Below are 144,179 nucleotides of genomic sequence, written 5' to 3'. Positions count from 1 at the left end.
AGAGGCACAGGAGGGTGAGAGGATTCACCAGAGACAGAGTGGGGAGCAGAACAGGCAAACTGACAAAATACACTGCTGAGGGGAGCAGTGGGTGAGACAGGGGAGGTCTGCTCACCATGTGGGACCCTTGCTGGCCGGCAGGGAATCGAACCAGCACTATAGAGGCTGCAGAGAGCTTCACAGTGCTGCTCTCAATCCGCTGCACCACCAGGGAGGCTCACCAGGAAATGAACTTAAATAAGTAATGATTTTAAATTTTTTTCACTGTGAAACACATTAATTATATCTGGAACTTTTGACACAATACCTTTTGGAGATATTTTAAGTCCCCTAGGTTTGTATTTTGGGATTGAAAAATCAGAAACATTATATTCTATAGATTTAAATTCTTGATAGTACTGATGTAATTATAACTTTCTTACGATCCAATTATGCTAATAAACTCTAAAAACAGAACTTTACATATGTGAAACATTGCCTTAATTAAAAAAAAAGTCAGTAAAAATGCATATGGACAATAATGATTTCACTCCTTTAATGCCTTAAGTTGACTGACAATTCAAATGGTTTACTTGTGATTATGCAACATGACCTTAACGAGCCATGTGAAATCTCTAGGTCTCAATTTCCTTATCTCTAAAGAAAAAGCCATAGTCCAGATGTCAGACAGAGGTTACAAGCACTAAGTGAAATAATATGTGAAAGGGCTTAGCAAAATGTCATACATAAATCCAAAACCGCTAAATGACAGGTGCTTTCATTCCACTACTGTTTTTATCACCACTCCATAAATTCTGAGTATCGCCTTTTGAGTTCCTTTCATTGTTTTCATAGGCAAACTCACCCTAGTCAGACTTTGTCCCAAACACTGTTGATGTTGTTTATGGCAAAATCAGCGCTGACTTCCATTAAACCAAGTCTCACATGTATCTTTCTAATTTTGTCCCACCCAGACTTCTGCCATTTTATTACATTTTCTTTACTCTCCATCCTCTCACCACTTACCTTATTTTCTGCTCTTTCCTCCCACCACACTTTGACTGCTTTATGGTCCCCACTCCTCTATTGAAGCTTTAAGTGTTGCAGTTTTTCAAGGGTCCTTTTAAAGGCACCTTGTGAATACACATACCTCCCCATTTCAAATGTTTACATGACGCCACTTCATTTTTGTGAAAGACAAAAGACACACCATACACAAAAATAATTCAATAGGGAGTAAAGACTTGTTTGTAGACCTGAAACCCTAACTGACATGGAAATTTGACTTATGGGAGTGATCACGATATAATACATACAACTGTCAAACTCTAAAGCTATACGCCTGAATTTTTTTTTTTAAGTATCAAAACAAAACAAAAACTCTTAGATTTTTGAGGACAGAATGGTGATCACCAGAGAGGATGGAGGTAGGCCAATTAGGTAAAAGTTTCAGTTATATTGTGGAAGATGGAAACTAGATTTTTGATGGGATCATAATGTGGTATGTATATAGTTCAATTATATATAGTGTGCATATAGTTCAGTGCCTCTGGAATTAATGTAATGTGTTAAAGTATTACTTCAATAGAAATGTTTTTAAAAATATAAATGATGGGGCCTACCTGGTGGCACAAGGGTTAAGATGCAACCTATGAAGATATCCACAGCCACTGCAGCACAAGTTCAATCCCCGGCCAGGGAGCAACTCACATGGCACAGCAGACCTCTCCTGCCTCACCCGCTGCTCCCCTCAGCAGTGTATTTCAGAAGATCTGCCTGTTCTGTTCCCCACTCTCTCTCTGGTGAATTCTCTCACCCCCCCCACACACCTCTGCCCTGTACCCCAGGTCTTATATGCATAAATAAATAAATCTTTAAAAAATATATATATATATATGATGCTCACTAAGAAAAATAGGTAAGTTGAAGTTATTTTTAGGAGGACTAAGTTTTGGACCAGACAAAATACTGCTTTTTGAGATAAAAATTAATGCATTTGATTGTTCTGCCTAGTAAACATATTTGGAGGTTGAATTGTTGAAAGCTAGTTAAATATTTCATAGTTGTAAATTTAAAACAAAGGCCCCATTGCATATTTCTAACTACAGAGATTGCTACTACATGTGAGCTTCAAAATATTTTTTTTTCATGAGTTGCTCTCTAGGTAGTCATGATTTTTTGAAATTACTCCAAATAGAGGGAGATGATTTTTTTGATCATAGTATGGATAAGAATGCCAGATTAGTTTACTGTTAGGAAGGTCTGAGGTAGTATAAGGTTATCAGATGCCTAGAGAAAAAGAAGGATGTAGTTACTGAGGGAAAAGGTCACAGAAAAGGAAAATATAAAGATAAACGTTAGTTACTTTATGCTTTTGAAAACAGCCAGTCTGGACATGCACCACCAGCAAAGTTCTTTAATTATTCTCGGAAGAAATGGCAGAGAGGGTCAAGTTTAAGTGGAGTCTATCAGCAAAAGATACAGTGCTCAATTCTCTCTGAAAACAAATCAGCAAGATATAGTCTTGAAGTCATCCAGTATGGTCATATCACCATGGTAACCTCCTGCTCAGGCTAGACGATGTCTGCAGAGCAGAAGAACATTCCTTTATAGACAGAAGAATGCATGCAGGTCACACACATACACACACACGCGCGCACACACACACAATATGATGCAAGGAATTAAGATTCATTTATGCAGATGTACAAATTGCATGTTGTGGGCATGCAACATTTGGAAAATAAAAGCTTTTTGTGTATTTATAATAAAAAATATGCAAAAATTTAACCCAAGCTACTGAAACTGGGAGCATCTCCAATATAGCAAGAAGGAAATAATCATAAAATAAAATTGGTGTGATAGGGGGGTACTTTTCCTGGCGACATAATTCAGGAAATTATTCTCCCTACCTAAAACTGAGGTGAAAGATATCTCATTACTCCTCCTCTGGAGGTACAAAATGTTTATTTTTTTCCACAGATGTCATGCACAACCATTCCCGGGTAATATTACATAAGGCATTAATGAAAAAGATTTGCAGATTAGGAAAACTGTCCTCACCCTTTGTTCACAATAACACATCTATCTATGTGAGAATTAAGCAGACAAAAATAGATATATAATTTTTAATGCTTATTCCTTGATACACTTTACATATATTCAATTTCTTAATTCTTCCATCAACAATTCTTTCTATCGATGAAAAACAGTTTCATGAATGAAATTCTTTCATCAATGCCTAGATGAAGAACTAAAACATAAAAATATAAATTTTTCCAAGGACACACAGGTAATAAATAACTGATCCAGAATTTAAACTAAGCTAATTTGGCTCCCAAGTCCATGTACTAATGACTATATGACTACATTACCAGCACCAAATTCTTTTTACTTTGGGTACTAATGATAAAATGCCCCATCTGCTCTTGTGTTACTTATGTATTGCTACATAACATGACTTAAAAGAATAAACATTTATTATCTCAAATGAGTCAGTAATTCAGCAGTAGCTGAGCTGAATGATTCTGGCTCGAGACTTCTTATTAGGTTGCAATTAAAATGCTGGTTGTACTATTTATAATAGTCAAACTATGGAAACAACCTAAATGCCCAAATACAGATGAGCAGATCAGAAAGATGTGGCACATATACACAATGGGATAGTACTCCACTGACAAAAAATATTAACTCTTGTCATTTGCAGAAACATGAATGGAGCTGGAGAGGATGGTGCTAAGCGAAAAAAGTCAGAAGGAGGGAAGAGAAAGACAAATACTGCCTGGTGTCACTTGTATGAGGAATGCAGAGAAACTGAATAAAAAGTCAGATAAAGCCAGACTAAGAACTAACTCTAGAAACCTGGAACCGTGGCTACCAGAGCGGGAAGGGGCAAGATCAAAGTAATGAGGGAGCACAGTGGATTATGGTGGAGTACTGGTGTTTTGGTGGTGGGTGCTGTGTGGTAACAACACCTGAAGGGGGAGCTGAATGTACAACTTTACAAAAAAGAAAAAGATAAAACATGTGTTGAGATAGGAAGACAAGAAACTCACTTTATAGCTGAGGAAACAGAAGCCCAAAAAGGGCCAGTGACCTCTCCAAAATCACTCACTTAATGGGAGAGGGAAAATTAAAATCTAAATCTTGGGTTCCAGATTCAGTGCACCTTCTATAATGGAATATATTTTGTTACAAACTGAAAGAGTTCTGTACCCTTCTTAAAGGACTGAAGTGGAAACACTTCTTTAAAAATGATCTTAATCTGGGATTTATGATCATGCTCATGAGTAACTTACATTTTAATTGGATCCAAGAGCATAAAAAAGATCGACTATCATTCTAATTGGTTTTAAAATAGCAAATTCTCAAGATAAATCAATTAATGGTAACTTGTTTATCATTTTCAATTGCTTCAATCACTGTAAATTGGAAAAGTAACTTTTAAAGAAAAAGCTACAGGTTTGAAAAATAACGGGAGAAAAAAATGTATTTTCCCATCTGAGACTTGGAGAGAGGCGCTACTGACTGCTGAGTTCAATTAAGTTTCAGAGAAGAAAGTCAGAATTAGCAAATTCCTAACAAGCTACTCTGGCAGGAAGTTAATTTTTGATTAAATAACATGATTATAGAGTGAGAGAGTTTAATTCATAGGGAGCTACTGGATAGTATCCAAATATACTACTTATTTTTAAGGATTAAAGAACAACTTAAAATAGCACAAAATGATATTTTAAATACTATAAAAATAGCAACTTAAAAACTGGTAGAAACTAGTGATCTCTGGTTAATTCTTAAATATAAAGATTAGATTAGATTGGCAATGAAATTCAAGCTGATGTATGTTTTTGGAACTTTTGTTTCAATTATGGCAAAAATTTCCATTGCTGATTTTAACAGGAACATACAAAGAATAAGTAATGATGACACTCAAACTCCAGAGAGAGTTGTAAAGAAAAGAACATTGGACAATTTATTATAAGATTTAGACACTAGCTTTATCTTCTTACGTGCTTATATATTTAGGCTTCAAAAATCTTTCATGTTAAAATGTGATGGTTTTATTTTACATCATATTTACAATGAAAAATATTTACAATAAAAAATTTTTCTAACATATCCAGTATGAAAACATGATTATGTTTTCTGTTGATTATGTTTGTTTTATTTTTTATTTAAGTAACATTGTATTATAACATATATAATTGTATTATTAATTGTACAATGTTCATCCTTGAGCATTTACATGTGTATATACTGCTAAGAATACAAATCTATCCTTTATAAATTTATCCATTGTCCCCTTTTTCCTGATTTATCCATCCTCCTTCCCCTTTGCTTCTGATAACCACTAACTAGTCTTAGAATCCAAAATTTTATTTTTGTTTTACTTAGTTAATGTTTATTTGCTTTTTCTGTATACCACTTAGGCATGAAATCATATGGTGTTTGTCTGTTTGGCTCATTCAACTATGCATAATTCTTCCTAGGTCTAGCTATCTCATACCTGTGAGGATGATTATTATCCAAAAGACATGCAAGAAAGGTTGAAGAGGATATGCAGAGAAAAGAAACTTTATGTTGGTGGGAATATTATGGAACGCATTATGGAAAGCAATAAGGTGATTCCTCAAAAAATTAAAAGTAGAAATTCCATATCATCCATTTATCCCATTTCTGTGTATTTACCAAAAAAATAAAAAAATAAAAATAAAACCCGATTCGAAGAGACGTAGGCACTCTCAAGTTTATCGCAGCACTACTTATAATAACCAAGAGCAGAAAACAACCTAAGTGCCCATGAATGGGTGAATGTATAAAGAAGATGTGGTATATATTATACACAATGGAATCCACCTGCAAAAAATAAAAAAAAAAGATGAAATCCTGCCATTTGTAACAAGTTTCTGTTTTCAAAACAGAATTTATAGAAGCCTCATAGCGAAAAAATAAAACCTATCTGTGGTGTAATGATATTTGAGGATGGAGGGGAAACATATGAAATCACTCGAACAGACTTTATTCCAAAATAAATAAAAATAAATTATATACTCAGCACAACATAAGCCATTCTAGCATATTTACTAATTATTAAATTTGTTTTAACACATCTTAATGTAGTTTGTTTTAAGTCTAATTAACAGTCTCAATTTGGAATGCAACACATAATGAGTCAAATTATTTAATTTTAGAGAAACAATTGTTACTGACTTGGATTATTTGAAATATTTGGTAACAAATTCTATTTCTTCATGGATTCTGACTATAAAACAAAGAACACCCTAGCTTGATGGTTCTCAAAGTATGGTCTCTGGTTCATCAATCTAAGAACTTATATATATAAATATTCTTTTTTTTTTAGATTTATTTTTTATTTATACAATAGCTGGGGTACAGGCCAGAGGCACGCCAGGGTGAGAGGATCCACCAGAGACAGAATGGGGAGCAGAACAGGCAGACAGACCTAAAGCACTGCTGAGGGGAGCAGCGGGCGTGACAGGAGAGGTCTGCCACACCATGTGGGAATCTCCTTGGCTGGCCGGGAATTGAACCCGCCTGCAGCGGCTACGGACAGCTTCATAGCTCTGTGCTCAACCTGCTGCGCCCTATATCAATATTCTTAATGTAGTGATTGTATGGGGAGGCCCTATATCAATATTCTTACATGCTATCCCCATACCTAATAAGTAAGAAATTCTGGAAGTGAAAATCTGTGTTTAAACAAATACACCAGGTCATTATGAGGTACACTAAAATTTGAGAACTACAGCTCTGGATATTTTATTTAAGAATAAATTTAGGGCGTCCCCTGGTGGAGCAGCGGTTGAGCGCTGGGCTGCAAGGCTGACCTCACCCTCTGCAGCGCTGGTTTGATCGCTGGCTGCTGGCGAGGATCCCACACGGCTAGCAGACCTCTCCTGCTGTGCCCGCTGCTCCCCTCAGCAGTGTGTTTCGTCGGTCTGCCTGTTCTGTTCCCCGCTCTGGCTCTGGTGAATTCTCTCACCCTCCCATCTTCTGACTGTGCCCAGTGCTTGTATAAATAAATAAATAAATCTTTAAAAAAAAAAGAATAAATTTAATACTGGTTAGGTGCTTACAAAATAATTAAGAAAGCTATAAAAGCAAGCTCTAAACTCAGTCCCCAGAAAAAAAGAGAACAAGAACAAGATAGAACTTATTTATTAGACAGTTAACCACTTCTACTACAGTCTACTACTGAAACAAGTAATTTATTTTAAGAACATATTTCCCTAATTACCATGGGCATCAGGACTCTGAAATTAAAACATAACCTCTACTGCCTCCACATACATGCTTCTCAACACCAGAAGCTGGAGAATGGAGCCTTGAGGTGGAGAATGAAAAAGCAGGGGCAGAAAACCTCAAATATCCATGACTTTGTTTCTTGCAGACTAACAGTCAAAGGGGACAAGAATATTGTATCTACCTCCCAAGTCCCATACCAACACATATGACTGGCAGATCCTACCACACAATCATAAGCATAGCTACATGACAGTTAAATCACTCCCTGGATATGATCCATACTATTTTGTAGTATATAACTATAAGTTATCATCTTGTTTAATCACTACATTAAAGTATAATTTAATGAATATATACTACATTATTAATGAATATATACTACATTAAAGTATAATTTAATAACTACTGGGGGCTTCCCCTGTGGCACAGAGGGTTGAGCGCAGCACTGTGAGGGTATCCACAGCCTCTGCAGCACAGGTTCGATTCCCAGCCAGCCAGGGAGATACTCACATGGCATAGCAGACCTCTCCTGTCTCACCCGCTGCTCCCCTCAGCAGTGTGTTTCAGTCAGTCTGCCTATTCTGCTCCCCGATCTGTTCTTAGTGAATCCTCTCACCCTCCCACGCTCTGGCCTATATCCCAGCTCTTGTATAAATAAATAAAATTTTAAAAAAAAAGAACTATTAAGGAAACATAGGTATAGAAGCAATTAAAATATTTAAACTGAGTCACTATTAATTTGGTACATGATCATTGTTTATAAATTTATTCAACTGCATGTTAACTGATTAAATTGAGTCAGTCAAATTATGCCCATCCATACCTTGGGAAAACACACTAAAGCAATTTTTGTAAAGATAACAGAGAGTTGATTGACAGACAGATAGCAAGAACTTATACTTGCATAATATATCACTTTATACATTATAATTGAGGTAGATAAAACATAATATATTCATTTTCTTATGAACAGTCTCAAAATTATAAAAGGCCACTTGGTTATACAGCAAAACAATTAGTAAGCAAATATATCTCTTCTAACTTCTAAACCAGAGTTTATTTCAAAACATTTTAATGTCTCTGTCTATATGTCCTATGAGAATTCTTACAAAAGCAACATAGCATGACAGAAGAAAATGGGCACTGAGCCAGAACAGAAAAATGGAGTGAGCATAGGCAAACAGGAACAAAGTGGAAGCCTAGGGGAGAGTTTTAAATAACAGATCAAATCCAAATGAAAAAACAGTGAATCTAATATATATATATATATATATATATATATATATATAAGTTTTCTATAAAACTCAACATTTCAGCGAGTTAAAACAATAAATGCTCCACTGAGGGTACATGGGAAACCTAATCTGGCATAGCTTCTTTCAGGAACTATAGTTGATGAAGTAGCCATTAACTGTAACATTGTTGATGATTAAGGCAGAGGGAAAATACTGAGAGAATCTTTTGTTGGTATTTAAATGACACATGTCAGTACTGCTCACAACTCACTGATATAAGTCACATGGTCTCACCCAACTACAATGGAGCTAGGAAGTATACTTGCAGGGAGGAAACAAAGAATAAAAGTATTTGTTGATTATCACAACATCAAAGCCAAATCAAGAAAGAAAGTTTTTTTTAATCAAGAAATTGGGCCTCCCCGGTGGCGCAGCGGTTGAGCACTGGGTTGCGAAGCTGCCCTCACCCTCTGCGGTGCCAGTTTGATCCCCGGCTGCTCCCCGGCCACCAGAGGAGGGTCCTACATGGCGCTTAGACCTCTCCTGTCGCCCGCTGCTCCCCTCAGCAGTGTAGTTCGGTCCTTCTGCCTGCTCTGCTCCCCGCTCTGGCTCTGGTGAGTTCTCTCACCCTCCCGCGCTTCTGACTGTACCCAGTGCTTGTATAAATAAATAAAAATAAATCTTAAAAAAATAAAATAAAAAATAAAATAAATAATTTGGAATTGAAAATCAGAGACAGCCAATGAGGGTAGATGAAACAATGTTGATATAAACTTGGTATCTGTGAGTAACTATTTTTCCTTTAGGATCATAAAGAATAAACCAGTCTGCAAAAAAAAAAAGAAAAAGTGGAACAGATGTTCAAAGCAAAACAGAGAAAACTGACAGATTATAGCGAAGAGACCTGGTGGTTTCCTTGATTATGACTCTAGTCTTTTGAGAGCCCCAGCTGTCCTTGAGTTCACTGGATAACTCAATATCTATCATTAAATTTCCTATTTTTCCCTAAACTTATTCTAGTTGGTTTCTGTTTTTTTGTGACTAAACGAATCTTAAGGCAATAACACTAATTAATTCCTTAATATTTCCCCATCAAGTAAAATACAATGTAATGTAACAAACAAGAGAAGTTTCCTACAACACTAGTGGATTTTACTTTACTTTCCCTGAATGCAAACGTAAACATGTCAAAAAAATATTTTGAATCATTTTCATAATATTAGAGAAAACAAGATAACAATAAGAGAATTTGGATACCTTTCTCTTTAATTCAATTTAAAAAACTGAATTCCATTAATTTGAGTGGATGCCAATGAAAATAATCACTTTTTAAAAAATTTATGCAAAAACAGAAAGAAAAAAAGCTGTGTGTTTAAGAACTAAGAAAATGCTAAATTAGGCAATTCTCATTTAAATTTAAAGTATTAAAGTAAAATTCATTTCTGCCAGAGAACAAACTATTAGAATGTATAATGATATTCACACAGAGAAAAGGAAGACGGAAATCTTTAAAAAATATTCAAATCAGGAAAACAAAAATGTTCAAATTCAGAATGAAATGTAGATTATATATACCAGAGAAAGTGAAATATAAAAGAAAATGTCTCTAAAATCCTTAACAACATTCTTCCGGGAACATTTCATAAACATAAACTATACTATACAACTCTAATGTTTCCATAGATTCTCGCTATTGCAAAGCCACAATTGTGGAAGGCAACCCTTCTTTTTTTTAACTTTTTATGCAAGAAAAGCACTTGGTTCATATTGTGAAAAATTATACAATCGCAGAGAGACTGTCAGATAAGTCCAAACTGTCAGTTTAGTTTAAGCATTTCTGAAAGATGAAGTAATTTGACCAGAACAGCCAAAAATATGCCAACTACTTTACTACATGCTTGAATAAACATGAAACAATGTTTGGATATACTGATTAAAGATGAGATTTTGCTATATATTTTATAAGATATCATTCCAAAATGTTTTCCTTTAGTAGGAGAGCCAATAATACTTTTAAACATAACTAATACTGAAATTGGTTTCTTAGGAAATATAACATAATTTTCATAATATAAATAAGAGCATGATATTAATTACACAAAGTCTAACATTAATGATCTGAAGTAAAGCATATCTCCTACCATAAGATTATGATTTAATAATTATATCTTTCTGTATGTGATTTTCAGCAGCAAAATAAACTTATCCAAACATTATTTTAAAATAATTTTTCTACTTACAAATACAACAAAAGTTGTATTTTTTCTCATTATTCATACTCTCTAATCTCAAGTAGGTTCAAAAATACTGACCAACCAGTGCATTAGCAGACAAAGCCCGTGGTATGTGGCTCTCTGCAATGTGGTGGTATCGATTTATTTTTAAAATAATTGAGTGTTTAATGGGTGACAGATGGATGCAACCGGAACATGATAGGCAAGGCTTCTACTTTAAAAAATATTATTAGTTAGAAAAATATTTTAAACAAATAAATGTGTTAATATAAGTGCTATACAGAAAAATTACATCTGGTAAAATGACAAATGACAGTGATGTACTTTGTGAAGATTCAAAATAGCTATTCCAACAAACTCTCTTAACCTCCCCCCATAACCTCTGCATTATGGTACAGCAATATCCATTTCCACATAAAACTCTAGTTTAAAAATAAATTTATTAACATTAGTTTGCTTTTTATTCAAAATATAGCAGTAATATCCATTTTATAAGATGGGAAAAAAATAAGTCTCAGGACCTTAAACAGTTGACCCGCTTCTTTGAGATACTTGTGACTTAGCTAGGACTTGGACTTGGATATATTAAAGATGTCTTTATTGAAATCTTTTGATTTGTCAGACAAATGATGGATATTATGATAATGAATATGGTGTATCCCTGGCTTGACAAATGACCTGGCTTACTGACTATATGGCTTATTGTTATTAATTAATTGACAAAAAAGTAATCATTCTTTTAACCTAGAGCAGCCATTACAGAAAGCAGTGTGGAGGTTCCTCAAAAAATTAAAATAGAAATACCATACCGTCTGGTTATCCCACTTCTGGGTATTTATGCAAAAAAAAAAAAAAAAAAGACAAAAATAATTCAGAGACATATGCACTCCTGGGTTTATTGTGGAACTACTTATATTAGGCAAGAACCAGAAACAACCTAAGTACACATCAACTGATGAATAGGGAAGATGTGGTATATCTACATGTGGAATACTATTTAGCTGATGGATGGATCCAGAGGGAAATGTGCTTAGTGAAATAAACTAGACAAAGAAAACACCATCTAATTTCACTCATATGTGGTATACAGAGAAAACAAACAGATGAATGAAATGAAACAAAAATAAGCTTTTGGACTCTAAAATTGGTTAGAGGTTATCAGAAGAGATGGAGGAAGGAGACTGTAAATTGGGACAAAGGAGAGAATGGTATAGTGAAATTGAGTTTTTAGTGGTGAACTTAATGCAGTACATACATTGGTTGATTCTCAATTATGCACACCTGAATATTATACACAGTTATAAGCCAATGGTACATCAACAATTTTAAAAAAATGAGATTCCTCAACCTACTGAAGATAGAGCTTCCATATGATCCAGCAATTCCACTAGTAGGTATTTACCCAAAGGACACAGAAACATTAATTCAAAAGGGCACCTTCACCCCTGTTTATAGCAGCACTATTTACAATGGCTAAGCTTTGGAAACAACCCAAATGCCCACAAATAGATGACTGGATCAAAAAGATGTGGTATACATACACAATGGAATATTACTCAGCAATCAAAAAGATAAACTCATGCAATTTGCAGCAACATGGATGGAACTGAATGGGATCATGCTCAGCGAAATAAGCCAGAAAGAAAAAGAAAAATATCGGATGGTCTCACTCATTGCAGGAATCTAGAAAACCTAAATAAGGGACAAGGAAAAAGAACAACTATAATAAAGAAAAAATAAAAATCAACAAACAACTATAAGCTAGAGACACACTATGGGGGTGGGTGAAGGGAGGGAAGGATTGGAGTCAAAATAAGGAGGGTGCTGGGCCTCCCTGGTGGCGCAGCGGTTGAGCGCTGGCTTGCGAAGCTGCCCGCGGCCTCTGCGGCGCTGGTTCGATCCCCGGCTGCTCCCCGGCCACCAGAGGAGGGTCGCACATGGCGCGCAGACCTCTCCTGCCGCTCGCTGCTCCCCTCAGCAGTGTACTTCGGTCCTTCTGCCTGCTCTGCTCCCCGCTCTGGCTCTGGTGAATTCTCTCGCCCTCCCGCGCTTCTGACTGTATCCAGTGCGTGTATAAACAAATAAATAAATAAATAAATCTTTAAAAAAATAAATAAATAAGGAGGGTGCAATTGTATGGGGAATATAACCAAGATGGAAATGCATACATTGTGCAAAAATGAAAAATGATGTAAGAAATATATAAATAAAAAATAAAATAAATAAAACTTGGGTGTAAGATTTGAAATAATAAAATACACAGAAAAAAAGAATTAAAGTACAAAAAACAAAACACCTAAACTAGCAAAAATTCTAACTCCTTGGGAACCCATGATCCTGAAAATAAGTCTTAGTCATTCTTCCTTCTGGAGGATGACTGTCCCACCTCCAGAAAACATCAGACTTTCTATCTTAAAGTTTAGCCTCCCCTTTTAGAATTTACAGATAATATCTAAGGTGTATAGAAGCAGAGTGACAGAATATTAGCAAGACAGAATATTAGCAGAGACTTTGATTTTCCCCACACACATTCAACACACATTGGAAGATTGAGACACACGTTCGCACAGCCCCAAGGGTCATCAGTGGAGTTGTGCTCAGCTCCTATGAAGGACAGGCAAAGTGGCTCTTTTTACCAGTTTCATTGTGATCAGATACAAGTAGCTTCTTGGGATTATTGATGTGGTGCTAAATGGCTTTTGGAGAAATGGGCTTAGAGAGCTAATTGAGAGACATTCCAACAGATTTCCCTAGAGGTACACTAGATAGAGTTTCAATGTGATGAAAAGGGTTACTAAATTCCTGGAGGTATCGTCCTCTGAATGAGATTCAAAATGGAAGTGTTCAGGTCGGTGCTAAAAGGCCTAATACTGTATCATGTCCACAGCAGGACAACAGTTAGCAAATTAGGAACTGGCTTTCAATTATGCCTCAATAATATAGGTAAGGTTTGCATATCCACATTTTTCCTTGCGTCAATGAATTCATGTTTATTCAAATGGATCACTGAAAAAGTATATTTGGTATCATTATATTCTACAACACAGGGAAATCTCTCACACACATATCACTAGTTAAAACATAGTAAATTACACAAAACAGCATTTAACCATTAAAATTAAAATATTAAAAGGGGAAAGTTTACTGATTTTTCATTGTCATTGCTATTTATTCCCAGAATATAATGGATATGGCCAATTATCTTGAAGAATATGCTTGTGCATATTTTTTTTTACACATAGGCAGGTGATCACCTAAGGTACAAATAAATGAGAAGTAGACCTGCTACAGAGGAGGCATTGCTTCCTCAGACAGCCCTAATGCCAGACCCCTATGTATGGACCTACCCACAAACCCAGTCCTGAAGTGTCCCCACATTCAAGCTCCCTGGCTGCAGTGCTGGGTACATGAGGAGCTCTTGAATACATTATTCAAGGAGCACTTGAACAATGAATACTTGTTCAACTAATTAATTAATGATAAAAAAGAATGTTAAAAAGTCAGCATAAATAGTGTCAAATTTAAAAGCAGGCAAAAAAGAGTCAAGAAAAGATAATGAGTTGTTCCTATTTAATTAATGCCTTTAATAAATCATAAAATGTGCAACATGCTAAAACTGACAATATCATTACTGCAAGGAACTCTAAGACTGCATTAGCTATACCCCCTTTTCTCAGAAAGGTGAATTTCTAAATGTTCCAACAGAATGGTCCTCATATTTTCTAAAAAAATCTCTAGGGACTCCATATCCTCCTGAGCAGACTGACATAAAAATTTCATGAGGATAAACCTAACGGTGTTAGATATAGAACAGGTGATTAATCACTCTGTCATTTTGAAACTTAATTCTTCCTACTTTCATAATAAATCATTTATAAATGCTGTTCCTATTTGATTTTTATTTATTTTTCTCATAAGAGAATTATAAATATTAAAATTAAAAATCTATTTTCTTTATAGATATTTTAGAAAAATAGAAATTATGAAGAGAAAAATAAACCACCTTTGTCAATCAATCACCAGTATTTCCTCCTGGACATTTTTAATTCACAAACTAAGTAAAACTGAGATTATTTACATGTGTGATAGTCATGCACCATCCTTTCTTAATTAAACATCAGATCATGAACATTCCTCAAGATTTTAAACAGTAACAAAATTTGGATTTAATAGCATTATAACCATGTAATGTATTATAGGGGTGACCTATAATATTGAATGGTGACCCTTGCTTCAAAAATAAAAAAAATAAAAATCTGTCTTGAACCTGTGAATGTGACCTTATTTGAAAAAAGGTTCTTTGAAAATACAATAAATTGAAGATCTCAAGATGAGATCATCCTGCATTAGGGTGGGCCCTATCTCTAATGACAAGAATTCTTATGAGAAAAGGAGACAAAGATGGAAGGTGATGTCAAGACTGAGGTATAGTGATGCACCAAGGACTGTCAGAAGCCACCACAAGTAGGAAGCATGGATCAGATTGTTCCTCAGAGTTGTAGAAAGATCTAATCCTATAAAAACCTAGATTTCAAACTCCTGGTCTCCAGAGATATGTGAGAATAAATTTCTGTATTTTAACCACCCAGTTAGTTATGATTTTTTACAACCACCCCAGCAAACTAATGAGCATGTAGATATACCATTATTTTATTTAACCTTCCAGACACAAAGGAATTTTTCCCATTGCTTTTCTTTTACTATGATAAATAATGCTAGAAGGACAAGCCTTAATATTCATTAAATAAACAAGTATTTTAAAGACATATTACACTCCAGACACACATCTGATTACTGGAGAACAAAGACATCAGGTAACAATGCAAAGATTTTAGTCTGTGACTGATTTCCAATGAAGAATAAACCTGATAGCGATTAAATTATAGAGTATGCTGGAACATGGAATGTACTATGGAATTTAAACAAATAAAAAACATGGGGCTTCCTGCTGTCATAAGGGGTTAAGACGCAACCTATGAAGTGATCTGCAGCCACTGCAGCATGAGTTCGATCCCCAGCCAGGAAGCTACCCACATGGCACAGCAGACCTCTCCTGACTCACCCACTGCTCCCCTCAGCAGTGTATTTCAGTCTGCCTGTTCTGTTCCCCAGTCTGTCTCTGGTGAGTCCTCTCACCCCCTACACCTCTGGCCTGTACCCCAGCTCTTGTATGCATAAATAAATAAATCTTTAAAAATAAAAATAATAATAAAAATAAAGAGAGCAGAATAAGGGAGTTTGTGGTGTAAGGGTGAGATTTTCAATCTAAATAGGCTGATTAAGGAAGATCTGATTGAAAAGTTAATAGTCAACTGAAGTGGGATGAGAAGGCATAGCGGAGATAGACACATAGCTATTTCATAAAGAGTTTCCAGGAAAAAGGAAAAGTTTATCTAAAGGGGCAATTTCTTTTTTTTTTAATTTTATTTTAAAGATTTAAAATAAAATCTGCACTGGGTACAGTCAGAAGCACGGGAGGGTGAGAGAACTCACCAGAGCCAGAGCGGGGTGCAGAGCAGGCAGAAGGACCGAAGTACACTGCTGAGGGGAGCAGTGGGCGGCAGGAGAGGTATGCGGGCCATGTGAGACCCTCCTCCGGTGGCAGGGGAACAGCCGGGGATCGAACCAGCACTGCAGAGGCTGCGGGCAGCTTTGCAGCCCAGCGCTCAACCGCTGCGCCACTGGGGAGGCCCTAAAGGGGCAATTTCTTAACATGGCTTTGGAACATTTCCTCGAAAGACAAGTATCAAGTCAAAGTGGATGGATATTTTTAAGCTTTTTGATAAATACCATCCATCTGAAAGATTTCAAGTTAGGCACCCACTGAAAAGGCATACAACTAATGACTCCCCCAAATTTCAACACTGTATATTATTGTTTTTAATTGCCTGAATGTCAAAAACAAGCTAAAAAAAACCCTCCATTTACAAATGTGCATTTTCTAGTGAGAATGTATTATTTTGTGCATTGCTGTACAAAGGAAATGGGTACATCCCATACACCTCTGTGTTCTTCTAGGATGGCAAATCATCAAACAGCATCAGACAGATTAATAAGAGAAAAGGCCATAAAGAAGTTTAATAAGAAGCTACCTCCTGAATAGACAGGAGAGACTCAGCATGACTGAGTAACTGACCCATGTAGATTTATATGTTATTTTAAAAGCTAAGACAAGGGAGGTTGGGGGAAAAAAGGGGAAGTCAGTTAGGGCACTTATTGGGGAAAATGAAGGTACCCCTGCCTTCTCCACTGAACAGAGATAAGGGGATTTGGTCTTCCTGGAAAGACCCTTACAGTGAAGTTCAGATAAACATCAAAAGCAGCTTCTACCCAGCCTTCAAAGTCCCTCCCTGTAATCAAGCTTTTCCCAAAAAAATATTTTAGGGTGGCAGATTTTTGCTCCCCTACATATATATCTAATAATCATTTGTATTTTTCTCTTTTAAGAAATGCCTTGTCATTTGACATGTATGCTTTAAAAGAAATACTGAATTGGAACAGTTTACTTTGTGGTCTATAACCTGTAATAACTGATACAAATGTCTTGTCCCATTTGGAGCTTGTCTTTAAAGATTGATTATATTTATTTGGACATGCTGAAATACACCTTAAAGTTCATGTTGTAAAATATTTCCATCTTTTTCTTTATGATTGCCTTGACATAATGCTCAATTATTTCTTACTTCCAGGAAAAGAGGGATAATGAAATGTGTTTTTCTAGTCATTTTGCAAACCTATCTCCGATTGAATGTACTTTACCAGAACCTCTGAAATTTTTCATAAAATATGACTAAGCACTTAAAAATATTTAAATAAAATGCTTCTTTCTAAACTCAAATGTTTATAGTCGGCCCTGCACCAAGGACAATGGCACAAACCCCACCTGCACATTTATCCCAGCAGTTTAGTTTAATTCACTGTACTATCATCAGTGCCTGAGGACCACAAGGGCCATTGTAAACTGAAAACTCAGAGGAGAACAGCTATTCCGAGAAGGTCACAGAGAATCCTGTGACTAACTGCCCCCGGCCTGCAGGTACCTTCCTGAAACTAAATATGAAGACGCCTGCCCCACACATGCTGGAATTCCTTTTGTTACCAGGAAAAAAATCTTAAAAACTGACACCGGTCAGAACCATTCTCCCGGATTCTGGGTCCAACCAAGCACCGCCACAAATACAAACAAAACTATTGTTTTGGACTATTGTTGCATCAAAAGAGGGGGGAAAAAAAGTAATTCTAAACCATGGGGTACAGAGACTGAGACCGCAGAGGGTCTGCTTACCTAAAGGTGGTGTAAGTGGGGTTGCAGCTACAGGAGGCCCAGGTTGCTGCAGAGATCTGCCGTCCCCAGCTGAGGTTGAGGGCTCCCCTCACCTGGGGTGATGGGGGGTTGGCAAAGACCGAAGATTCCCAGCTGTCCTTCTGTACGGATCCGGCAAAAATAAGATGGCCCAAGCGCCTAGACACTTAGACTCCAAAAACGCCAGCCGCTCAGCTCCACCCCCTTCCCAGCTACCCCTCCTCCGGAGGTCAAGGCCTTGCACAGGCGCCAATCTGTCCAGTTTAGCAGCGGCGCCAGGAGTCGTGGGGCTGGAGTTCAGCTGCTCCTTCTGCACCAGACTACCCCACTTTCTTCCCTATATCATCGACCTTCATTCACTATTTGAAGAGGCTGTTTCTTTAAAATACTGAAATAGGGGCTCCCTGGTGACGCAAGGAGTTAAGAAGCAACCTACAAAGCTGGTCTCAATCTGTGCAGCATGAGTTCGATCCCCATCAGGGAGTTCTGCACATGGCACAACAGACCTCTCTTGCCTCGCCCGCTTTTCCCCTGAGCAGTGTATATCAGTCAATCTGCCTGTTCTGTTCCCCACTTTGTCTCTGGTGAATCCTCTCACCCCCCCCCCCCACACTCACACCTCTGGCTTGTACCTCAGTTCTTGTATGCATAAATAAATATTTTTAAAAAGAAATACTGAAATACTAACTGCTATTCTCCCATGATGACACTGTTACAGTTTTGGGGGGCCATCTGCTGTTCACGACTCAAAGCCAAAACTGGGAGACAAGAGTAGGTGGAAGGAAATCAGGATAGTCAGGTGCAGGCAAACCCCAGAACATAGCAGACTCTTGTCTCAAAGACTATCTCTCCAAATTAAGGAGAAGCAGGGCCTTATATGGAGGCATACTAAGCAAAGAGGAGAGACAAAAAGGTCTGTGTCAGCAGGATTTCAGAGAAATAGTCTGGTTTTCCTGGGAACTGCATTCATGCCACGCTTCCCTCCATTGATCTTCATCAGATATGTCATGGCACCCGTGGGCATGATTTTTACATGGGTGTGAGACTGTGGCATGACCCTTGTCTTCTACCTCCAGCTGGGTTTCAGCCAATTTTGCCAGGTTTTCTGTTTTTTTCTGCAAGAAAAGATAAACAGGAGCAGAACAAGGACAAATAGAGCAAGGAGGAGAAGCTTATGGTTACCTGGTCCCTGACAACTCCTTACTCTGTCTACTCTACCCCACATTCCTGAGTGGCAAAGGGTAGAATTCCATCTTCCAGAACTGCTTCCTGCTGAATAGCAGCGGAGGTTTGGGGACACACAGGTAGAGGCAGTCTTTCTCTAACTAACTTAAGACATAACTAGTTGTCACAGGGTTATAATCCCAATTGTTTATACACTTGAATTACAATTATTTGGAAAGTTTTACTGTCTCCAGCCTTTGGAGTCAAAGGGAACTAAATGTAGACCTGGACCAAAGATGAAAGATGTAAGCATATCATGGTAACAGTGATCTTCGGACAAAGTGAGGTCCTAGCCTGACAAACCAATTAGAAGAGACTTTTTGAGACTTTTTTTTTTTTATACAGAAGTCCAGGGTCAGGATTCAGTTTTTGCAAGGTGCCCCACCTCTGGGGAGCCCCTTCTTTCTCTGCGATTTCAGTTCCCAGCTGGCCTTTCAGTTTCCAGCTCAGCTCAAGGTTGTTGCTATTACTGACCTATAAATATAATCCTCAGAAAGTTAGGTAAGATTTTTTCTTTTTTTCTCTTTAAGGTTTGGAAGTAATTTAACCATTTAGCCTCATTCACAGTGCCTCTTGTTAATAAAGAAATTTCTTTGTGGAAACAATCTCATGGTTCTGAGTCTGGTTTTCTGAGCAGAAGCAATATGACCCAAGTAGTTCTGTAACATGGTCATCTTGGGTACAGTCTGAAAATGGTAGCATGGAAAAGTCAGCAGCGATATTACGTTAAGGATATTACTCTGGATCCTTATTTCAAAATTTAATTCTGGTTGTCCTATAAAGTACATATATTTGAGAAATTTTAGTTTTAAAATTAATTATTGAATTATTCCAAAAATCACTGTACTTTAAAATATTTAGCTTTACTTACAATTTATTCTCTTTTGGGATATATATGTAATATGTAATATATATACTGCCAACAAACAGAACAAAATATGGAACAAAAATGAAATGGATCTATCAAACGCAGAGTAATAGAGTTACTCTGATACAGCATTAAATTTAACACTAAGCTTCCTGGCTTAAAAAAAAATTTAATACCACAAAACCAGGTCTACCTCTGCAATCACATAACAAATAATCCACAGGGCTTTGTAACCTTTTCTTGATTGAATTACTGCTTCTGAGAGGTTCAGTGAAGCATTTTCTACTTCATAGCAGTCTCCATCATTCTGATATTTATAAATATCAAAGAACAGGAGAATGTAAACAAAAACATCCACTGGAACAACACAATTTTTTCAAAACTTCCAATAAAATTTAGTCCATTTTTAAGTTCCTACTAAATTTTCAACCCTAGGATTTCAGTATTTTCTAATTTCTTACACTTCTAGGCAATAAGTATTTTCAAATGGTTAGAAGTGTTATTCAAGATTTTCAGCTGTTTATATGTGCACACTAGCATTAGAAAATTATGGTCACGTGATAAAAAATAAGTGGCAAAATAATAATTACAAATATACTACAGTCATAATTTCTGAAATTTCTGAGTTTGATTTCAAAAATAAATAGAAATCAAATCTACTATAATACATAAATTACTTCAATTCTGTGTTATCCACATTGTATACATAAATTTATGCCAAAAATCATTCTTACTTGAAAAGAAATTTAGGTTCTTCTCTAAATTATGTAACTTATGGATGACTTATAAATATTTACATAAGATTTTAGTATAAACTCATCAATATTCATATTTGATTGAATAAATATTTTAAATTCTTAAATTTTTCCCATAAATCAGTAAAAGTACACATTTTTAAATGATTTTTAATTCCTCACTAGTAAAATAGTAACTCATACTCCCTCTGCTGGATTTTTAAGGGTATTTTAATTTTAAAAAGATTCATTCACATATTCGTATAATAACCTAAGATAGAAAAACAATTACAAACACTTTAATGTCACATAAATGACTTCAACTATAGTTCAGTAAAAATAAGCGTATGTATCCTCTTTCAGATTAAAAATTTTTCAGTTCAGTGCCATAAGAAGTGAACATTAAAATTATAGTAACTTAAAACCACAGAATTTAAAACACTTCAGACAGGCACAAGAAAAGACAAAGATATCTGTGTAAGGAATGCAGTAGGCCAAAAAAAGTGTATTATAAATTTAACAAGTGACAAGCATAAAAATTTAATCAAGTTTAGATTGGGGAGTTTGTTAAAAATGTATACAAGCAAAATTAGTGACATTCCCAGAAGAAAATAAAGATATAACTCTACTTTATACTCCAGTCAAAAATGAATTTCAGATAAAATTTTATAACTTTAAATATAAATTATAAATCCATATAAAAACTAAAATATTTTGGAGAATTTCATATCTTTAGGTGGAAAAGATTTTCCTCAACAAGACAAGAGATCTAGAAGTCAATGGGAAAATGTAGTCATACTTAACTACATTCTCATATAAGAAAAACAACATAAAGTCAAGGAAAATGTTTGGGAACAAAATAGGATGACAGATATAATAGAGGAAGCATAAATTTCCTAATATATAAAATTCTTTTACAAATTCATAAGAAAAAGAAAAGGAGCCTAATAGAAAAATAAGCAAGGTCCTATACTAACAAAATGCATAGTAAATAATCACATGAAAAGCAGCTCATCCTCCCTAGAGGTCAACAAAATGAAAATAAAGTTCACAATGAGGTATACAAACTAGTAGTAGGATAATTACCTTAAGCCTAGAGGTAATTGGCAAAAATTGCAATAACCCCCAGTGCAAACTGCTACAATCATTTCAAAATTATTTTGGCAATATCTATAAATCAAACATACACAAACAACTCTTTGATGGGAAGATCTATGCAATAACAATAAAAGTATCAACATTAAGGCTTAGTGACACTTCAAGTAACACTTGGAAAGGAGAAAGCCAAGGAAGCATCAATTATCAATCAAAAATAAAGTACATGGGGCCTCCCCAGTGGCAGGGGGTTGAGCACATCAATGTGAAGCTGTCCGCAGTCTCAGCAGTGCCGGTTCGATCCCCACCAGCCGGAGAGGGTCCCACATGGCACAGCAGATGTATCCTGCCTCGCCCACTGTTCCCCTCAGCAGTGCATTTCAGTCAGTCTGCCTGTTCTGTACCCCGCTCTCTCTCTGGTGAATCCTCTCACTCTCCCACACATCTGGTCTGTGCCCCGGTTCTTGTGTAAATAAAATAAAAATAAATCTTAAAAAAAATTAAAAAAATAAAGTACATGTATGGAGACTATAACCAAGATCAAAATGCATACCTTGTACAAAAATGAAAAATGATGTAAAAATATATAAAATTAAAATTAAAAATAAATAAAATAAAATAAATACAATTTTATGAAATAAAGTACATGAATAAATTATGTGCACTCATTCAATTGTATAATTATTGGTATTTAAAGGAAGGGTTTTGTTATATTTTTATATACCTATATTGATAAAAAAGATATATTTTTTTTTCTTTAACCAGATCACATATCCTTTTTGCCCAAGCAGCTTCTCAAGATGAATAACAAAGTATCAGCTAAGATTTTTAAGGCTGGATTTGGTGCCTAAAGATCTGCTTCTGTCCTATTCAATTCAATCCTGATCAACCCAATTTCACACATCACTTTAGCTGTTTTCTAATGATTAGACACTCAAAACAATTTACAGCATCTCTTCCTAGTGATCCACTGTTCTTAAAAACAACTACTTTTAGTATCACAATCCTGTCCCAACAGGTCCTCAGAGGCTATGCCCAGTACCCCACTCCCAAAATGAATTCCTGTTATTAGGTATTCAGTGGTGCTGCATGATTAGAGTTTATCAGAAAGAAGAAAACTGAAGGAAGTCAGGGGGGTTAAAGTAACTTACACAATTAAGAACTTTGGGAAAGAAGTGACTGGAACTTCAGATAAGTATGAATTAGAAGAGTGAAAACTTGAATTTTGAGAAGAGACAATAGGAAACAGTGTAAGGCAGGAGAAAAGAGGGAAATTTAGAGATGATGCTTAACATTTTTAGAAATCGACATTAAAATTCTGATGTTCTCTGAGACAAGTTAGTTACTTTACTGGTCAGGAAATATGCATTGAGGGGCCTCCCTGGAGGCGCAAGGAGTTTAGCACACTATGAAACAAGCTGAAGCCTCTGCAGCACGAGATCGATCCCCAGCCCACCAGGGAGAAACCCACATGGCGCAGCAGACCTCTCCTGTCTCACCTGCTGCTCCCCTCAGCAGTGCATTTCGGTCAGTCTGCCTGTTCTGTTCCCCACTCTGTCTCTGGTGAATCCTCTCACCCCCCCCCCCACTTCTCTGGCCTGTACCCCAACTCTTTTGTGCAACAATAAATAAATCTTTTAAAAAAAGAAATATGTATTATTCAAGGTGAATCAATGATAAAGAAAAGCAGTGACAACAATAAGCCAGTAATACATGCATGTTTGTGTGAAAGGAAAAGAAGTTACTAAGAAGTGTGGGGGCAAATTTTACTTTTTACTTATACATCTTCAAATTTTTATCAGTTAAAATTAGATGTTAGTATGATGGTAATTTGATACTTCAATAAAGAAAATGGAACTTGAAAAGAAAGAATAGAACTGTTTCAGGACATAAGATACATTCTATACATATTTAAATTTAAAGAAATTTTAATCACACAACAGTAGTGTTTCCATGAAACCTGGGAGGGGAGAAGTAAGAAATAGCAGAGGAATTTCCAATATAGAGAAGATGGTTGGTGACACCACAACACACATTGAGAAAATTCCCCAAAGGAAGGTAAAAACCACCATCCAAACCCCCAACCTGTGGCGACAACTCCAGTTTTACTGATTAGGCAGAGAAAAGCTTCTTCTCAATTGCTTTCCATGACTCAGTGGGGGCTGACTGTGATGACAGGTGCCAGCAATACTGATTCCCAAAAGAGCTTCAAAATTATTCTAGAAAAGTAGTGCAGTATTTTTATTTCTCAATCTTGGCTGCACTTTAGAATCAACTGAGGAACAAACAAAAAAGTACTGTACTCAAGCTGAGTACAATCTTGGAAACAGGGATTGCTTCTCCTGTGCTAGTAATTTTTAAAAGCTCTCCAGATGACTCTGAATCACAGTGAGAACTGAAAACCACTAATAGGGTAAGTACCTTCAGCCTGGTGCTGAGGCAGTAAATAGAGTCTGTGGCATGCCTCAGCCTGGCAGCCTGAATATGGTTAAGTTGCCAGATCGGAAAAAAATTAAAACCTGGAACTCTAGGCACACTGATGTATTGCTTTTCTTTGCCTTTAAAAAAAATAAGTCTTTTTTGAGGTGTAATTTGCAGACTTTAAAATTTACCTATTTTAAATGTAGAATCTGGTAAATTTAAAAAACATATACAGCTGTGCAATCTGCATCAAGTCAAGTTTTATATATGATAGCATATATGATTTAACCACCCCTAAAAAGTTTTCTTGTGCCCATTTCTACTCAATTCCTATCCCCAAACCCAGTCTGACACATCCACTAGTCTTCTTTCTGTTTCTATAGTTTCTACTTCCCCAGAATTCTGTATTAGAATTAGACCATCTAAATTTCTGTCTTTATATTTTATGTCTGTATATTACATATAGAAAAATATAGATATTTTCTTGGGTTATTTAAGTAGGTTCCTTGGAACAGACTTACCAAATTATAAATTAATTTAATTAGTTATAAATTAAGTGTGTTGAACTTTTTTGAACACTGCCAAATTTTTACAGACTATCTATACCAATTTACATTCTTGCCAGTAATATTTAAGGGTGCGAGTGGAAACCAATTTCAAGTCTTACATGTTTTTGCACATTTAAGGATCAGATAATTAACAACTCTTGTTTTATATGATTCTTTTTAAGAATGTTTGTATGTTCTTGAAAAAATGAAGAGTAGGGCCTCCCTGGTGACACAAGGGGTTAAGCACTGCACTATGAAGCAATCCAAAGCCTCGGCAGCACAAGTTCAATTCCCAGCCGGCCAGGGAGAAACTCATATGGCGTAGCAGACCTCTCCTGACTCACCCACGGCTCCCCTCAGCAGTGTATTTCAGTCAGTCTGCCTGTTCTGTCCCCCCCTCTGTCTCTGGCGAATCCTCTCACTCCCTACATCTCTGGCCTGTGCCCTAGCTCTTGTAAGCATAAATAAATAAATCTTTTTTTAATTTAAATATTTTATTTTGTATAATTTTTACATCCTTTTTCATCTGTGCACAATGTTTGCATTTTCATTTTGGTTATATTCCCCATACAATTGCACCCCCCCCCCTTATTTTGACTCTAGTCCTTCCTTTCCTCGCCCCTCTCCCCCCCCCCACCTCCGGTAGTGCATCTCTGGTTTATAGTTGCTTGTTGATTTTGATTTTTACTTTGCATTGATTAGTCTTTTTCCTGGTCTCTTATTTAGGTTTCCTAAATTCCTGCTATGAGTGAGACCATCCGGTATTTTTCTTTTTCTTTCTGACTTATTTCTCTGAGCATGATCCCTTCTAGCTCCATCCATGTTTCTGCAAACTGCATGTGTTTATCTTTTTTGATTGCTGAGTAATATTCCATTGAGTATATGTACCATATCTTCTTGATCCAGTCATCTATTTTTGGGCATTTGGGTTGCTTCCATAGCTTAGCTATTGTAAATAGTGCTGCTGTAAACTTAGGGGTGCAGGTGCCCTTTGGAATTACTCTTTCTGTGTCATTTGGGTAAATACCTAGGAGTGGAATTGGTGGATCATATGGAAGCTCTATGTTTAGTAGGTCGAGAAATCTCCACACAGCTCTCCATAGTGGTTGGACCAGTTTGCACTCCCACCAGCAGTGCAGGAGAGTTCCTTTTCTTCCACAACCTCGCCAACATTTGTTGTTGCTAGTTTTTTTAATAATGTGCCATTCTCACTGGTGTAAGATGGTATCTCATGGTAGTTTTGATTTGCATTTCCCTGAGTACAAGTGATGTTGAACATTTTTTCATATGCCTGGTGGCCATTTGCATTTCTTCTTCAGAGAAGTTTCTTTTTAGCTCTTCTGTCCATTTTTTGACTGGTTTATTTGCTTTGTTTTTGTTGAGTCTCGTCAGCTCTTTGTAGATTTTTGTGATCAATCCTTTATCATTACTGTTGTGTGCAAAAAATTTCTCTCAGTCAGTGGCATTTCTCTTTGTTTTGGTTATTGTCTCTTTCGCTGTGCAGAAGCTCTTTAATTTGATGTAGTCCCAGCTGTTTATCTTTGCCTTCAATATCACTGCTTTGGGTGATGTGTCTGTAAAGATGTCTTTGAGGTGCATGTCACGTAGTGTTTCGCCTATGTTTCCTTCTATGTATTTTATGGTTTCAGGTCTTATGTCTAGTTCTTTAATCCATTTTGAGTTGGTTTCTGTGCATGGTGTGAGGTAGTGGTCAAGCTTCATTCTTTTGAATGTAGCGACCCAGTTTTCCCAGCACCATTTATTGAACAAACTTTCTTTGCTCCTTTGTCAAATATTAATCTTAGAAAAAAAAGCAAAAGAAAAAATGAAGAGTACATTCATTTACTCTCTAGTATAATAAAGGGAATATCTCCCTCTGGAGTAAAGTTCAACAGGTCTGCTTAAGTCCATTATAAGAGACTGAGATTCTAGAAGCTTAGGGCACCTCAGCTCTCACAGCATCCACCTGGCATTCATTGCATAACACTGTGGGAATTAGGTAAGGAACTGGTGCAAGAAAGCAGAGTCTGGCTTCTGTTATTAGTGTAAATAATAAACTGCCTTTTGTCTCAGATCAGGAGTCCCGTGTCATGTGCCAGCGCCCACAAAATGCCGAAGGCTAGTTTGTTACTTTCCAAGTTGTTAAAAGCTCATCCCTTTTGTTACAGGACAGGGAGAGGGGCATCACAGAACCCACAAACTTGCCTGCTCTAAATAGGTTCTGGCATCCGCCCCATCAAGACAGAACATATAAGACCTTTAATGGAAATGAACTTTAATACAATTAGTGTGCAATACAAAAAAGACAAAGAATATAGTTTCCAATGGGAACCCATAGAAAAGGAAAAGAGAAAAATTAAAATCAAGATATAAGCTGCCATTGTTAACCTCCCCATGGGTCCAGTTCAGGAACAAGAAGCAAGTTCATCTTTTTCAGATGTTTCTCTGCTCCACGTACCTCTACCAGGTCTCCTCCTTGCTCTCCATCCTGCTTCTTCCTTCTCCAGGCTCCTCTCCAGCTTCTCCACTTCCCTTCTCCTTAGGTGGGGCAGGGAATCTGGGACATTCCCTTTTCCTGGAGACCACCCTGTTAAACTTCCATAGTCTGACCCATCTGAGAGTGGATTCCAGTTTCTCCACATTCTCATCAAACCTTGGTATTATCTATTTTGGATTTTATCCTTTCTATAAGTGTGATTTAATTTGAATTTTCCTAGTGACTAAATCTGGGCATTATTTTATGTGTCTATTACAATACATATAGCTTCTTAAGTGATGTATCTATTCAAGCCCTTGCCTGGTTTTTAATTGTGCTTTTTTTTTCCATTTAGTTATAAAAGTTCCTTTTTTTTTAAGATTTATTTACCCATGCACACAAGAGCTGGGGTGCAGGCCAAAGATGCGGGGGGTGAGAGGATCCACCAGAGACAGAGCGGGGAACAGAACAGGCAGACTGACTGAAATACACTGCTGAGGGGAGCAGCAGGTGAGATAGGAGAGGTCTGCCTCGCCATGTGGCTTTCTCCCTGGCCAGCTGGGGATCAAACTGGTGCTACAGAGACTGCAGACCACTTCATAGTGCTGTGCTTAACCCCTTGCACCACCAGGGAGACCCTAGTTATAAAAGTTCTTTAAATATTTGAGACACAAGTCCTTTCTCCCAATCTGTGACTCATGGTTTCCTTTTCTTAATGAGCTTCTGAAGAACAATTTTTTTTTATGAAGTCAAATTAGTAAATATTTTCTTCTATGGATCCTGCTTTTATTGTCATAATGAAACAACCATAGCCTAAATCAAAGTTACAAAGATCCTCTGTTATTTTCCCCTAGAATTTGATAATTTTAGCTTTTACATGTAAGTCTATGAGCCCTTCAAGTTTTATATTGATCAAGGTTTACTCTTTCTTTTTTTCATATGGGCATCCTATTACTACAAAAAAGGTGATTTTATACCTGTCTATTTCTGTACCCTACACTGTCCATACATCTTTATTTTTATGACAATAGTACAATGTTTCAATTATTGTAACTTTGTAGCATGTTTTGAAATCAGATGGGTAATTTCTCCACTTTTTTTTTCTTTTTCAATTTTATTTTCCAAATCAAGGCCCTTGCAGATAATTCTCTTTTAACTTAGTAGCAACAGGTAGTTTAGACTGATAGATAGGTTGAAGTTGAACTAAGAATTATTTTCAATGATATTAAATGAAATGAGAAGTTTTAGAGTATGTTGGGTGTTAAAAGTGGGAACATGTTTATATGAATCTGGTTTGCACTGGGTCAGTAAGTTATTTTTCCATTTGTGATGTTAGTCAATGGGAATCTAATATTATGGTCTGACCATTGGTGATCTATTTTCATTTTGATAGTTTTGTTTGATCTAGTGAATTGGCTACTTTCATTCAGTCTTATTATAACAATTTCTCTTTTATGTTTTCTTGAAGACTGTGCTATATATTACATGTAAAAAAATGAGCCTTTATCAACAAAACTCATTGAAAGGACTGTACCATGTAATCTTTCTAAAAATATACTCCCGGTTACAGGTTTTGGAGTTTAAGCAGAAATTTCTCAAACAACTTTCAGACTTCCCAGAAGACCATAATATAATTTCCAGAAATCACTTTATTCCAGAAGTAGTATATTTCCAGAAAAGAGACCCAGAAGAAAAAAAATTAATTAAATAGATTCAAATAACACTATTGAGGCATATTTAATTGTACTTACGTCTGTTGTTATATTGTTAGTATTATTTCCATAGACCTATTTTCTCATGGATTTATATGAGGAAGATTTTCTTTTTCTTACAACTCTAAATCTCCTTTTAGTAGACTATGCTTTTGTAAAGTGGAATGAAACATTTTAAAAATGATATCTGATTCTTATTGACCTCTCAGGATTCAGAAATTGATGCTTTTATTTAATCTTCTTGCTATTCATGGCAATGCATTGATCTCATAAGTTCAATAAGAAACCATCTTTCCTCTTACCAGGACATATTTGATAAATTGATAGTGGAACCAAGGTAATAATGGACTACTATTATACTTGATAATGAGTCTCAAGAGCTCACCATTAAAGAAAATTGTTTCATTTCACATACAAAAGGCATACCCACAACACCCTCAAGCCAAACTGAACTGGTACCTATCATGTGCATTACACGTTCCTAGTTATACAACCAATAAGAAAAGTCATTTATAAGCCAAAGATCTTAGATTATTTGGGTGAATTAACCCAAGTTTATAGGCAGTGGCAAGAAATCTTGTATAAAGAGACTCTTGTGCTTGGTTTAATTAATTCAAAATAAAACAGCAAATGAAGAGGACTTTAAAAGCTCATTCCTAAATTTCTTATGAATTTTCCAGATAAGAGTAATTTTGATGGCCTTAATTTGCTTAACTCTATATTCTATGACATTAGTGTTAACACTTCTCAGAGCACCTAGTAAGTAATCAGAGCAAAACTCAATGAGACTAGTCGTTTTTGTGATTAGGAATGATTTCAGTATCACTTAGGATCATAAAAGGAAGACTAAAAAATTATCCAAAATTTGGAAATAAGGCAAAAGGAGAGAAATATATCCTTTCTAAGTCATAATGGAATATTGTATAACAGATCAACACAAAGAATATTTGATTATATAGAGAAACCAATAAAATATTGGCTTATTTAAGTCAATATCTACAATTGATTAAAAACCTAGATGGTGTGAATTTACATGTTAATTTGTGTATTTTTTCTCTGGTATTTTCTTTTTTCTTTTTTTTTTTTTAAGTTCCTTTTGACAACAACTTTAAAAAAAAAAAAAAAAGGATTTATTTATTTATTTATACAAGCACTGGGTACAGTCAGAAGCGCGGAAGGGGGAGAGAATTCACCAGAGCCAGAGCGGGGAACAGAACAGGCAGACCGACGAAATACACTGCTGAGGGAACAGCGGGAGTGGCAGGAGGGGTCTGCGTGCCATGTGGGACCCTCGCCAGTGGTTGGAGATCCAGCTGGCTCTGCAGAGGCTGCAGGCAGCTTCGCAGCCCAGCGCTCAAACGCTGCGCAACCAGGGGAGGCCCTTCTCTGGTATTTTCTTTCATTAGAAAATATATTCCCCAGTGCTCTATAAGATATATACCAGTTTTCTATACAACCACCAAACTTTTTCAAAATTGTTTTTCCAAGGACAATGCAACTCATGTTCCTTTGAACCAACAACGCTTCTGCTAGTTAACTCATTAATGAGTTGGAGAAATTTTGACAAGTGGCCATTCAATAGTTGATGATGATTGTATTTTTAGCCTTTGGAAAAATATATTCTGACATGTCCATGGCATAAAACTATAATGAGCCTTGCTCTAGCTAATTAGGGAAGTCAAGCCTATTTGTGAAATTGATACCTAAAATTCACTCGTTCATTCATGCAACAAGTCAATAGTCAAAACATATTGTGCGAGGCTCTCTTCTAGACATAATAGACACCTTGGTAATTGCAGCAGACCATTATCTGCCCTAAGGTAATGTACATTCAGCTCAAGAGGCACAGTCAGCCAAATAAATAAGATACATGTAAGTTAACAATAAGTCTTTTTAAAATAAAGTAAAAGAGAAGGATATAGTGCATATGTAGGGAAGAAGGATTACAATTTATGATAATCATGGCAGGTGACCTTTAATAAAGCTCTAAGGAAAGTAGAGCAAGTAAACTATCTCACTATCTTATTGAAAGAATGTTTTAAAGCACTGGTTCTTATAACAAAAAAAACATGGACTGAATAAAACAAAAAAAACATTGGACTCTACATGCAATTAGTAATTACATAGTGAAGGGATAGGGGATGGGGGGGGGGTGAACCTGAAACTTGTATAATGTTATCATGCAATGTTACTTCAAAAATAAATGAATTAATGACTAAATAAAAAAACAAAATACTGGTTCTCAAACTTTTTCTACTGGTTCTCAAACTTTCTTTTCTTTTTTCTTCTTTTTTTTTGCTGCAAACTTTTTCTTTTAATCCTAAACTCCCTCCCCTTTAAAATACAGATTGGAGGGCCTCCCCGGTGGTGAAGCGGTCGAGCGCTGGGTTGCGAAGCTGCCCTCAGCCTCTGCAGCGCCGGTTCGATCCCCGGCTGCTCCCTGGCCACCAGAGGAGGGTCCCACATGGCGCGCAGACCTCTCCTGCAGCCCGCTGCTTCCCTCAGTAGTGTACTTCGGTCCTTCTGCCTGCCCTGCTCCCCGCTCTGGCTCTGGTGAATTCTCTCACCCTCCCGCGCTTCTGACTGTACCCAGTGCTTGTATAAATAAATAAATAAGTTAAAAAAAAATACAGATTGGAGAGGTCCTGAAATCCTTCAAGCATGTGAACTGTCTCCTCTTAGTGCATTCCTTATACTTATCATCCCTGCTGGGTCTGGATGCAATGATAATTTTGTGATGAGGAGAATCAGTTTGCGAACAAATACATTCACGGAATTCATTGAGAAGATTTCATACAGAAGAGGCCTATGCTTTTATTCCCTCATAGATGTTTTATATTTAAGGGAATTGGTAGTGGGAGAGAGGTTATCAGTTTTATCCATTCTGCTCAAATGTCCCTTTTTCATAGGTTAAAACACTACCCTACCCATTCCTCACCATCAGTTCCACATCAGCTTAAAAATACTACACGCGGGCCTCCCCAGTGGTGCAGCAGTTGAGCGCTGGGCTGCGAAGTTGTCTGCAGCCTCTGCAGCACTGGTTCGATCCCAGCCAGCCTGCAAGGGTTCCACATAGTGTGAGGGTTCCACATGGCACAGCAGACCTCTCCTGTCGCGACCACTGCTCCCCTCAGCAATGTATTTTGTCAGTCTGCCTGCTCTGGTCCCCGCTGTCTCTGGTGAATCCTCTCACCCTCTCACGCATCTGGCCTGTACTCCAGTTCTTGTATAAATAAATAAATAAATCTTTTAAAAAATACTACAAGGCTTGAATTTGAGTTAGAACCCTGAAACCCTCACAACTGGACCTTAAACTTGGTTCTCACTCCGATCATTCCTCAGTTCTCAGGAAATGAAGGCCTCCTTCAAGACTTTCCTTTTGAGCTTTCTGATCACTCATGCCAGATGTTTTTACTTTTCAATTGCTTGTGTTCCCCAGCTTACACTTTCTAGGGTCACCAAAGGAACCAAGTGATAGAAAAATTTTGTAATTGCTATTTTTGCCATAGCAAAATCATTTGATATCCTATTGCCATTAGCCTGCCATGCCAACATTCATCCTATGCCAGCATCAGTGATCATTCTAGTAATCATAATGTCACTGCATATCATAAATTACCCAGGTCTTGTTTCTTCCCAGAACTTCTCAAATAGTAATCTATTTCTCAAATTTGAGGTTCTACTTCTTAGGGTTACTCTGAGTATCAAAACTGTACCAGTTAACATCCTGGCGGAATACACATGTCAAAAACCATAGAATGGGTTCATAAGAAACTATTTTCCACAGGTAGAGGGAAAATGTGGGGCAATCACCAGGGGTTGCACAGAACCCTAGATATGGTAACATGTCTAGGATCTTACATCTCTCCCATCAGGACTTCATTTCAGAATGTCACACAAAACACAAATTTGGGAATCATCTCAATTATCCCTTTCCTACCACCACCCACTTTCAATTAATTCCATGTCAAGTCTTCCTAAATATTATATAAAATATATTCTTTTCTTATAACATTTCTCCCACCCAGTGTGGGTACCATGGTTCACTTCTGACTAATCATAAGAATTTCAGTATAATTTAGATGGCATCTACAAGAGCAACAGGAGTGGAAGAAGGAGAAATATTGAGAAACAAAGTGAGGGGAGGGTTTTCTGTGTCATTATAAAAAGCTCATTCTCCTTAATTTATAGCAAAATAAAAAAATTGGGATTGTTTCCTTTATATTTCCACATTACTGTGCTGTTGCAATTGAATGCTCAACTGAGAAAATGCATTAATACAACATCAGCACAAAAGATGTAAACTTTAATATAGTACATCCAATTACAGCACTACAAAGAGAATTAGGAGAAAACAGCTATAAACATCCAGCTGCAGATTTTAAGTAGTCTCACGCTGTGACTTTAGAGAATGCAAATTATATGTTCTCATCTCATCTCAGAAACCAAAATGCATTACATTAAAGGCCAATTTATATAATGATCTAGGACTTACAAACTTCAGCCAAGTCAGGAAAATACAGACTTGATTCTTTATTTTGATAATCTAGCCAACGTATATAAAGGTTTCCCAATCTCAATTATAATGCCATTTGTTAATTACAAAGTGTCAGGGTACAACATATTCAAAATTTCCCCTATGGGCCTCCCGGGTGGCACAATGGGTTAAGCTTCAGCACAATGGAGCAATCCTCAGCTACTGCAACATGAGTTCTATCCCCAGCAAGGGAGGTGACACACATGGCACAGCAGACCTCTCTTGTTTTGCCTGCTGCTCCCCTCAGCAGTGTATTTCAGTAGATCTGCCTGTTCTGCTCCCCACTCTGTCTCTGGTGAATCCCCTCATCCCCTGCACCTCTGGCCTATACCCCAGCTCTTGTATTAATAAATAAATAAATATTTATAAAAAGAAAAAAGATATTTACAAATAAATACATATAAAAAAACAAAATTTCCCTTACCTGCTCTGTATTACCAACATATTTTATGTTATTTATAATATGAAATAGATACAATATAAATATACAAATAATTTAATATAAATATAATGCTGTATAGTATAATATATGACTATATTAGCTATTAAAAGTGAAAGCAAAGCGTAACCATTGGTCTCCTCTCTGTTGTAGTTACAACTGCTAACATTAAGTGTGACTTACTGTGTTAATTGCAAATTAAATGTAAACTAAATTCAAAGATCTTAATCTTTTGTTTGTCATCTGAAGGCATATTTATGATAATTTATTTTTAGAAAGATGATAAGGAAGTAAGTTGCTATGAGACATCTATGAGAAAAACAAAGTAATACTCAAATAAAATATGCATATGATGCTGCATCCCTGAATTTATTTATCCTATTTTCCTCACCCATAGCATCTCTCTGGCTCATTTACTTAACCCCAACATGGAAGCTATGCTTTTGGAAGAAGAATCTGCATGATAGAATAAAACAGATACAACTCTTTTCATGATATTTGATACACCCTATCATGTTAAACACTCTTCAATGGTTACATTAAGACAGACCTTGGGATCTTGAGCCTTTATAGCATTATAGAGTAGAACATATGTGAAATAAGATTAGGCTGGTGAAAGACCACTTTTCCTTTCTTTTTCTAAACTTAATAAGGAATCCTCCAAACCAGACAGCCTTTAACAATGGTCTAGCTTTGATTCAAAGAGAACAGATCTGTTAGAAGGGAAGAACAAATGGTGTGTGTTCCAAGAAAAGGATTCATTAAATGTCAAGGTGAGAGCTGGACTTTTCTGTTATTCTGAAATTGATCATTGCATTGTTTATGACTCTTTATGTGCAACACAAGGAAACAATCAGATTTAAGACATGCTTTTTCCCTGAAGACAGGGAATATGATAGAGACTCCTCTGAAGAGAGAAAACAAAAGGTCGAAACTGGGTCTGAGGAAACATCTGGCTCTACCATCCTCTGAGGCTGAGTTGTGGCCCAACAGCATGTATGCTCTTTTCAGATACCTTATTTTTTTTTTTATAACAAATTTTGTCAGCAAACCAACGAAATTCATCCAAGATACATTTGGTATAAACTTTGGTGAATTGACCAATTTCATTGCCAACAAGATATGAAATGGCCATGTAACATCTCAAAGAAGATATGTGGTACACAAAATAATAATAATAGCTAAGACACAGTAAGCTAAGACTTACTATGTGATGGTAACCAACTAAGTGTTTTGCATGAAATAACTTATTTATCTATGAGATGTGTATTCTAGGTCTACCATCATTTACCTACAAGTTTGAAAGGCAAAATTCTCTGAAATTTTTGTTTTCTTTTCCACACAGGAAGAAATCTGACCTGAATTGATATGACTATTTTATATTCTTGAATTATTTCTTCATTTGAGATACTCCCTTCGATGTAGCAATTTTAATCTTTTAAGATGCCACTTGAAAAATCTGTGATTGTTATATAAACATATGGTGTCTGCCCTGGATTATCTACAATCCAAAATTTGAATTTGAAACACCCTTGGAACCAAGGATTTGGGGAAAAAAGTTATGACCCTACATTATAATACTCATTTTACAGAGAAACAGAGTTGCTAAGTACTTTTGCAAAGTCACACAGCTCATAAGTGGTAAATGGAATTGATTTTCATGTAAACAATTACCACCATATGTTTTTCCCATGCTATTTTTTTGTACTTATTCCAAAATCTCAAATATGGAATCTTATATGGACTCAAAAAAGTTTACTGCTCCCAGTGTTCCTAGTTAGAAAATCATTCTGCAATTTAGGGAGTAGATTGTGCTGGCTAACCAGATGAGTCAGTTGGGACTGGAACATTAATTTATTTGAATGTGTGTGTTTCACAGATACTCCAAAAAGATGCCAAATGCTGTGCCAGCATACACTCCCCGAAAAATGTTTCAACCCAATTGTGAATGACTATGTAATAATCCGTCTGAAATGCAGAATTACAGAGCAAGCAAAAGTTTTCAAAAAGCTTAACTACATCTGTCTTTATTGAAATTTCACAGAATGGTTTTCTGGAATCTACATATAGAAACTTGGGGTAGATGTTAGGAAATTAGTTTTCTGTTTCTAGCTCAGAAACCAAATTATTGTGTGACCTTGAATAAATAAGAAGTATTTTGCTTCATATGTTCCCATTTTTAAATGCTAGATTTTATTTAGAATTCTGTTTCCATGAATTCAAAATGAAATAAATGTACATGAGTACAGTGAGTTGAGTCATTTTTAGAAAGGCCTAAAAGTAGTAGTATTACTTTTTTCAATGTCTAATTCTGAAGCAGTTTGTCACATTTTCACAGTATCAGAAGTCAAACTCAAATTTGTCATCTGCAGTGTGCCCAAGAAAGAACATTTAAGTTGGTTTTCAAATTCTTTATAAGCTTTTGTAAAAGTGGCAAAACAATTATAATTTTGTAATCACAGCTCTAAACATAGATTCCACCCATAGTCAAACTGTAAATGTGCAAGTTAATAATTCAAGCATATTTGTCCCTATTAAATTGTACATAAATTATTAATGCTTCCCAGTTTCAGTAATTATTGGGAGAGTAGAATATTGCAACCTATTTTAATGAAGAACAAAGAGTATTTCTTTCTCTTTGCCTTAGGTTAGTGGCTTCTGATTTCTAGAATAGTACATGTTCTATTAATGCTAAGACTTGTCATCATGACTCATGCAAATGGCTCACATATTAGACCACTAATATCAAAACATTCCTATCAAATCAAAGACTGTTGATAAGCCTGTAAGGTTAATGATAGAGTCTATATCCCGTGAAGAATATATAAATGTCTGGAATTACAATTTGTGGCAATTCATATTATAGAATACATTTAAAAAAATGTATTCTATGTTTAAAGGGGCAGATATGGGTTTTTTTTAAAAAAAAGATTTATTTATTTATGCATACAAGAAATGGGGTACAGGCCAAAGGAGCGGGGGCATGAGAGGATGCACCAGAGACAGAATAGGGAACACAACAGGCAGACTGAGTGAAATATATTGTTGAGGGGAGCAGCAGATGAGTCAGGAGAGGTCTGCTGTGCCAAGTGGGTAGCTTCTTGGCTTGCAGGGATCGAACTCATGCTGCAGAGGCTGGGGATAGCTTCACAGTGCTATGCTTAACCCTTTGTGCTACCAGGAAGGCCCTATTAATTTGTTAATAAAATATACCAAAATAAATTTGTTGAGGAAGTTCAGGGGTTAAAATGAAATGGATAAATTTAGTTGTAGTGTTACAGGGCAGGGAGAGGGGCATCCTAGACGCCGCAAACCTGCCTGCTTTAAATAGGTTCTGCCATCCGCCACCTCAACACAAAACATGTGAGACTTTAATGGAAAGGAATTTTAATACAATTAGTAAGCAATACAGAAAAGACAAAGAATATAGTTTCTAAATCAAGCACCCAAAGTCACCCATCCCCTCATGGGTAAAAGTCCACCCAAGCAGGATTGGCGCAGAACAAGGCCCGAAAGTCTGCCACAAATCTAAAGCACCTTTCTGTGGGGACCCACAGAAAAGAATCAGAAACAACCAGACAAGTCTGGGAGGAAAAGAGCAAAATCAAAATCAAGACAAAAACCACCATTGTCACCTCCCCATGGGTCTCTCATCCACATCTGTGTCAACCAGTCCATGACCAAAAGGCAAGCGCAGTTTCTTCACATGTCTCTCAGCTCCATGTGTCTCCTCCAGGCCTCCTTCTGGCTCTCCATCCTGCTTCCTTCCTTCCTCTTCATGTCGTTTTATGGAGTTGTAGGGTCCTCGGGTTCACTCTGGGAAAGGTTTCACCAGAGCTCCCATTTCAGTACCATGTGGCAAGTTTCCCAGGTGAGTTTCTCCATGAGACAGAGACGTTAGTTATATTGAAAGAGCAGGTTTATTAGGGAAAGGGAACGGGACAGGTTTTGCTAAGAGAGGCCTGCATGGTCGCAGGCGGCGGTCTTGAGGAGAGCTGCCTCTGCTGAGGGTGGTCAGTGATGAGAAGTCCAGGCCTGGTACAGGTCATGGGCAGGCAGGAGGCTGCTGCCCTGCAGAGGGAGAGAGTTGGTAAAAGGAAGCACCTGAATAGTCACAGGTGGGCAGTGGGAGTGATGCCCCGAGCCTGTGCAGAGACTGCATTGATATAGTCCTGTAACAGGGTGGTCCCCAGGAAAGGGGGAGGTTCCAGGTTTCCCGCCCCAACCAAATGGAGGGTGGAGCTGAGCAGGGAGAGAAGAAGCTGCAGAGGAGACTGAGGAAGGAAGGAAGCAGGATGGAGCCAGAAGGAGACCTGGAGGAGGCGCATGGAACCTAAAGACAAGTGAAGAAACTGCGCTTGCCTTTTGGTTGGGGGACTGGGTGACACAGATGTGGGTGAGACCCGTGGGGAGGTGACAATGGCAGCTTTTATCTTGATGTTGATTTTGCTCTTTTCCTTCCGGGCTTGTCTGGTTGTTTCTGGCCCTTTTCTGTGGGTCCCCACTGGAAGATGCTTTAGACTTGTGGCAGGCTTTGGGGCCTTTCTCTGGGCCAATCCCATTTGGAGGGACTTTTACCCACGAGGGGATGGGTAACTTTGGGTGCTTGATTTAGAAACTAGATTCTTTGCCTTTCCTGTATTGTTTCCGAGTTGTTGTTTGTGTTGGTGCGGCGAATGGCAGAACCCATTTAGAATAGGCAGCTTTGCGGGGTTTGGGCTGCCCCTCTCCCTGCCCTGTAACAGTCCTTTTCTCTTTGGGTAGCAGGCAAAACTAGAAAGGGATCAGAGATTCCAAGGTGGGCCCAATCTCCATATCTTTACCCTTAGGCCTGTACTCCACTCCCTATAGCATCTGATCCTGCTTGGGTCTCCTGCCTTGTGATAAGGCAGTGGTGCCTAAGGGTCACAACCTCTACAGCTGGGTTAATGGTCATGTTATTCCCCTCGACCCCCATCTCCTTGTGTGAGTCAGGTTTTAGTCTTGTGAGGTCTCCTTTCCAGTTTTTCTATTCTTGTCCTCCATCACTCTGTCCCTTCTCCAGCCTCTTCTCCCTGCTCAGCTCCACCCTCCTTTGAGTAGGGCAGGAAACCTGGAACTTCCACCTTTCCCGGGGACCATGCTGTTACAGTAGTTTATCACGTTTTTATAAAAGGAACGTTACTGTGAATGTTGACGGTAAAGAATAATGTATTTATACTATGTCCAATTACATGAAGAATAAGAAAAGAGAAATCCAATATATAGTTCCAAATATTCTAGCAACTGCAGGGATTCTTAACGTGAAATTGAAAACCCATCCTAGTACACAGAAGGCAAGAAGAGACAGAGGAAGCAGCCAGGCCACTCCAGATGACAATCCTTTTTATATCGGGGCTGCCCTGTAAGAGTTTCAATAAGCTAGGGAGCTTAGGGTAGGAGACTTGTCTTGGGCAGCCACAAGATGAGAAGATTTATGCACCGTGGACTAGTATTTTAAGAATTTATTAAGAGGTCTTGTTGGGGTAAAGTCCAGATGGCCTCAATAGCATATTTTTCTCTTAAGTGTGCATCCTTTAACTGACTCCTAGTGATGGAGGACAAGAATAGAAAAAAAAAAAAAAAACTGAAAAGGAAGCACCACAAGATCAGAAACCAGGTTCACACAAGAAGGTGGGGGTAGAAGAGATTAGCATAGCCATTGACACAGCTAGGATACTAAGATCCTCAGGTTCAGAGGACAGTTGTGAAAACTTAAGTATCCTTAGGCAGAGACTATGATCTTTAGGAGTGGATGCCTAGATTACAAAGCATAAAATCCAAGCAGGTATCAGACTGCTGTCTAGAGCACAGGCCCAAGGGTAAAGATATGGAGATTGAGCCCATTGTGGAATCTCCAGTCCCTTTCAGATTCTGCATAGTTATGAAAAATCAGCAAACAACTGATGGCTCAAAAGGAGTGACCCCTCCCAAACAGAAGAAAACTCTATCAGTTCAGTGTTTGCACAGGCTGGGGCAGCACTCCCCACCTGTGACTCTGCATGTACCTCTTTTCACCAACTCTCTCTCTGTGGTAGTAGCCTCCTGCTTCCCTGTGACTTGTCAAGGCCGCCCGCCTGCAACCATGCAGGCCTCTTTTAGCAAACCTGTCATTTCTGGGGCAACTCTTCCTGCCTGCTTGTGTCTATGCAAGTGTCTTTCACTGTTGTATACCTTCCCTAATAAAACTGCCCTTTAAATATAACTAAAGTCTCTGTCTCATGGAGAAATTCACTGGGAAAACTCAACTGCGCGTCACTGAAACAGGAGCTCTGGGTTAAACCTTTCCAAGAGTGAACCCAAGGACCTCACTGACGCCAGAAATGAGAACAATAGTATGGAAATAGTGGGAGTGTTACAGGGCTGGGAGAATCTTCATCACCACGGAAATGGTGGCAAAAATTAAAAGGGGGGATTGTAACAGGGTGGTCCCCAGGAAAGGGTGAGGTTCCACGTTCCCTGCCCCACCCAAATGGAGAGTGGAGCTGAGCAGGGAGAGAAAAAGCTGCAGAGGAGACTGAGGAAGGAAGCAGGATGGAGCCAGAAGGAGACTTGGAGGAGGCACATGGGTCCAAGAGACATGTGAAAAAAACTGTGCTTGTCCTTTGGTCGTAGACTGGGTGACACAGATGTGGGTGAGAGACCCACGGAGAGGTGACCAAGGGGGTTTTTGTCTTGATTTTGATTTTGCTCTTTTCCTTCCGGGCTTGTCTGGTTGTTTCTGACCCTTTTCTGTGGGTCCCCGCTGGAAGATGCTTTAGACTTGTCAGGCTTTGGGGCCTTGCTTTGGGCCAATCCCATTTGGATGGACTTTTACCCAAGAGGGGATGGGTAACTTTGGGTATTTAATTTAGAAATGATATTCTTTGCCTTTCCTGTCTTGTTTCCTAATTGTATTAAAGTTCCTTCTCATTAAAGTCTCATATGTTTTGTGTTGATGTGGCGGATGGCAGAACCCTTTTAGAATAGGCAGGTTTGCAGGGTTTGGGCTGCACCTCTCCCTGCCCTGTAACAGGAGGCACATATACATCAAGGAGAGTGGAATGGGGGAGGAGTAAAGCAGTTATGATTGGATTGCAGGGAACGCTCAAAGGTCCACTACTGGTCAAGTCCTCCACACATACATATTAATATTTTTTAATTAGTTAAGATTTAATCTGAAAAGTTTGGGGCGGTAAAGAAGAGCCAGGTCAAGCATTCTCAAAGGAAGGGAAAATTTATTGCCCCCGGGTGGTGTGGGTTAGTGAAGTCAAGCATGTTGTCAGGGGGAGGCAGGCTTTTTATAGGGTTTGTATGGAGAGGTCAGATGGGAAACTGGGTTCCTATGGCGGGAAAAAGTTTGTAGGGCATGAAAAGATTTGTGGGGGGCTTGGGTGGCTCAATGTCTGAATTCTCTAGGCAGTCTTCTGCATTCCTGTCCCCAGGTGGGCTTCCTGGTGGGCTTTTGCATTCCAGTCTTCTGCATAGAGGAAAAATAACCTTCAAAACCTGTTTGCCATGGTGGTAAAGAACTCAAGTGGAATTTCCAAAGGATTTTTTCCCTAAATATACAGGAGCAAGAGGATGGTGTTTGATTTTCTCCACTGCTGTGAACATGTCACGTGAGGCCTAGTCAATGGAAAATCAACAAACTCAATGTTTCCAACCCACATCTGTTCCCTCCACTAGTTTCTCTATTTCTAATGTATTAATATTCATATATAATAAATGATATACAATTAATAAAAGACCAAATGTGGTAATCTCTCATAAAAGTTTCGGGGATGAAAAATGGAATAAGGGGAGGCCCAGGAATTTTTGCCTTGAAAAGCTCATAATACGACTTTTGAGAGGAAAGAGAAGTCATGAGAGAAAAAATTAACTTTTTAACTAGATATTTATTTTGTACAATAATGAGTCAATCCTAAAACATCTTTTCATTGTCTTTTAGTTTAAGGCCTTGGTAGTGTGGAATCATCTCTGCTCTCGTGGAGGACAGAAAATAGCCATGTGCTGGCAAAAAATTTGTTGTTTCCTAGTAGAATCATCTAACTTTTCTCTAGATGGCTTGCACCATATGACTCCATCTCTCCACCCCTATTTATTTTTTTAAGATTTATTTTTATATGCATACAAGAACTGGGGTGTAGGCCAGAGATGTGGGTGGTGAGAGGATTCACCAGAGACAGAGTGGGGAGCAGAACAGGCAGATGTACCGAAATACACTGCTGAGGGGAGCAGTGGGCAAGTCAGGCGAGGTCTGCTACCCCATCTGCAGATCAAACTTGTGCTGTAGTGGCTGGCAGTAGCTTGATAGTGCTGTCTTTAACCCTTGTGCCACAGGGAGGCCCTACCCCTAGGTATTTAGAATTGGAAACATACGCCTAAACAAAGACCTATAGACAAGTATCTGTAGTCTTTATTAACAAGAGCCCCAAATCGGAAACAACCCATGTGTCAATCAACAGGTGAATGGGAAAGAAAGTGAGGATATATTCATACAATAGAATACTCAACAATAACAAAGGACCAACCATTGACAGCTGCAACAACATGGGTGAATGTTAACATTTTCATGCTAACTGAAAGAACCAACAAAGTAAGAGTACATTGCATATTGTTCTAATTATGTTTAAATTTTGAAAATACAATCTGTAGTGACAGGAAGCTTATCAGTAGCTGCCTAGGACCCTGGGAGGACTGAATACAAAGGGTCATAGAGAAAACTTTTGAAGATGATGGTGATGGATTTGTGATTGTGATGATGACCTAATGGGTACGTTTGTGTGCCCATAAATTACACATTTAAATGTTTATACGATCTCCATAAATTATTCATTTTCAATGTTTAATCTGTTATACATCAATCATTTTGTAAAATCCAGGGTTGCTAGGCCACAAGTTGTGCCTCTCTGGTATATAAATCTCTGTGACATGAGTAATTCATCCGGTATTTCCAATGGGAATTACCTAAATATATAAAGAGAGCCCAATGTTTGAATGTCAGCAAAATGTTGATGCCCCATGTTTTAGTTTCCTATTAAATTCCCAGAGAGAGGCCTCCCTGATGGCACAAGGAGTTAAGCACAGCACTGTGAAGCTATCTGCAGCCTCTGCAGCAAGAGTTCGATCCCCAGCCAGGGAGGTGACGCACATGGCACAGCAGACCTCTCCTGACTCGCCCCCTGCTCTCCTCATGAGCATACTTCAGTGCATCTGCCTGTTCTGCTCCCCACTGTCTCTGATGGATCCTCTCACCCCCTGTACCTCTGTCCTGTACCCCAGTTCTTGCATGCATAAATAAATCAATTTTAAAAAAATAACAAATTCCTAGAGAGAAAAATAAAGCCTATATATCATTATCTTTCAAATTAATGTCTAATGGCCAAAAAAATCAAAACCCACCCAGAACTGAATTATTTTGCCCTTATGAGATAAAAAAAATAAACAATGTAATTAAAGGCCTTCCCAGTATCATACACTGTTCACTCACAATCAGAATGTTCTAATGCCCAGATGACTTCCTACAGCAGCTGCAGCCTGTGTATTTCTTGGGAATAGATGTGATGTGACTCATTCAGTTCTTCTAAAGTTAAGTTAACTCAGCATCAAGTCTATGTTTCAGCTTTTAAAAGGTCCAAATAATAGAACACCCAGGATTAGCATAGCATTTGCCTCACATCCATAAAGTTTAAAAGGCAGTTATCCTGCACAAAATTATGTTCCCAGAATCCAGTAGTTGTTAATGCCAAAGACAGTAAGTAGCAGAATCACTATAGAATAAACTCAAGGATCTGTTGAAGGCATAGCTGGGAACGGCTTCAGCCCCATCAGAATGCCAATAATTAAACTAATTGTCCTGGATATTTTAAATGGGAAGAAATTTTTCATCAAGAAGTCAAATGTGTCATCAAATATTTAGCATAACCCACTGTATCTTCTCTCTCAGATGTGACATTTGAGACTGATGCTGTCTTGCTAAGTACACATTTCACTGCTTCAGTATAGCTCACCAGGTTGAGCTTGAAGTTATCTTTCCCATCTAGATACTTATTCGCCTGCTCTTTTACATTGCATTTTAGTAAGCGTAAAGGACACTTGAATTTCTCTGGAAGTCTGTATTGCATATAAATCTTCTGCCTTGAGGGCCTCCCCTGGTGGCGCAGCGGTTGAGCGCTGGGCTGTGAAGCTGCCCACAGCCTCTGCAGCACCGGTTCGATCCCCAGCCACTGGCGAGGGTCCCACATGGCGCGACAGACTTTTCCTGCTGTGCCCGCTGCTCCCCTCAGCAGTGTATTTCGTCACTCTGCCTGTTCTGTTCCCTGTTCTGGCTCTGGTGAATTCTCTCACCCTCCCATGCTTCTGACTGTACCCAGTGCTTGTATGAATAAATAAATCTTTAAAAAAAAAAAAAGAGAGAGAATGTCAACCCTTAAAAATAAAAAAAAAAAAAATCTTCTGCCTTGAAGTTTAAAAGCAGCAACTAGTCGTTACTGTTGAGCACACCTATATTTTTTCTGTTATTAAATCCTTGCCTCAAATGAAGTTTTGCTAGGGTCTCTGCAGCCTGTGATGAAGCCCCTGATGCTCATATAGGACCCTAGGTGTAGTTCAAGGTCAAGAGGCAGCAACCTGCACCCTGAGGCTGCCTGAACATGCCACTGCCTGAATAATGCCAGCAGATTCAGACTCACTAAGCCTTTTTTTTTTTTTTTTAAAGATTTATTTCTTTTTATACAAGAATCAGAGTACAGGCTAGATGCGCGGGAGGATGAGAGAAGTCACCAGAGACAGAGCAGGGAACAAAACAGGCAGACTGACGAAATACACTGCTGAGGAGACAGCGGGAGAGATAGTAGAAGTCTGCCTCACCATGTGGGCTTCTCGCCGGCCAGCGGGGATCGAACCCACCTGCAGAGGCTGTGGACAGCTTCATAGTGCGGCGCTCAACCGCCTGCACCACCAGGGAGACCCAATAATCCTCTTGATGGCAATAGTGGAGACCATCTAGGAGGCCAGCATTTGGGTGAGTCCCACCGAAACCTATCTCTTTGCTGAAATGGATCTCCATCACTCCCACCCCTTTATCCCCACCCTGCTTCTTTGTGGAGGTGTGCACACTTGTGTTTAAGGCCTGCATCACACCCTTCCTTTAGAAATAACCACATTTCTGTGGATAAAGCTACCCTAAACTTTAGGTCAAAATCCCATGTGCCTTAAGCCTTAAAGCTTTGTCCAAAACCACAATTTAAAAGCCTATTGCACATATATAAAAATCTCATTAATGGTCCACCACATGCCTCTACAAACTGTCAAACCCAAAATTCCCTGTGTACACATTAATCTGTCTGAAACCACAATCTCTGGCCACACAAAGCTTCTCCATTTGTACCGTTCCCTACCATTTCATTTATTTCTCTACATACTAACGTATGCAGCACAAATTGGAGTTTGTTACGTTCCTGGGAACATAGGATCTCCCATATTCTGCCTCCATCACTACACCCCTCTTCCTAGTCACCAAAACTGTCCTTTTCAATTTTCAGTTAATAATAATCAAAAGCACATGCACTCCATAGGCAGGCCAGGTCCTGCTCCCCAACTTATCATTTAGATAAGTCACTATGTCCCTGAACAGAACAAAGACAGTAAAGGACCAGATTATGCTGAAAATGCAGCCTTCATGTGGAAGGAATGGAGGAGTGTTAGCTCCCATAAGTAATGTAACTATTTTTAAGACTTCTAAATATATCCCAAGCATTTGTTTCCTTTGTAATTTCCCCATGCAATCTTCACCTCTAATTCTCAACTTAGAGGCTTTTTTCACATGCCATATTATCCATGAAACGCCTTGATATCATCAACTAGATGAAATCTCTTTTTTGAAGCCCTGGCTCAGTGCTCTGCAAAGTATGATTTAAGGGCCAATAACAGCTGAATCATTGGAGGCGCTAGTTAAAATATTCACTACTGAGCCCATCAATGCTATTCAATTCTCTGGGGGTGTACATTGTAAAAAGCTGCTTGGGGGATTCTTTGGTGCACTGAAGTCTGAATATGTTTTGTACCTGACAGTGAGTGATTACTTTTCATCTTCTGATGTAACTATATGGCACTCTCAAGATCCTGTGAGGAGGGATTCTTTTTAAAAGAACTCTTTAATATGGACTTAGCAAATATAGCAGCTGCTTCATCAAAAAATTAAAATGAAGTTTTATTCATATCTGAAATGGACTAGATCTTTTCCCATGTTTTGTCCTAACCTGATGGTATCGGGAAGTAAAACACATGCACAAAATCATCATAAGAAAATTAATTGAGGACTTCCCTGGTGGCACAAAGGGTTAAGCACCGCACTATGAAGCAATCCGCAGCATCTGCAGCACAAGTTCAATCCCCGGCCGGCCAGAGAGAAACCCAGATGGTGCAGCAGACCTCTCCTACCTCGCCCTATGCTCCCTTCGGCAGTGTGTTTCAGTTGGTCTACCTGTGTTCTGTTCCCCACTGTCTCTGGTGAATCCTCTTACCCCCACATCACTGGCCTGTACCCCGGCTCTTGTATGCATAAATAAATCTTTAAAAAAAAAAAGAAAATTGAGATACTTTGCCTCACCATGTACTATCTTCACCACTGTAGTCAAATTCAGACTTCCCAATTTGTTCATTTTAAATGCAAATTTCTAATAATTTTTTTCTAGCAATAAAGAATGCTGTTCTTGTTTCCTCAGCATCTCCTAATGGATTTTTAAATACAGAGTTATCAGTAGAGGCAAGGGCTCCCTAAAACAATGTAATTGTAAGCTACATCTGCTACCATTTATAAAAATTTATTAAGCAAGTCTTACAAATATTATTTTATAGAACTTTTGTTTATAATAATGATAGGCAGGCCTTTCTCATTTTGCAGTGATTCCAAGGAGAGAGAAGCATTCCAGGACTTTCCCTTGGTCACAGGTACCAATAGATACCACCAGTTATGTCAGGTGACAATGTGCTCACACAGTAAAATTCTACAGTGTCTGAGATCTTATCCTTGCCATGCTACTCCTGGGTTTCCATCACCAATGATAAGATCTCAAACTTCTTTGATTTAAAAGGTCATATACAAGCTGTGTACTTCTACTTGAAAGTCCATCCCCATCTCCCTGAAATATCTGCTTGATTTAAAATAACTGAATAGGGCCTCCCCTGTGGCGCAGCGGTTGAGCGCTGGGTTGTGAAGCTGCCCGCAGCCTCTGCATTGACAGTTCGATCCCTGGCTGCTCCCTGGCCACTGGAGGAGGTCCCACATGGCGCGCAGACCTCTCCTGCCGCCCGCTGCTCCCCTCAGCAGTGTACTTCGGTCCTTCTGCCTGCTCTGCTCCCCGCTCTGGCTCTGGTGAATTCTCTCACCCTCTGGCGCTTCTGACTGTACCCAGTGCTTGATCAAATAAATAAATAAATAAACAAACAAACAAATAGATAACTAAATAAAAAGTCCAAGGAAGGCTTGCCTTCATGATTAAATCAAACTTAAAAACTGTGACAATACTAAAATGAAAGATATTTGAAATGTTTCATCGACAGCTCTGCTCTTTTGTTGTCAAAACATTTTATTTCATCTGAATTTCATATAATACAAAAGTAATATACTGAACCTTTGTTGTTCAAATAAAAGGTTCTTCAGTTCTTCAAGTCAAACTTCCTCTAGAAGCAAGTAAGAAACTTGGCATATAGTGTAGGGCAAATTAAGAAACTTTTCTTTTACAAGAATAAATTATTTGGCCTTTTGATATTTCAATTTAAAAACTTAGTTTATGTTAACAAATTTAGTTGTTAGAAGGTATGTCACCCATACAAAAGAATACACGACAGAAGGTATTTTAACCCATCACTAAGAAAAAAAACAACTGATTTAATTTTTTTCCTGAATTTTTTTAAGAAGATACTCCATTTGTAAATTCAAGTTTGGTTGGCCCTTCTTAGTCTTTTTGCTCAATATTTTGAACATTTCCATTTTCTTCTTTTTGTACAGCCTTTGAGCCTCTTCTCTCTCTTTTTTTCTTCTCTCAAATTCCTGAAATTATTAACATGTAATTTTCATTAGTAACAAACAATAAAGTTCAGTAATTATGTTGAGATCAATATGCAAACTTCAGCTATGAGTAATTTCATACTTTACATTATAATACACGTTATAACATACAATCTAGAAATGATTAAACAATTTTAACTACTTGTATGCAAATTAAAATTAGAGCATAGAAAAGGAAACATTTATGTTATGATTTTTAACATTTAAATTACATCCATTGAAGAGGCAGATGGGACGTTGGAGGTTATCTAGTTCATACAACACGAAAATCTTCATTTCCAGAGTATTTGGTATTAGTTTTAAATTTGCCATCTGACAGATTTAATTCAAGAAGTATTTACTGACTATATATGTGTAAAACAGTATGCTAGGCATTATAATTATGTTCATATGATTTGCTAAGATATGCAAGTTCATTTGAGTGTAAGGAAAAATTACATTCAATTCAGTATTTTCAATTTCAATTCATAGCTATATATAATCCCTAAAAGCACTACTTGAAATGCATTATATTATAACCTTACCAAATACAAATAGAAGGATGCGACAAACATTCCTAAATAATGTACAATGTGCACTATTTTTCAATTTCCACGCAACAGTATAGCTCCAAAAAAGGACAGTGTGTACGGAGTGCTGTGTACGGTGGCTTATAATTCACAAAGTGCTTTCACAAACAATATAACACATTCCATTCTTTTAAAACTTGTTATGCTAGTTATTATGTTCATCACACAGACATGGCATTGTTGCGCAATGATAACGGAAGTGACTTATCCAACAAATCAAATAACTGGTAGAGCCAAGTTTCATACCCAGATCTTGTGAATTCAAAGTCTGTGCAACTTTACATTATGCTATGTTACATATCACTTAAACTTACATAGTATAGTACTTCATTAATTGTAATGAGCACAAAAATATCTGGAACTAATTTGTGAATTTAGGTATATGAAGTCTAGTTTACCTCAATGGAGTTTCTCTGAACAAAATTTAAAAAATTTAAATAGTCTTATGAATTATGAATCCTTAATTAATGTTACTAATTTTGATTTCTCATGGGTAATGTTACTGAACTTTTTGAACATTTGAAATCTATAAGCTCTAAGAAACTGTCAGTTTTATGATGACAAAGTTCTAGCATTCTCTATAAAGGGAATTTTAGATGGTCATTAAAAGTTTTACAATGTAATGGTCCTTATTATATTTTATATGTTATTTGAGTTCCAAAAGTGGCAAATATCAAATATTTTTGGTTAGGGGAAAAAAAGCAGAATGTAACAAGCTAACAAAATAACAAGATATAGAAACAGGTTCATTATTTTCATGGAGAAATGTTTCTGTTTCATCATAATGTGCCTCCATTCTAAAAATGAAAATTTTAGATGTTGAACTCCCAGATTTTTAATTATAGAAATTCTTTAACTAAAACATAAAAGAAATTATATCAGTGCCATCTTTACAGTATTTTTGAATAACGCAATAAACTTTAAATTTAAAGTGATAGGTTAATAAAGCTGAATAATAGAGTGCTAACTTTTTGCTAAGTTAATTTAGTATGCTTTTTAATTGGAAAGAACAACTCCTTTTAGTAAAGAAATATTTTATTCTAACACATTCCCTTTTGGGTTTTACTTGCTTCAGTGCAAAATTATGAAAATAACCTATATTTTTCCTAAATCAGTGATTCTCAAGTGTTACTTTAATAAGAATCTCTAGAGGTACTGGTTAAAAGTACTGGGTCCTGGAACATAATGCCGGGAAACATTGTCCCAGATACTTGTATTATCCCAGTTAGCAATATTTTAAAATCCTATCATAGACATATTAATATTTGCCTCTCCTCAGTAACATAATCAAGGAATTTGAATATATTTAAATTTCTGCTCAGGCCATTAATTATTCAACTAATATTTACACAGGACATACCATATGCCCCACACTAAAAAGTACAGCTTATATATATATAACATATTTAAGACATAAGGAAAAAACAATTTAAATATTATAAAAATAGATCTTACTTGTTTCTTAGCAGCACGTTTAGCTTGTACCTGTTCATATTCTTCTTGTGCTTTCTGAGTTGATGTTTTCTTTTTATTTTTCTTTGGAATAGTAATGAAGCTTATAAGATAAAGGAGGACATTAAGCCATAAGAATTGGGAACAGCATAACCAAAACAAAGACACAATTTCATCAAATATAGTACTTATATAATAAAATCTCTTTAATTCAAATTAATAGAGGGACAAAGAGTTAAAATAAAAGAAACATGACATTCATGTCATTGGTAAATGCACAAACAACAAAAATATAGTCGCAGAAATGAGTAAATGAGTACAGAAAAAGTTAACTAGTTATAAGTGGCAGAAATGACTGAAAAGGCATGAAATTGAAGGATGCTGTGGAAGTTGTAAGAATACATGAACATTAATTTCATAAAGTTCTCTGACCAGCTCATTTCTGTTCCACTTTATCTATTCAGTCATACATGACACACCTTGGACCTAGTCCCCATGTCCAACCCTGAATAGATGATTTACCCACCAAAGGCCCACATTCCTTCCATTTCCTCAGGATATCCAATTGACTAATAATCTTCCTTTGCCCTATCTCTCAACTTTCCACCAACTTCGTGACTGCACTATGACACAGTTCAGTAGCTGCCTTCTCAAAGTAAACAAAAGCATAAATTACCTATCATCAGATCCTTATCCCCTTTTAACTACCAATTGCTTATTCCTATTCTTTCTTAGTCAAGTATAAGAACAGTAAAGAGACCATCGTCATTTCTCTGTTAGGTTTTAACTTCTTGCAATCTGATTTTTGCTTTTTGCGATCACTACTTTCAAACTACCCTGACCAAGACAGAAATGATGATGCAATACATTCAAGTCAAAAATGATGATCAAGTCAACAGGTACTTTTCAGTCTCATTTAGTTGATCATTAACTATTTTTGAAAATTTTATTCCCTTAGTTTTGGCGACATTCTTCTCCCCTGATCCGTTCTAGCTGCTCCTTCTCAGTCTGACATTTGAGAGCCTTTTCTTCTTTCTTACTCCACGTTTTCCCCCCAGGTCTTTCTTTCCTTAGTTGTCATACTCTTTCTGAGCAGGCAAACCCATGACCATAGCTTTGGATGACACAGGTAAGTAAAGCTGAAAATTTAATCAGGGCTATCTACTGAAAATCTCTCTCCAAAGTCACCAATAATTGCCTAGACCACAAATCCAAAGACCTGTTCTGAATCTCTTTTCCCTGTCTTTACAGTATTTGGTAGATGACCAACGCCTACTTTGCATAACCTTTCTTTGTTGATTTAGCTGTCACTGTACTCCCCTCTTTCTCCAATTACAACAGTTTAACTTCTTCAATGACAACTTTTTCTTGTTTTCCCCTCAAAGTAAGAAATCTTTAAAAGTGTGATTTCCCCCTCCTAAGAAGGTAAGAATCTTGTCTCATGATTTAACCTACCTCACTTCAATTATCACTGAGAATGTCTGCATTCCTAGTGCTTATCTTTTGCCTGAGTTTATACCTATCATTCAGTATTATGGACAAACTTATGCCTTTATCCCCAACTATACATTTTATCCTAGGGTCCTGTTTTCCATTGTTTTTAGTAAAAATAGTTCACAATTTGAAGATGGAATTTAGTTGAAGTAAAAACCTATAGTCCTATATAACAGCTGGTTTCCCTGTAAGTTTAAATTTTAGCATGTTTTCATAACTTGAGGTATGTGCAGATAGCTTTATAAACTAACTCTTACAAAACCAAACTCTCAGAAATCTATACCATTTGTTTTTTAATTGCAACTAAGCCCATGCCCTCTGGGAGAAAAATACAGATTAATAAAATTAATAGCAGGGCCTCCCCTGGTGGCGCAGGCGGTTGAATGCAGCACTGTGAAGCTGTCCGCAGCCTCCGCAGTGCGGGTTTGATCCCGGCCAGTTGGCGAGAATTCCACATGGCAAGGCAGACCGTTCCTGTCTCGCGTGCTGCTCCCCCCCCCACAGTGTATTTAGGTCAGTCGTCCCCACTCTGTCTCTGGTGAATCCTCTCACCCTCCCACACATCTGACCTTTACCCTGATTCTTGTATTCATGAATAAATAAATATTTAAAAAAAATAATAAAAGTAGCAGTAGCTAACCCTCATGTATCAATTCCTATGTACCATATACCTTTTAAATTATAATTTTTTTATAATTATGCACTTATTATCATTTGTTTTAGAGGATATTGGGCACCAGCTACAGAGTTCATTCTACTAATCATTACACTAGTACTGAACCAAAATTAGTTTGATAATTATTAATAGCAGATGTTAAACTGTTTGTCTTATCGGGTTAAAAACACAGTCCTAGGCCTCCCCAGCGATGCAGCAGGTTAAGCTCAGCGCTGTGAGGCTGTCCACAGCTCCTGCAGTGCAAGTTCGATTGCTGGCAGGCCAGGGAGATACCCACAAGGCACAGCAGACCTCTCCTGTCTCGCCCGCTGCTCCCCTCAGCAGTGCTTTTGGTCCATCTGCCTGTTCTGCTCCCCACTCTGTCTCTGGTGAATCCTCTCACCCTCCCGCACCTCTGGCCTGTACCCCAGCTCTTGTATACATAAATAATAATAATAAAAAAATCTTCAAAAAAAACAACAACAACAATACAGTCTCTTCCTTGCCTAGCACACAAGGATGGGACGTTTTAAACAGGCTGAGGTAGCAGAAGAGTTACCACAAAAACCAGACTCTGAGATCTTGGGTAGATAAAGGAAGCAATGATTATTATTGAAACAGGGGTATAGGGCCCACCCGTAGCCATTAAAGACTGATGTAAATTTTAAAGGCATACAGAGACTAATTAAGGCCTGACACTTGAGTACACAGCAGCTAGCACAGACCTGCATGTTAAATCTTAGAGATAGCCTACAAACTCAGAGTATGGGAAAGAACTAAATTTTTCTTTCAGTGGTCAGACAAGCACTTTCTTGTCTTGCCCCCATCTCTCCACAGGAATTCAATAAATCCACCTTTTATACTTTCCATATTGTCTCTGGTGAATTCTTATACCTCTATGACCCTGGTGTCCTTTCACAGCCTTTGATCCCCTTTACATGGCATTAACCAGGTCCAAGTTAAGTTAAATATATTTAAGAGACTGAAATTCAAACCCAGATCTTTTAATTCCCATTATATTACTTCTTCAGTTGCACTAAACTAGCCCAATTCAGTCATTTAAGACAAAAAGAAAACCTCCATGAACAGTTTCACCTAGTTACACTGTAACTTCTATAGTGCCTTAAATAAGAAAAATTCCAATTTTGACATGAACTCTCTTATAATCTTTCATAAGATATTACTTTGATTTAAAACAAAGGATTTCAAAAGAAAATAATACTTACTTTACTTTTTCGTTAAGCTCTTCTTCAGGCTGAGATTGGTCAGTGCTACAGTGCTCCTCAGACAAAGTCTGATCAAAGCTACACTGTTCTTCTGGCAGTGTTTGATTAATTTGTTCTGACCTAGACTGGTCAACTTTTCTTACTTGCTTCCTCAGTCTTTTTTCTTCTGCTAAATAGAGATGCTTCAAATGATCAGGGTATCGGTCTGTGAACTGGGATTCCTGTGCAGTTTGAGCTTTCTTTTCCCTCCATAGTAATTTCTTATAATTTTGCTGAATCTTCAATTTTCTTCGAAATGCAAAGCCTTGCCCTACAAGGAAGAATAGCAATCATAAATTATTTTCTCAAAAAATAAGCTGGATGAAAAATGCAGCTGTTAATTTACAATGAAAAATCACAAGGGCGTTTCCAAAGACTATTTCAAGAAAACAAGCTTAAGCAAATGGAATAACTAATTCTTTTGGTTCCCTGCAAAAAAGATCAGGCAAAAAAGATCTGGTTGTACAGATACTCAGTAAGACCCCTCTCCCGCCACCCCCACCCCAAACCGACGAAGATGTTGCACTGGTTTATAGCATTCCCCAATAAAACGAATACCTTAATTCATCTATTCTTTTACTTAGAGGCTCTCACTACTCTACAATCATTTTTGAAAAATAATTCAACACAAAAGACAGAAAAATAGTGTATACCTTTCTTAAAACGATTTTTACATTCCTAATGGGGTTTGAAAGTGCTTACAGACAGCAAAAAAAAAAATGACAAACACAAAGCTAAGAAAATGACGTTCAGTTAGAGAAGACTGGAATGCTCTGGAGTATTTGTAATCAGCAAAGGTTTGGCACTTTTCAGTCTTTTAAGTAATACACCCACAAATTCAAATACATAAACAGATGGACCCGTAGATGTTCTCAGCTACGTTTCAAGTAAGAATAATGTAGAGAAAAATGATTCTGATTAAGAATGCGGTGAAGTCAGGGTAGACGGTCAAAGATTAAAAGTCAGAAACACTGCTTCGCCTTCCCATCTAGAATTCTAAGAAACCCAGAGTTTGTAGGAATGCCTTCCTCCGCTCTAAAAAGGGGCGAATCTCATTCATAAAGCATTTTTCTGTATTTCAGTGGATCACGTATCTTACGACTTAGCAGGCCTGAGAACTCGTAAAAGCCTCCCTTCCCACATACCCTCACGAATGCTCCCCACGAAAGCCTGCGCATGGTTAGGTCGCCACGTCCTCTGTTTTACTTTCTTATTCCTGGACCCGATCGGAGAAACTTCTTCGCCATGCGTCCCAAAAGTCCCCGTCCTCCTCCACCATGCGGCCTGCTTCACAGGCGCCATGACATACCTTCCGCGTCGCGAGAAAACTACAACGGACGCCGTCAAAATACGTCATCAAGCCCAAGCAATCACTCACCCATCTACAGTGCCGCTCTGAGCGCTACTAACCCGGGCTGGGCTACAGATCTGGGCTCTACTTATCCGGCCTGTGCTACTTTCCGCCCGGTCTTCTTGGGGCCACATTTGCGCCACCTACAGCCCTGGAGGGTGAGCGTCATGGCGGCCTCTTCCCCGCTCCCAGTGACCCAGGACCTATCCGCGCTGTATGCCAAGTTGCAGGAGCTGGTGCGGTTCCTGAGAGAGGCCCTGACCATTTCCAATGCACATACGGTAGACTTCTACACCGAGTCCGTGTGGGAGCAAAGGGTCAACTTGCCCCCGGACCTCGTACTCGCCGTGCTGAGGAAATCAGCGGCAGAGGAAGCCCGGCCAGCAGCGGCGCGCCCCCTGGTGGAAGGCGAGGAGGGACCAGGTGAGTGGCTGGTGGGCGGGGCGGGCAGGGAGGCGGAGCGAAGGTCCCTCGGCGAAGCGCGCCCTCTTGAGGAACTGAGAGGAACTGAGAGGACCCAGGTAAGCGTGCGCTGGGGCCAGAGGTGGGGCTGGCGGATTTGTCCTTGGGCTGGCCCGGGGAGCCTTCCATAGTTGGTCTCTGGGTGCTTGTGTACTTCTGTTAGGAGGAAAGGATGTCCTGAATGAAATCCATACAGGCTTTGTGGATGCCACTCCCACTCCATCAAGACACTGGGAACTACAAATCCCATGATCCCCAAAGGGAAGTTGCAAAGACTTAAGGGCAGAGTTATGCAGCCATTTTCTCAGTTTTTAAATAAAACCAGCCATATTAGTGGGGCCTCGGGCACTTGGCTCATGATCTTAGCCAGGCAGGTTTGGTTTGGGGGTAGAGGGTCATTTGGGATTCCAGCTTGGCAGAATGGGTAGGACTTATTTAAGAATTTATCTCCCTCTTTTCTCCCTGAATTGTACATTTTCTCATTCCCCTTTCCTTGTAAATAACTTTTGTTAACTTTTTGTGTGTACCTGCAGTGTAAGTCCCTTTTAAGCATGCAGGTTAGGCCCCACCGTCAGGCAACCTGTTTTATATTGGGGTTTCTCTGTAGCATTTCCACATTTTAGAAAAGTATAAGAAACAAGGCTGGGGAATTCATTCACTTAGTAATTTGATTTTTTTTTTTTTTTTTTGCTCGGGAGGAAACAAGGGGACCGTGCTTTCACAGTTCTAGTAACTTCCATATGAAACATGCAGAAGCTAAATCAACACTTAACGAAATACATAAGGGTAATTTCAAAGTATGAAAGAAAACAAAAGAAGAAAACAAAAAATGCATGTGATGCATGTTGTGTGAGGCGCTGCTTTAACTTAGCAGGAGCCTGAGAAGCTGCCAGCTGGCCTGGATTTTGGGCCTGGGAACCTCAGAGACCCTCAGGCTTGAAGAGAGGGCAGATTGGGGTTCAGGACGAAAGCCTGAGTGAGCTGGCAGTCAGGGGATAGGCTGGGATGGGGCCTAGCGTCCTGCGCCCAGCTCCCCGGCCATGGAGGGATTCTCAGCCCTTGGAGCCATTTTGTGGAGTGACCTACAAACTAAAAAATTTTTCATTTGAAAGATGACCCTACAAATTACTTGACTATAGATTAGAGAGGCGAGAGCTAATTGGGTAGTTAGAAGTTTCTGTAGTACAGGAAAGAAATGACTATGTTGTGGACTAGGGTGTTAGTAGTAGTGAAGAGCTGGGATGTATATTAGCTCATGTGTTCTTTAAGTTTTTTTTTGCCCTGAAAAACGTAGATTCTACTAAAGTGATTATATTTTGGATGTAGGGTGATAAGGGACTCCAGTGAGCTTCTGGGCCTTCTGCTTTGCTTTCATGCTTTTCCAGCCTTGCCCTTGCTAATGAGGTTTATTCATTGAGTATTTTCTGAATGCAAAACACCACAGAGGGGCCACCTATAAAAGGACCTAGTAAATATCGTTTTCTTTAAAGTCACAATTGTTGAAAAGTGAGGCAGCTCTACATTCGCTGTCCTTATATCTAGTACTTATGATAATGTAGCATTCTTTTTTTTTTTTTTTTAAGATTTATTTATTTATTTATACAAGCCTGGGCACAGTCAGAAGCGCGGGAGGGTAAGAGAATTCACCAGAGCCAGAGCAGGGAACAGAACAGGCGGAAGGACCCAAGCACACTGCTGAGGGGAGCAGCGGGCGGCAGGAGAGGTCTGTGCACTATGTGGGACCCTCGCCCAGTGGCCGGGGATCGAACCCGCCCTGCAGGGGCTGCGGGCAGCTTCGCAGCCCAGTGCTCAACCACTGCGCCACCAGGGGAGGCCCGATAATGTAACATTCTTAAGGAAAGAGCAGAGACCATATCTGTCCAGGAAACTGATGTATTCTCCAGCCCCTACCTGTTATACATTGAATGCAGTGAAGATTCATTGAATGAATGAATGAATGAACAAGTGATTACTCATGATAATTTCCAAAAAGAAGAAACCAAACTACCTTGATGTAGGAAGCTCAAGACTTTCACATGGGTCTAGGATGGACTTCATACAATGTAAGAATTAGATTTTCTCACATGTCCTAATAATAATAGGATTATATGGTATTATTTAATCTGTAGTGTACTATTTTCTTGCATATTTTCTCCTTTAATTTTTATATCATCTTTGCGAGCTGGGTTCTATTTTCCCTTAGTTGTGAAATTGCATCATTAGGGCTTCATTTGCCAGAATAGTCTTTGGTGGAGAGTCAAACATAGGTCATTTGATTCTATAGTCTCAGGTCTTCATCACCATAATGAAAGCCTATCTGAATTATTTAGTAATTAGTTACAAAAGCCATTTATTGGGCCTCCGCGGTGGCGCAAAGTTTGAGCGCTGGGCTGCGAAGCTGCCTCTGCAGCACTGGTTCGATCCCCGGCTGCCAGCAAGGGTCCCACATGGTGTGCAGACCTCTCCTGCCGCGCCCACTGCTCCCCTTAGCAGTGTACTTTGTCAGTCTGCCTGTTCTGCTCCCTGCTCTGGTTCTGGTGAATTCTCTCACCCTCCCACGCTTCGACTGTACCCAGTGCTTGTGTAAATAAATAAATAAATCTTAAAAAAAATTAAAAAAAAACATTTATTAACCAAATGTTTTTATAACATTGTTATTTGTTTTTGTTTGTTTTTATTGTTTCCCCTTTAAAAATGAAAGAATTGTCTTGTTCACTGCTATATTTTTTTTTTAAAAAAAGATTTATTTATTTATGCATGTAAGAACTGGGCTACAGGCCAGAGGCACAGGGAGGCGGGGATTGAGAGGATTTGCCAGAGGCAGCGTGGGGAGCAGAACAGGGAGACTGACTGAAATACACTGCTGAGGGGAGCAGCAGGCAAGACAGGAGAGGTCTGCTGCGCCATGTTGGTAACTCCCTGGCCGGCAGCCAGGGAGTGCTGCAGAGCACTCGTGCTGCAGAGGCCGTGGATAGCTTCACAGTGCTGTGCTAAACTCCTTGTGCCACCAGGGAGGCCCTTCACTGCTATATCTTTAATATCTAGAACAAAGCATGTTCAGAGTAGGTTCCTAAGAAATGTTTGGCGAATGAATGAATGACAACTTATTTGTTCTCTTAGGATAGGAATAAAATGCTAATATCTTTTGAGAGAAACTTACAACCAATTTTGCATTTATCTAGGCTGGTTTTTCCATCTCTGAAATACTTTTGACCCTTCAAGCTTCTTTATATAAAATATTCAGTTGTAAAAATGGTATTTTGTGAATTTTTATAATTTATGCTTCTAAGGAATAGTAATTTTCATTTATAAAAAGTTATGTAATGATGGGCATTCTTTCCATTAAGACCTGAGATCTGAAGAGCATTAGAATCCTTCGACCAGACTTGTGTGGTATAAAGAATTGTTAGTTATTATTTACAGTATAGTTTAGCATTAAATTTTTAGACTGTTGAGTCAGCAAGGGATCATATTTCAGTTCTACCACTTACTAACCATGCCTGTGACCTTGTGGAAGTTCATTCATTCAGCAGACACTTAGTGAAGGTCTTCTGTGGGCTAGCACTTTTCAAGACTTAGGTAAGTAGCAGTGAATAAAACAAAATTCTCTCCCTTCATCTTGCTTTCATTCTGATGCCAGTGTGCTCTGTTAGCCTTTGAACAACCCCAGGTTCTTGTCCCATGAAGCCATAAAAAGGAATTGCAGACATTTTAGATAAGTAAGCAGAGAGAAACAAACTTTAAGAAAGAAAGAATTTAGAGGAAAAAAGCAAAGACACCCAGGTATGCTGTACTTGGGAGGGGCAAGAAAGCCTTTGTGGGCCTGTGTCTAGGGGTATTTAAACCTTTTTTTCCTCTATTCTAAAATCTCAACCTACTTTGTGATTGGCTCTTTCTCCTAGTGGCTATACTTCTCCAGGCAATGTGCCCATTTTCCGAGCTCTTAGAGTTTCTCTTTTTACCTCTCTGTCCAAGGTATCCTAAAATTTATGCTTATTGCCCTTATTAGCCCTCCTGATTTTCTCCACCCTTAACTCTGAGGCCTCCCTTGACTCTCCCAAAGTCTCTGCCTACACTGTCCCTGAAGCTGCCTATTTAACCCTAACTTGCCCAGTTCTAGAGGAAAGAGGTAGACAATTAAATAGCAAAGTGCTTGTAAGGGCCGGACTGGGCACAGTGCAGGTTTTTCTGATCCCATGCAGATCGGGTAAAGGAGGAGCCAGAGTCCTCAATAGTTTTGCAGGTTTTTTATTTGGGGTTCACCAGGCATATGGCAGGCAGGGGTGCTGGCTGGGGGGGCTGGGAGGCTGGCAGGCCTCCCAGCCCCCCCAGCAAGTCTTCACTCTATCTGGGCTCTCTAGCATTCGTTCTGCTGCTTCTCGGCTTCTCTTTCGGCTTCGGCTGCTGCTGCTGCTGCTGCTGCTGCTGCTGCTGCTGCTGCTGGCGTCCCCGTGATGCCGCCCTTAAAAAGCACAGTCTTAACTCAACTGAATCCCATCTACCTATGCCCACACCCTATTCCAGGTGCCCGCCATCAGGCATGCATTCAGGACAAGGATCCATCATCTATCCTGATGGCGGAAGGGCAGAAAAGCCTGATATTTTCTTTACCCTACAGTGCTGTAGAGGAAAATCAAATAGAAAAGGAAAACAGGAGAAAATCATGTTTGCAGTTTTGAATAGGTTGTTCCAGCAAAACCTCATGGAGAAGACTCTGGGAAGAAAAATCTAAATAGGGAGAAAAATGAATCATGAAGCTGTCTGGAGCAGGAGGCTTCCAGATAGTGAGAACAGGGAGTCCCAATGCCCTGAGGTGGAAGCGTGCATGATGTAATTAAAAAGCAGGAGAGGAGAACAGATTTCCCATCAGGGACTCACAAGAAGTGTGCTTTTCTGTAGGTTCTGTTTGAATAGTTACAAATAAACACAATTCCCAGTGCTGCACCAAATTATTGCTCAGTGTGTGAAGTACACTCACAGATGTTTGGCACAATCATTTGGTGTTTATGAGACCAAATTGCTTCTGAAAAACCCTCAATGTAGCCATTTGAGTAGATTTCTTCTGCCAGCTGGCCTTTGGGCCTGGTCAGAATCCTGCAAGTTTCTTCACTGTTCATCCCAAAAGAAATTTTAAAGAAATCTTAATCCCCCAAAATAAGAGGAAAAACATTGAAAATAAATGTACTTAAAAGTATAACATGGACCGAACAGAGTGAGGTCCTAAGGGTTTATCCCTAACTCAGTACCAGAGGAGGAGATACCCTGTCAAAGGGCAGCATTGAGGATGAGCAAAACATTTGGAAATTTAGACGGGAGAACCTTGGAAACAAGAGTGACCATGGACATGATGAGTCCCCCAATCTTACCAGTAGGTCTACTGAAATCTGTGACCGCTAAGCTCAGGGGACAGGCTGAGCAGACATCAGCTGCTGCACACTAAGGGGAGGTGACACAGCTTGACTCCATGCAAATTAACTTACTAGAACAATGACAACAGAATCCTTTGAAAAACAAAATAGGTTCAATACAACGAATTATGCACAATTTTGCTGTTAGCCAAAATCTTCTAGATGTGCAAAGAAACAGTAAGGTGTTATTTGTATTCAAGAAACTAAGTGAACCCTGGTGTTAGATTTAAGTATCTGTTTTCAGTGAATTAAAGGAAAGTGTGACCCAGGGGGAAGAGTGAGTTAATGAAAGTCTGTTCTGATTGGGCTCAGCTGTTTGATTAAGTGACTAATAAACATGGTAAAATAAACTACAAAAAATACTCTAAGAATTAAAGGGAAATAAAGTATTAATGAATTATACAAACTGCTTTATGATATTTTTAACTGGAAAAATACACACTCTTTGAAACAAAGTGATATTAATGTTATATGCTGTCTTGCTGCCTAGCAGATGACTTTAAGACTACACAATCTCATCCAGTTTCTCTGGACCAGGAATGCAGGAGCCTTTTAAATGGGTGCATCTGGTTTGGGGTCTCATGATTTCACAGTTAGATGTCAGCTGGGGCTACAGCTGCTGAAGGCTTGATTGAGGCTGGAGGTCACCATGATGGCTGTCACACAGGTGGCTAGTCAGTGCTGTGTGTTGGCGTGAGGCCTCAGTTTCTCACCATGGGACCCTCTCTATGGGACTGCCTCCATGGGAGCTTTTGTATTAACACACTGTTGTTGTTTTTGTCTGTGCTTAGACTTGTTATTGTGCAGTTGTTAAGGCCACAGACGTTGTCTGGTAATTGGTGCACAGTGAAAATTTTCATCTATAGTAGAAAAAACTAGCCTGTGTGCTAGTGCCAGGCCAGCTCTGAGCAAGCAACTGTCTGTTACAGCCAATTGTTACTGGTTTTTCCCTCTTCCAAAGTATAATACTACCTTTCTTGCAAAGTTGTAGTCTAAATTAAAGTTGATAAATATATAAAATCTGACATAGAACTGAGACTGTGACTTGAGGTCAATAAATCGTGGCCAGTAAATGGTGATGGTGGTAGTAGTGATTATTGTAGTGATGATGTTGTAATTACATCTTTTCTTGGAAGAAACATTGTCATAATGCATGTGGAAATGTAGGTGCCCTTGTAGCAACCTGTATTCTCTGCCATATAAACAGATCATACTGTTGTTGTCTATTGGCTTGTCTGCATCTGCAGCTAGATTGTTTGCTCTCTAAAAACAAAGGTACTATATTTCCCTTTTTCATTGTTGTATAATCAGCACCCTGGATGTTTTCTGGCATATACATGAGCAAAGTAAATTCTAAAAGAGTGAATGGAGTGCAGCATAGACCCATTAAGAGTGTTCTTGTCGGTACCCTTTGAAACTTGGTACTTAAGTAGACATCTGTTATTTCTGGTGTGATATTTGCATATGTTATATTTAGTATCTTCATGTATCATTTGAACCAACTGATAGCTTTTGTCACTTAATTTGACTCATCAAAGTGAGTAGCCATTTTTCCCCCTGTGTCAAAATGTGCTACTTCATTAATCAGGTTATCTATTACAGTAAGACACTCTGAATTTGAAGATAAAAATCTAGACAGGTATCACTTCAGGTTAAAATTTCCAAAAGTCATTTCATTAATCCTGAGATTAAGCATCTGCAGAAAAAAACTACCAGAGATAGCTTCTGAATGTTTTACTGATAGGACAAATATATCCCCTATATCTCATAGAATAAAATTTTGTTAGACCTCCTTCAAGGGAACTAGACTGTGTCCTTAGGAAGTATTGCCATTTATAAAACTGTAATAATTGTAATGATGATTCTCAAGTGAGTCATCTCTTGGCTTTCAGAATTAGTCATCATACAATATAGAAAATTATTCCAAAAAAGTAAGAGGGAAGAGATATTCTGAGGATAACCAAAATATTTTATGAAACAGAAATAGATCTACACTCAACCAGACACCCAGCCTGATTAAAACAAGTATATCTGACTTTATTTGTTCTAATGGTAATTCTAAAACTAGGAAACTGTACCCTATCAAGCAAATGATATGGGTTATTAGTATAAATACAGTCTTCAATGTAAATTAATAAGAATGTATTTTTAAGTCTGTTTTTTTAATTACTGTTTAGAATCAGTTGTGGAAAACCAATCCAACTCTCAGGAAATCTAGTTCCTGTGACTGCAGAGCCTTCCTTAGCAACTCTGCCAAAATCCAGGGCTGCTCAAAGATTGTGCGCGCCTGCAGGGCCTCCCTGGACTCTTCTCTCAGCTTTTTGAGACCATATGCTGCGTCCCCTTTTCCTCTTGTTGTGAATCAAACAAGTTTTACTAGGATTGGGTGCTGAATAAATGTTTAAAACTGAGTCCGTTTGGTGAGCATCTGTGTAATTAATTTACCATCATCTTAATTGAACATCTTAATAAAGTGTGTGCCTGTGATAGATTATTATTTTGTTGAGTTTTCAGATTATTTTTATTGCATCTTAACAGATTAACTTTCTTCTTGGCCTTCCTAAGTAGTTTTTGTTGGTGGAGGTGATGGTGGTGATTTGTATTCATTGAAATTGCACTCCCATGTAATTTAAAACATGCAAAGCTAGAAAAGCGTGTTGGAAATAGAAAGTGAGACCAACAAAGAAAGAATTTTTGCCATCTGTTTTACTCAACTTTTATTCATTCACCTTCCTTATGTATTGTCCTGAAATCTGTTTTCCCTTTTTCAGGGGAGTAATTTTTATTTGTTTAAATATCCATTTTCTGTTATTCATTTAAATTATGTCAAATCATTCCAGGAGTAGAGATACAAAAATATCATTAATCCTAACATAAAACAAAATGGAAAGATCAGGTATTCCTTTCTTTCCATTTGATGGAAAGTAAGTGAGAGAGGAAAATCCTGTGTTCTGAGAGTGTCCAAGAAAATGCTTTTCAATCTTTGGGTTTTTTTATTAATTTCCAGCTATGTCCATACAGTGCTTTTATATAAAATGAGTTGATTTCCCATTCCAATTTTTTTTTTTACTTTCTTTATATTAACAGTCCCCCTGCACTTACAGACATGTCAGATTATTCCTTGTTTATTGTTTTATTCTTTTCCATGTATTTCTTAAAAATTTTTATGCCGTTTTCCTGAGAACAGAAAGAATCTGCCTTAACAACTTCTATTATAAAAAGTGATACTATTTTTTACAGTTCATTCAGAATTTCACTACAGATGCTTTTATCTTTGTCAAGTTATTTCTCAAAGATTATTATTCTTAATTGACTGCTCTTTGCATCCGCTGATCCTGAAGCCATTATCTAACACAGTGAATCTGTCCTTTTGTCTGTAACCCCTACATTTATAAAACTGCTTCATACTTTATATTTCCTACCAAAGATATATTTGGAAGTGTAATTCCTTTCTTAAATAATCTTTAATTCTTTTTTGGAAGAGGAAGATCATTTTTTAGATCACAAACTTTAACAGTGTACTTTATTTCAACTTCTATTTGTTCTTTTCAGTGAGTCCCCTCCCTTCCCCAATTTCTCCCAGAATGTGAATCTCTTTAAAATCCATTTTTAGTCAAACAACAAATTTTTATGTAGTTCATTTTACTCCTATATCAAGTATAATTTAGGGTATCTCTGGGGCTATTATAAAAGGCAACCTGTCTTGCCTTCATTAAACTTAGATCATGTGGATTTATTACATCCACTTATTATTAATATATTTTGTCAAATGGAATAGACTAATCTGTGTTTCGTACCTTAAATTCTTTAGGTAATGTTTTCATATCTAAAGCATTATCTAAAAAACTTAGCCTTGTAACTTACCATGGACACTGAGAGGATCTGTTTAATAATAAAGAGTAGAAAGAAAAGGGTTATCTTTTCAAAGTTACATTAACTTTAGATATATGAAATTTACATTAAGAAGTAATAGCTATTAGTATTTACAATAGCTAAGCTTTGGAAACAACCCAAATGCCCACAAATAGATGACTGGATCAAGAAGATGTGGTACATATACACCATGGAATATTACTCAGCATTCAAAAAAGATAAACACATGCAATTTGCAGCAACATGGATGGAGCTGGAAGGGATCATGCTCAGCGAAATAAGCCAGAAAGAAAAAGAAAAATACTGGATGGTCTCACACATAGCAGGAATCTAGAAAACTTAAATAAGGGTCCAGGAAAAAGAATAACTATAAGAAAGAAAATATCAAAATCAGCAAACAACTATGAACCAGAGACACTCTATGGGGGGTGGGGGGCAGGGAAAGGAGAGCATGGGGTCAAAATAAGGAGGTTGTAATTATATGGGGAATATAAAAATAAAATTTAAATAAAAAAATTTTAAAAAAAAAGCTATTGACCAGTGAAAAAATACTTAATCCTGGGCTTTTTTGGGTACTCACTACTTTTCATATGCTGAATATTTAAGAGTCTGTAGGAGCCAGAGGAAAAATACCTGTATTGTTTGTTATAGTGTTAACATTGGGCAAGATAAAAGGAGAAAAAAACAGTAAAAGATAGTGATTCTTAATCTCACAAAGACCATTAAAGGGCTAAATCAAATGAATGCTCTACTACCTCGTCCTCAGAATAAGGTGTGTATGCTCACATATGTACACAGACTTTACACATAGCTTTAGGTGATGTATATGCTTGTTTAGCTCCCAGATCTCAGAATAAGAACCACTGTTTGAAAGCATTATTAGTGTTACAAAGTTTTTTGAATTTATCTTGATTTAGACAAACACTTGTGGTCATTCTTCATGTTTTCTTGTACTTTTTTGTTCTTTATTATGAAATATTATGTGTTTTCAAAATCCATTTAACCAATCTTTAACAAGTGCTGAAAACAACCCCACTTTTGTGGGGAATCTGCATTTCAGATCCAACCACAGCGTTGGGCTAGTATCTGTAGACAACACCAGTGACAATTATTGAAGCTTTATTCTCCCCTCTTACTTGATCATTGAACTCAAAATGGCGAGTTTAAAGTTTTGGTTGATATTTTGTTTATTCCGCATATAGCAATCCTTTTGAATTGTGACCCCTAGAGAATAAATTGATTTAACTTTTAGAGATTATACCCATTTTTTCAAAAGTTAAGCAAACTAAAGAACAAGATCTACTGGAGATATGGTAGAAACAATAGAAAAAGTGTGTATTTAGTACAGATCCCTTTTGCATGTTCTGTTTATTTAGCAGATGAACTCAATTAAGAGATATTTAAATAGACACACATCTATTTTTTATTAATGTTGAGATAGTGGAGTTTAGAGTAAGAATAGCAAATGAAATTAAATTCCAGTTAATGAACACACAATGAAAAAGTATAGGTGTAAGAGAGAGGTCTGACTTAATTGTACTCTCTCAAAATCCTTATTAGTAATTTAATTTAGCTTACATTTATATATATTTCTTGGGATATGAAAGTGTTTTTTGTCTGCACTGGCTCAATGATAAGTTGAAAAGTTCTTTATTCTTGAAAGCTTGGAAGTCTAGGCCAAAGTCAATATATAGAAAAGAAATATTGATCTTCTCAATAAGAGATCAATGGCAGCTATAGTTACTAAGATAGTGGCATTATCAGGGCACTGTGAGAGAGAAAGCCCACGGTGGTATTCAGAAATGACAATTGATTAGGAAACCAGATGTCTGTGAAAGGAAATTGCTTTGATTTCAAAGCACTTACTGCACTGAAGTTAAGTTCATTTTAAAAGTTCTTGCAATTATAATATCCATTAAAACTTTTATAGCCTAGATTTTTTTTATTTTGCTAACAAAATAACATTTGATTTTTTTCATTTAAATATATTTTTTAGAAAATATTTACCTATTCTTAAATGCTACTTTTAAATGGAGTTTGAAGTTGTTGAATTTCTAGCAATGTACTACCTCTTGCTTGGTTATTTTATTAAAAATAGAGATTTCTGATAATAGGAAATTAAAATATTTTGGTAAAGCAAGCATGAAACTCTACATCATATCTTTAAGATATAGTGAAGATTATTATATACCAAATTTCACAACAAATATAGCAAGAACTATCATTAGTACGATTTGGATGGTGGTCAGTACCTAGCCACTGAGTCTCCAACACTGAGTAAGTCCTACTTTCATCCCACCTAGAATGTAACACCCATGTTCTGTCTTAAGTCGCTTTCACCTGTCCCTAGCAGTACCTTCGTTCTAGTGATGCAGGTCTTATTCCCAACATTCAGAGTCCATCCTCTCCTTTCTGCCAGCAGGCCCTCATTTAGAAATTGGGTTTCCATATTGATTTTTGTTTCAAGTTCTTTAGTAATCTGTTTGATGTTCTCTACCTAAATGTTTGAAAATTTTCCACCCTGGGTTCCAATAAAGTTCCAAATATTAGGGCAATCAGTTACTTATTGATCTTTATGGTTTAGGAGTTGCCTAGTATGTTGTAGGCTCTGTGTTACGCTGCTGCTGTTGCTGCTGCTGAGAGTGTGTGTGTGTGTAAATACATGTGTATGAGTATATGTATATATGTATGTGAACATATATGTATACATGTGTATTCCTTAAAATAACTTTTTCTTTTTAAGATTTATTTATTTATTTATACATGTACTGGGTACAGTCAGAAGTGTGGGAGGGTGAGAGAATTCACCAAACTGGGGAACAGAACAGGCAGACTGACGAAGTACAACTGCTGAGGGGAGCAGCGGGCATGGCAGAAGAGGTCTGCGCACCATGTGGGACCCCCGCCGGTGGCTGGGGATCGAACCGGTGCTGCAGAGGCTGCGGGCAGCTTTGCAGCCCAGCGCTCAACTGCTGCGCCACCAGGGGAGGCCCTTCTTATAATAACTTTTTAAAATAGGTTTCCCTCTCCTATTTTATAGACAGAATAATCAAGTTGTAGACCAGATAAGTGATAGCTCATGTCTATAGAGGAATAGACAATCTGAGAACCAGAATTCAAGCCTAGTTATTACTCATTTATTTATTGAGTATGTACTGAGTACCAAGCATTAGTTCTGTGCTCAGAGGATAAAACAGTGAATAAAAAATGTGCCCCCTTACTATGTCAGATGTTGATAAGTGCTACAAAAATTAAAGAGCAGAGTGGGGCTACAGTTTTAAATAGGATTGTGAGAGTTTTTATGAAATGGTGACATACAAGCAAAAACCTGAAGGGAGTGAGAGAACGAGCCATGAAATATTGGAGGGTAGATAGTCTCAGAGGAAAAAACAAGAGCAAAGGCCCTGAGGAAGCTCATTCCTTGTGGCTTCTCAGAAGAATTATGAGGATTGCTGAGCCTCCGTGCATCCATACTGAGCATTTGATATCTACATGCTTGTAAATGATAAGACATTGTTCCCCATAGATGAATCCCAAGGTGTAACAAATTAGCTTTATTCAGGTTAGTTACTACTTTGCACACAGTAGGCACTTCTGAATTGTTTTTATCAAATTTGTTTTTTATTTACCAAATCACTTTCTCAATTGTTGTTTCTTTATGTGATATCATATTTCCTTTTCCTATATCACACAAGGGTCTGGGAGAGTTAAAATACTGTGATTAGGTTTCTCTATTTTTCTACTTAATTTCATTTTTTGAATGGCTTAGATATGAAAATGCTTTTGAAATGATTACATGTACTTTATGCATTCAATATTATGCTAATATTAGCACAATATAGACATGCATGTCAGTTCTTTGCTGTCTTATTCCTATGAGGATGGATTACATGTGGAAATAACATATTTTTCATTTCACATGCAACCGTAAATTATTAGACTCTTAGCAGACTCTTACAGTAACTTAGGTAAAAAGTCTCCTGTCATATAATTGGATGATGTAAATTGATTTATTTTAAAAAGCAATAGTATATAATCTATTTTCTTAAGTTGATTATAAGATTGTGGATACACTCAAACACTCATACAATTTAACATGCCTATCTTTGATTTTCATGTTTAGCAAAAGTGACTTTCACTTTTGGTTGAACTCTATCAAGTATGTATAAAAGGCTGAAGCCCAAAGTGGAAATTGTGGAAGGCAAAGTCTTAAAATGTGCAATTTAAATTTGCATTGAATATAAGTAAATTTTTATTTTAGAAAGCAATTTCAGTTCAATTCAATTAACATTTACTGAGCTTTGTGCTTATTGAAGTTGTACTGATAAGGGAAAAAAAAATCACCTGTGAAGCTATTAATTGCATAACCCTCATGACAGTTAATAGAATTTGAACAATAGCAGTGATAGTGGGATGGGTGGGTCCCCAAAGGTAAGACTAATTCTCATTAGGATTGATTGGTGGCAGATATATGGATTGAGGGCACAAGGAGCAATTAAGATAATGTGAAGAGCATTAACTTCAGCACCGGGTAAGTGATGATACTATTAAACAAGATAGGCATTAGAAGAAGGGAAAGATTTGGGGAGGGTGAGAATGCTCAGTCCAATTGTGGACCTTCTGGATTGGAGACCCTTTTTTGATGTTCATGTGGAGGTGAATGCAAAATATGTTTATGTCAGTGTGAGAATTGTTATTAGGAGTGTATTGTTTGATTTCTTTTTGTAAATCTGGGCCATGGGACAATGTTAAGTTGTGTCCAAACCCCTGTAACAGTTAAAACTCAAAATTTTGCACATAATTGCATTTTCTTTTTATTCTGAATGTCTCTTGACTCACCTTTTGATTATTACATTAGGGCTGAGATGAGATTTTATGCTCTCTAACAGGGTCAACTGTGCTTTTGAAGTCCTCCTAATGGCCCCAGTGATCACCACCACCACAGACTCTTAGCAGAATCTGTTTCTCCCTGTGTGGCTGGTGATGCTACAATAGTAAGTGTATTAAGGAACTATTTTCTTTCATTCATTCATTCATTCATACATTCACTCATCAGTGCCTGCTAAATGCAAGATATTATTGTTTTACTGGCATGAAGCAATGCAGTTAATTTGTTTCTTGAAGTGAATACAGACATACCCCATTTTATTGTGCTTCACTTTATTTTGCTTCATAGATACTGTGTTTTTCACAAATTGAAGGTTTGTGACAACCCTACATTGAACTAATCCACTTGCATCATTTTTCCAGCATCTGCTCACTTCATGTTTCTTTGTCACCTTTGGGTAATTCTCAATATTTCAAACTTTTTCGCTGTTATTATACTTGTTAATGTGATCTTTTGATGTTATTATTGTAATTGTTTGGCATTGCAGGAGCTGTACTCACATAAAATAATTGGGCAATATTGTCAAGTCTGTGTTCTGATTGTCCCACATACAACTTGTTCCCCATCTCTCTCTTCTTGGGTCTCCCTATCCCCTATGACACAAAAATATTGAAATTAGGCCAATTACTAGCTCTTCATTGGCCTCTAGTTATTCAAGTAAAAGGGAGAGTCTCACATCTTTCACTTTAAATCAAAAGCTAGAAATAATTATACCTAGTGAAGAAGGCAAGTTGAAAGCAAAGACAGACCAAAGAGTACATCTCCTGTGTCCAACAGTTAGTCATGTTATGAATGCAAAGGAAAAGATTTTGAATGAAATGAAAATGCTACTCCTGTAAATATACAAATGATAGGGAAGTAAAACACTCTTATTGCTAATACAGAGAAAGTCTGAGTGGTTTGGATAGAAAATCAACCTAACCACAACTTTGCCTTAAGCCAAAGCAAAGCTCTAACTCTTTAATTCTGTGAAGGTTGAGGTTGGTAAGGAAACTGCAGAAGAAAAGTGTGAAGCCATCAGAGGTTGGTTCATGAGGTTTAAGGTTTAAATTTAAAAGTGTGAGGTGCAAGTGCTGATGTAACAGCTGCAGGTTACCCAGAAAAATCTAGCTAAAATCATTGATGAAAGTGGCTACACAAAACAACATATTTTCAGTATATTATTAAATTAAGACATGTATATTATTTTATAAGTGTGCTATTGCACACTTAGTAGACTGTGGTGTAGTGTAAATATAGCTTTTGTCTGTGCTGGGAAACCAAAAAAATTGTGACTTGCTTTATTGGTACATTTGCTTTATTTAAGTTGTCTGGAACCAAAGGTACAACATCTCTGAGATGTGTTTGTAACATAACAAAATCTTATAGAAACTTTATTTCCTTTTCAGACACTTGTCAGTTTTTATATGTAGACATTATCTTTTTTAGTTTCCTAAAATCTTAAAAAAAACCTCTTCTGATAGAGAGGGCGGTGTTGAGAGGAATAAAAAGAAATGAAAGAATTAAGAAGATAAACAAAGAGTGTATGAACTGTTTTAAGGTGTTAACCTGTATAGATCTCTGCCAGAGGGAATTCTTGCCAGACTGATTCTGACAGACCTGCCGAGAGCTTTTTTAACTGCTGTCTTGCCTGATTTCACTTGTTCACTGAACTCGCTGTTGTGGCTTGCTAATCGAATGTGGGAAGTAAGAACACTGCCTCAGTTCACATGCCTTGCCATTTAGTGTCTGTGCAAACTCGACTAAATTGCAGCCTCTAGATCTAAGTCTGTTTCTTCCTCTGTAAATGAGATTAAGAACACTGTGTAACTACCTTATAAGTCTATACCATTAAATGTAAACTGCTTAGCACAATGTAGTGTATGTACAATAAATGTCAGCAATAATATTGACAAGTTACTTTGACTCCTAACAGTGTTCTCTTTCTTAAAGGGCTAGATAACATTCAAGTAAATTTATTTTTGAAATTTTATTTTTATTTATTAAATGTAAACCCTATCTTTATTATTTCTTTTTTTAGTTTTGAAACATTATTCATTTCTCTATCTTTAGATTTTCTTAATCCAGCACCTTTATATGTAACTTTTATATCTTTCTTGAAGTGATTACATGTATTTTATGCATTCAATGTTATGTTAATATTAGCACAATATAGACATGCATGTCAATTCTTTGCTAATTATCTTATTCCTATGAGGATGGATTACATGTGGAAATAACATGCAATCTCTGCCTTTCATAATAGATCTTAGAACTATCCAGATCTCATATTTATAGGAAATAACTTTCCCTGCCTCATTCTGCCCCTCATTTCCTCCTGCACAATTAACCTATCTTTTAAGGAACCTCTATGGAGTAGTGATTTAGAGTGCATGAAAAGGAAATCAAGAAGATAAGACACGTAATAAAAGAGAACAGGTACATCCAGTAGAGGGAGATCTTGGCAAAATAATCAAGCCACATAATATGCAGGTGCAGTGGACAAAAAAATGAAAAACAAAGCTTTCCCTGTGTAAAAAAAATGTAACTAACTAAGAATGAACTTAATGTAAGTTAAGTAACACTGTGGTTTCTGTTTTGCTAGTTGACAAACCCAAATTTATTAAGCAAATTACCTAGGGAAGCACTATGAGGACTATATATGTGGCAGTAAAGACAAGATTGTTAACATGATTTCCTTTCTGAATCTCTAAAATAGCATGGAAGTTGCAGGCCAGATCATTTGATTACAAAGAAAATATAGAAATTGTATTTCCGTAATTCAAAAAGATTTTTTTTCAGAGTTCTAGAGTATCTGAGTAAACTATTGTAGTCCTAAGTCTAATCACATAATGAATGATAACACTATTCTTCTTTCAAAAAAAAGTATCATTGTTAAAAAACTAATATCTTTGTAATTTAGAACTACAGATTTCTTTAATTACTGGGAGGTCTTTAATCAAAACTACATTAACAGTGTTCAATTCAGGTTGGATTGGAATTTTTTTCAATAGGATGGTTACGTTAATTTGAACCTTTACTTTTCCAACAGAAACATCACATTTCCTTCTGTTGGCAAAATTGTCCAATAACTGACTACTATAATAGTCCCTTTGCACTTTGAGATTTAATACTCTTATTCTATCACACTCAAAGAAATTGCTGCCCTGAAACTTTGGGATGTTGAGACTGCCCTTAAATCTGAGAGTCTCGCTTAATAGTTGACTGGGTTTTACCTTCTGTATCATGCCTAAATATTTTGATGTGGACTTTATTACTTTTGGCTGCATTAGTACATTCAGTTTGCAAAATGCCCAAAGAATTTTATAGAATTCATAAAATATATGTTAAATAAACTCACTGTAATAATTTTATAGTTTAGATTTCTATTTAGTTGATCCAAAGGTGGCAGTTACACATCTCTGTCAATTTTATTCTTTTAATTAATTTGGTAAACATTGCAATCACTAACTTAATAGATAATTCACTTTTAAAAGATACTATTTTAAATATGTAGATTTTATTTCGAATTCTTCAGCTGTTCATCAATTTTTTTGCCTTTAGTTTTTGCTAGAGAGCACCATTGTTTGTTGTGCCTAAGTTAATGTTTGTATATTCCTAAGTAAAAATGGAAGTTCAGCTATGCTAGAATAGCCTTTATAGCTGATAGTATAAATTTTCTGGTAAAATCAGAGATGTTCCCTAGATTGAATAGAGCTTTTTGTGAGGTGAATATTTTAAATAATTCATGCACTGGATGTGTGTTTTTTTAAATTATTAAAAAGTTTTCAGTGATTAGACTCAATTATACTCCTCCATTTGAAGAGTTTCCTTGAACCACTACAGGCAAATTGAAATACCTTTGTTTTAACCTTCATAAGTAAGTTATCTTGTTAAGAAGGCTGTAGAAAATGAGAGTAAATAAATAAAAAGCAAATCTACCAGGGTATCAGTGTATCTATGTTTACCATTAGAATAGGCAAGATTACGCTGCAGTAAGCAACCTAAAAACTCACTGACTAATATTGAAGTTTACTTTTCATACCTGTCACATGCCCATTGGAATTTGACAGCATTGATTTTGTAGTCACTTGGCGATTCAGGCTGAGGGAAGTTTCATCTAGACCCATACTCAACACACTTACAGTTCTGGGAAAAGTAAATGTCGTGAATCCTCTGATACTCTTCAAACTTCTGCCTGAAAATGTCATAGTTCATTCACGTTTGCAATATGTAGCCACCCCTGACTTTAACAAAGTATGTGATCCTTTCCCAGAGAAGAGCACCAGATATTTGCAGAACAGTATATGACAGTTTTCCATTCTCTTCTTAATGAGTGAACACTTGAAAAATCTTGATAGTTTCTGTGCTAAATTTACAGGATGTCTGATTTAAAACTGACCATAGGGAGAAAATGAACTCTTTACACCTGAACATAACCTGATTCATTTTGAAACTCATATTGATGGTGCATTGAACATACATACACAGATCCACACACATTTCTACACAGTCCAAATAGTGCAGGAACTGTTTTACAGTAACATTTTACCAGTGGGGCTATTGCTGTTGCTCTACATACAATGTGGACAGACAGCAATGGTGTTGTACACACTGACCTTTAAATTCAGTGTAGGACAGCCAGGGAATTTCATAAACTTAATCACTAATTAGAACTTAGCAAGAGTTTAAGTTTCTTTTTTGCTCTTGGAATAACAAGAAATGGCCAAATTTTAATTTGGAGTTTAAATATCTTATCATAAGCTATATTTAAAAAAAAAAACAATTGGCTGGGAGTTTTAATAAAAAATATACTTGAACTATTAGATATAGTGCCAAAATTCATAACAAAATGAAAATATAATTTGATGTGAAAATTCAGTGTTTTTTTTTACACACTCATTTAAGTACTCATTTAATTATTGCTAACATCTCTCTTTTTATCCTGATTTTTTTAAGGTGTTACTGATTTAACGAAAATATTTTGTGAAACTTCCCAGAAGTTGATGAGTATAGAAGGCTTTGCTCTGATGGCAAAATATTATTCTGTACAAAACTTGGAAATATGTACTCCTTTTGAACAGTTGCTAGTAGCCCTTCAAGCCAATCAAAAACAGAGAACTGGTAAGTGTGTCTGTTTGTATGTTTTTTTTAGGAGTAATATATTGTTCATATTTGTTTATCTTTGAAATATGTTCTTAATTTATTTCTAAACTTTATATCATGAACTCCAATGGATTGGTTTGTGCCTAGATGAGTAAATTTTGTAATGTACTATATTAAACAGATCAATTTAATTACCCACCTTCACATTTTCTCCTATATTCTAATCCAGTTATCAATCTTTTCCTTTATAGTAAATTGTTTGTCAAGAAACATTTTTCATAGTCTTCTATAGGCTTAGTTATTATATTAATTCAAATTCAATTCATAGTAGCTAAATCAATAGAGGTCTAGCATATAGATACCACAATAGAATATCTGTATTATTTCCATTTTTAACACAGAAAACATGAACATCAACTTATGACTCATTAAATTTTGTTCTTTAATAGCAGTACTGTAATTTTGGTTTATTTTTGCTCAGGTAAAAATATGAAGCCTGATGAGTTTATGAATATGAAAAAATCTCATGAAGTTCAGGCAATGTCAGAGCTGGTCAGCAATATTGCTAATTACTGTGGCATAAAGCAGGTAAGAGTAGTTTCCTATATTTTCATATGTTAAAAGTACTGACCATTTTAAAATGTCATTCAGATTTTCTTTTCCATTACTATATAGCCTCTAAAATATGTGTAAATAATAGCTGAGGTGAGATATGTCAGATCCTTTATGGTATGCTATCATTTTCAAATATACTGTTATTATAACAAATTTATGCTAAACGTAGACTGTTTTTGTTTTGTCATAAATCTTACTCTTTTTGGAATGGATAGAGGTTAAAGGTAATTCTCTTTAATATGTTATAACTCCAGCTTGAGGCACCATTATGAAAAAAACATTAAGCAAAACTTTTTGCCACTAGGTATTCTCACAACTTGGGTCACCAACTTTGATCTGGACTACTTGCCTCATTATAGTTTCACAAAAAAGCCTATGTTTTAGAACTTGAAGGCTTTCATAGCATCAGAATGAGTGTATTTCTATTATAAAAAGTAGCTTCAGTTAAAAAATAGTGATGTCTGGTAACAGATGTTAAATAAAATCAAAGACTGCTGACATTGGCCTGTAAAAATAGTAAATTTTTGTCTTATCTGTGGCTTATATGAATAATAAGTTTATTTCCCTTATCCCTACAAGTACATCTATGAGGTTAGTGGAGGATTTTCCCTCCTTCACTTTTTATTACATTACAATCTTTTCCATAGATTGTTCTATACTTGTAGACAGTTTGAAGATGATCAAAAACTATCACAGCTTAAGCTAGGTACCCAGAAGTCTATGAAGGAGAAGATTATGGGAAGGGTAGGATTTACAGAGACTATCAAGAGCTCAGTTTTGAACATATTAAATTTGAAGTGCTACCACGATGAAGGGGAATGTTCTGTGGACTGTTGGATATATGAGTATAAAGTTCACAGGAGAATTCCAAGTTGGACTTGCAAATTTCAGAATCATCAGCATAGAATGATAGTTAGATCTTCAGGTCAACAACAAAAACAAAAAAACATAACTGTCTTCTCTCTGAAATATAGGCCACTCTAATATTAAGAAATGTAACTGTTCTTGATAACAGTGTTTCTCTGGGAAAGTCAACTAAAAAGAATTAGACAAGGAGCATCTCTCCTTCTGGGCATAGAAGAATCCTCTGTCTTTAAACCTGTACAATGATCCAACAATGAAAAGACAATTGTAAGGGGTAGGAGAGCAGGGTGGTAAAGATTTTGCTATTCATACCAGATTGAACACAAAAAATTGTAGGCTTATTTATTCCTACCACTGTAACACTTAATTGCGCAGAGTTCTTCCATCTGTTGCTAGTACTACATATGTTACTGAAAGACCAATTTGGAGGGAAATATAAGTCAGTGTGTATCTGTAAGATAAGTCAGATTTTTTAGGACATTTTGCCATTATTGAAAAGGTTTTTAAATAGTACATTGTGGAGACATGATTTTTACTAAATTCACTTACTAGTTCTGTTAGCATTTTTGTATATTCCTCACAGTTTTCTGTGCACACAAGCATGTCTTCCCTCCCAATATTTATCTTTTATATCTTTTCCATCCTTAAATTTTTGAATAAAAATAACAACTCATTTTGAAAAAGATTCAAAATACTAAAATGAAAAATAAAAACTATATAATCATTTGTTTAGCTGCTTTTTAAAACTGTTAATAATGCTTTCTGTTACCTTCTGAGTAAAACGCTTTAATTCATTGTGTTTTTTTTTAATGTAGGTAATTGATGTGGGTTCTGGAAAAGGCTATCTAAGCTCCTTTTTGTCCTTGAAATATGGCTTAAAAGTTTATGGAATCGATTCCTCTAATACTAATACTCATGGAGCTGAGGAGAGAAACAGGAAACTAAAGAAACATTGCAAAGTCTATCATACTCCATCAAAATTAGATGTCAGTGGACTGGCATTAAAAATGGCAAAAGAACAGACTGTGCAAGATGACATTAAATGTGAAGCAGATATGGACGGAGTGTATAACAATAATCCTACCAATCAAGGAAAGATATCTACCTCAGACTTTTTGTCAGATTTTTCAGACCCCGTAATTTCTAACATCAGAAAACAAATGGAAAGTCTACATGTTCATTCACATCAAGAAGAAAATTTGCATTTTGAAAATGCCTTGTCTCTTATAAACTTTTTGCCTATTAATGCTGTAGAAATTACTTCTTCATCTGAAATACCCAATAGGAAAATGCCCGAGGCAAACAAAGAGAGAAGAAAAACAACATTAAAGACAAGTGAATCAAATATATACTCACCTTTAACATCTTTTATCACCGCTGATTCAGAACTGCATGATATTATTGAAGATCTGGAGGTGATTGTGCTTTTAATTTCATTTATAAAAATGTTCTAAAAAAGATTTAACTTTAACTAGTAGCTTACTACTTAGCTTATATGTTTTATTTTATTACATTAATCTAAAGGACCAAGAAAATAAAATTATGTGCAGACTTTCATGATTACCACAGCTATCAAAATCTGACAATCTGTCAATCACAGTTTTCCAGAATAGAGTTCCCACCCTTCATTTTAAGCCTCTTTAATCAAATATAAGTACCAACTCAAAAGCTAGTAAGGTAAGTTCTCATTATGCAATTTAGGGATTGTTTAAAATTACAGCCCAACAAAACTTACATTTTAATTTAAGTTTGAAGTACAAAGGTATTTAGGGCAATATTATGTTTAATGTTAGTCTTGGTAATAATTAAATGTGCAGTTTTCTTGAGCAAGAGTAGATTCTTAATATTCATAAAGAATTTGAACTCTTTCTAATATGTCAAATTATGTAATTAAAATACAGTATATCTTAAACAAAGGCAAGATTGTATGTTAAAACAATATTGTAAAAGAACTTCTGGAAATCATTTGACCTAACTCACTACTTAAAAAGCAAGGTAACCTTTGGAGTTATAATACTTTCCATTTGTAAATTTTTCAGAAATTCTTCCCTAAAGAAAGAAAGAAACAAAATTTTTCAAAGTTCTTTATATATTTGAATCCTTAATTAGTAGCTGACAAGTGTTTTATTTATAGTATGGGAAATTTTTCTTTTTCCCAGATATTTTTTTGATTTTACAAGCTAAGGGAAATTGGTTAAACCCTGTTAATTGTCACTCCTATATATTTATACCTAAAATTTCTCTTAAGGTTAAACAACTTAATTTAACCTAACTTCAAAAAATATAAACTTTTAGTGCTTATCATCATATATTTAAGTTTTTTTTCAAAGTCTATTGACAGTGTATGCTCAAGACTCTATGCAAACTCTTATAAGAATTTATCTAAATGTTCTGGAAAATGTTTCTTGGGTCTTTTTTTTTTTTTTAAAGATTTGTTTATTTATTTATTTATTTATACAAGCACTGGGTACAGTCAGAAGCACGGGAGGGTGAGAGAATTCACCAGAGCCAGAGCGGGGAGCAGAGCAGGCAGAAGGACTGAAGTACACTGCTGAGGGGAGCAGCAGGCGGCAGGAGAGGTCTGTGAGCCATGTGGGACCCTCCTCCAGTGGCCGGGGAGCAGCAGGGTATTGAACCAGTGCTGCAGAGGCTGGGGGCAGCTTCGCAACTCAGTGCTCAACCACTGCGCCACCGGGGAGGCCCTCTTGGGTCTTTTAATGAATTAAAAATTTAATAACCAGAATTAACCAACACCTCTTCCACCCTCCCTAACCATAATACACCCATACAATACTTAAATATTGTAATAAATGCATACTGTGGTGATTGCATATTTTTGTTGCCACCTACCAAAATTATTAACTAATCTTATATGATTAATACAGTAAAGAATAAAATCAAATGTTCTTTTATATTTTAGGAGAACTAAACTAATCTTAAAGAGACTTACACTTCTGTTATTCTACCATTTATGGACAGTAAGCTCTCTCTTTGAATTATTTATTTTTTTTTTTTAAAGATTTTTTTTTTTTTTTAATAGAGGCATGTTTTATTTATTTATTTGTTTGTTTGTTTGTTTTGTTTATACATGCACCGGGTACAGTCAGAAGCGCGGGAGGGTGAGAGAATTCACCAGAGCCAGAGTGGGTTGCAGAACAGGCAGAAGGACCGAAGCACACTGCTGAGGGGAGCAGCGGGCGGCAGGAGAGGTCTGCGCGCCATGCGGGACCCTCCTCCGGTGGCCGGGGAGCAGCCGGGGATGGAACCGGCGCCGCAGAGGCCGCGAACAGCTTCGCAACCCAGCGCTCAACCGCTGCGCCACCGGGGAGGCCCTGAATTATTTTTTATTTGTAATATTATCACGTCTAAATAAAATCTACCCAACTATCAATTCATTGGGAAAGCAAAATAGTGGCACAACACTCCAAAAGCTGCTTTGAATAGAATGGTGTTGGAAGCAACTGAGGGTTCTCTAAGCTCAAAGATACTTACTGGAACACACTTTTCATTAGAAAATTTAGACCTCAGCCCAATTTATGATTAGATTATAAGGTCAAAAGCACATTTTTAGTAAAATAATTTAAATTCATTAATTATAGTAGTTCTTTTTTATTTCAATTTTATTTTTTTATTATAAATTTTATTTTTCTATTCCCCATACAATTGCGACCCCCTTATTTTGACCCGAATCCCTCCCCTTCCCGCCCCCTACCCCCAATAGAGTGTCTCTGGTTCATAGTTGTTTGTTGATTTTGATTTTCACTTTCTTATAGTTATTCTTTTTCCTGGTCCCTTATTTAAGTTTTCTAGATTCCTGCTATGAGTGAGACCATCCGGTATTTTTCTTTTTCTTTCTGGCTTATTTCGCTGAGCATGATCCCTTCCAGCGCCATCCATGTTGCAGCAAATTGCATGTGTTTATCTTTTTTGAATGCTGAGTAATATTCCATGGTGTATATGTACCACATCTTCTTGATCCAGTCATCTATTTTTGGGCATTTGGGTTGTTTCCAAAGCTTAGCTATTGTAAACAGTGCTGCTATAAACATAGGGGTGCAGGTGCTCTTTGGAATTGATGTTTCTGTGTCCTTTGGGTAAATACCTAGGAGTGGAATTGCTGGATCATATGGAAGCTCTATGTTTAGTAGGTCCAGAAATCTCCACACAGCTCTCCATAGTGGTTGGACCAGTTTGCACTTCCACCAACAGTGCAGGAGAGTTCCTTTTTCTCCACAACCTCACCTCAATTTGTTGTTGCTAGTTTTTTTAATATGTGCCATTCTCACTGGTGTCAGATGGTATCTCATGGTAGTTTTGATTTGCATTTCCCTGATTACAGGTGATGTTGAACATTTTTTCATATGCCTATTGGCCATTTGCATTTCCTCTTCAAGAAGTTTCTTTTTAGCTCTTCTGCCCATTTTTTGACTGGATTATTTTCTTTGTTTTTATTGAGTCTCATCACCTCTTTGTAGATTTTTGTGATCAGTCCTTTATCATTAGTGTTGTGTGCAAAAATGTTCTCCCAGTCAGTGGGGTTTCTCTTTGTTTTTGTTATTGTGTCTTTTGCTGTGCAGAAGCTCTTTAATTTGATGTAGTCCCAGCTGTTTATCTTTGCCTTCACTATCACTGCTTTGGGTGATGCGTCTGTAAAGATGTCTTTGATGTGCATATCATGTAGTGTTTCGCCTATATTTCCTTCTATGTATTTTATGGTTTCAGGTCTTGTGTCTAGTTCTTTAATCCATTTTGAGTTGTTTTTGTGTATGGTGTGAGGTAGTGGTCAAGCTTCATTCTTTTGCATGTAGCGACCCAGTTTTCCCAGCACCATTTATTGAACAAACTTTCTTTGATCCAATGCATAGTCTTTGCTCCTTTGTCAAAGATTAGTTGACCATAAATCTTTGGTTTTATTTCTGAATTTTCTATTCGATTCCATTGGTCTGTGTGTCTGTTCTTGTTCCAATACCATGCAGTTTTGATGATTATAGCTTTGTGGTATAGTTTGAAGTCTGGGAGTGTGATGCCTCCATTCCCTTCTTTTTTTTTTTTTTTTTTTCGGGAGAGCTTTGGCTATTCGGGGTTTTTGGTGATTCCATTGAATTTCATCAATAATTGTTCTATTTCTTTGAAGAATGACATTGAAATTTTTATTGGAATAGCATTGAATCTGTAGATTGCTTTTGGTAGGATGGCCATTTTAATAATGTTTATTCTTCCAATCCATGAGCAGGGGATGTCTTTCCATTTCTTTGTGTCTTCTTCTATTTCTTTTAACAGTATTTTATAGTTTTCTTTGTATAGGTCCTTTACCTCTTTTGTTAGATTTATTCCCAAGTATTTGATTTTTTTTTTTTTGTTTCCATAATAAAAGGTATGTTTTCTTTTTATTTCTTCTTCTTCAGATTTATTGTTTGTGTATAGGAAGGCTACTGACTTTTGCATGTTGATTTTGTACCCTGCCACTTTACTGAACTGATTGATGAGTTGAATTAGTTTTTCTGTGGAGTTTTTGGGGTTCTCTATGTATATCATCGCATCATCTGCAAATAGTGATAGTTTGACTTCTTCTTTTCCTATTTGGATTCCTTGTATGTCTTTCTCTTGTCTCATTGCTCTGGCTAGGACTTCCAGTATTATATTGAAAAGCATTGGTGAGAGTGGACATCCTTGTCTTGTTCCAGATCTTAATGGAAATGCTCTCAGCTTTTTGCCATTGAGAATCATACTGGCTGTTAGCTTGTCATATATGGCCTTTATGATGTTGAGGTATGTTCCTTGTATCCCAAGAATTTCAAGGGCTTTTATCATGAATGGGTGTTGCACTTTGTCGAAAGCTTTCTCGGCATCTATTGCTATTATCATATGGTTTTTATATTTCTTTTTGTTGATGTGTTGGATAACGTTGATTGATTTTCAGAGGTTCAACCATCCTTGTGTCCCTGGAATGAATCCTACTTGGTCGTGGTGAATTATCTTATGGATACATTGTTGGATTCTGATAGCTAAAATTTTATTGAGGATTTTTGCATCAGTGTTCATTAGGGAGATTGGTCTGTAGTTTTCTTTTTTGTGTTGTCCTTGTTCAGTTTTGGTATTAGTGTAATGCTGGCTTCATAGAACGTGTTTGGTATTATCCCTTCCTTCTCAATTTTTTGGAAGAGTTTGTGAAGGATAGGCACTAATTCGTCTCTGAATGTTTGGTAGAATTCATTTGTAAATCCATCAGGTCCTGGGTTTTTGTTTTTGGGGAGGTTTTTGATTACCATTTCAATTTCACTGCTTGTATTTGGTCTGTTTAGGTGTTCTATTTCTTCTTTATCTAGCTTTGGGTGATTGTAGAGTTGTAGGAATTTGTCCATCTCCTCTAGATTGTTGAACTTGTTTCCATATAACTGTTCATAGTAGTTACTGATTATTCTTTTGATTTCTGCTGTGTCCGTTGTGATTTCTCTCTTTCATTTATGATCCTGTGTATTTGTGCTTTCTCCCTTTTTTCCTTTGTGAGCCTGTCTAGGGGTTTGTCTATTTTATTGATTTTTTTCGAAGAACCAGCTCTTGGTTTCATTGATCTTTTGGATTTTTTTTTTTTTTTTAGTTTTGCTTTCATTTATTTCTGCTTTGGTTTTTTTATATTTCTTTTCTTCTACTGGTTTTGGGGTTATTTTTTGGTTGTTCTTTTTCTAGATCTTTGAGCTTCTTTTCTTTTCTTCTACTGGTTTTGGGGTTATTTTTTGGTTGTTCTTTTTCTAGATCTTTGAGCTTCACGATTAGGTTGTTTGTTTGAGTTCTTTCTTGTTTCTTGATGTGAGCCTCTATTGCTATATATTTTGCTCTTATTACTGCTTTTGCTGCATCCCATACGTTTAGGAAATTGCTGTCCTCCTTGTCATTCAATTCAAAAATTTTTTTAATTTCTTCTTTGATCTCCTCATTAGTCCAGTGTTCTTCCAGTAGTGTGATTTTCAATCTCCATGAGGTAGGAGAGTTCCTTGCCTTCTTTTTATGGTTTAGTTCTAGTTTGATGCCTTCATGGTCAGAAAAGATGGTTGGTATGATTTCAATCTTGGTGTATCTGTTGATGTTTGTCTTATGTCCTAGTATGTGATCGATCCTGGAGAATGATCTGTGTGCGCTTGAGAAAAATGTGTACTCCGTTTTTTTGGGGTTTAGTGTTCTGTAGATGTCTGTTAAGCCCAAGTGCTCTAGGTCCTTATTTAGAGCTTTAGTGTCTTTACTGATTTTTTGTCTCGTTGATCCATCCATTGTTGATAGTGGTGTGTTGAAGTCTCCCAGTACGTATGTGTTTTCTCTGATGTCTGTTTTCAGAGATGACAATAGTTGTCTGACATATTTTGGTGCTTCTTCGTTTGGTGAATATATGTTAATGAGTGTTATTTCTTCTTGAAGTATTGTCCACTTGATCATAATGTAGTGACTGTTGGGGTCTCTTTTTATCTTTTTGAGTTTGAAATCTGTTTTATCTGATATAATTATAGCTGTTCCTGCTTTCTTTTTTGGTCCATTTGCTTGTAGGATTGTTTTCCATCCTTTAACTTTGAGTCTATTTTTATCTTTTGTAGCTAAATATATTTCCTGGAGACAGCAAAATGCTGGGTTTTGTTTCTTAATCCAGCCTGCGACTCTGTGTCTTTTTATTGAAGAGTTTAGTCCATTTACATTTAGAGTTAATATTGATATATTAGCATCTGTATTTGCCATTGTGTTTGCCTTTCCTTTGATTTTATTTATTTATTCTTTTAATAACTTTTTTTTTTTTTTGTCCTTATTTTGTTGTTATTCGTCCCTCTGAGGTTCTGGCTTTAGGACTCCTTGTAGTATTTTTTGGAGTGTGGGTTTAGTCGTAATGAAATTCCAGAGTTTCTGTTTGTCTGGGAAGGTCCTTATTCTTTATTCATAGAGGAAGGAGAGCTTTGCGGGATAGAGTATTGTTGGTTGACATCTGTTTTCTTGGAATCTGTTGACTATGTCCCTCCACTCTCTCCTTGCCTATAGTGTTTCTTTGGAGAAGTCTGATGTCAGCCTGATTGGTTTTCCTTTGAATGTTATCTGTTTCTTCCCTCTTGCCAGCTTCATTATTTTTTCCTTGTCCTGGATTCTTGGGAGCTTTACTATTATGTGTCTTGCTGTATTTTTACTTTTGTCGTGGAAGTTTGGTGTTCTTCTTGCTTCTTGTATATCAATTTTCAGCTCCTTCTTCACGTTTGGGAAGTTCTCTTCAATTATCTCCTTGAATATTTTCTCTGTTCCTACATCTCTCTCCTCTCCTTCTGGTATTCCTGTAACTCTTATATTTCCTTTCCTCATGGAGTCAGATAGTTCCCAAAGTCTTTCTTCGGTCTTTTTCCTTTGTACTTCTCTTTCCTTTTCTGTTTTGGTTCTTTTTATTTCTGTGTCTTCAAGAGTACTTATTTGTTCTTCCATTTCATCTACTCTGCTTTCATTGGTTTTCCCAGAGTTCTTTAGTTCCTCCATTAATTCTTTGATCGCCTGCATTTCTTTTACTTCCCTCTTTAGGGATTCAATTTCATTCTTCTGATCATTGATTATTTTCTCCTTGTCATTGTTTTCCTTTATGACTTCTGTCAGTTTTTTAATCACGACAATTTTAAATTCTCTTTCTGGAAGACTCAGAAGTTCTTCCAAGTTACTGTCATTGCCATCTGGGGGGTGGTTTTCTTTTTGTGCTGTGCTTTTTCGCTGAGGAGTTCCTGGGTTACATGTGGTTTTTCTACTCCCTACTGCCTGTTTTCTAATTTGCCTTATGCCTTGAGATACTGTGTTGCTGGTACTGGCCGGCATCTTGGGTGAACTTCCCAGCTCACCTCTGGCTCCTCTGGGAACCTTCTGCTGGTTTCAAGCAGTATTTACTGAAGAAAGGTCCCTGTTCTAAAATGCCAATGCGGGGACGCACTCCCCTGCATGCCCGGTCTGCCCTGGTGGTGGGTTCCCGCTCCCCCTCAGGACTCAGACTGCAGGTCAGAAGGGGCCTGGCGTGGACAAACTTACCAGCTCACCCCTGGCTCCTTCAGGAGCCTTCTGCCGGTTCCAAACAGTCTTTACTGAAGAAATGTCCCTGTTCTAAAATGGCGATGCGCCTGGTCTGCCCTGGCATGGGTGCTCACTCCCCTCTGGTCTAATTATAGTAGTTCTGAGGGTAGTTACAGAAGTGTATTTGAATCATAGCTTCCTGTTATTTTGAATTTATGGTAGTGATAAGGTGATGATAAGAATAAAAAGCATTTAATGAATTTTATTCTTCGTTAGAGGTTATACTAAGTCATTTGTCAGTGTTAATTTATTTCAATCCTACAAAAATCCATTAACATAAAATACTATTGCTATTCACTTTTTACAGATGAGGAAACTGCAGTACTAAAAATTACACTTGGTAAATTGATCATGATTCTATGAACATGTGTATATGTACCCATTATGTGTGTGTATGCATTTAGGTTAGGCTGTTGATAATAGAAGAAACATTTCACAAGAGAATTTCTACACAAATTAAATGAAAAACTTTAGGATAAAAGTTTATTTGGAATTTAATATTGCCATATTTGATGCAATGAAATAACTAAATAAACTTTTGATGTTGGAGCAGAAATACTGGCCTAGAAACATTTAACTTGTTTTTTATAAGTTTCATGGGCAATTTGTGAAGAAGTGAGTAAAAGTTTTGATTACTAAGGTGTAAATATTTTTCACAATACAGAGTTATCCTAGTAACACCTGCTATATTTCATTGACTTTACTTTGGCTAGTTGTTAGGCAAATAATAATTGTAAAAGAAATCATAATAAATTCAAATGGATAAGTAACCAAAAACACTAGAGAAACAACTCTAAAAAATGTTACTTGTGATAAGAGAGCAGTTATTTTGCTTATAAAGGACATCATCATTCATTATTAAAATGAGAGACACATGCAATACTTCCTGGGTAGAAGTTGATAATTTTTGAAAACGCCACATATTCTCTTTAACATTAGCATTCACCTGAACTGTTTGTTCAGCCACCTTTTAATTTCCAAAATTTATTTATTTTTCCTCTCCTTTAAAGGATTGCTTGATGGTTGGTCTACATACTTGCGGTGATCTTGCTCCCAATACACTGCGAATATTTACATCAAAGTCTGAAATCAAGGGTATTTGCAGTGTGGGTTGTTGCTACCACCTCTTATCTGAAGAATTTGAAAACCCACTTAAAGGTACAATGTTCTACATGCCTCATAATCTTATTTATTTTGGAATCATGGCTGCTTTCTGTTTCTCTCTCTTGTTTTTTTTTTTTTTTTTTACATTGTTGTCGTTTTGAGTTAACATTTGAGATAACATCTCATATTCTTGATTTGATATGCAATCACATTATGTATTCTTTTACAGATTCTTTGGTCAAAAATAGTTTTAATGAATTCTGAAAACTTGACAGACATTTGAAAATGTTGTGTGGTGTGTGTTTTAGAGAATTGCTGCTTAAAAATAACTTGTAATATGCACAATTACTGAGATAGTAAAGTTATGTTGTCATTAATATAGAATGCAGGGTTTTTGCTTTCATTTTCTATGTTTTCTCCATTTTATAGGTAACATTGATATAGTTCAAAAAAAGTACCTTACTGTATTTTAAAGGACCAGCATAGGTAGGTTTTTTAAAAGCTATAAATTACACAATTTCATCAAAATAGAATTCAAACTCAAAGGTATCTGAGGAGCCAAGTACAGAATGAGTACACCGGAAGGCACCCCACAGCCTTCCTCCAGAGCAACTCCTGAAATTCCTCCATTTGATGTAGTTATTTCTCTCCATAAGATACAGATTCAAAACACTGTTCCAGATTAGATGGAAATTTACTCCATTAATATTAACAGTTCTCTTTTATATTAGCTTAGCATAGTCTTAATCAGTGTAGTTGCCCTTCCTAAAAATTTTTAGGTCAGAAAGTTGTATATGAATTGTATTGTTTACTCTTTTCCTCAGTTTTAAAACCAAGATGAATATGAAAATTGTTTTTCATTTAGTCATGACCAAGAGGTAAAAATGATGTCCAATTATATTTAATTATATTGAAATTTGTCTACAGATTTGCAGTATAGAAACTTTCAGTTCTAATCCTTAGAACTGCAAAGTTTGCTATGAAATAGAGATGTGCAATTATAATTTATGTCATGGCTTTTTTTTAAAGATTTATTTATTTATATAAGAACTGGAGTACAGGTCAGAGATGCGGGAGGGTGAGAGAATTCACCAGAGACAGAATGAGGAGCAGAAAAGGCAGACTGACCGAAATCTACTGCTGAGGGGAGCAGCGGGAGAGGCAGGAGAGGTCTGCTGCACCATGTGGGTTGCTCCCTGGCAGGCCAGAATCAGACCCACACTGGAGAGGCTACGGACAGCTTCATGCTTGGCGCTCAACCCACTGCACCACCAGGAAGGCCCGTTTTTTTTTTTTTTTTTTTTTTAAATTGAAGTAACACTGGTTTACAACACTGTATATGATTCAGGGGTAAAGGAACACATCTCTTCAGAATGTTAAGACACCACTTCCACCACCAGGGCACCTATAGTCCTCCTCCATTGTCCACTGGGTGTCCTCTACAACTTTGCTTACCACCTTTCCCTTCCCTCTCTGTAGCCTCAGCCTCATGATCAGTATATACTTTCTCTATACTGCGCATATTAGTAAAGCCATCTGATATTTGTCTTTTTCCTGCTGACTTATTTTGCTTAGTGTTAGCTCCTCCAGTTCCATCCATGTTGTTGCAAATGGAAAGAGTTCACCTTTTTTTTTTTATAGCTGAGTAGATTACCTTGCAGTATATATACCACATCTTCTTAATCAACTCATCTGTCCTTGAGCATTTTAAATTGTTTCCACAACTTGGCTGTTGTAAATAGTGTTGCAGGGATCACAGAAGTGCATATATATTCCTTCAAATTAATATTTTGCTTTCCTCTGGTAGATATCTAGGAGTACAATTGCTTGATTGTCTGGTAGATTTATTTTCAATATTTTGAGAAACCTCCATACTGTTTTCCATAGGGGCTAGACCAGTCTACATTTCCAACAGCAATGTATGAGGGAAAGACTGGTACAACCACACTTTTATTCACTCCTGCTTCTTTCCTGCAGTGGAAAGATGTGATAGTTTTGTCTTTAAAGTAGATAGACTGGAAATTATTCACTTTTGTATCTTCTAACTAATCATATTGCCTCAAAGATGGTTAATGTAAATCAATGTTAGTATAATGTGTGTTAAAAAAATAATTGAGAACAAGTGAATGGGGATAGAAAAAAATCACTGTTGCTGCACTGGCAGCTGCATAATACTAGTAGATTTTATGACTGGTTTGAACAAACACTTATTAATCATCTACTAGTTTCAAAGCACTGGGCCTGGTAGTTTATGTATAATAAAGGGAGATGAGGATAGAACCCATACAAATACTTTAAGGAAGAGATAGGAGACTCAAACAGATGGCAAGCAGAGTCAGTTCAGTTCAACAAACATTCCTTGAATGCCAACTGTGTTCCACACTGTGCTAAGCAATGAGGACGTGTGAAATATTGTCTTCACCCTCAAGGAATGTAAAAAATAACCTTTATCACAGGATCCAGATAATCTCTGTTAGTAACCTAAATTTTTTTTATTTGTAAAAAAAAGTCACTTAGAATAGACATTTCAAATAATATAGAAAGATTTCAAAGAAGAAAATAAAAACTAAGTCCCTATACCTCTGTTTTTGGTTTCTTGTGTATCTTTCCAGAAAACAAAATATTTGTACGTACATTCATGCTCTTTGTTATTATAGTTGGAGGGAGCCTAATAGATTATGAGTTAATTACCTTTATTTACTTACTGTATTTTGATGTTTCTTTCCATACCAGCACATAGAATGCTGCCTTATTCTTTTTATTGACTACAAGGTTATTTCATATGATTTATTCAGTCCTAAATAGTTTATATTTTCTTAAAGTAGTGGTATTTGCCTTTTAAAAAATTGAAATTTAGAGAATAGATGGTTAGTTCTCTATAAAGACTGGGGAGCACAAAATATGGCACTAGTGTTCATCTTTATTTTCTAATCCTCAGATATCATTTTTGAAATAGTGTAGAAGGTGCTATAAGACAGAATATTATAGCAAAATAGCATATAGGTCAATCTAATGGGAAATGGGCAGTATTTGAGGGTATGTTCCAGTGTGATGGTACCCACTCTGTCTTGAAAGATCACTAAAAATTAATCAAAATGGTAAAATAGTAATGTAGATGGAGTAGCCAAATCATGGGGTGATAATCTACTTTCTCAATCATGTTTCCTTCTGTTTGTCATTTTCTTTGTTGCTGTGTTTTCTTTCATCCTATTCTTATATCTTTCTCAGAAACAATTCTGATCATAATCTTAATGTTCATTTTAATGGGTTTGAAAGGGACAATTTTAAATGTCAACAAGGCCTCCATTTTCTCATTTCAATTTACCCCATAAGCCATTTTCCAGAATTTTTCTTGACTCACTTAGTTTTATTTATTTAGTACTCATTCATAAAATAATCTTTGAGTCTTCTGGGAAAATTAGTTGAACAAAATAACTTCACATTTCCACACTTAAAAATAAAAACTTCTTAGTAAACAGATTCTCAGTTTTGCATCCTGCCTGGGTAAAATCATTTTTACCTCTCTTCTCTAGTGTAGAAGTTGCCATTGTGAACTGAGTACGTGGGGCATTTTTGACCCCCGGTGTCAAACAAAAAGTGTCAGAAAGGTTTGTTTCAACAATGTCTGGCAGCAATACTCTCCTTTTATCTCCTTTTAGTTATAATGAACTCTTGGAGAGGCTGCCCTGTCCAAAATATCTTATACTTTGAGGATCATTGAGATCATCAAGTAAACAATACTGAGCTTAAGTGGCAGCAGCTAATAGTAATGCCTCAGTGTTATTTGCTCTTCTCAGACTTACCTGAAATGAACATAGTGTTGGGAGTTTTACTTGTCCAGAAAGCAAAGAATAAGGGGAACTGGGTGATATGATGAAATGGATAGAAATATTTGTAATGTGAGTGTGCCTGCAAATATTTTGAAGGTTGAGAAAGATTGGAAGGGTAGGGAAAAAAACAAGTGATAGAAATAACAAAGGTAAACTTCACTAATGTTGCGTTTTGTCTAGATCTGGCCTGCCACACTTTGTCATCTCAGAAACTAGATGGCGGAGGTAATATTTTCTTCTCTCTTTCCCAACCCCGTCTCCATTTTTCTTGCCTTCTCTTGGCTAAAGTATGAGAGAGAAGATTAAAAAAATAAAACCTCTCCTACAATTTTTAACAATAGTGTTTCTGATCTCTAACTGCCCAGCTAACTCAAATTTGACACTTTTAGTAGATGGATGCCTAGGACCTGCTTCTGACTTTCTGGGTTATAATCTCTAAAAACAGGACTTGCATTTTTAAGGTAGTTCTGATGAGCAGCTTATTATGGCTCCATAAGATGGATGAGTCGAGAAATCTACTCAAAATTACTTATAGTTATTTCAGTCTCCTCCATGCAGAGACATAAGTGAACTGTACTCAGATACTAGTTTGCTGATCCAAACCAAAGACTGAACCCAAAAGGTCTCAGGAGGGTATGCCAAAGTCCAAAGCTCAAAGAGCACTTTGGAGTAATTAGAGTTCAGGGTAAAACACTTGGGGAAACTGAAATATATAGGACAGGAAAGTAGATTATAAATGAAATAATATTAAGTTAGGGACTATACACAAATTAAAGAAAAAAATTTAAAACAAGTCAGAAGTGTCCAATAAACTATTATGATTGATAGTTTAACTTTATTGATGAGTAGGGGTGTGTGTGTGTGTGTGTGTGTGAAGATAGACAGAGGTAAACAAGGACTATATGCAGTCACTGTTTACAGAGATAGAATGTGAATGTAACCCTATTTTGTACATATAACATGCTCTATATTGTCCTAACATTCCTTACTAAAATAGAAATTCATCACTATACAATTTGATCATCGTTTTCAAACAGCTAACTTACAGAGTGAAGGGTTTGCATGCACAGAATTAGCAGATTTCCTGCCATGTACTGAGCACTAAGTTCTTCCATAGAGCTTTGTCTCAGAATAGTCATGTGTGTCATGTGTCTCTTCCTTGTATCTTACACACCTGCCCCTCACCCTCACTTTGTTTGCACAGCTGTTTTTAAGTTTGAGTCGAGGCATTGTTGCCCTTTGGGATATAAATTTGAGTTATTAATAGTCCAACGTTGTGTAGTAGAAACAACTGGTATGTACACTGCAACTTTTTTATGATGATATGTTCTAGGTAAACAATATGTGTTTTTCATGAATATGTTTACCCATTGCGCTGTGGTAGACCATAGAGGTGGTCTGTAATGAATGTCAATTTTCAAAAATACCTCAAAGCTCTCTGAGCCATTATGAGTACTGAATTTATACCATATGTTTTAAAGGCTCCTTTTAAATATTTATACATTATGAGCCTGTAGTTCCTAGGAGAACAAGAAATACCAGAAAGTTTTATTGCAGTACTTTACAGAATATGTATTTCTCAAGCTTGAATTATTTAAGTGTTTTGTCTTAATGTTGATTATTATCCTAATTAATTTGAAATATATTATTTCTTCTACAAGTTGGGGAGAGGCCTCTTTTGGGTTTCTTTTTTTTTTTTTTTTTTTTGCCATGAAATTGGAACTGTACTATAGGTAACACTGCTGGTTACCTATCTAGATCCACACATCTCTTGTTCCTTGCTAACTCATCTGTGATTTTGCTCAGGTGTGAATTATTGGGAAGACTGAGCCCTTCTATAGCCTCAGGTGAATCTCAATCTAAATTATCTATGCTCATTCCATTTATTTAGGAGTGGGTATGGGACACAATTCTTATCAAAGAGGCATGAGAACCTCATCCTGTTGATGGTTTCTTGGCAATTTTTTTTTTTTTTTTGTCAAAACTGAACACAAGACAGAACATATTTTTTTCTTTTTCTGTCTCTGGACTTGGGCATCTGCATGTATTCAGTGTAACAGAAATTTTCCTATGACTGCACTCTTGGCATAAAAGTATTCTGTCAGAAATTGATGTTAGTGGCCTGAGTCCTTTAGGCCCAGCCCAAGGGAGGAAAGAATTTGTAATTTTCCTGAAAGTTTATCTCATCATTTTTTAAAAAGATTTATTTATGCATACAAGAACTGGGGTACAGGCCAGAGGTGGGGGTTAGAGGAGTCACCAGAGACAGAGTGGGGAATTGAACAGGCAGATCTACTGAAATACACTGCTGAGGGGAGCAGCGGGCGAGTCAGAAGAGGCCTGCTGCGCCATGTGGGTAGCTCCCTGGCCAGGGGTCGAACTTGTCCTGCAGTGGTTGCAGATAGCTTTATAGGTTGTGTCTTAATCCCTTGTGCCACCAGCGAGGCCTCTATCTCATCATTTTTGAAGTTGTGAGTACAGGAGTAGAGAAAAAGCTGGAACCCTTGACAGTTTGATAATGTGATTCCACAGAGCATCTTCCTAGTCTTAATAGGAACCCTTACGAGGAGCAGGGTTACTATAGATTTGTGCTTGGTCTTTCTCCACCTCTTTCCAGCCCAATGCTAGGGAGTGTTTTTGTATCATCAGTGCCATCCAAATACTACAACTCTTCAGAGTCAAATGTAAATGGTGTAACTCTTGAAAGCCTGCAGCCTAACTTCATGTTTTCTGCCACCTTAATGTGTTATAGGGTATTAGAGTGGTTCTCGCATAGATTTCTCTATTTATTTTTTATTTCTCTATTTATTTCTCTATTTATTTTTTAAATCCAGGGAGGGCTGCAAATTATGTTTTATTGATATCTTTTACTTGGGTTCTGTACCAAATAGAAATTTGTCAAGAGCATATGATACCAGTCCTGCTATAGATTGTTTTTCAATATATGTCAACAGTAGTAACTTTAAGAGAAGAGAGTAGGTACTTATATAGTCACCTTCACTGAGGATTAATAATTGATTTCATTGCTTTAAATGCAGAGGTACTTCACCTGAAAAGGTATCTGGATTGAAGAAAAATATGTTGATCATATAACTTGAAAAAGTAACATACTGTTTAAAAATAAGCATTAAACCATGGATTGTATCCTTTAGGAAAAAGACTAATTTCTTAGTCAATAGCAATGAATTAACCCTTTGCACTCCGAACCATTCTGGACATTAGCTACCAATGTCCCCTGAGAGGGGACAGCGGAGTGCAAAGGGTTAATCCCATCATTGTAACTGTGCATACAGTTGGTGTCTTTTTAGTAGAGATGACAGTGTTTTCTGTCTCATACAGTCCATATTTTATTAAATCTGTCTTATGCGGGATTTTGGCATTAGAAGTCTGGAGGATATAGAGGGATAAAGTGTGGTTTCTTTTTTCAAACAAGTATGCATTTGACTTCTATCTCCAACAGTATTGGGAGATGTGATTTTTCTGAGGGACCCTCCTGCTATAGTTCAGCTCAACCTGCCTAAATTAAAACATATGTTTTTTTAAGCATTGCTGAATCCACAAAAAATAAGGGGACTCTCTATGGATTAAGAAAAATCAAAACCAAAATATTAAAAGGAGAGAAGGGAAAGAGAGGAAGAGGAGTTGAAACCAGATCAGGGAACTGTGAACCATAAGGTAGCAGGCAGTATTGTCCTGAAACAAATGCTGGTCATACTGGGATTGGAGACTCATGCATGGTGGGAGTTGAACCTGAAATGTCCATACTGAGCCATGATCTGAAATGAGAGAAAGTGATCTTCAGTCAGTTCCAGGCAAAAACAAAATTCTAATCTTTGCAGAGGACTACTTCCAGGCCCTTGGAATTCTTCATGTTCAAATCTACCAAATATAAGCTTGAAACTTAAAATAAAATTTACAAAATATGCCTGGCTCCATATCCACACCCCTACCACACATACATAATCAGCTAAAAATAATGAATACAGTTAAACTTTGTTTCTTAAAGGCATTGAAATACTAAAGGAATATTTAGTGTTTATCAGGTCAATATGTAGGAGAAAGCAGTAGTCCACAAAGATGGAGGAAACACTGAAGCTCCTAAGGGTATTTGTGTACCATGACAAAATTGAGCTTTCGTTTCATAACCATACAAAAGAATGGCTACAAATGATAAAATCTATACTTGGGCAAACACAGAAAGGAGTTTCATAAGAGGTATTTTAACAAGTTGAGACCATGAAGATGAAGACTAAAGTCAGGGCAGCAATAGTAGGAATAGAGTAAATTAGAATTCACGAAACACTTAGTAGTATTTAAAGGAGTGGGAGGTAAAGGAGAAGGACTTGTCAGGGCTTATTATAAGGTTTTGAGCCACTGTGTAGGTGACAATACTGTTTACATGATAGGAAACACTGGAAGGACCAAGTTTCAGGGGAAACTTTTGAGCATGTTTAATATTCTGAGATTGCTTTATGTCTGAGTGATCATATTTTGGGAATGGTTCATAAATACAGACATCTAAATATACAGAACTGGAACTATCGATTTATTTTCGAGAAAATCTCTTCCTGGGTATATGTGTGCTCATTTGTGTAATATTACTGCATGAATAAAACACTGGAAGGAGAGTGACAGGAAAGTGAGGAACTTAGCAGTATGTATATATAAAATAATATAATCATTTCTATTGTCCTTTTCTTCCTTTAATAATAGTAACACTAAAATTTCTTAATTTTAGTGGAGCAAATTTCCAGCCACCCAGCTAGCATACTTATTTTTCATATAACAAAATTCAGCCTGTATAGTGTGAGCCAAATATATGCAGTTTATTTGAAAGGAAGCAGCTTACCCACTGGCTTTCCCCACCCCACCCCCTACCCTTTTTATTGCTAAGGAATAGCAATAAAAATGATAGCAAAGGAGATAACCAATGCTTAAGGATGCAGGGCAGCCTACCATTCTGGGTCACTCTCTATGCTCCCTGCCTTTCTCTGGACAGTAAAGATACTTTGTCTACCTCGTCTAATTCAGGTGAATCTAAATTCTTGTTCTGAATGCATCTGCTTTGTATGAAATTTTTACCTTAAGAGTGTAACTGCAGTTATCTTCTGTGATTGTTCAAGTCAATCATAATGTCTAGAGTAAACAATAGCAAATTAAAAATGATTTATGAGTTATATATGAACTATATTAATGGGTGATTTCTTAGAATTAAGGAAAAAAAGAGATATGATGTGTTAAAGGAGCCATTCAGATGGAAGGTTAAGATTATTTCCTGCTAGATCAGGAAAGGCTTTGTGAAGGTAGTAACCTTTGAGTTGTGTCCTGAAAGATTTAGACAGACAAAAATGTGAAGAGGAGCATTCCAAGTACCAAAACAGGTTAATTTAAAAAATAACAGACCATCCTATAGAAAATATTCTAGTCAGGTGGTAACTTGATTCATATAAAGCAGAGATTGTGATATAAGGTAGAATAGAAAGACTGGAATCAGTCGAAAGTTTCCTTATATGGAAAGTTCATCTTGGTAACAAGAACTTTTGAGCAGAACAGTACCATGACCAGAAGAAGAATTTGTCAGGACCTGGGATTCTCAGCCATGAAATTTACTGAGACCCCCCAACAATGTAGCAGATATCTGAGTATCCCAAGTCATACAGGTATACACCTTTTGCTGTAGGAGGAGTGCTATCCTTAAAGGCCTCTATTTTGTGTTAAGGCTTACCGATTATAAGATAAATGTGGCATCTCCCACATTCTATAAACTCTCTCTTTATATAGATATCTATGTTTTGTTTTGGTTATTGGAATCAAGATTTTATTAAATTGGCATGATTTTAATAACTATATTCCATTTGAATGTCTCTTATTTTGCTTTTATAGCTTATATTACATAATTAGCTTCTTACTTATTTTCTATTCCTGTGGGCCACATGGGCTCTGAAAGAAAGGAAATTGGAAAAGTTTGAGAAGTTCTGCTTATAATGTAGGGGATTATTGACTTCTGAAGAACCCCCCATTTTGAAAATAAAGAAATAGTTGTAATATCTCTATTAGTTTTAACTGTTTGGTTTAGCAAGTATGCTAATGGGGGTATAAGGTAGAAAGTCATTAATTACATCACATAATCAAAAGCCAGGAGGTAGCAGTCTCAGGGTTGATTCACAGCTTGGTGACATCAGAGCACAGGGTGCACATCTAGATGCCCTCTTGGGGTCTCAAGGTGACTGTGGCAGTTGAAAGCATCCTGTCTTCAGAAGTGGGCATGAGTTACAGACTTTCTCCTAAAGCGTCTTTCCTTTTGTCAAGGAGGAAAGAAGATCTATCCAGAAATTTCTTAGCAAAATTGCTTCATGTCTTATTGTCCAGACATGGTTCACCAGGTAACTTCTAACTGCACAGAAGTCTGGAAAAGTGAGTATTTGCCTTCTTTCAGTCTCTGTAGGGTAGGCAAAGTAGAAAGGTATTACCTCTGTTGAATAGCCTACTAACAGCACCTGCTACCACATCTTCTTTCTTCTCTTCTTCCATACCTTCTATTCCTTTTGTCCTCTTATCTGTCTTCACTTTCTCTTTTATGTCCTGATTTTGAGGTTTGACAGGAATAACATGAACATTCTATAAAAGAAGAGGGTTAATGATCTCTTTGTATGTTCTTTTATTTTGGCACCCATTAAATTTTTCACTCAACTCATGACTGGTTTAGACTCTGGGCAACTCTAAGACAAAAAAACTTATCTTTATATTTTTTGCTTTAATGTCTAATATTCATCATAATATGTTATATATAGCAAGTGTTCAATTAAAGAATGACTTGAATAAAATAAATTAGGAAAAAACTAATTCAGTACTGGTTGAAACTAAAGGGAAAAACAATACCTGATGCGACATCTTGAAAAGAAATATATGTTGACGTATATAGTTTGAGAATTCTCAAGGTACTAAGCTGGTTTTGCCTATCTTAGCAAAGATAAGAAACAGAAAGTTAGAGGAGGTTTACATTCCAGAGACCACTGGAGCAAGATGATAAAAGTGTACTGCCCTGGTGAGATCGAGGTCTTACTTAACTTTAAATACACAAACTCAGATACTTTTGTGATAATAAATTGTAATTCCTGTCTTTCAGAGTCCTTAAGAAGAAATAAGAACTTTCCAAATATATACTTGTTAACTGTGAAGTTTTTCATATATTTCCCAAATGTGTAATCTTTAACTACAAAGTATATGATAACCACCAAGGTAATAAAACATGTTTGTGGAAGAAAAATATATTTTTTCCTCCTAATTACAGTGATAGTTTTACTGTCATTGTTTTTTTTCCTCATATCCATATTAAGAAATACATTTAAAGTCACTACCTAGCATATAGACAAATAGATAAAAATAATATTGAAATTTTATAAAGAACTTACTTTTTTTAGTTAATATTTGTTTCTTGAAAGGCTCTGATCCTCTAACACACAGTATATGCTGATGTTTTTCTTCTCTTCCTTCCTATTAAATTTCATGCATTTTGTATGCATAAATAAATAAGTCTTTAAAAAAATACATATTTGTATAAAACTAGTTGGACTAGTTTTTTTAATAAAAAGCCTGTTTCATTTCAGTTTTAGAATCAACTTTCTGGTAAAAACTTCTACCATATTTGATTTAATTGCACAACATAAGGTATTCTTAACAGTTTAATGTGGGGTTTTTGAAAATCAGACCTTTACATCTATGCTGGTGTAATAGTGACTATAGATATTGTTCCCCAAAGCTTTATTTGTTTGGTCTTTAAGAAATAAAATTATCTAACAATAATTCATAGTAAATGCATATTTTTTTTTTGTTTTCTAGCAGTTTATTAAGTTTATTCAGTAATTCAAATCAAAAACTATCCGTACTATCTCGGCTTTTATAAGGCATTGCTCTTATAATCATAGAGCAGAAAAATAGATTCTATTGTTAGCATTGTAAATTCAACTGATTATAAACTTTTGTAACAATATCACATTGCTTCTCAGTGTTTATCTGGATTTATGTCTCAGAAAAATACTTGCCAATTAATATGGGATGAATACAGAGATTTCTGAATGTACTTGACAATCTGTACCATTACGTCATGCTCAAAGCTGTATCTGGTCTTCACTCAGTTGTACATTTTCTGGAGTATTGGCACTGATTTTACTTTTGCCAAGGGGCATCTTCTTGCTGTCTAGAAGTGATTGCAAATGGAGATTTAATACACTCTGCCCCTTTCTTTAATTTGCCCCTAATTTTTTTCGTGACTAATATAAAGAGCGTTTTGAAGCTTAGGCAGATTGCATTTATTCAGCATTTTAAAAGTTCCCCATGTGTTCATGGTAAACAAAAGAAATGAAGAATGTAATTATATCTAAAATAGAAAATTAATGTATTCACTTAAAGAAGTAGTAAAGGGAAACAGTTTATGCTTCAGATATGTTGTGCAATTAAATCAAATATGGTAGAAGTTTTTACCAGAAAGTTGATTCTAAAACTGAAATGAAACAGGCTTTTTATTAAAAAACCTAGTCCAACTAGTTTTATACAAATATGTATTTTTTTAAAGACTTATTTATTTATGCATACAAGAGCTGGGGTACAGGCCAGAGATGCCGGGTGGGGGATGAGAGGATTCACCAGAAACAGAGTGTACACTGCTGAGGGTAGCAGCAGGTGAGGCAGGAGAGGTCTGATGCAACATGTGGGTTGCTCTCTGGCCCGCCGGGGATTGAACTTGTGCTGCAGAGGCTGCGGATTGCTTCATAGTACAGTGCTTAACCCCTTGCACCAGGAAGGAGGTCACAAATTTGTATTCCTATACTGCTGATCAAATGACCTTGGAAAAAATCTTGCTATAAATATGGTGTTCTCAATTTTTTTCATGGTAAATAAATTATAAGCAAGTTTCTTACACTTCCTTCATCATGAGTATGGCACAATAAGCAGAATTTGCATAGGAATAAAGTAGTATAAGTGTTGAGACTGTCTTATTGACTTAATGTTGCAGGTGTTCCATTTGTGACTCAATGTAAATCTAAGCCTTTGATCTTGAGAAAATAATTATGAAAGAGTCTATCAATAGCAGCAAAGAAAACTTGTCATGCTTAGTGAGAAGCACCACTAGGGAGCTGCTGTCACAGTGTTTGCCAACATAGGGTATATGTCACCTGAACTTTGCCATTCTTATAGTCTTGCACAGAAACACCCACACAGTAGTGTCCACACTAATTTTTTAAGAAACAGTGTTTCCCTGAGCACCTTTTACTTGGGTGTTTGTTTTATGTTATATATACAGAGTGATTTCTGATTTTTGTATTCCCTTTGAAATTACATTCTCAGCAGCACTTTTAGCCAAGGGATAAGTGAGATACTAACACAATGATTATATAATAAACTGGAAATGATAACAAGAAGCTAAAATATAGGGTGTTATAAACAGGTCTTTTAGTTGGCATAATCTTAAGAAAAACAAATGGAAAATAAGAAATTGTTATTTTACCATTGAATAACCAGCTATATTCCTTCATAATATTCTGTGAAGCAAAAATCCATGTGTGAAATGTATCTCTGACTTAAATTGAAGGGACATTCTAACAAAGGCAGAAGGAGAAAACTGGTAGGGGCTCAATCCGTATTTATGGGATGCATGAATTAATTAACATGAACATATGATCGTTGTGGTGATTTTTTTTAATGTCTTAAATTTTAGACTATTCCTCTTGTATCGCCTTTACAATTTCAGTAATTATAGATAGCTACCCATAAATTTTATCTTCATTAGTTATCAAATTTTATGTCCATGTGTAATACAATCATTTAAAGGGAGTTAGAGCAATTTTTAAAATTTTCTAGTAATTCTCTGCTGGTTGTATTATTTTGAATTTTTTCTTCAAGTTATTTGCTGTCACTGTTGAAGAGTTTAAGTCTTGATTTACACAGTTGTTTAATTATAGTTATCCTTTTCATTTTAATATACTCAAGAAACCAGTAAGGTATAAATGTTTCAGAAATCTGGAAGTTCAATATAATTCTAATATGCCTTTCAACTTAAATAATATTTTGAAAGCCATATACACTTAACTTCATTTAAGTACTAAAATGAAAATTAAGGAGTTTCAATAGAATTGTCCTGTAGCCTGTGATGCTAATTTAGACTGTAAGTCTTTAAGATGGGAAACAAGTTTCTAAACTTTTACATTTAAATACCAGTTGTTATGAGCACTAGATTGTCTCTACTTGCTAAGCATTTGGATACTTTTGGAGAATATATTTAAGAAAGCCTGAAGAGTCTTACACCTTAAAGAGAATAACATGGAACAGAGACTAAACTTCAAAAAGAAATAAAAAGATTAGTAAATGATATGTATCTGGCCTTTTAAAAAGGCATTTTTTATAAGTAGTATGTCAGTATGGTATCATTGTAAAACAAATTCTGATGGTATATAAGCATATACAGTAGAAAGTGGAAGTCCTTGTTCAGCATCACTACCTGCAATGAAACACACCCTTCTCATGTTTCTTTCGAGTGCATGTACTTATACAGATGTTTAATTTTTTTAACAAATATAATCATACCAAATGCAATGGTTTGTTCATTCATTCATTCTTTCAACATATATTTACTACATGTTGACAATGTGCCACCTACCTTTTTAGGAACTAGAGAGATAGAAGGAAAAAAAATCTCACTCTCATGTCATTTAATCCTAGTGGATCAACCCAGTAGAGTAATATATACTTACTACACACACACACATGCACACACACGCACAATATTAAATGGTCACAAATGCTTTGGAGAAAAATGAAGCAACGGAAATGAGATTGGAGGGATACTGTTTTTTACATGGAGTAGCAAGAGAAGGACTGAACAGACAGTTGAAGGATGTTGAAGACAGTTGAAGGGCTGAACAGACAGTTGAAGGAAGAGGGAGAAAACCATGCAGGGTTCTTGGAGAACTAGTGTTTCGGCAAAGGGAACAGCAAGTGAAAAGCCCAATGGCAGGAGCAGGTTGCCTTTTTCAGGGACCATGAAAGAGACTACTATGACTAAAATAGTTGTCAGGACAGAACTAGGAAGAACTAGGAAAGAGGTATTGCTGTAATCCAGATGAGAGATGATGGTGGTTTTTGTCAGAAGGGAGAATTAGAAGAAATTAAATCTGGATAAATTTTATCAGTATTGCCAGTAAGTGATACTTGAGCAATGTATAACTTAAAGGTTTTTGATCGGAAACAGTGGAAAGATAGAATTGTCATTTAGGAGACTGGCTATGATTGCAGAAAGCATACAATGGAAATCTAAGGTGTTCAGCTTTAGACAGGTTGAGTTTGACGTTCCTTTTAGAAATTCAAGTGCAGAAGTTGTAATATCAGTTGGATAGACTATCAGTTGCATAGATATCAGTTGGATAGTTGTGATATCAGTTGGATGACTTTGTATTTCTGAGGAAAAAGCCAGATTAAAAATAAGAAGGGCCTCCCCTGGTGGCACAGTGGTTGAGCGCTAGGCTGCGAAGCTGCCCGCAGCCTCTGCAGCACAGGTTTGATCCCCAGCCTCCGGTGAGGGTCCCAAATGGCATGACAGACCTCTCCTGCTGCGTCCGATGCTCCTCTCAGCAGTGTACTTCATCAGTCTGTCTGTTCTGTTCCCTGCTCTGTCTCTGGTGAATTCTCTCACCCTCCTGCGCTTCTGACTGTACCCCAGTTCTTGTATAAATAAATCTTTAAAAATAAATAAATAAATAAATAAATAAATAAATAAATAAATAAAAATAAGAATATTGTGATTTATTATCATACAGATAGTAATTCTGAGTGAGATTACCTAAGTAATAAAATAATGAAAAGAAGTATTGGGACTGAATCTAAAGAATGTTCTAATGGAGGTTGGGAAGATGAGGCAGATCAACAAAGACAACACAGCAATGCCTTTTTACTTGGAAATATATTGTGATGCTCTTTCCATTGTTAATATATAGAAATTTACTAAATTTGTTTCATACATGACAAAGTATTCCTTGAAGTATATGTACCATATTCTTTTTCGCTTCTCCTGTGTTGGTTGACATTTGTTTTATAATTTTCTCCTCTAAGTTTTTCTTTTTTATCCAGTTCCATAATCTGTCTGGATTTATTTTTATTATTTGAGAAATGACTCTAAAATAATTATTTATTAAATAATCCATGCTTCCTCACTGTGATATGAAATGACACCTTTATTGTATAGTATATTTGTGGACTCGATTTAGTTCCCTTAATCTGTTGATTCCTATGATAATCCTATACTGTTTTTATTACTATAGTGTTGAACGCTTTAAAATCTCGTATAGCAAGCCCTCAAAAATTCTTATTTTTCAGAATTTTCTTACCTAATATTATGCATTTTCTCTTTCAAACGGTTTTACTTATTTATATATTTATTTTTTTAAAGGGTGACAATTTTGCTTCATTGTTGTACAAATTTGGCATCCAAATACAGTTTTACTCTTTTTTTTAGAGCCCAGATACAGGGTTATCAAACATGTTTTATAAAAGAAGAGATTTCAGTCAGGAAGGGCTGCCTGAAAGCAGCACGTCCATTGTCTGTGCTTAGTTATGGTGCACACTTGATGAACTTGATGAACAGCAATAGATAGGAAAGTCAAACAATAAGGTATTTCCTTTTCATATTTTGTTAGAACCCTTAACAATATTTCTATTGGATATGAAAAGAATACACCATCTTTCAAGGAAGGAGTAATTCATATTAAAAATGCTTACTTAATATTAGCAATTTCAAGCCACTTTAAAATTTGGAGATGAAATATTTATTTGAAGATCTTGCTGGGAGAGAATTGAAATGCTGATGACATCAGTCATTTATTAAGGCTTAGGTAGGAAACTTTACTTGAGTCTTTCGTACAAAATAAAATATATGTAATTTATCATAAAGTCATGAAAAGTTGCAAAAATGTTTTGTGCTTAGAAAAAATGATTTTTAAATTCTTATTATCATTACAGTGTTTGAATATAATAAACCTTGCTGACCAGATTCAAAGTAAAAATTGATTTTTTAAAATTTTTAAAAATATATATTTTTTTAAGATTTATTTTTTATTTATACAAGAACCGGGGTACAGGCCAGATGTGCGGGAGGGTGAGAGGAGTCTTCGAGACAGAGCAGGGAACAGAACAGGCAGAATGACCAAAATACATTGCTGAGGGGAGCAGTGGGTGAGACAGGAGAGGTCTGCCCTGCCATATGGGTTGCTCCATGGCCGGCATGGATCAAACCAGCACTGCAGAAGCTGCGGACAGCTTCACAGCACTGTGCTCAACTGCCTGCGCCACCAGGGAGACCCTAAAAATTGATTTAGATGATTCCTGTATCAAATAGATTTTAGAATCAAATTGTTAAGATTCATTAAAAATAAACTTGGGATTTTAATCAACAAGCATTGAGCTTGAAATCATTATGGAGAGAATTGATGACTTTCACTATGTAAATTTTTCCTCCTTGAACATAAATATCTCTTCATTTAGTTGATTGTTGTTTTAGAAAGTCATATTAATCTTGCCCAGTTTTAGTTTGGTTTAGCTAAAGATTTGTTATTTTTTTCATTCATATAAGAAATATCATTTGCCTGTCGCATGGTAGTCATTATTCAGATATGAAGGGATAGAAGATTGAACAAAACAAAGCCTGAACCCTCATCAAGCTTGTATTCTAATAAGAATGCATCGGGTAATTAGAAATAATAGATATATATAATGTTAAGTTATTGCAGGAGAAAAACTAATTTTAAATTTCCTTTTTTTTATTTTCCAAATGAAATGAGGTCATTTAGATAATCTTGGTTCATCTATGTAATTCTGTCGATTCACTTCAACAGAGTTCTATAGTAGTAGGCACTCGAAGATATAAAATAAATGAGATGCTCTACCCGGTTAGGGAGCTCATGATTTAGTGAGGAATTCAGAGAACTTTCATGCATATTTGAGAGTGATGTATTCATGGCCCATGGATCTTAAATGTGAAAATGAATTATTTAAAAAATGAAGGAAAGGAGTAATAAATTATAGATGCATAAACCAAATGCTGTTAAGACTAAAAGACTAACTAATATTTCATAACTAAAAGATGAAAGAAAGCTTTCTAAAGTTTGGTCTTCATTTAGAAAATTGAATGAATAGGGACAGACATCTTGAGGTTCTGTGGAAAAACCACTTAGCGGCAGGAATCTGTGTGGTTTGTTCTGAGTTGAAGATGAGGGTCTTGAAAACAGAAAATATGTCTGAAAAAGCAAATTAGGGACAGAATGTCAGAACCACTCATACGATGCTGTGGTGTCAGAATATTATTCTGTGCGAGAAAAAATATATTTTGTTCCATAAAAATATTTTTGGGAGATTATTTAGTGCAAAATAGTTGCATGTACTTACTTATATTTCTAAAAGGTAATATTTTGCTGGCATTATAGAATATAGAGTGTCATGGAGCTAAGTTCAAATATAAGGAGACTAGTTAGGATGCAGTTATAAAGGTCCAACTCCAGGCTACATTAGATAAGAACAGTAGGAACGAAGTAGCTTACTTCTCAATGACAGAGTCAGCTGACATGGTGACCAGTAGTGGGACAGGGTGGGACATTATTTTTGCCAATGTAAAATAATGACAAGGTTTTAGATTGGGTTATATATCGTTATTGGCAATCATGCTGTGGGATTAGGAAATGAGTCTTACTTTGCATATTTTTAATCAGGAAAAAGCTGAAAATTCTTATCCATAAACTCAGGAAGAAGTTGAGACTCAATATATGGGAATGAAATTTATTGGAGTGAATGTAATTGCCCAAAAGAACTTGTAGACTGAAAACAGCAAAGTGAATCATAATGTAATAGTAGGTACACTACATATGAAGAATGGGTAGATGCAAAGGCTTTTGAAAAGAACTTGTTATTCAAAACCAAAAGCACAGGACCTCTTAACAGAGAGTTTAAGTAGTATAAAATTTATGAACTGGTCAAATAAAATAACCACTGAGATTGATAATTCTTATTGACTGTGGGAATTTGTAATTCTAAAGAGTGAGAAGCCAAAATCAGATTGTATTAGTTCAATTATTCTTTATCATTAAACATTTTCTTTTATCCTTCTCAGTACCAGGCAATGTTTAAAAACATAGAGAAATAACTGGGTATGATAAAGCATATCTATTCAAAGAATAGATGCAAAGTACTAACTCAAAGTGAATATTCATGCCTGTGCTCATTGCAGTACCATTTGCAATAGCCAAGTTATAGTAGAACCCAAGTGTACAATGACATATGGACAGATGAAGAAAAAGTGGTGTGTTTAAACACGGTGGAATAGTATGCAACAATGAAAAAGATGAGTGCTTGTCATTTGTCATACCTTGATGGAACTGGAGGATAGGATTTTGCTAAGCAAGATAAGTCCAAAGAAGAAAAGCAAGTGCTGATGGTTTTACTTGTATGTGGATTTTAGAGAAACAAAGCACAGGAATAAAGAAAACTAACCCAAGAAATCTGACTGCAGAATTCATGCTACCAGAGAGGGTAGAGAGGGTGGAGAGCAAAGCAGGGAGTAATCACAATGGACTTGGTTAAGAAATACGGGGTATAGTGTGGTAACATATATCTGTAGAGCTATGAATCTATACCTCTGAATCACATACAGTGTTGTAAATCATTGTTACCTCAATTAAAAGGGAGAGAGAAATAATTGGGTATTGCAGAAGTAGAGGCTGTAAATATTGTTTTTCAATCTTACTCTTCAGTAACATTTTTAAAGAGCTTATCATGTATTAGGCATTCTTTTAAATTATTTTATTTCATGTTGACAAGTATTGTAGTTTTAATCTCTGCAGATGAGGACATTAAGGTATAAGAGAAAGTAATTTTCCCTAGATGACACAAAGCTGGAAAATAGGGTAGCCAGTTATGATGGTGCTATGATCTAAAAACTACATTAAAAAATAAAACAAAACTTTTAACTAAACTGAAACTAAAAATCTATATTAATTTAAAACCCAAAAAAGCACGTAAAAATTTCTACCCAGCAATGCTAGTAAAAAGACTAACATCAGGGCCTCCCCGGTGGCGCAGCTGTTGAGCGCTGGGTTGCTAAACTGCCCGCAGCCTCTGCAGCGCCTGTTAGATCCCCGGCTGCCGGGCGAGGGTCCCACATGGTGCACAGACCTCTCAAGCTGCCCGCCGCTCCCCTCAGCAGTGTCTTCGTCAGTCTGCCTTCTCTGCTCTCCCCTCTGGCTCTGGTGGATTCTCTCACCCTCCCATGCGTCTGACTGTACCCAGTGCTTATATAAATAAATAAATAAATCTTAAAAAAAAAAAAAAAAAGACTAACATCACAGCAATGCTACTGAAGAAAAAGGGAGGGAGGAAAAGCAAAGTTAAATCAAACTTTACATTTTGTGTAACTGCCATCTGAATACTGCATATAAATTTCGACATTTTGCTATTAAAAGTATTTTTTTTAGATTTGACTATTTGTCTATAAACATGTCAACTAATTATCATTTGTTTCAAAAGGGCTTCCTTTTTCTGTTTTAAGGAGGGAGTATCAAAAACTCTTTAAAATCTATAGTAAGAAAAATATCCTTTGTTTTTGGTCTCATAGATGCCACTAGTAAGAAAAACAAGAGTTGTTGAGGTAATATGGCTACATGTGTATATTTTAGAAAGATAACCTTAATCTAAATTAAAAAGGATGGATAAAAAAGACCAAAACAAAAGGAAAAGCAGAATTAGTTATTAGGTATTACATGTATCCAGTTAAGAACTAATGAAGATTCAAATGAAAAGGAGGTATAATTAAAAGGATTATATGTAAATATTTGGGGATTAATGTGGATAATGGAAATGGTTCCAAATTTCAAATTTGTTTACCTAAATGTACATTATTATTAACATAAGAATGAAGAACCTGTGAAATCTCTGCTTTTCAGAGATTAATTTTTTTTTCCTCATGTGCAGAAGACCACACTGTTCATTTAACCCAGTTTGGTGATGAGTTCTTTCGCTTTCCCCTTTTCAGCTTGGCAATGCAAGCCACAGAGTTTGGGTCTAGGATATCGCCTCTCCAGTGATGGCATATCTCATCATTTCTGTCATTGTAATTAGTCCTGGCAGATTCCACCAGCCTACCCAGGGCCCCCTTCTCTTGAGTTAATTTGCATGAAGGGGACTGTGGTACAGGTCTTTGTGTGGATGAGATGCCCCAGCCTGGCTTTCCCCTTAATAATGCAGTAGCAAACCATGGCAGTCAGGAACATAACCAACTTGATGGGATCCATACCGTGTACAATTTCTATAACCAAGCCTTCTTATACTCCCCCAGCGCGGTGACAGCATTAATGCCTCCTCAAAGGACAGGTGCTTTTTGCCAGTACCTTTCCTTTCAGCCAAAGCCAACAATCTCTGATTCTGTACTTGTGGGTCTGTACTTGTGGGCCACCTTAAGCAACTCAGTAGACTAGTTGTTTGGCAGTCTTAGGCTTGAGTTTCTGCATAATGGCGGGAGGCACATTCAGTCACTTGTAAAAGATAGCCCTCTGCTGCTGCAGCCAGATGTAGTAGGGCCATTAGACAAAGCAGGTAAGATCCCTTTGGGTTGGATGTCTTGTCCAGTGGCCAAAACTCTTGGGCCTTTTCTCAAATGTGAATTATCACCTTCATAGCTTCCTGCATCTTTTAATGGCAGGGCCCTGTGCCACCTTCTTCCCCTTGGCAGACTTTTTTTTTTTTTTCTTTTTGGCATGTTGAATGTTTCCAAGACAGAACAATTAATGTATTTCTACTGTCAACAAGGAAGAATAAAAATTAGAAGACTGAAAAAACAAGAAACTTCATTTTTTACAAAGTTATCAATTAAAGATAGCATGAAAGTCATCCTAGCGGAAAGTGATTTGATTTACTGATAAGGGTGGGTAATTCCAGTTTGACTAGAGTTGAATATAAATATATGAATGTGGTTAATTAGGAGACTGATTCTTAGCAATAAAGATGGTGAACTCTGTGACATGGATTCAGAACATAAAAGGGAGCCTTATTCTTCACTGCCATCAGAATGAAGCTGAAGAAATGGATTGCAAACATAGCATGAAATAATGCATTTTTTTTTACATTGTAGGTGTCCTGCCTCTTATCAAATTTATTGTTATATGTCTGTTGTTCTGACTAGTTTTCCACCTCTTCTATATTCCAAAATCCTCTGGGTTCACAGTTATTACTAAAGTTGCCAATATCTGTAGTCTTTTAAAAAGTTGCCAATATCTATAGTCTATTATATTCCTCTCTAATCAAATCCTAGCACCTTTCTGGGGAAGATCACCTGCCATACACCTCAAGCAGGGGAGTTTTCTGTCACATATTCTTTGCATGAGGTAATGGCCTCATCATTGCTATTTGTAGACTGTATTTAGCATTTAATCTTTGAAGAATCACCCACAGAATGAATTAGAGCCACATATTTTTTATCTTTCAAGTTATGTGGATCAGGAATTTGGGAATAACTTAGATATGGGTTTATTATATTAGATTTTTTGTCCTGGAAATAATATACCCTTTCCAATGTAATATATTTTTCAGAAATCCTGTTCCTCTTTCTATCTAATGTTAAGTAGTAATTGTTCTCAGAGTTTTCTTTAGGTTATTACTGAAGGAGGATCTTTCTATCTATTTTCAGGAAAGTAGGTGTGCTTTTTTTAACAGTTGTGTAAGATAGATTGCAGACCTGTGATGGTGTACTTAATTATACCTTTCATTACAAATTAATTGGTTGTTTCTTAAGTGGAATTCTTTTCATATTTGGCAATAAGTTAATTTCAGTTTCCTCTTTTCCAGTAGGTATTTGGCTGGGATATTAGAAGTTGGGGGATTGTTAGTCAACTCTCACTTTAAATTGTAAGATATTCTGGTATGGTTTTAGAGATTAATTATATCATGTTGGAAGCACAGTTTGTTATTTTTATCTTCCTCTAATTGCATGATTTGGTTTCTCATTTCACTTAGGTTTCTGCTCAAGTATCTCATCCTTCGGAAAGACTTCTTTATTATTAAAACAGAACTATTCAACTAGTGTGTCACGCATGTTTTATGGGTTTACTGAGATATTGCTTCCTTTAACTGCTAGGCTTTGCCTCAGCACAATCATCATCATCTGTTTTTTTTCCAGTGTGATGTACAAATTTTGCAAGAGTGTTGTGCTATAAAAAGTTTGGGAAGCATTAAGTTAAGATAAAGATGTAAATTAGGTTCAGACCGAAAGTAACAATGTCTAAAAGAAGACACAGGGTTATTTCTACTTTAATCCAGAGGTAGAAGCTCCATATCAGAAAATCTCCCAAGGACCCAGAATCTTTCTCTTTTGTTACTGTACCCACTGCTGCTGTTGTTTATATGACCACGGTATACTCACAGCCACAGTATATTCCTGATAAAGGAGGGGTGAAGGAAGTGTAGAAAGTGTGGAGAAAAGAACATGCTCCCCACCCTTTGAGCATATGGCCTAGGATTTGTAGGTATCATTTCTGCCCACATCTTCCATTGGCCAAAGCTCAATCTTGTAACTCTCCTACTGGCTGCATGGGAGTCTGGGAAGTGCAGTCTTTAATCTGAACTGCTGCATACCCAGCTAGAAATTGAGCGCTCTGTTACAAGAAACAAGAAAATAATGGGTGCGGTGCAGGAGGGGGATGAACTAGCTGTTTTATTGGCTAGTATCTTTCCTAACCACTCTGACTAAAACCTCACAACTGCATAACTCCTTATGTTTTGCAGTAAGATCTAAGTATTTCTCTTTTTAGTTGTAAAAGAAAAAAAACTACTTATGGTAGTCCTTTCTTTTAGCAGTAGCAATCATGCCTCAGTTATATTGTAAAGTCTTCATTAAAACCCAACTACTGTTTCAAGTCATTTCAGACATAGAAAGTAGTCCAGGGTCTCTAGGACCTGGATAACCTCCAAGGGCTCCATGAGTCTAGTGAAATTGTCTTTTAATTTCTTTTAACTGTCCAGTTTTCATAAAATTTACATTCTTATTTTCCAGGTTTTAGAAATTGGGTTATTTTCCTTTTCAAAACCCTGTGTGATTAATAGTTCTATAGAGGAGATTTGAACTTCAGCAAGTTGCATATGTAAATGCAAGTTAGTTGGGCAGCAGATACCTGTGACTAAGCAGTGAATGTTGATTTTTGTTGTTGTTACTTGAACCTAAAATGCAATTGAGCCAAATTGAATCACTGTTTAAAATATTATAGTCTTTTAATATAGAAAGAAGGGTCTGTCCAGCTGTTCTTTTTCTGAGAAGTGAGCATAGAGGCTGGAAAAAAAAATTGATGTTTCAGCATTGTTGAGAATGAATTAATATTGTTCTAAAATAAATTCCCCAATGTCATATTTAATATATCATTTTTGCTAAAGTTAGGTTAGCAATAAACGTCCTGTATCTCAATAATTATCTGCTATATTTACACTGAACATGAAATGCATTTCCAATTTAAATTTCTGTTGCTAAATATTAGAGAAATGATTCAGACATTTGGTTAGCATCAGACCTGGAGCTTAAACACAAAACAGCTGTTGTTGAGAAAATACCACTTTCATAACATTAATATGCTTTCAATTAATGGACTGGAATGAACTGTTAAACATTACCACTTCCATGTTTAACTACTGTTTGACTCTTTCACTGACTAATTTGCTTTCCAATGTATTATTTACTTTAACTGAAAGAGAAAGAATTTCATTTCAGTGATCCATATTTTTCCCCCATCTGCAGAATGTACTCAAGAAAAGTGGGGATTTCCAATGTGCCACTATTTAAAGGAAGAGAGATGGTGCTGTGGTCGTAATGCCAGAATGTCAGCATGTTTGGTATGATTGTATATTGTTCTGGACTAAGAACTTTGTCTAAATGTTTTAAAATCTATGATTTTTGACTGATACCATGTATAAATTCCAGATTTTGCAGTGTCATCATTAATGCTTTTGTGCCTTGGAAAAATGAGAACAAAATGACTTGTCCTTCCAGTATTATCCACTCTCCTTACAGTGTTGTAACAATTTATAGTTATACTCTAATGCAGAATTATATTATACCTACTTAATTTTTTGTATGTGATTATTACTTAAAATGTACCAACTACCAAGTCTTCAGCTCAGAAATTATTTTAGTGCTTTATCCACAGCACGGTGTTATAATAGGTAATTTGTTTATAGTAGGTAGTCTCCTATTTTTCTTACAAAATGGGAAATATATTATTTAGCTTACTAGAAATAACTGTTTAGTTAAATAAAACCTTTATTGTGCCTGATTTGTCTAGTGTCTTTAGACCTAGAACACTTTAGTACATGGTTTTATCTGTTCGTGGTGTGCTACTAGTTTACAAAGGAGCAGATGCAAGTTAAACAGAGTAAATTGTTTTGTCATCAGAAACTTAAAATGTAGTTGATTAAATACTGTCATGCACTGCATTGCAATGCTTAGAGGTCACCCACAAACCACAAATACCATGGAGGTCTTTAAATTCCTATTGTCTAGTAATATCATAGCCATCTTGAAGTCTTAGCAGCTGCTGCTTTCTACATCTTCTGTTTACTGCATCTCTTGATAACATCATTTCTCCTTGTGCTAGATTTAAATTTGCGTTGTTTTGATCGTCATGGCCACAAGCATACAAAATACACTGTGCAGGCTGCCAGTAAGAGATCATGTAAAGTGTTTGACCTGGAAACAAAATTAAAAATAAGGACTGTGAAAGGGGAAATTCAGTGATGGTCAGCTAAAGAGAAGCAACTGATAACCTGAATTGAAAATCAGACACAGAATATTGCTTTCAGTGTTCAATCCCAAGATAAATTGATTATTTTAGGGTCATTATTTTTGTGCCATTATCATAGCAATATAAAAAGTAGCATACCACTGGTCTAGGTATGTTTATGAGAATTATTTTATAAATCTATGCTCAAATTTTTGTAGTTACTCTTAAAATACCTTTCAGGAAATTTGTGTTGTTCTTTCATTATATCTGTAAATGATACTTTCTTAGGGTCTCATTAGAATGGCAGGTCATTCTTGGAATGACTTGATTTCCAGAATGCTGGCAACATGTTTTATATCTCCAGGCAAGAAACTGAGATAGTTTTTTCTAGGGAATCTGACTAGCCTAAAAGGAGAGACCTAAAGATATTAGCATCAGGGGTTTCACAACAAAACAAAACAGATATCACCTTTATGGAGAGACCTGTATTTAGTGGTCCTCACTCATATGAAAAATGCTTCATCAGGCTTATGATGCCCCTATTTTAATTACCAAAGACAGCCCAGAGTCACTACATGTCTCAGGAAAGTCTGCTATGAAAAAAACAGAGGTCAAATAAACAAATACATAAAAAGGAACTTGGAGGAAATGGAGTCTATCCAAAATAAAACAAAATAACTATTAATATCCCCAAGAAAAACAAAAGAATATACTGTATCTACAAAATATTAATTAATTACTATAAAAATAAACACTTAACAAGCCACAAAAGCAGAGTTGTTGGAAACAAACTCCAAAACATAGAATTTGTAGGCCGTGCTGGAACTTTCCCTGCCTAATATCAGCCTCCTAAGGAATGGCCATCTTCTTACATGCACCAGTTCCTGACCATCTTAGCTTTTAACAACTCTTAAAGTGATTCTTGTTTTATTGCCTTTTGTTCAATCACTGACCTTTGTCACAAATATTCAAAGTTTAAGGGGTTAGAAACACAAAAGACACCTTTCTGGTGACACTTTCAGATTAATCGTTAAGGATGCTAATGAGAAATAAAATTTCAATTAGATTAGTGCAATCTTATCAGCATTCTTTAAGATTGATAAAAATGTATACTTTACTATGAAATGAACACGTCTTCTTCATTATCTTTATTGACCTACAAAAAAGTTTATAAGAAAATTCTTATCACCTACTTGATTATCTTTTACTGTGTAATCAAAATTTATCATTTGTATTTCTAAAATAAACTCATCAGCAACACATGTCAAAAGTAGTCTTATGTTATATGCTATTTCATTGACACCAACTAATTTATTATTAAAAACTGTTTTGCTTCTTTGTTCCATTTAGCCATTTAGCAAAAGCCATAATAAAAATCTAAACTCAAATTAGCACGGCCAGTACTATAAATGAATGATAAATTGTTTTCTTCAATGATAAGCCTGTTCCAGACATATCTGTTTCATTTAATATGAAAATCTCATAACTATTTCCTGTTTTTATGACCCTCAGATTCTACATGTTCAGTGAAGGTATCCTTCAAAAATTACTTTTTTTCCTTCAATATCTGCCAACCAAATTTTCATCCAATAAATTCTTTTCACCCTAAATTTCCATGGTGCAAAGGAATAAAAAATCAGGGTTTAAAGAACAAGTTTTTAGTTACTGCTCAATTGCTGCTGACTTGCTGACTTTAGTTACTGCTGACTTGCTATGCAGTCTGAGGGAAGCCACTTTATCCTTTATATCTGCAAAATCTGCATTTACACAGGATTATCTGTAAATCCTTTCAGTGTTAAAAGCATATAATCCAGCTCTCTCTAAAAAATATTATTTATGAAGACAGTTATGAAACAAATATGAGTTTTAAATTTGAATATGAGGATTCATTATATAGTTGTCATTACTTTCCCTTGTTTTAAATATTTTCTAATTAAAAATTAAAAATAAAATTTAAGTTAATATTAATTTTATTTAATCATATTTAGTTAAAAAATGATAAAGTTGTGGAAATTTAGGTCTCTAATGGAAGTTTTAGAAGACTTTATTCCATACTTAAATTATGACTAATCTTTCATGTATTGTTTTCATGTATGTTGGACTATGAATACCTGTTAGAATTATAGGGAAATAGTTTATAGAAATATCTGGAGCTTAGATAAATAAAATTGTACATAAGTAATATAAATAAATAAAATGCACAACTATATATAAACTAGTGAAAACATGTATTTTCTCTACTACCTGGCACTTGATCATATGTAAATTTAATTTGAACTCATATGTCATGCAGAAAAAAAATGCAAATTTTTGAACTAGGATTTCATCTATATTCCATTCATTTTGTTTTAATAAAATGTTTAATAAAAATTGGAAGAACATGTTTAAAAGTAGCTAATAAATATGTCTAATTATTGCACAATATTATTGATTTAGCTACACAAAAAGTGAGCCAAGAATATGTCATTTCACTTCTCTCCTTTTTTCTAATTCTTGTGAAATTCAAGGAGTGTATGTTTTCCTTCTAAAATTAAGGTGTGCGTGTTTGTGTATATGACACATATCCATTACAAAACTAGCCCTAAATTATATACATAGACTAACATTCCTTAATGATAGTAACACTTTTAAGTGTATAAACTTACAAGTATCACTTAATTAATCTTTTTAACAGTCACTTTTACAAGCCCTTATACAATGTGTTTATAAGTCTTGCATGATAAGACCAAATACATCAACAGCTTTTGTCTTGTGTTTTCTCCTTAAAGGCATTGGAACGGGTTGCAGTTGGCCAAGGGGTAAGTAAGAGTATTTTCTCTGACCCAGTTGATGAACAGTGTATTTTCTCTCTCCAGTATTCTTCCTATTTGACCTGCTGATGAACTCAAAACCTGGTGGGTTTTGATAAATATCACCTCTTCTTGTCATCTCTTCTCAAATTTACTCATTTTCTGTTAATTAAAAAGAGAATGAACTTTCAAAAAAGTACATTAAACTTTTAGGAAAATATCTGCGTTATACTCTTGTGCTAACGTTTCTCATTTCTAAGTTTTATGCTAAATAGTCTGTAAATACTTCTATAGAATGCTCTTGCTGACTATTATGCTTTTATGGGCTTAATTGAAACAAAGATAAACTTGGTATAGCATTTAATTTCTTTTTTATCTGTAGTTTAAAACACATAATCAAGTTGGTTGCTTTTTAACCTTTTTCTTTATTGATTTGATTATTCGTTAGTTGGAATAACCAAGTCAATTTGCACATATAACTGAAGTTAAATATACCCCTCAGATAGTCTTCTCCAGTTGCCTTCTCACTTTATGATTCATGAAATACACTAGGAATTTTTAAAGATTTTTTAAATAGTACTTTTTAAGATTTTCACAAGATATTTTGTTGCATCTGAATTTTAGAAATCTCTCATTTGCTTCTCTCAAAGGAACATTCATCTATCAATTTTAATTTTAAGTAATAATTAAAAAAAATAAAAGCACTTGTAAGTATGGATGTTTAGTATGAGTCAGGTAAAATGGATGCTAAGATCTGTGATTTTTTGAAGTATATATTCACTATAACTATCTAAAATTGATAAAAACTGATTTTTAAGACATTAGAACATTTTGTTAAGTTTCGTGAACTTGAGTCTCAAACTGCTGGTTTGCATTCTGCCTTCATCAGTTACTGATTTAACCTTTGACTACCTGTAGAAATTTTTCGTTCTTTCACTTAATTTCTTTATACATAGGGTAACAATAGTACTTTCCTTATAGAGTTGTGAGGATTAAATTAATAAAAAGTGTAAAATGCTAAAGCAATGTCTGACACTTAGGAAGGCCTCAATAAATGTCAATTGTTACTGTTATAAGAATAATTATGGTCATGAAAGTCATACCTATATCTACATGAAGTTTGCCAAAGACCACTCAAAGTTTTCTTCATCGATTACGATACTACATATATAGTAATGTAGGTAGGAACTATTATTATCTTATGATTCACACAGAAAAATGTTAATTAGTAAACACTAAGATTTTAATCTCTGACTCTAGAGCCCAAACTCTCAACTACTATACTACACATCACTTTAGATGATTCCCTAAGGGTCCAGAGAGGAAAGCACCTTTAACATCATAATGTCCCAATGCATTTGTGTGGTATTTTTCAATTTTCCCCAAGTGCTTGCTCATGTTTGCAGTTAATCTTATGAGTTGGGTGTTATCCCAAACTTGAGACCATAACACCCAGCCGAAGTTAATAGTGCATTCTAGCTCCCTTAATTAATTGCAGAGTCCTGACTTCCAGCTTAATGCCCTTTCCACTAGACTTGTAAAATGCATGTCTAATATATATTCTTTAAGGGTGTTCTCTTTCTGCTCCCTCCCTTTTTAAAATGCATTAAAGTGTTAAGTTGATTTATCACTTGTGAAGGAGAGAAAGTAAACTCTGAGCCACATCCAGTTTATTCCTGGAATAGTCAGGCACAGGCTGCTGGAGAAATGTTGACTCCCTTCCCACTTTACCCCCATCTGTATTTACCAGGATGGATAGTCCTAGCTATTCCAGGAATGCACATTTGAGGGCACTTCATAACTCTCTTCCCTTTCTCTTAAGAAACAGCTGTAAAGCTTTTATATACTCAGGGTAACTTCGAAAGTTGATTTATTCTATACTGTTTATATTTCTCTATGCATTCCATTTCTGTGTGTTTGCTTGCTTAAAATGCATTTTTTGGTCTTTTTTATGGTCTTGCTACGATCAGTTTTTAATAACACTATAAATATACATTTGTTTCTATGTTTTAGGTAATTTTTCTCAAAGGCATGGGAAAGGAGTGCTTTAACTATTTTAGGAGTTTCTTGTGAAATACATGTAAAATTAAAGTTCTCATCTGTTACAACTGATTAAAATATTAACAACTTTGTAAGCCATTTTTAATACTAATACTATTTTTTTCACTTTGTGCAATAAAAGATTTCCCAATATGCCTTGAATTTCAGTCGAACAATGCAAATGTAAGGGTAATATGAAGGGAATTGCAGCATTTTTGTGGGATAAATGGAAATATTGGGAGGCAGTATGGAATAGATGATAAAATAGAAATTTTAGTTCCACAGAAAAGAATTCCTCAAGAAGAAAAAATGTGAGATGGAAAATATGTCTAGAGATAGAAAATTCTGAATGAAATGTTTTGGAATAATCTTCAGGAAAATTTAGAAATCAAAGCGTTATAATTGGAAAGACATTTTTTATTAGAAGTGTGCCTTGTGAAGTTTATACGTTTTAATGTGGGCACTCAAATATATGTACATGTCAGCATTCAGTGAGTTATTTTAGGAATTGAGTTGGTGACTGTGGTATTCCTAATGTCATTTCCTACTGGAATCACCCTTTCCACAAAGCAGAGAGGATATAACTTGTTATCTTTGAAAGTCCCCTGGCAAGAAGATCCTGCAAGTTAGGCTTTCTCCCCTGAGCTAAAGATAACAATGCCCCCCCCACCCCCCCCCGTAAAACCTTAAATGTGAATGGCCCATGTTCCATTTCCAACTTGTAGTTCTTTCCGTCTCAGCACCTTGGGTACTGCGTTTATGATGTAATATGAGGGAGAGGGGCAGTAGAGTAGGTTTTCCATGTAAGAGCACTGGCAAAATTTTATTTTAAACTTAATCTGAATTCAAATACATTTATTCTAATTGCAACTGGATAAAAATAGCTGTTTTGACTTTTGAAGGAGTATTAAAGTTACAAAAGAATAACTGAATAATAACTGAATGGCTGTATGTGTTTTACCAACTCTAAAACTTCCCATTTTTAGTTTTTACCTTATTAGCTCCCAGTTTATTCAGTATTGTTCACCTCCCTCCATTTTTGCTCGTTTTTATTCCCCCCCCCCATAATAACTTTGCATAGACACAAGGTTATTGTTGCTGATATTAATATGTTAGATTTTCCTATACTAACAGTAGTAGATCTGTGGAGATGTGGATGCAGTTTTGTAGTTTATTTTTAAGAGTATCTTTTCAATTGCTGCAGCAATGTGCTTTTTCTTTTAGATATATAGTACTTTTCTACCTCTTGCTCCTGCGAAACTATCATGCTTTATTGGGGTCTTTCTCTTCAGCCATTTCTCTTTCATTTGGAAAACCTTTGAGCCTTTATGGACTCCTCCCACCTCTTTTATCAAAGGAATGAAGCCTTACCAAGACTTCAACTTGGAATGCTATATCCTTTCCAAGGTCTTTCTTTTAACCTCTATAGTAGCCAATGTTATGGTGTAAGTCCTAGATGATATGACAAATCTATATTCTCTTCTCTTGCGCATATCCTGTCTGACTGCTCTCCCATAGGCTCCAGAACTGACCTGGCTGGCTGTGAAAATTTTTTTCTACATTTTTAACTAATAAGTGCTCCATTTGGGACATTAGCTCATTTTTCTTTCATTATGCCTTTCTTCCTCATTCACTACAATTTCTTTTATAGTTTCTTCTATTTTATAGAATTGCTTTTCATTTACCAGCCTCAAGGTACTATTTTAAAATAGAATGGAAAAATTATAAAATTTACATCTAACAACAAAGTTTTTCACACTCACTTATGATCCCAATTCTCTGGGATTGATTTGGTTTCTGGTTTTGTTTTGTTTTCCATTTGTTTCTTGTGCTTATATATGTCTACATTTTTTTCAGCTGCCTACTGAATCACTGTTCTATCGTGCCGTCCTTCAGGATATTATTAAAGATTGTTATGGCATCACCAAATGGTATGAGGATTTTACTTTAATAAGAATAACTATGCTGTATTGTAAGTGAAGTGCCTTTTAGTTCTCAGGTAAATTTATTTAGGATGACTCTTACTGGTAGAAGAATTGCTGAAGTTGAACATAATGTCAATAATAACAAAGAAGAATACAGTAAGTGTGTCAGGTGAATCATTATTAAAGTGAGGGTTCTGCTGATTTTTTTTTGTCCTGAATGATTGAGAAATGATAAAGTAATATATGTAAAATGAACTTTACCAGTTTAAAAGTGTTGAATTGTTACAGATAAGTAATTTGGTGAATATAATATTATATGAGCAGAAGTTATGTTTAAAATGGTTCACAAACAGTACAGCATAACACTTAATCTAATTAAGACAGCTTTCCATCATAAATAACCTTTATGGCCATTCAGGTCTCTACTGGTAAGCTGGTAGCCCTTATTATGTTTTGTTTTGTTTTATTTATATTTTCCCCAAATCACATGCTGCTTGTACAAAGGCAAGGAGTAGCATAATTTTTCCATAATATTTGTTCAGCAACTGCTCATTCAAGCACACATTTTCAATCCTGGTAAGGTTCATGAATCTTCTCTTATTAACTATAATTTTAAGATTCAGATAGCCACTTGGCTGTAATAGGATTATTCTTCAAATTAAAAATAAGGCAGTTTTTCAGTTTCTCAAAAACTACTCCATACTTAACTAACAGTGATAGAAGAGATTTTGGATTAACTATTGTTTCTCTACAAGAAAAAAAATCTATTTGTTACTACATAGAACTGTCTACAACTACCTTTGACTTCAACTGTCACTCCTCAGTCTGTCCCACCTACCACTCTCTTTTCCATATACTTACCATTCTTCAATATGTCAAAATTGAATTTCTCATGCTTTCTGGAAAAAAGGAGCTTTTGAACTCCTTCTCTTACCTCACCCCAGGATGCTAACCTTGTTGGAAAAACATCACAAAATTGTTTACAAATTTATATCAACTCAAATATTGACTGCCCTATCTTCTAATACCTCTACTCTGTTACAAATGTATTTTTCTCTTAAAGACCAATTTATCTTTTCTAAACCTTTCCTTTCACTTGAAAATTCATCATTCTCCAACTCGCCACATTCCTGCCTTCTTTTACTACTCACGTGATAGATGGGATTTCTTATAAGATTTCTTTCATTCCAGAGCCTCATTGACTTTTCAGTCACATTTCACCATAAAGATAATTGTTTTTTGCTTTCTTTCTTATTATCTACCACTAAACTGCATTCTTGTAAATTTCTTTTTCCTACTCTGAACATTTAACCTATTTTCTTTAAGGCTTTATCTTCTTCCTCTGTTCCCTGAGTGTATCTAGGCATTCTCAAATGTTTTATATTCATCTCTTTGTATTCCCTCTTTCTCTTTGTACTTTCCCTCAGAACAAATTGAATTTTGCATATGGTTTCCACCTCTTTTCAGAAGTTCAACTCTATATCTCTCATTTTTATATGAACAGCTGCACCTAAGTGCCTCAACAGATAGATCAGACTGAACCACATTCAAAAACCAAAGTCAATGTCTAACCATTCTCTTTCTTTTTCTTACTTCTATTCTTTTGTAATTTCTGGGAATAACATGATCATCATTGAGCTTTTGAACTCTTAAGAATGTATTTGATTCTTTTCTTCTCCCATCATCACATTGGAATTAGTTCTAATTAGTTTTCAAGACTTGCACATGTTACATCTTTTAATCTAGCAATTGTTTATTGTGTGGCAGCAGCCTGTTAGGTTCTGTATGCATAGGATGTGTCCACACAGTAATATTTCATATTCTAGTCATAATAAAATGTGCAAAAATCAAAGAAAATTATAGAAACCCACTTACAGTAGCAGCTGACTACATGAGAAAATTAAAAGTGCTGGGAATATGGATACATGTGTGCACACATGTGTGTCTACGTAAATTTATTTTTAGTTGGTTTGATAACATCAGTAACCTATCAAAGAAGAACTACAGAGTAGATATCAAGGAGAAGATGGAAGCTAAAAGATGAGTCCAGATTTTAAAACTGCTTTTTTCCAGAGACATGTTAATTTTTGATTAAACAGCTATCAGCCAGTTAATAGAGTGGACACGGAGTGAGCACAAATTTCAATAGAATAACAGTTACAAAAAGATAAAAGTTACAGTTCATGGCCCACTTAGAATGAGGACTCTATAAACCAGCTAAACCATTCATACTTTGACTTAGAATCCTGGATATTCACACTTTACGAGTGAAGGTAAACTAGAAATAGAACTAAGATGAACTAAAGTCTTACTTCAAATTATCTCAAGCTGTGATTGAAGTATTTCAGATTGCTGTATCTTCTAGCTTCCTGCTGAATCAAATTGTCCTGGACAAAAATAGTGTACATCTAAGCTTCAAATTATCACTACAGTTTGCTATATACAGCATCTGGCAATCAATTCAAAATAAACAGCCATATGATGAAACAAGACAACATGACCAAAAGCCATAATAAACCATAGTCCAAAGGAGCAGACCCATTGAGGTACAAAAAAAAAAGTTTTAAATTAACTGGGCTTGAGAGACTCACTCTGGGAAAAATGAAATGGATGTACTTTTTTCTAAGTCGCTTGCTAAATACAAGTAAAAACCCAAAATGTTGGAGCTGAAGAAAACAATGATTGACAAACAGTGTTGGATATAGACACACAAAGATCTCCAACAAGATCTCTCTCTAGCCAAAGGACCAGGAAAATGAAAGCCTGAGAAAAACTTTTAGACAAACCTGCAATACTGCAGCCAAAGCCAAATGGGGAGTCTAGACTTCTGCCCTTACCAGACTCGAATGAGAGTTCCTGACTATCCTTTAGGGAGTAGCATCAGAGAAGACCACCTAGGAAACTAGGACTTTGATCCCGATCAGGTGGTGACAAGTACCGCATTGCAACTACCGCTGTGGCATAGAGACCATATGGGAAGCTGGACATCCGCTTCACCCAGCTGTTAACAGGTTGCCCTTCTCTCTGCCCACCAGGGTGGTATCAAAAAAGACCTTGTAGAGAATCATATCTTTTACCATTGCCCCGTAGTGATGAGGGCACCTCTACCACAGTGTCAGCCAAGACGCATGGGAAGATGAGTGTCCCTGAACCAGCATAGATTGCCTGCCCCCAGGCCCACCTGAGGTGTCAACAGAAGTTGACATATCTTGATACAAAAACTCATATACAAATTTTATAACCACTCTACTCACAGGATCCAAGCTGAAAACAACCAAGCCAGTCTCAAAAAGTTTATACTGTATGATTCCCTTTGTATAACATTCTTGAAGTGACAAAATTACAGAAACTGAGATGAGATTCATAGTTGCCAGGGAGGAGGAGGAACTAGGCTTAGCTCTAAAAGAGCAACATGAATGATCATTGTGGTCATGGAAATGGCAGTATCCTGGTTACTTTAGTTTTGCAATATGTTGCCACTGTAAAACATTCCAGGAAATTAAAGTTTATACTGATCTCTTTGAATACTTTCTTAGAACTGCTTAATATGTACATTGAAATAATTTTTGTCAAAAAACTAATATATACAAAAAATAAAATGCTGTTAAGAAATCAATGGATAGTTTTAACAGCATTCTAGACATAGCTGAAGAAGTAGGAAACTGGAAGACAGGTCAGAAGAAAATGTACGCATTCAGGCATGAAGAAACAGAAAAATGGAGAATGCAAATGACCTAATAGTTACATACACAATAGGTTGCATATATGTGTTAATTATATTTCAGGAAAAATAATATTAATACCAATATTAAGAATTTTCTAATCTAAGGGGGAAAAATCAATCCTCAGAGTCATACTTTGTCTCAGCATTTCCATGTCTAAGTACATATCCTAGAGAAACTGTTAGACATGAGCTCCTAGAGACTTATACAACAGTGATCAATAGTAGCAATGTTTCTGTGAACAAGTCTGGGAATAAAAGGTTCATTAATTGGAGAATGGATAAATTGAATTTTATTCATTCAAATGGGCAACTGGAATAGAACAGAATGGAATGGAATAGAATGGAAATTGGCACAGTGGAAAATCTATGGATTACAACCACACACATCAAATATATTATCTTGTGATTTCAAAAGTCACAAAAAAATTCCTACGTGATGATTCCTTTAATATAATTCAGAAGTAAACACAGCTGTTGCAAGTATTTTCAAGTATAAATACATGGTAAAACATCAAGATAAAACATAAGAATAGTAAATACAAGCAAGATTCAGTATTGTAGTTTCTTACGGGTGGGGACAATTGTGTAGAGTAAGATGGGGAAGAGGAGGGATACATAAGGACGTTAATATCCTTGTAACTTTTTTTCTCAGGATTGATGTTAGGTACAAGTGTTCATTTTATTGACATTCTTGTTTTGTTTTGTTTTTTTAAAAAAGATTTATTTATTTATGCATACAAGCACTGGAGTACAGGCCAGAGGTGTGGGGGGTGAGAGGAATTACCAGAGACAGAGTGGAGAACAGGACAGGCAGATTGACTGAAATACACTGCTGAGGGGAGCAGCAGGTAAGTCAGGAGCGGTCAGCTGCGCCATGTAGGTAGCTCTCTGCTGGGGAATAGAACTCGTGCTGCGGAGGCTGCAGCTAGCTTCATAGGTTGCATCTTAACCCCTTGCACCACCAGAGAGGCACTTATTGACATTCTTTATTCTTTATTTTATAAGTGTTTGTGTTAAATAGCAATAAAATTTTAATCTCTTATCAAATTTTAATCTCTTATACACCTAGGGTTCCTTGTTAATTGTTGAGTCATCCCTTTATAGTGAGATGAAGTGGTTAAAAACTTGTCCAAAGTCTTATAGCCTGAAAGAACCAGGACTCAAGCTTAATTAATAGTTCATAGGTATTCCCACTATCCTGTGTTTCTTTTTAATTTAAAAATTTTGGGGGATATTTTTAATATCAGTTGACTTGCATGGCTTTTTATATATTAGCATTGTGAATCAAGGTTACTTGAATGGAATCTCAGGCCAGCAAGGCTACTAAAAACTGAAAATAAGTTCAATTAATTACTTCTCTTCCATTTTGTTTAGTTTGTTTTTCTTGTTAACTAAAACAAATTAGCAAGTGATACACTGTTCTGGACTACCTGAAACATTATTCTACAAGTTTCTTTAAATGTAATTGTTTATAGCCTAAGATTAGAAGTAAAGTTTTCTGTGTATTTTAAGTATAGCATTTTTGCTCTATTAATTATAATTATGATATAGCATTTAACATTTATGTTAAAACTTAATAATTTATAGAAAATCATTTCTTTTATGATTTGTTCTTACCTGGGAACTTACAAAGGGAATGAAAGACCTAAGAAGGAATTTCATAGGGTAAATCTCTCTTAAAGCATTTGGAAAAAGAGTAGGAAAAATACAATGTGTACATTTTATTATTCTCTATCATAATGTATACTGTCTACTGTTGTACAGGAAATATATAATTTTGATACCTGTAATTATGAATTAATTAAAATTTCATTTTTATTTTTCGATATTGGAATAGTAAATGAAAAACCAGATTATGAAAGATGGGTCACAAAATTAAAGCTAATCATTTAATCCATAATGTGTGGTCAAACTGAAATGAGCAAATTGTATCTTTAAGATTGAAGGGTAGCTTGAAGAGTTTTAATCTCCCTTAAGTGATTGCCATTTTTAGAAAACTGTTAATTTTACTGATGTTTTAAGTTTTTCAATATGTGTTAACATATAAAAGAAACAAAATAATTTCAAAAATGTTTTGTGATGATGGAGAAACTGAATTTTGGTACTCTGTTCTGCTTATGCTTGTTTTCGTTTATTTAGTATATGTCTTTTTCACCTTTTACTAAATTCCTACACTAATGTTGCTTCTTTGGAAGTGCTGCAAGAAACCATGTTCTTAGAATTGTATTTTTGGAAAAGCTTGTGGGTGGTGTTGGGTTAACTTGACTAGAATTTTAATTAGATCTAGTGCATTCACTTTTATTAAAAGAAAGAATACTAATTCCTTTTTAGCATGCTGACCATGCCTTTATTCTGACAAGAGGTCCCCTTTTAATCTGTTCTTGAAGTCCCATCATTTATCTTTCAGAAACAGTCATGTCACTTTTCTGACTTCAAAATAGTTGATAATTCCTTTTATATTTAAAAATGAAACTATCCTTGTTATGATAGTTAAGGCCATTTCTACTCTCACACTAATATCCTTGCAGCCTAATCCATCACCCTCTTCTTCCTTCTTTTTGCCCTGAACAGCTGCCCAGGCACACTTTCTGATACAATGGATTATTCATCATTCCCCATGCAATTAATTTTGTACCCTGTATGTCTCCTTTGAGCTCCTCTATCCACCTGGAATATTCTATTTCTGCTACCCTTTCCTCCTGCACCCTCTCACAATTGAAATCCTAGTCATGCTTTAGTTTAGAAGACACATCACTTTATCTTTCTTTTTTCCACTTCTTCTGCCACAGGAATTACTCTGATTTACTGCTCTTACTGAACCTAATATTGTGGAATTAGTTATTTATATTTTCTCTTCTGTCACCTAGTGAGCTCCTTGCGACCCTGTTTTTAGTCTTATTAAATTAAACAATGTGTCATAGTAGCTAAGAGCACAGATTCTGAAAATCCTCTTTGGATTTTCTCTTTGGGTCCCATTCTTCCTCCCAAATCTTACCCTTCATCTGTTCTTTCCATTATTGGAAAACTCCTTGAAAGTGCTGCCATTTTCTTTCCCATTTACTCATGAATTCCAGTCAGGTTTTACTTTCATCACTCCATCAAACCTCCCTTTTCAGCAACTACAGTGACCCCAGGCTACTAAATCCCATGGTCAATTCCTGATCTTATCTTATTTGACCTGACTTCTGTATTTCACACAATTTACCACTCTATTGGAAATCCTTCTTTTCTCATATTCTAGGTAAAATTCCTCACAAGATACTCACCTTATTCTCTTTATTTCAGTTTCTTCGGGTGATTCTTCTTCCTCTTTCAAACCTCTTAATTGTTGGTATGCTTTTTTAATCTTCTTGCCACCTACGTGATCTTCTCCCATCGCGTGACTTCAGATACCATTAGTGTACTGATGACTCCCAAATTATGGTCCAGTTAATGGCAATCTTATTCTTCTAGTTGCTCATACCAGAAATCCTGGGAGCCCTTGACTCCTCTTTTTCACAGTCCCTAGATCTAGTTCTTCAACAATTTTGTTGTCTTTCCCACCAAAAATATATCTAAATTCTACCTCTCATCATCTTCAGGGCCACCACGCTGATCCAAGCCACTGTCTTCTCTCATCTTTATTACTGTAATAACTTTCTGGTTGGTCTTCCTCCTGTGGTTGTTGCTCTTATGGTCTAGTCTCTATGCCATAGCAAGAGTGGTTCTATTCATATTTTAAGTGAGATCTTGCGTACCATCTTCCCTTGGTTTCTCATGTACTTGGAAGTAAAGCTAATGTTTTTATATGACCTACAATGTCTTACATGATATAACTCCTTATTATATCTCTGATCTCATTTCTGCTATGTTTCTCTTTCTTTGATATTTGTCCAGTCTTCTTTTTATTAATATTTATATTACATGCTGTTTTTCACTCATTGTTATTTTCCCCCAAATTATGTTTATTCAGGTAAAATACTAAAATTAAAATTTAAAATTAAAATTTAAAATTCAGGTAAAATTACGTTTATTCAGGTAAATTCCCTCTATGTCTGCTCTGATTTCCTTCCTTGCTGTTCCTTGAAAATACCAGAAGCATTAATACTTCAGGGCCATTGCATATGCTTCTGGAATATTCCTCCCCAGATATCCATAATTAGCTTAACTCTCTTTCTTCAGAAATTTACTCAGAGTTATCATATCCACCATGTACCTTCATGATTCTCTAACATTTTATACCTGCTTTATATCTTGTACAGAAAACCTCTCGTCTATATATTATAAGCATCTAAATGTTAAAAAAATCCTTCTGAATTGGTTTATTTTAAATAAATACTTATACAGGTGGCCAATGTATATTAGAAGTTTTTATTTTATGTTATTAAATGTGAAGGGTAAAATTTTACTGGAATGCATCACTTACTGAGATGTGTAGCAATAGCCTTTATAATGCCTTTGATAATGGAATTATTTTGTCTGTGATGCTTACACCTCATAGCAGTGCAACATAGTAATTATGGGTTAGAGTTATGCCCTTTGACATGAGAAAGCAGGAAAGGGCAATTTGTGAAAGGACATGTGGAAAACAGAATCTAGATCACAGGCATCTTTCTAGATAGATGAATTTTAGGAAACTGTGTCTAAGAAAGGAGAAGATTTGGAAATTGAATTCTTTAAAAGTATCCCCACCTGTAGAACTCTTTGAAAGTGTTTTCAAACATACATACATCTGTGTAAAAACTACTGCCTTTAAATCACTACAGTTAATGTATTGTATTCCATAAATAGTCTCTACATAGTTGTACAAGTGATAAGTAAAAACCTCTTTTACTCTAGTTTCAGTAAAACCAGAACTTTTACAACTCTAGATACTTTCTAAAAAACACCAACATAGTTATATTGTCAAAATAAATACTACTTTACATTTCTGTAGCCTTTTATAGTTTATCCTCCGTATACATTATCTCAGTTACATCTTTCTGTTGCCCTGTGAAGTAGTTGTTACTTCCATTTCACCTCGTTTTCTCAGAGAGAAAATTGGGACTCTGAGAGGTGATTTGTTTGCAGAAGCAATAGTTCAAATTTAGGTCTTCTGACCCCTAATCCAATTGTGTTTTTTTTTTTTTTTTTTCTAATACAGCACCTTTTCAGATAGTGTGCTTGATTAAAAGTAGACCATTTCTTTGGTTCATGTGAGAAAAAGTTCTCATTCTTAGGACACAAAACCTTAGATTATGATCTGAATCTTTTTATAACCCTATTGCCATTGCTATGGTTGTTGATGACTAGTCCTCCCCTAGTGAATGCCAGGTAGTGAAAGTGCTCTGTACTTTGTGCTATATATCATGGTGCTCACACTCAGGTACTCACCACCTTGGATTGCAACATTTGTTCACCTATCTTTTATAAACTGTGAAAGATCTTTTATAAACTGTGGATGATTTTACTCCTGAAAACCCAGCTCATAACAGGAAAATAACCACCATTTTTTGAGTGCCAGACACTGAGCCAAGCACTGTACATAAGAGTATCTTATTTTATCTTCAGTTGTCTGACATAGATTTAAAACTCCATGCCCGGGCCTCCCCGGTGGCGCGGCGGTTGAGCACTGGGTTGTGAAGCTGCCCTCAGCCTCTGCAGCGCCGGTTTGATCCCCGGCTGCCAGGCGAGGGTCCCACATGGCGCGCAGACCTCTCCTGCCGCCCGCTGCTCCCCTCAGCAGTGTATTTCGTTAGTCTGCCTGTTCTGTTCCCTGCTCTGGCTCTGGTGAATTCTCTCACCCTCCTGCGCTTCTGACTGTACCCAGTGCTTGTATAAATAAATAAATAAATCTTTAAAAAAAAAAAAAAAAAAAAAAAAACTCCATGCCCCTGGTAAATAAGGAAAGGAAAAGTCATATTAGTATTAAGTTGTAGATTGAGGATTCAAGCTCATTGCGGGCTTGAGCTTAAAACCTATGCTTATCGCTAGATACTATCTATATACTATATACTACACATAAAGTATCAGGCTTATATAGCATTTAAAGAAATTTTGTAAGATGAGTAAATGAATGATCTAATTAACATGAATTCCATTTAGGAAGACTCTAAATCCTTTTCACTGGCCCCAACTGCTAATAGGTTTAGGCTGAATGTCAAGCAGTAGATGAGTTAGAAAGAAAAAAATAACCTACCACAAGTTTGTCCCTCCTCCCATAAAAGTTTTTATTTATTAGAATTACTGAACTTCCTATATTGCACCAAAGCACTAAAACTCCTTGTCCTTAAGTACAGCAGGAGGGCCTACCTTGTGTGTTGTTAAGAATATACACATATAGTCTTCTCAGGTGTTGTGAAATCTGCCTACTTCTGTTTGCGTGCAACACCAAGTGGACTTTCTTCATCTGCAACTTAACAATATTTAATGTGAATCCTCCTGAAATAATATATGGAAGGTAATGTTAAGTAGTAGTTAATAGCCCAGATTCTGAAGCCAGACATCCTAGATTCAAACTTTGGGCAGTTTACATAATCTCTTTGTGGAAATAAAATCCATCTCTAAAATGGAAATAATAGTGGAACCTGTAATGGGGGATTGTCATAAGAATTAAAGGAGTACATGCAGCAAAGGGTTTAAGAAGCTCTAGTACATGGGAAACATGAAATCTGAGGTGTTTTGCTTGCTTATATTGCACTTTTCTTTATATGTATTTTTCAGTAATTCTCTATATATATCTTCCAATATGCTTGTCTTCTCACTTAATAAATAGATCTATTTACTATCTGAATACATTTCCCTGTTATAGTTTAATGAGCTGTTTTGTCTTACAAGCAGAGAAGTCATTTATTATTTCATTTAATCTATTTATTGAGATACTGCTATGTGTGAGGTACCATGCAGACATAGGGGATATAGTTGAGAGCAAAACAGGTAGCACTCTGTTCTCCAGCTGCTCAAGGTAGTGTCTCAAGCATTTTCAAATTTCATGCCTCTATCAATAAACATTTTTGAGCACACCCCTAAAATGAATACTTATTGAGACATGTTATTCATGTCTATTTGTTTGTAGTGAAAAACTCAAAAATTAAAATTAAAAAGGTGAAGGTAAAAATAAAAAGAGGGCCTCCCTGGTGGCGCAAGAGGTTAAGACGCAACCTATGAAGCTTTTTGCAGCCACTGCAGCATGAGTTCGATCCCCGGCCAGGGAGATACCCACATGGTGCAGCAGACCTCTCCTGACTTGCCCGCTGCTCCCCTCAGCAGTGTATTTCAGTCTATCTGCCTGTTCTGTTCCCCAGTCTGTCTCTGGTGAATCCTTTCATCTCTCACACCTCTGGCCTGTACCCCCATTCTTGTATGCATAAATAAATAAATCTTTTAAAAAATAAATAAAAAGAATTAAAAATTCTGATATTCTCTTTCCCTTAAAGTGTAATCATTCCCTTTGGAGTCCACTGGTTTAACATATCAAGGAAGATGGAGAACCAGAAAAGAGGGAATTATGTGAAGAGAAAGTTTTGTGATGGAGGCCTAACTTCATCTCGAAGGCCAGAGGCTTTCTGGGTGCAGCCTTTGAGTTAGGATCCCAAAGGAGAAATTTGAGACTTCCTACAGAAAAGGATCAAGAGTGGATTGCTACAGTAATAGTGTTAGCTTTATATGTTCAAAGAAACTGAAAGAATGCCTTTGCTATGAAGAGGCAATATCATAAAATAGTGTTAGAAAGGTTGAGAGAAGACCAGATGGTACAGGGCTTATTATGTACTATGTTAGGGTTTAAATCTTAATCCTCAGAATACTAGGAAGTTCCAGAGGTCTTTAAAGAAGAGAAGTAACATGATCAAATAATTATATTTCTAGTTTCTATTCATTGTTTTGTTGTTGCTGAAAACAGGTATAGAAGTGTTCACATTAACATAGGACTTAAATAAAAGTCTGTATTAGGTAAACTGTTGCCTAATAATTGTGCTGTGAGATTTTTGAAACAGCAAAAGGTAATATACTCTGAATAGAAAGAGTAAGACAAGGGCAAATTAAAATTTAAGATGTTTCTCTTAGCTTTCAAAACCCAAGAAACAAATTGGTACCACTTATACTATATTCTCTCTTCAGCTTAGAATGGTTAGTACTTGTGAACAGCTTACTTTTGTTCTTTCAGCTTTGTAATCAATATAGATTACAAACTATAATTCTAATACATCCCATTTTTTTGAAACTAGGAGCTAGTAGGAATACAGCAACAACACTCTTTATCTACTAGGCAGTGCTTTCTCTCTTGAATGACTCCATTGGGCATTGACGAATAGTTCAAAATAAGAACTAGAATCATTGTTTGTGGGAAATAATTGCTTGTTTTTCTCTTTGGATTAAAAACATTGAAAAGGCTTAAAACCTTTTTAAGAGGAGAGACAAGAAGTTAATATTAAAGGGTATCTTTTTCTGACTACATAGTTAACCAATTCAGTATTCTATGATACATTAGATGTACATAGCTATTATATGTTATCTATTATACATAAGATACGTAAGTATGTATAGGGCTTAAGAATTATATAAAATATAAGAATATAATTTCTGCTTCCTGGAACTTCCACTCATTTGAATGACTGTTCTTTCAAGGCTGTCATATAATAAATGGAGGAAGGATAAGGTCTGTTGACATGCAAAACTAGAAAAGATTATTATTGATCATGTTATGAAAAATAAGTATTTGAGCTTGATCATAAAGGGTGACTCTGATTTTAGTAAGCTGAGGAAAAGAATGAAGAACCTCATAAATCTATTAGGAAATGACTACATGAGCAAATAATCAAGGCAGAAATCTGGAGGACAGTCATATAATGAGTAGGAAAAACTGAATTCTGGGATATAGTGGAAAAATGTGGTTCTATTCTGAAGGTATTGGCCTTGATTGTTTACCTTATCCTAAAAGATGAGCGATAGAGTGAAAGTCTATTTGAGCAGAGAAGTTGTATATAAAAATATTCCTCTTAGAAAATATTACAATGTAGGCAAAATAGAAGGTGCAGACACCAGTCTTAATTGGGAAGTGCTATAATAACCAGAACGCAGCTAATAGTAGAATTGAGGTGGCCCTTTAGAAATAAAGCTGAAGAAGTATATTTGACGTGTATTTCAAAGGAGGAATTGATAACATTCCATGCTAATTAATCATAGGGATAATATTTATGCAATTAATATTTATTTGATAACTTGGAGGTAGTGAATTTTTAATTCCATGGAATTTTACATTACACCTAAATAGAAACCAAAATTGTGAGATGTGATAGTCTAGTATTGCATTATTTAAATTCAAAACCATCTCATGATATTTTATTTAAAGCATAATAAAAATCTGCATGGCACAAATGAAATCAAGTCAGACCCAACTCAGCATATGTTCAATGGCTGGCATTGAAGTTCTCTTTGCGTAGCTGTTGAATTATCACCACTATTAACAGGTGTTGCAATGAAATGTGCACTGTAATATTGAGCCAGTAAAATTTAAATGTGTTTTGTGCCACAATGGAAACTTTTGAAAGACCTATAATTCCCTTTTAAAATGAGGCTTTTTAATACTTTAAGTTTGCAATTTCTTTCTTATATTATTGTCTTCATAATACTGTGCTCTACTGTTGTATGTTGAAAGAATTCTCAGAAGCAGATTCTGAATATTTTATAATATGTTACTTTGAAATATTCACAAAAGCATTGCTTCATTTTTGTCACATCTAGTGCTTGTGCCCTATACACAGAAGGTATTTTAAAATATTTCATGATTGAACTTAAAATCTGTAATTTAAATTAGAAAAAATAAAAAGCAATTCACTTGTATTTTGCAGTGATCGACATGTTGGTAAAATTTATTCCAAATCTTCTTCCTTTCTGGATTATGTCAGAAAGTCTCTAAAGAAGCTTGGATTAGATGAGTCCAAGGTCAGTATATAATCACCTATATTTTTATTAAAAAACAACTTCTATGGAGTAATAATAATTTGAGGTAATCAAAATTCTTTGCCTTCTATTCTTCTCCCATTTGTGAAAAACATGCTAAATTATATTGAAACCAAGCCCCCATTAAGTTTACTGGGTCAGTTTTCCTGCCTGTAGGTATAGTTCACTGTCATACACCTTCAGAGAGCGTCTTCACTTAGGTTTATTCAGGCAAAAATGTGCCAATTCTCAAATCAAAATAGAGTTTTAAAGAGCAAGATGGAAATTGTAAGTAATGCAAAAGAAAAACTTTTAATTTTGAATCTTGTTTATTTAAAATTGTGTAACTAATGAAAATATAAAATTTTAAATTTAAAAAGCTTTTGAAATGGGAGAATTCTGGAAATTGATACTAACATCATAGAGGCCCAACCTAATAATTGAGAACATATTGTTGATGACCGAAAAAAACACAGTGACTACTGGTAATAAACTAACACAGAACAAATTAAATTCTCAACATGATTCAAATGAGTTATTAACTAAAATATTAAGGTGATCTTGAATCACTCTGATATTTTGAATTGATTGTGAATTGAAACAAAAAATAAAACAGGTGGTTAAAGAAATGAATTTCTTCAAAAAGTAACACAAACATGATTAAGTTATATCAAAACTAAAGAGTAGTATTATTATTTATTGTACCAATTAACTAGTTAGTCCCCAGTTACTTTATTACTGAAGCAATAAGATTGGTACTAATCACTTTTCTCTCCCAATAAAATGGCCTTTAAAAAAGAGATTCCTATGTCATAGGATTTAGGAAAATCAGGGTTATTTATGAAAAACCCTGAGTACAATGTTTGTGCATAGTAAAGGCTAACTAAATAGCACTAGTTTCTATTATTCTGACCTTTGTATATATGTATGATTTATAATAATACAATTAATTTAACTCCTATAAATAATTTTGATTATTCACAACAATGAAGTCCCTCCTGCTGTTGCATAAGTGATTGAGAATAGACTTAGTTATCCTAGTTATTCTATTTCTCATTTGTTAAAAAATGTATTTTAACAAATCAGACTGACTTTCCTTCTAATTAATTTTAGTATATAACTTGTTTGCATGTCTCAATCTTCATGTCTTTTAAATTAAGAGCACAAATGTAAACATAATTTTCACAAAGAGCTGAGTTTTTAGTTAAACTCACAGCATATCATTTCATTGCCAAAATCTAAACAGTAGAAATTTAGGAAGAATGTTGTTTATCCTTCCTAATGTCTTTCTCTACACAGGTTTGTCCATTAAAGCCTTAATAAACATTCCTTAATATGCTTATAGTGCTCATTAGCGTATTAATGATGTCTAATATTTACTAAACATTTAATACAGGGAAAAGCTGTTATTTATGGACATCACAGTTTTATCTCACTCACTGTTTACAAGAAACACTTACCATGGATACTTTCATTATTCCGAATGTAATAATCTAAAAAGAGAAGCTTAGAAAAAGGCAAGTCATTTTTTTAATGTCAAAGAGCTAGCAAGTGGTAACTGAGCTGGAAATTGAACATAGATTCAACTAATACCAAATCTCAATTAATAATCTCCACTATACTGAGTAGTTAAAGTTAAAAGAAAAAAAGACTAATGTATGTAAGCATGTGCTTGTAAAATCAGTATTAAATGATTACCTTTATTAATAGAGACAGTATTAGTAGTATCTTCCTGACTTTCTCATAATACTGTTTATGCTCATAACAGATGAGCTCATATAACATGTATAGTATGTACATGTCACATGTAACTATATGCTCATTTAACAAATATGTTGAATAAAATAGAAAAAGAAAAGGACTAAGAAGCTCAAGCTATAAGATATTGGGGGAAAGGGGACAGAAAAACATAATAAGATGTTTAAAAGGATGTCCTGGTAAAAGGAAGATTATAGATAAGTATATGTTTAGGGTTTTTTGTTTTGGTTTTAATTTTAAGTGAGAGAAATTGGGACAGTTGTGTCTGTTGGACCAGAGTAATTGGAAAATGAGTGCTTTTGAAAATCCAAAGTTGTTTCAACCAATACAGCATGAAAATCTTATCATTTTCTCCCACATCAGGATGCAACAGTGCTAAAATGAAATTTTTAACCACAAATACATAAAAGATTTTGTATAGTTCCGTTTTAAAAATGAAACTAATTTTCGGACCTCCCTGGTGGTGCAAGGGGTTAAGCACCACACTATGAGGCAATAGCAGCCTCTGCAGCATGAGTTTGATCCCCAGCTGGCCAGGGAGCAACCCATATGGCACAGCAGACCTCTCCTGACTCACCCACTGCTCCCCTCAGCAGTGTACTTCAATCAGTCTGCCTGTTCAGTTCCCCACTCTGTCTCTGGTGAATCCTCTCACCGCCCCACCCCGCCGCATCTCCAGCCTGTACCCCAGCTCTTGTATGCATAAATAAATAAATCTTTAAAAAAAATGAAATTAGTTTTCACATGGGATTCTGAAAATAGCAATAACATTTAAATTTAAATTATTCAGTATACCAGAATATTTAAAAGATCTTTGACTAAATTCATATTCAGTTATTCACAAACTTCATATATAATTGAATGGGGTGAATGCATTGACATGTTTCTGACCTTTTAAAGCACATCTCTTCATATTTAAAACTATGAACAAGTGAGTAGCTAGAAATCTCCTAACATCCTCTGTATAAATTCTTAGTCGCAAGAAATCACATTAAACATATGGAGGTAAAAAGGGAACATTTCTAAACCATCATCCCAAAGGAAAAAAAAGATGAAGATGCTAGATATATAATAAATGGTTCATATGCAGCTTGAAAGTGAATCCATAGCAACATGGATGGCGCTAGAAGGGATCATGCTCAGTGAAATAAGTCAGAAAGAAAAAGAAAAACACCGGATGGTCTCACTCATAGCAGGAATTTAGAAAACCTAAATAAGAGACCAGGAAAAAGACTAATCAATACAAAGTAAAAATCAAAATCAACAAGCAACTATAAACCAGAGACCAGACTGGTGGGGGGGTGGGCAAGGAGGGGCCTGGAGAGGAAGGACTAGAGTCAAAATAAGGGGGGGGTGCAATTGTATGGGGAATATAACCAAAATGAAAATGCATACATTGTGCAAAGGTGAAAAATGATGTAAGAATTATATAAAATAAAATATTTTAAAAATCCAATAAACTAAATAAAAATAATTATAAAAACAAAATAAATAAATAAAGTGAATCCATAAATCCTACAGTCAATGAAATGACAACACTGAGCATTTTCTTAGAGCAGGATTTCTTAAACTCAGCTCTGTTGACATTTTGATGATTTTCTGTTGTGGGGGACTGTCCTGAGCATTGTAGGATGTAGTCTCTACCCACTAATAGGGAACAAAAAATTAAATTTAAAAGCCTCCAGTTATTGCCAAAAATGCCCCAGGATGGCAAAATCACCCCCAGTTGAAATCTATTGTCTTCAAGCATTTGCCATCTTAGTGATTCTATTTGCAATTATCTAACATTTCCATTACAAACCCCATGTTTTTTGGTTTGCTTTTTTTTTAATGTCATTTCACATGTTACACCAAGAAGCATGGAGAGGGGAAGGGGGAAGAAGCAGTGATTCTGTTCTCACATGTCAAAAACATTTTATTCAAAATTATTTCCTCCTTGACCTTTCATTTTGTACAATTATACCCACTTAGGGATAATATTGTCCCAGCCTTACATCATATATAGATCTGTTTAAGAAGAGTGTTTAGATTCCATAGTAAAGCTCATCCTAATTCTGTATCACCAACAATGATATATTGTTTCACTATTTTGTATCACTAAGTACATGGTTTATGACAGATGGATTTCTTACAATAAACTATTGCGGTGCTCAAATTTTTACTTGTTCATATGTTCTTTGTAAAATGCTTTAACATTTATAAATATCTAAAATAAATATATAAATATTTATAAATATCTAAAATAAAATTCTGATGATTAAAAGGACATCCTGGTAAAAGGAAGACTATAGAGCTAAAAGCAAGCATTTGCCATTGCAATGGGTATCCTCAAATTTTATCTTGTGTCCCAAACATTGTCATCTCACCAAATTTCAGAAAGCTTTCAAAAAATTGCCTTTAAAGTTTTATGTTTTCTTCACAGTCTGTACCAGTTTTATTTATTTTTAACTTTCTTTTTTTTTTTATTGTAGCACTATTGGTTTACATAATTGCTAATATTTTTGGAAGTATAGGATGATCTCTCCCCTTTTAGTGTTGTCTTCATAGCCTACCCACCACAAGGTCCTCATAGTCCTTTACCATAGTCCATTGTGCTCTCTCCCCACCCTATTCTCCACTCTCTCCTTCCCCTCTGGATACCTTGGTTCTATGGTCAGCTTTCAAAGGTTGGTTTTCAGGGTTATCTTTTTCTTCCCCTTTGTTTGATTTCTCTATATTCCACATATAAGTGACACCATCCACTATTTATCTTTCTTCTGGCTTATCCATCTTGTTGCTGAAAATGGTATGATTTTATCAAAAAAGATAAAATCCTACTGAGTAGTATTCATCATTGTGTATATATACCACATCTTAATCTAGTCATCTGTTGGAGGCACTTACTATGCTCCCAAAGCTTGGCTATTGTAAATACTGCTGCCACCCCTGTGTTTATTGCTCCACACCATTTTATTTACTTTTGTCCATTTATGTAACTGTTCTTTCCATCATCTTCTTCATGTACATACTGCATGCACACAAATGTGTGCTTGTACACACACAAAAACACACATCCATAGGATTTTAAAGGCATTAGTACTAGTATTATTTTGTTAGACAGTGAGTAAGCTGGAGTACTTGTCCATAAGAAGAGGGAAATATAAAGGTATATTCTAGAGTTTGTGTGTATGTGTTTGTATTATACACATGTAATGAATACTCAAATAAATGAAGTTAATTTTTAATATTGGGAACTGAAATGAGGACAATAAAACTGATATACTATAAGAATGGGGAGGTGTATTGTTGAATGGGTGAAAGTGGAAACACATTAAGCTAGAATGTTGGTGGAAGTAGATAGAGGGTCACTCAAAAAAATATTTTTAGGTATTTTTCCAAAATAGGCAAGCAAAAGCAAGACTTTTGAAATCAGCATAATGTAACTGTTCATTTATTTTGAAGACGCCCCGCTGTGCCAAGAACAGTATAAACACTGGATTTACAATGATAATTAGGACATCTCTCATGAAGAACAAGATAGCATAAACCTATAGCAGTAGATACATATCAAGTAGTTTCTTTTAAAACTACTGTGGCAGACCCTCTCTTATTTGTTTCCTGATTGTCCATTGTAAAAACACAATGAATATGAAACTTCTTGTGTGATAATTAATTTCCTAAACTAAGCTCAAGTTCCCAGTTTTATTTAGGAGACTGGTATTTAAAAAAAGAAAGAAAAGAAAGTTCAGAGAATATTAATTGGAAGGTTATCCTGAAATTTCAGTGGATGTTGGAAGAGGAAAAAAAGTCACAAGAAATTGATTTAGAAATCAGTGTTTTGGGAACTAAGCAGAAAATTATTTCCCTTGCAGAGACTAATTAGTTCTTATCTCCCGTACCAGGACTTGAAAGCTCTGAAAAGTTCATTTCCTTGCAAAAGAATGTCATTTTCCTAATATTTTGTATCTGGTGGAACACTTTGATGCTCTATGTGACAGAACTGCAGGACTATAAGTATTTTGTTCAAGTGCTTGAACACTTCAGACACTCCTCGTTAGGAAACTTTGGTCATGGTTACATGCACATGTGCAGTTTCATTCATGCATTCCGGTAGGCACTGCATTTCAGAGTTTGGGGAGGCTTAAACAGCGTACTGTTAACGAGTCAAAAAGTGCATGAGCTTTTTCTATGTGAGAATTCAGACTCTTCCTTTCCTTTGCCTCTGGTGACCTGCTGTTATCACTGTCTCCCACCACGGCTTCATCTTTTGGCTTTTAAGTTTCTGGTTTTCCCCTTTATTCAATTTTAGTGCTTTCTCTTCTGCTCACTGCCTGGAGATTACACTAGCTGCCTACTGTGGATTTTTGAGTTCTCTGCAGAGTCCTGATTCTTTTTTTTTTTTTTTTTTTTGTGGGACCCTCGCCAGCGGCTGGAGAAGGAACCCACGCTGCAGAGGCTGCGGGCAGCCTAGCAGCCCAGCGCTCAACCGCTGAGCCACCAGGGGAGGCCCTGCAGAGTCCTGATTCTTAATGATAATTCCCCAGCCTGTACCTGTCAAGCTTAGTGATTATATCTCAGTTCCGACCACATCACTTTGGAATGTGACCTTGAATCCCCAACAACCCCATTTGAATTATCTATAGTATCTCATGACTGCCCTCTGATTTCTTGGTCTTGCCCCATTAACTGCAGAAAACTGCTCTAAACCCCATTCCTGACTTTCATGGACCTACCCCCCCCCCATACAAATCCTAGATAGCCAGGCCCCATCCCTGTATCAGATCACATCATTAAAGAAGTATTACCCTACTTACACCTATGTAACTGTAATAGTTCATCCCTCTAGCGATGCTTTATTAAAACTATTGTTAAATAATTTGCCCCGTGGCCAGGATGATGCTTCCTAGTTTGGCACAAATGAGAAACAGGATATTGGAGAACCCAGGGAGTCACACTGAGAAGCCATATTTGTAGGAAAAGGTATGCTGATGAGGCGGAAAAGAATAGAGAGTAAGTTCTAAGTTGTCCTGTAACTGCTGACAGGGTGGTAGAAGAGAAGTAAAGACTAATGGTTGTAATTCAAACACACACACAATTATGCAAGATGAGAATCTTTTGCTGCCTTGAAGTGCATACCTGGATGCTGTCCAATATACTTTTCTGCAAAAATGTCCTGGAGACTTTTATTTGATTCAAAGATGAGAAAATTCTCTAAGTATTGAGAAGGGAAGTGGCTTAATTTGCATGGGCTCTGTACCAAGGGGGAAATCTTTTCTTTAATTCTGCACAGAAGTCATTGTCATAGAAATGAACTATTCCACTGTGAGTATCAAGTTTTAGAGAAAGAAAGGAAAGTAATCTATGTGATGGATTTGTTAAATGGATGTTAGAAAAAATTACCTTAAAGATAAATTTATGTCCTTATTGTCTTGTATCTTTGAATTATTTTCTAGGGTAGTTTTAGATATCTTATTTTAAATCTTTATTTCATTCAAAAAATGTTTATTGAATTCCTGTTATATATCCCAAGTAAAAGTAAATATTGAATCACTAACTTGTTGAAATAATATTAATAGGGTGTTGTTGGTAATTTTATTTGTGATATATTGAATAACCTATTCTCGGTGCAAAATATTTCAATGAATTTAGAGTTATATTAATTTGCTTTCATGAATATCCATAGAGTTCTTCAGATACCCAAGTTTATTTTAAATTGTTACATGTACTTTAGGATATGTTTAAATAAGAAAAATATTTTTTAATTGTTGTTATATTTACTACTTTTGTTGTTGTTTTATCTTGAAGCTGCCTGAAAAAATCATAATGGACTACTATGACAAGTATAAACCTAGAATGAATGAACTGGAAGCTTTTAATATGGTAAATCTCAGAATTAAAGATAGTAAATTGAATATGTTACTAGATTTGAATAGGGTCCTATTAAATTTTATTATGGAGCCAACCAATCTATATTGTTTTTTCTCTTACTGTAGAAAAACTGTTTTGGATCATTTCCTATTTCAGAACTATATTAGGTGTTGGTAATGTAGTAAAGAGAACACATGGTAGATTTCTCTTAAAGTGTATTATAAACGCACAGAAAGAAATTTCAGAGTGCTTTGAACACATATTGGTCTCAATGCAGTTATTTCACAAGCATTCCTTTTAATGAATTTCATTCTTAGTGCCCCTTTAAAAGCTTTCTATCACATATGTAAGATCGCTTTTGGATTCTACCTCAAAGTCATTCAAAGGACATTCTTTTCCTATTATTATTGAAGAGAAACTTTTGATCTCTGCTCTGTTAATTTTCTGAAGTATGCAGCAGTTATTGGAGAGTTGGTCTCATATAAATTTCTATAGATACATTTTCTTATACATTAGGATTAAGCTAGTCTTTTAAGTACCACCATCCTCAGCCTCTTATTCTTTTTCTTAGTTGAAAGTTGTTCTGGCTCCTTGTATAGAGACATTGATTCTTCTGGATCGACTTTGCTACCTAAAAGAGCAGGTAATTATGTTACTTTTAAATGTATAACAGATATGTTTATTAAATCCAGTAATATGGATTCACTTATATTAAAATTCTATCACATAAAACTAGTAAGATCATTTTTCTTATTATATTTTCCAAGTTTAAATATTCATTCCATCTTTTTTTAAAACATAAACATATGTACAACAGATGTTTTCCACAGAACTGCAATAAAGTTAGGTTCTTTAATTGTATGGTAATTACTATACAGTAGGCAGTGAATACAAACCATCATATATGACATACTATATAGCTAAAATTAATAAATAACAGACATGAAAGATATCATATATACAGTTCATCTTGTAAGAATTTGCCTTTCAGTTCACCTTGGATTTTTGGATATATGCATTCTGCAGTATAAAAACTTTCTGATCAATGAAAATTGTCTATTTTTTTACAATTTTCTCTGTGTTGTATGAAAAATAATTTTCTATTTGGTTTTCTTTAGGGAAAATATGTTTTATACATTCCATTCTGTGCTGTGATGAAAATAAAGTTTTATGAATTATTAGAATTAACCTCATTCATGGATATAGCCTTATGTTTCTACTCCAAATGTGTATTTTAGTGATTCTGTTTTATCATATGGAGAGTTTTACATTCTTCTTTTTAATAGGCTACTTGAGACAATGGCTTTTGATAGTTGGTTGCTTTTTTCCTATATTTATTTTATGCTGAAAAGAATTTTTTAAATATTTAGGTAATAGTGTATTTTCCTATGTTTCCACCAAAATCACTGGAAAACTTTGGTTTCCAAGTTGGTAGGTGGCAAAATTAGGCCTAGTTAACTATGTAATCATCATCCCTTTTTAAAACAATTTCTATTAACATAAATAAAGCAGATGGGCAAAACAATATGCTTAAGGATTAATGGATTGGTAATGAAGTGACAGAATCATACAAATGTTAATTTGTTAATATTTAATTTTTTGTTGTAAAGGTGATAGTTAATAGAAAGTTCAAAATGAAGAATATAAAAAAATTAAGAGTAACAATAATTCCATCTTTATTAGATTTCTGGTATGTTCTCTAGTGCTTTTTTGTAATATATATATGTTGCATGTATGCGCACATTGCTTGTACTTTAATTAAAACTGGAAACAAATTGTATCTAATTTGTTTTATTTATTTCATTTTGTATTTGTACATCTCATTAAATGTGCTATAGAAGTTGAAAAATGCTTGTGCTATAGAAGTTGAAAAATGCTTGTGCTATAGAAGTTGAAAATTATATTATAATTCACTTAAATAATAAATAATTGCTATTAGATACTTACAGTTTTTCACAATCACAGCAAAGAGTACCCTTGTAATTGACTCTCTGCATAGATCCTTGTTTCCTTACATAAATTTGTTAAAATGAAATTGTAAATAGTAATTTTATTTAACAAAGAATAATTTCTTTATATATAGCTTGTTTTTTATGTAGTTTTTATGTTACAAAAAATAGCCTGAACCATCTCTTGTTTTTATCTTCAATGAATTTTTGTATCCTTAAATCACCTGTCAATTTGCAGGAAGATATTGCATGGTCTGCGCTTGTGAAGTTATTTGATCCTGTGAAATCTCCCAGATGTTACGCTGTTGTTGCTCTGAAGAAACAGCAATGATTTGAATTGAAGGAGATTATTAGATGTATCTTTTGGGAGATCTATTGCTAATAGTGCTTTTCTAAACATTTATGTCAGTTTTATGTAAATATTGGAAAATCTTTGCTACATATTTTAAATAAACAAGAACAGCTAACAACAAAGTGCCATAATCTCTTTTTCCATTGTCTAAGCATGTATTAATAAAATTTAGAATCTGTGATAATATTGTAAAGGATTAACCTGCATCCCTGAGCCAGTATGTCGATAAGACATTGTAATTGAAACCTTGTTTCATGTTTAGTATTTTAGATACTTGATATTTGCTACACACCATATTTTGATTTTTGTAGACTTAAAAAAAATGGAAAATATAGTTATAGTAAATTTAGTTGGTACTGAAGATCATTTGCATTTTTCTCCACATTTTGAAGGATATTCCACATTATCAGAGGGAAAAATCCACATTTCAAGAGAAATACCCAGGAACCAGGCCAGACATAAAAAATTCCTAATATAAAGTGTATTTTGCACTGCATTTTAATGTAAGTTTTGTGAGAAAATGTATTCTATACCCTTAAAGAAATATCCATCTTATAAATGAGATTTTCACTTAAAGGATTCTTGAGGCTATTTATCTTATTAAAATAAAATGATGGGCTTGCACTTAATGGCACATTATGTTCTGTTAAAAGCCAATCTGAGTAGAAAAAGAGTGAATGTGAGGCGAGCACTCAGCCCAGTGTGGTACAGGCTCCTTTCACTAACAGAGAACTTGAGGTTTCTAATGCACATAGAAGAGATGACAGATGGAAAAAGCTTCCCTAATGTTCATCTAGAGACTATATAAAATTTTCCCAAGCAGAAAAAGTAGCTGCTTTCTTAAATTTTGGAATCAATCCACAGATGACAATAATTTTTTACATTGGGTTGCGATGATAATATTGATTTTGCAACCAATATGTGTATATATATATATATATATGAGTAATTTGGTAGTTTCTAAAGCTATACAATACTGAGAAATAAGCCTTTTTTATACTTTTTATTATGGAAATAAATGTCATTTAAATATGGTGTTATAAAAATCACATCTAGAAGTGGAAAGTAGAGTATAATGAATACTACTTGTATGCATACGAACATTAACGATGATCAACATTTTACTGATCCTGTTTTACCTGTACCTACATGAGCATGCACACACACACACACTGTCTACACACAACCATCCCCATTAGAGAATTTTTAAGCAAGTCTCAGGCAGTTTATTATTTCATATATTTTATTTTCTATTTCTAAATTTAAGATTTTTTCCATGGTTGACATCTCTCTGACTTATCCTCATTTACAGTTCACTTTTTGGCTTGAAATTCTTTTATCTCAGTTAGTTCTATTCAGGATCAAACAGGGCTCTCACATTTACATTTGGTTGATGTGTCTCTTTACATTGTTTATTTCCTCATATTGTTTGCTATATGAGCAGCTATTTTAGAAGCTGCTCAGAAAACCATTCTAACCTACTTTCATAATTTACCTGCTAGGTAAAATTTTAAACTTTCTCTCGGTGGACAAACATTTATATAATATTTATTTCTCCTAATAAATCATGTATCATTCACCTAAGATTCATGAGATGGTCTCTGTGATCACACTGAGATGATATTTCACAAATAAGCAAAAAAATACATTTTGAAAGGGTTGCAACTTTATACACATGAATCTCTAATGCAATATTTGTAGTCTTATCTGATAGAAACCGATCTTTGAGAGTTCATTTACAGTTAAGCTAAAAAAAAAGCTGTGATGCATTGGTGGGAGCACCAATTCTGAGTGAAAGCAAGACTGTCAATATCTCAGAACCTCATGTGTAAAGTGCAGTTTCATTAATACCCATTTTGGAAACATATTAAATGTCTATGATGTTTCCAAGATTCTGATAGTCACTAGCACTATGGAGACAAACAAGATATGTCCCTATCCTCAAACAGCTCATGGTTCAGTAAGCAATACAAGCAAT

The 144,179-nt window shown here is 35.8% G+C and overlaps 2 protein-coding genes across 2 annotated transcripts; one reads left to right on the top strand and one right to left on the bottom strand.

Annotated features, from left to right (window-relative positions):
* Window positions 1-47,924: 47,924 nt before the first annotated feature.
* On the bottom strand, window positions 47,925-54,915 carry CCDC59 (coiled-coil domain containing 59). Its single transcript, XM_084255201.1, has 4 exons — window positions 54,723-54,915; window positions 53,539-53,848; window positions 50,167-50,266; window positions 47,925-48,124 (listed from the first exon to the last, which is right to left on the bottom strand). The coding sequence occupies exons 1-4, from the start codon at window positions 54,877-54,879 to the stop codon at window positions 47,963-47,965; spliced, it is 729 nt and encodes a 242-aa protein (XP_084111327.1). The 5' UTR covers window positions 54,880-54,915; the 3' UTR covers window positions 47,925-47,962.
* Window positions 54,916-55,071: 156 nt separating this feature from the next.
* On the top strand, window positions 55,072-142,310 carry METTL25 (methyltransferase like 25). Its single transcript, XM_084255099.1, has 12 exons — window positions 55,072-55,351; window positions 74,498-74,662; window positions 75,126-75,232; window positions 76,939-77,538; window positions 86,206-86,353; window positions 110,939-111,033; window positions 114,689-114,718; window positions 118,607-118,680; window positions 132,205-132,298; window positions 139,838-139,912; window positions 140,472-140,543; window positions 142,088-142,310. Exons 1-12 carry the CDS (start codon window positions 55,096-55,098, stop codon window positions 142,178-142,180), a joined length of 1,809 nt encoding a protein of 602 aa, XP_084111225.1. The 5' UTR covers window positions 55,072-55,095; the 3' UTR covers window positions 142,181-142,310.
* Window positions 142,311-144,179: the final 1,869 nt, after the last annotated feature.

The sequence above is a fragment of the Talpa europaea genome, assembly GCF_964194135.1.
Source record: "Talpa europaea genome assembly, chromosome: 15".
NCBI lineage: Eukaryota > Metazoa > Chordata > Mammalia > Eulipotyphla > Talpidae > Talpa > Talpa europaea.
This window is presented reverse-complemented; position numbering and strand designations above follow the sequence as displayed.

Bases quoted from the DNA above. Each gene is read 5' to 3' on its own strand.
- CCDC59 (XM_084255201.1), bottom strand. From the start codon at position 54,879: ATGGCGCCTGTGAAGCAGGCCGCATGGTGGAGGAGGACGGGGACTTTT. The intron at 53,849-54,722 runs GTATGTGGGAAG...TCTTCCTTGTAG, and splicing joins CGTGGGGAGCATTCGTGAGG to GGCAAGGCTTTGCATTTCGA. The intron at 50,267-53,538 runs GTAAGTATTATT...TTATCTTATAAG, and splicing joins GAGCTTAACGAAAAAGTAAA to CTTCATTACTATTCCAAAGA.
- METTL25 (XM_084255099.1), top strand. From the start codon at position 55,096: ATGGCGGCCTCTTCCCCGCTCCCAGTGACCCAGGACCTATCCGCGCTG. The intron at 77,539-86,205 runs GTGATTGTGCTT...TCTCCTTTAAAG, and splicing joins ATATTATTGAAGATCTGGAG to GATTGCTTGATGGTTGGTCT. The intron at 132,299-139,837 runs GTCAGTATATAA...TTTATCTTGAAG, and splicing joins TTGGATTAGATGAGTCCAAG to CTGCCTGAAAAAATCATAAT.